Source organism: Rhamphochromis sp. 'chilingali', assembly GCF_963969265.1.
Source record: "Rhamphochromis sp. 'chilingali' genome assembly, chromosome: 1".
In the NCBI taxonomy this organism is placed as follows: Eukaryota; Metazoa; Chordata; class Actinopteri; order Cichliformes; family Cichlidae; genus Rhamphochromis; species Rhamphochromis sp. 'chilingali'.
Window position 1 is genome coordinate 9,102,196 of NC_137929.1, and position 132,749 is coordinate 9,234,944.

The 132,749-nt window shown below is 46.6% G+C and overlaps 10 protein-coding genes across 22 annotated transcripts in view; 4 read left to right on the forward strand and 6 right to left on the reverse strand.

Moving 5' to 3' along the window:
• Positions 1–449: 449 nt before the first annotated feature.
• LOC308403844 (leucine-rich melanocyte differentiation-associated protein) lies at positions 450–4,507 on the reverse strand. The gene is made up of 4 exons (XM_080893621.1): positions 3,617–4,507; positions 2,953–3,144; positions 2,796–2,873; positions 450–980 (listed from the first exon to the last, which is right to left on the reverse strand). The coding sequence occupies exons 1-4, from the start codon at positions 3,769–3,771 to the stop codon at positions 791–793; spliced, it is 615 nt and encodes a 204-aa protein (XP_080749747.1). The 5' UTR covers positions 3,772–4,507; the 3' UTR covers positions 450–790.
• Positions 4,508–4,690: 183 nt separating this feature from the next.
• Positions 4,691–29,342, reverse strand: frem1a (Fras1 related extracellular matrix 1a). 2 transcript variants are annotated; one of them, XM_080892685.1, is made up of 37 exons: positions 29,222–29,342; positions 25,149–25,584; positions 24,124–24,218; positions 23,656–23,966; positions 23,021–23,217; positions 22,616–22,939; positions 22,425–22,533; positions 22,075–22,206; positions 20,772–21,116; positions 20,535–20,677; positions 19,925–20,121; positions 19,747–19,837; positions 19,496–19,663; positions 19,200–19,408; positions 18,464–18,557; positions 18,135–18,387; positions 15,480–15,683; positions 15,213–15,395; positions 14,949–15,145; positions 14,664–14,868; positions 14,119–14,263; positions 13,890–14,031; positions 13,294–13,489; positions 11,320–11,584; positions 10,363–10,780; positions 9,915–10,116; positions 9,701–9,845; positions 9,508–9,637; positions 9,197–9,269; positions 8,150–8,299; positions 7,873–8,075; positions 7,712–7,759; positions 7,478–7,639; positions 6,364–6,495; positions 6,144–6,259; positions 5,976–6,061; positions 4,691–5,319 (listed from the first exon to the last, which is right to left on the reverse strand). In XM_080892685.1, the coding sequence occupies exons 2-37, from the start codon at positions 25,389–25,391 to the stop codon at positions 5,117–5,119; spliced, it is 6,516 nt and encodes a 2,171-aa protein (XP_080748811.1). In that variant the 5' UTR covers positions 25,392–25,584; positions 29,222–29,342; the 3' UTR covers positions 4,691–5,116. The 2 variants fall into 2 exon arrangements, with proteins under 2 accessions (XP_080748811.1, XP_080748810.1); XM_080892684.1 differs by having other exon boundaries at positions 15,213–15,398.
• A 120-nt stretch (positions 29,343–29,462) lies between these two features.
• LOC308403748 (uncharacterized protein) lies at positions 29,463–34,245 on the forward strand. The gene is made up of 3 exons (XM_080893443.1): positions 29,463–30,550; positions 32,296–32,709; positions 34,067–34,245. Exons 1-2 carry the CDS (start codon positions 30,253–30,255, stop codon positions 32,706–32,708), a joined length of 711 nt encoding a protein of 236 aa, XP_080749569.1. The 5' UTR covers positions 29,463–30,252; the 3' UTR covers position 32,709; positions 34,067–34,245.
• A 666-nt stretch (positions 34,246–34,911) lies between these two features.
• On the forward strand, positions 34,912–44,117 carry tspan5a (tetraspanin 5a). Of its 3 annotated transcripts, XM_080893401.1 has the most exons (11): positions 34,923–35,257; positions 35,785–35,835; positions 36,685–36,831; positions 36,908–37,078; positions 37,399–37,524; positions 37,634–37,681; positions 38,206–38,322; positions 38,412–38,473; positions 39,691–39,798; positions 41,735–41,760; positions 41,849–44,117. In XM_080893401.1, exons 1-9 carry the CDS (start codon positions 35,177–35,179, stop codon positions 39,761–39,763), a joined length of 876 nt encoding a protein of 291 aa, XP_080749527.1. In that variant the 5' UTR covers positions 34,923–35,176; the 3' UTR covers positions 39,764–39,798; positions 41,735–41,760; positions 41,849–44,117. The 3 variants fall into 3 exon arrangements, with proteins under 3 accessions (XP_080749529.1, XP_080749527.1, XP_080749528.1); XM_080893403.1 differs by lacking the exon at positions 36,685–36,831 and having other exon boundaries at positions 34,912–35,257; XM_080893402.1 differs by lacking the exon at positions 39,691–39,798.
• An 831-nt stretch (positions 44,118–44,948) lies between these two features.
• Positions 44,949–72,155, reverse strand: rap1gds1 (RAP1, GTP-GDP dissociation stimulator 1). 2 transcript variants are annotated; one of them, XM_080893192.1, is made up of 15 exons: positions 71,900–72,155; positions 66,880–66,987; positions 64,235–64,357; positions 62,676–62,801; positions 58,900–59,046; positions 55,560–55,688; positions 54,814–54,939; positions 53,449–53,592; positions 52,768–52,899; positions 51,339–51,473; positions 48,687–48,812; positions 48,327–48,466; positions 47,321–47,447; positions 46,971–47,099; positions 44,949–46,580 (listed from the first exon to the last, which is right to left on the reverse strand). In XM_080893192.1, exons 1-15 carry the CDS (start codon positions 71,901–71,903, stop codon positions 46,453–46,455), a joined length of 1,824 nt encoding a protein of 607 aa, XP_080749318.1. In that variant the 5' UTR covers positions 71,904–72,155; the 3' UTR covers positions 44,949–46,452. The 2 variants fall into 2 exon arrangements, with proteins under 2 accessions (XP_080749318.1, XP_080749319.1); XM_080893193.1 differs by lacking the exon at positions 58,900–59,046.
• A 7,822-nt stretch (positions 72,156–79,977) lies between these two features.
• Positions 79,978–97,124, forward strand: slc1a1 (solute carrier family 1 member 1). Of its 3 annotated transcripts, XM_080893249.1 has the most exons (12): positions 79,978–81,479; positions 82,832–82,972; positions 89,324–89,416; positions 89,521–89,635; positions 90,116–90,158; positions 90,252–90,347; positions 90,559–90,743; positions 91,958–92,065; positions 93,954–94,076; positions 94,542–94,736; positions 95,931–96,065; positions 96,154–97,124. In XM_080893249.1, the coding sequence occupies exons 1-12, from the start codon at positions 81,380–81,382 to the stop codon at positions 96,392–96,394; spliced, it is 1,575 nt and encodes a 524-aa protein (XP_080749375.1). In that variant the 5' UTR covers positions 79,978–81,379; the 3' UTR covers positions 96,395–97,124. The 3 variants fall into 3 exon arrangements, with proteins under 3 accessions (XP_080749375.1, XP_080749376.1, XP_080749374.1); XM_080893250.1 differs by lacking the exon at positions 82,832–82,972; XM_080893248.1 differs by lacking the exon at positions 79,978–81,479 and having other exon boundaries at positions 82,509–82,972.
• Positions 97,125–101,779: 4,655 nt separating this feature from the next.
• On the reverse strand, positions 101,780–105,657 carry trmt10a (tRNA methyltransferase 10A). Its single transcript, XM_080893388.1, has 7 exons — positions 105,323–105,657; positions 104,239–104,401; positions 104,096–104,167; positions 103,346–103,420; positions 102,603–102,752; positions 102,423–102,528; positions 101,780–102,257 (listed from the first exon to the last, which is right to left on the reverse strand). Exons 1-7 carry the CDS (start codon positions 105,544–105,546, stop codon positions 102,067–102,069), a joined length of 981 nt encoding a protein of 326 aa, XP_080749514.1. The 5' UTR covers positions 105,547–105,657; the 3' UTR covers positions 101,780–102,066.
• Positions 105,658–106,883: 1,226 nt separating this feature from the next.
• Positions 106,884–112,322, reverse strand: cUnh4orf54 (chromosome Un C4orf54 homolog; the record flags this gene model as incomplete). The annotated part of the gene is made up of 2 exons (XM_080892800.1): positions 106,884–107,103; positions 108,097–112,322. One exon carries the CDS (start codon positions 112,320–112,322, stop codon positions 108,117–108,119), a length of 4,206 nt encoding a protein of 1,401 aa, XP_080748926.1. The 3' UTR covers positions 106,884–107,103; positions 108,097–108,116.
• Positions 112,323–120,984: 8,662 nt separating this feature from the next.
• Positions 120,985–125,888, forward strand: hacd4 (3-hydroxyacyl-CoA dehydratase 4). Of its 2 annotated transcripts, none has more exons than XM_080893457.1 (7): positions 120,985–121,631; positions 122,088–122,194; positions 122,860–122,987; positions 123,075–123,184; positions 124,180–124,286; positions 124,618–124,749; positions 125,751–125,888. In XM_080893457.1, the coding sequence occupies exons 2-7, from the start codon at positions 122,182–122,184 to the stop codon at positions 125,825–125,827; spliced, it is 567 nt and encodes a 188-aa protein (XP_080749583.1). In that variant the 5' UTR covers positions 120,985–121,631; positions 122,088–122,181; the 3' UTR covers positions 125,828–125,888. The 2 variants fall into 2 exon arrangements, with proteins under 2 accessions (XP_080749583.1, XP_080749582.1); XM_080893456.1 differs by having other exon boundaries at positions 120,986–121,525.
• Positions 125,889–125,914: 26 nt separating this feature from the next.
• Positions 125,915–132,749, reverse strand: part of focad (focadhesin) — a 32,669-nt gene continuing 25,834 nt past the window's right edge. For all 6 annotated transcript variants that reach the window (XM_080892707.1, XM_080892702.1, XM_080892704.1 and 3 more), the window contains 7 exons: positions 132,434–132,694; positions 130,566–130,655; positions 129,826–130,003; positions 129,599–129,696; positions 129,112–129,363; positions 128,948–129,023; positions 125,915–126,135 (listed from right to left, as the gene is read on the reverse strand). In XM_080892707.1, coding sequence (XP_080748833.1) covers positions 126,062–126,135; positions 128,948–129,023; positions 129,112–129,363; positions 129,599–129,696; positions 129,826–130,003; positions 130,566–130,655; positions 132,434–132,694 — 1,029 coding nt within the window. In that variant the 3' untranslated portion in view covers positions 125,915–126,061. The remainder of the gene's footprint in view (positions 126,136–128,947; positions 129,024–129,111; positions 129,364–129,598; positions 129,697–129,825; positions 130,004–130,565; positions 130,656–132,433; positions 132,695–132,749) is intronic.

Below are 132,749 nucleotides of genomic sequence, written 5' to 3' on the forward strand. Positions count from 1 at the left end.
CAGAGCTCGCAGTAGGAGGCCGGCGTGTGTGAGTGCAGGGTGAGCCAATCAGATGGTTTGATTTTCTAAAGAAACACAGGCTGTGCTTCACACAGCGAAGAAAAGTTCAAGGTTTGTTGATTCAATTAACGTTTGATGTCGTTCTTTTCTCTGGGAAACTACCAGATGTGTGAGTTTGACAGTGGTGCCTCCTGCTGAAAATACCGACTGTAACACATGCAGACACAACTTCACTCCCTCTTCCTGTGTCTGATGCAAAGAGACTGAGATCAGTATGCAGAACAACATTAATCTGAGAGTGTTCTGATATCTCCACAATCACAAACATCATGATTGGAGTCATTCGGAGTCCTGCCTGTTGCAGCTCTGACGCTGGTGACCGAGCAGACAAACAGTCGATTTAGTGTTGTTAAAAAAAATGCACGTCATTAAAATTATGATGCGTTTTATTGCACACAGTGATTTTGATGCACTGCTCAAAAACAAAAGGAACACGTTTCTGTCAGCAGATGCAGGAACATGTGAGAGCACCTGTGTGAAAGCTGATGATGGAAACATTACAGGCGATAAGAGGAAGAATCCTCTGGCTGCTTTATTATTCATTCAGTAAAACAGGTGCTCTGCATTAAGAGCTACTCGCTGCACTTCCTGTTAATTATTGATTGTTTTTCAGATGAAGCCCAGCAGACACACATGCCCATACATGACCACAAACCACAGCTTTAGATGAATGTTAATACAAGCAGACAAAGAACGCACAATTATAACATTAACACGGGCGACACAGGCTTTATTTCATGATGCTGCTGGGCTTTTTCTGAATGCGAGTGTGCTTCTTGGATGAGTCCTTTCTCTGTTTTCTGCTGCTGTGACCGCTCTGCTGTAGCCGGTAGGTTTTCCGAGCCTGGGCTCTCTCCTTCTCCAGGACCTCCGTGTCATCCAGGATCTCCAGACCTGGAAGCTGACTGATCACATAGAGTCTGAAGAGGCAAAGCAAGAACAGGGCCAGATGGGTGAATGCACCATGGATAGACTCGTAGAGAAAAAGCACACCGACTGTGTTGATTCATAACCTTTTAAATCATCACAGCTTACAAGTTTAAAGTTTCTTAAATGGGAGATGTTCCACTGGATGCAGGTCAGGTGGCCGGTCAGATCACTTCCTTCAATCTCCAGGAACTACCTGCATACTTTTGACACGTGATGACAGGTGCTGCTGTGCACCAGGAAGTATCCAGGGCCCACTGCACCAGTCTGACAATGACTCCAAGAAACTCATGCCAACACCTACCAGGCAGTTAGACATCTGTGTGTGGATGATCATAGATATGCCTCCACACAAGTGGGTGGTGTTCCCATAAAAACCATTTGAACAGCACTGGTATTATAATACACATGCTGAGCACTGTTACAGGCACAATGTCTTTGTAATGTCCACAAAACATTTACATGTTCGGACTGTTTTGGTTTGAGTCATTCCAAAGATGGGCTTACGTATAAACACAAAGACAGTGGTTTGCAAATCTCATAAACACATCAGAAAACAGTTCAAACTACATTTTACTGTTTTTCTCTGTTTGGTTTTCAACAGTTGGAACAGGGCAGCAGGTGGCTGAGAAGTGATAGTAAGAAGAAACAGCTGGACAAGCAGTGTGCAGCTGTTCACTGACAACAGTAACACAACATGATGGAAGAGGTAAAATCTACAGCACACAGTATGAAAAGATTTCAAGGACATGGAAAAATCTGTGCACGAGGGCCAACAGCCAACACTGATGCACGACTGTGAGACACAGGAACAGCCGACAGATGCAGACTGACGATCGTGATGCAAAGAAGGCTCTGCTGTTTATGTGAACATGCAGAGTTATTGCTGTGTTCTTCAGGCATCATTAACACGGAGCAGGAAGCTGTTCTGTGGTCAGCCATCAGACAGCGTTCGTCTGGTTTCCTTGGATACCACGTGTTTACTGTTTATCTTAAAACTGTATGTTTTTCTGTTGTACTGTGAAAACATGTGTTTCTATTTTTATTGACAGTTTTTAAAGGCTGACGTGTTTCATGCACTTCCGTCTGTCTGCACATGTTGGCCCGTAGAGGAATATTTCAAACCATAGCTGTTTCTAAAAGCTGAAGTTAGCGAGGTGCCCACAGCAGCTGATCCTCTGCAGGTGTCACGGCACACACACAGGCACACACAGCATGCTAATGATTTCACAGGTTTGTGTTACGGCTAAACTGACCTCCTGTAGTTCTGTGCTCGTCTGTTCAAAGTGTCCGTGCAGCCGACCGTGGCCATGAAAACAAAATGTTTATTCTAACACAGGACGTCTTGGCCTTGTGTTCTTGCACTGATGACTCAGATGGGGGCGCTGTACACAACAGACAGCGTGACTAGATTTTGCACGTAGTGTTTCTATAAACATCATGTGGTAACGGTGGTAACAGAGGGACACAGGTCATTATGCTGTGTGGAGCACATGTTTGTATGTATCTTTCTTTAGAGAGTGTGCGTGTTAGTCCCCATAGGGAAATAGTTCCTCTGCATTTAACCCATTCACCCAGTGAAGCAGTGGGCAGCCATTGGGCGCCCGGGGAGCAGTGTGTAGGAACGGTACCTTGCTCAGGGGTACCTCAGGGTAGCCGTTCAGTGGAGTCGAACCCCCGACCTTCCGATCATGGGGCCACCACTCTACCTACTGAGCTATCCCTGCTCATACTGATAATATGACGTTTGCACACTGTGTGTAAATTCAGGAGAAAGCTCTCGCTGTGAAAGCAACCTGCACGCTCACCTGTAGTCTGTGTACTGGGTCAGACTGCCTCCATTGAAGTAGCTGGGTGCTGCCTCGTTGTTCATCATGCTAAGGATCCTGCGGTTAGAAGGAACAGAAACACATGAGGCAGCAGTAACAGCAAACACAGACGCTTCATCAGAGAGAAAAAGCTCACTTGATGTTGGGGAACTTTCTCCAGATCTCCTCCACAAACACAGGCAGGTTGTTGATCTTGTTCTTGTTGATGCACACTGTGGTGACGCTTGGCATGTAGGGGAACTTGACATGAGACGTGTAGTTGTTGCAGTCCAGGATCAGAGTGCTGAGCTTCTCCAGGCGGCCCAGCAGAGCCGGGTTCCAATAAGGACTGAGTGAAGGACACTAGGCTTGTACGTCAGTGAAGAAAGCTCTGACACCCCCACAGCATCCCACCGATCCACAGGACCCTCATGTCCAGGAGTGGGTAAATAATAACTGACATCCTTCTGTTTGCTGCCCACAGTCAAACTGAGATTACATGAAAAACTTCATTAATACGAATGAACTGTTGTCGGGCGGATTGCTACGCAGACTGTTTATCAGCGTCCAATGTTTCTTCTTACACTGAAACTCGGATCAACACTCGATGGCTTTTTATTGACTATGTGCATCACTTACAAAACCAAAGCAGGATCATCATCTATATGAAGATGTTTGCTAAAGAACAGAAGCCGTCAGGTTAAAGTTAGAGTTGGAAACAGTTAGCGTTATTGTCAATACACAGATATTATTCAGCATTTTTAAGCACACACAGCTTAGCAAAGGGTCGGCACGCTGCTGTGCTCTTTACAAAAGGATACTCATCCAGCAGGTTGTAGCTCAGGTCCAGCACCTGCAGGCTGTCTGTCTGTGTCAGGATGGTTTCATAAGGGATCTCTGTGAGGCTCTGGTACGCAAAGGAAAGCCACTGGAAATGTGCTGCATGGCTTTGTTGGCCTGATGCATGATGATCCATGACCCAGCAGTGAAGTGTCTTCTGTTCCTCCAGCTGGCAGTGATCAAGATTAGAAGTCAGATGATCAAACAGCAAAGCAACAGCTGGTTAACAGTCTGGATGCTTCTGGAAGAAATGTTGTTTTTCCCTCGAACATTATTGACTCTCAGGACAGTCGGGAAATTACACACTCACACAAAACTAACGTACAGACAGCGTGTCAGTGTGTGAAGAGCATATTCACACGTGTGTGCTGTTACAGAAGGCAGGATTCAAGGAAAACATGCTTGTGCTTCAATCAGCAACGCAGCATGAAGACAGAACGTGTGAAGAGTCGACACATTTTACAGCTGGAGACACAAATCAAGTCAAACTGAAGCAGATTAAACAGATGGTAGGCTACCAACAGCACGTTTTACTGTTTGAAAGGAAACAACAGGAAAAAACCTAGTAAACAATATGGGAACAAAATGTACAGCAACGATGTCAGCAACAGGACCCGAAACATCAAACTGCTGCAGACTTTATTTCAACGCTACCATGGATTTAATGTGGAGCTCATGAAACAATGATTTCAGTTGGTCTGTTGCAACACTGTTCAGCATGTGATGAACCAGAAATCACTAAAAAAACGCCAAAATGTGTCTAAATGCCTTGATTGGTGTAGATGGAGCAGCCTGTTAGTGTGAAAGCAGCACGAACAGATATTCAGTTTGATCAGGACTCACCGAGCTGAAGAGGATCAGATGTAGCCTGCATACCAGCCTCTGAGAACTGCTTACAGCTCGTATAAAAGGCCTCCTTTCATGCCCGGCCTGCTGATCACATGATGCGGATAATCACAATAACAGCAGCGCTGGCTCGGGTCGGAGCAGCAGAGATAATGTTGAAAAGAGAAAAACGACAGCAGCAGCAGCTCGTGACAAACAAAGCCTGTTTTTATTGGTGCAATAACATTAACTCTGTTAATATGTGTTTAATAAAGTCGATAATGCAGCAGCAGCTGGCTGTCACTTATAATTGCACACAAATACAATATCAGCACATTTACATGATTCAGTCTTTTAATAAGGAAAATAAATGAACGGATTCAGCTTCATCTTCCCACGTTTACATACTTATGAACGAAACGCATGAATGTTTAATAACTGTGGTTCAAACAGAGGCTGAGGAGCTGATTAAGGCCCCAAGGACATCTTCACTGTAACACTTGCAACACTTGCACTGTAAATATGAGTCCAACATGAACTGTGTTTGGACACCAAGCTCTCTTTTCACGTGTTAATTGTAAACAGGTTGTGAATTTCTGTCACGCACAGTGGCAGCTCACTGCTGCCGGACCGCGCTGGACTGGACGGTGCTGAACTCAGATTTTAACCGAGCAGACAAAGCGATGACCTCTGCTCGTCTTACACTCCCTGATTTGCCACTTTGCCCTCCTCCAAACCAGAACACACTTTCTGCTTTCTTTCTTTTTTGGCTGAAGAGGCATTTTTCTCCAGTTGGTGTAGCCGACCGGCTCGCCTCCGGCCCACTCCCAGCGTCCTCGGCCCTCCCTGTCGTTCAGACCTGGCGCAACAGAGAAGATGAGCTCGTTACATTCTGCATAAAAAATGCACGGACAGAAACGTGTGGGGCTTTGGCCCTGGGCTATACGGCTCCCTGCAAACACAACATACAGATGTGCAGCGTCGGGTTTAGCTCGGTGGGTGAGCAGCTGCACACGGTGGATCGCTCAGCCCACTGAACTAAACCAGCACCCCGTCTCTGGACGACTAAAGCAGGAGTACCGGGATTGAATCCATGTAAGGATGGAGAGAACAGGCAGGGAGCAAAATCAAAACCTTCTGCCTCAATAAAACGAATCAATACTTTCACTTTGGGGACCAGATGTTAGAAAATAATGTTCTAGCAACGCTGTTGGTATTGAATTCACTTTACTAACTTATTTACATACTATGATTATATTTTTTAAACACATTAGAATTCTTTGCACTGGATGCAAAAATGTTTCGTTAAACTTAACGAATGTTCCAGTCAGATGAGGTGGAGGTTGTAGTTACTTTGTGTCCAGTGCACTTTAAACTTTACATATTAAACTAAACTGAAAGTCCATTTTTACACAGTGAGTGATTTTTTTATTTAGAATGCATTACAAGCGAATGAGGAGCCGGCACCATTGACACCGTTACATTTACTCACACATGTAAAAACACGACACCTACCGATCCAGAAAGGCTTCCTTCCACCAAAGTCCCACAGCCAGTCCATGTCAGCTTGAGACGCAACACTGGCCAGTGTTCCTCTAAACCTGCCGTTAGGAAGAAAAAGAAGCGCCTCATGCTCATCGTGTTTGTAATGCACAAAGTGTTTGTGGGAACACACAACTGTACCTTTCCCTGCAGGCCCTGTTTGCTTCACTCCATGTCAGCTTGCGTTCAGTACTGAGGGTGTAGCAATAACCACCATGAAAGGTGGAGCCCTGAGGACACATCTGAGCACTCACCATCTATTCAACAGGAAAGATGATTTTAGATCTGCAGCTTTTCAGTTTCCACGTGTTGTCACAGGTTAATGTGCTTGGCTTGTGTTGGTGTTGTGAAGCTGTAGTACCTGATCAGTTGGTGCCCAGGCTTTCCAGGAGACACCGTTGCAGTGAAAGAGCTCGTTGGTAGCTTGGTGAAAATGAAGGAGGCCTCTAAGTCCTGGCACACAGGGTTTGTGCACGGGGTTACCAGCTGTAGTCTGTGACCCACAAACATTCACACAGATTATAGTGCTGCTCCACAATAATATGCAACGTACTTCACAGTGTGTGGAGCAACAGAAGGTCCAGTATGTGCACTAGCAACAGAGCTACCACCGTGTTGCTAGCACATCATGCTACCCCAAAGGTGCACACACCTGAACGACAAGAACGTAAACTCTACTGTGCTCTACATGACTCAGTGCTGCAGCTTGCCTGGACTTTATAGAGCATATATGTCTGCGTCTGTGACCCAGCATTTTGAGTTTATTTTGGATTTTTGATTTCTTATCATTGGAATAATGTTACCTTGTTGTGTTATTTTTAGTTTGGGGTTCGTTGAGTTTTAATCTATTTTGTTTCTTCTATGTTTCCTTGTTTTCTTTTCCTGTTTGTGCTTGTGTCTCCCTTGTCTCTTCTCATGTTTCTCTCCAGTCTGTCATGTGTTTCATGACAGACTGTCTGCGTGTTTCATGTTTGTCAAGCTCGTGGTGTCGTCTCTCCAGGTTTCCTTTTTTATTTTGAAAGTCTTGTGTTTCCCTGTTCAGTGTGTTTAGTTTTGCTTCCTGTGTGGCGTCAGGTTTGTGTCAGCTGTGTTTCCCCAGCGTTTCCACTTCCCTCATTACCCTCCTGTGTATTTCACATCGTCTGTCCATCTCGCTTCATGTTACGTCCAGTTTCAGGATGTTTTCAAAGTTGCTTTGCCTTGTTTTGCGTTCGTGTATTCAGCCTAATAAACGACTCGCTCTGTGTTACACTTCTGTGTGTGCTTTCAGGTCCAGCGGCCGTAACAACATGTGAGTGTGAGCAGCTGTTCTCCAGCTGAAGTGCTTGGTGGAGATTGAAGTGTGAATTTGCAGCAGCATGAGCAGATTCTTTCCTTTTCTTTTAAACAGATATACAAGCAAAACAAAACGATTCAGCGTTCCTAAAAGCCGAGCTGATGGAGTTCGAGGGGGAAGAAAACCCGCTGGTACTCACATGTCCCTTCGCCACGCCAGCTTTCTGAGGTTTTAAGATGTTTCTGTGAGGGTGGGACCGATGCTGTTGTGCCCCCCTGCTAACCACCTGGATGTTTGCCTTTCTGCCCTTCCTGGACGGTGAGGTGTCGTCTTCTACTTGCATTTGGATGATGCCGTGATACTGAAATTGAAGAAGCAATAGAAGTGAAAACTTTCAGAAGTCTCATTGGTAGGAGTGGGGAGTGCTACCTACTGTGTAAACGGTGTCTGTTCCATTGTGAAAAACTGATGACGGTGCAATCTGAAAGAAAAACCCAGAGCAGCAGTTTACCCACGCGCCACTGCAGAAAGATTCAACTGCAGCGATTTCATATATAATACATTCAAACAGCAGAGCTTACAGGATGTACTTACTGACTTTGCATTGCCTCTGACTCTGAGTTTCTTTTTGGGGACTCCTGGCCTGGAGATGCTGTCTCCACGGGTCCAGATGATCGAGTCTGTCCCAAGAGGAAGTTTCTCGAGGTGTATGGATCCATGCTGAGGGTACGTGTTGGCCTGAATCTCCTGTCCTCCAAGAACAGGAGCCTCCTGATTCTGGTCTAGCCTGCACTGCCCTGTGGTTTTAGTTCGGGGGTAAGATAAGTCTATCCTCAAATGCCATCATGTGTGGCAAAATAATCATTTTTACCTCCTGCTGAGTCTCTGATGGTGAGCGTAGCTTTGTTGGTGCTGCCAATGACGGTGCTTTCAGGAGAGACCAGCAGCACTTCAAAAGTCTCGTCAGCCTCCTCGAGGTGATCTTGGATAATCTCAGTTTGCCACCTTCGCTTTGACACTCCTACACACAGTGTTTGTGTGTGTGTGTGCGCGCACAGGTCAGCAGTCCATCACAGTGTTTACACAGAGACATTTAACCATTCATTCACAGTAGAAAACGTAACCAGGGACTGAGTGTAGAAGCTGCACTTCCTAAGCTTCCTAAACTGTTTTGTGTGAAGGATTTAGAAACATTGTTACAGACATTTTATTTGTTTTATTGCTCAAAAGGATGAACGCACGATGTTAAAGTGCATCCAGGAAAGAGGAAACATCTGCATTATGCTTTAACACAATCCACAAACTGCGTCACTGTTTTCTTCCTCCAGCACATAAACTGAAATCAGCTGATTGTAGCACAAGTGGAACTAATAAGGGGAACAAACAGGCAGCCAAAGGAACATGAAACTACTGGGAACCGCTTCTCTACGAGGCTTTCATTCAAAACTCTGAGGAGGACCGTTAACACGTCGCACTAAGCTGTTGCTGTAATAATAAGAAATTCAGTCACAACACAATTAGAAGAACGTCATCATCAGGGTGTGTCTGTAGGGACCTGAGGTTTGTCCTTTTCTTTGGACTCATCTTCCACTTCTGTGTTTTCAGTTTTCAGTATTTATATTTCTTGTTTTTCATGTTTGTTTAACTGGTTCTTTTCACGTGACTGGATCCAAGCTCGTCTTTAGACTGTGGGTGAAAGACGGTATATCCGGAGGTAGCCCACACATGCACAGAGAGAACCTGCTGCCTCCAGCCACTTATCATCAAACTTCCAGTGTGAAAGACACTGACACAGATCCTCACTGAACTTTAATGACCTTCTTTCATTGCCTGGACTCAAACTCTGCTCCATAAACGGGGACTTTTGGCCTGACCCTGCAGACAGACAGACCTTCTGTCTCTATTATCAAACACATACCTGGATCAAACTGGACGAGTGCAGATGGGTTTGTGAGGAAGTCCTTTCCAGCTGTTGCAGTGACCTCATTTACCTAAATAAAGACACAAGTCGCAGAACCACATGTTCATCAATCTGCATACAAGCTAAATGTCCTGTAGCTGAGTTATCACAAATCTCTTTTCACCTCAGTCATATTTGTGTAGAGCCAGTTCACAACAACAGTCACCTCATAGTGGAAACTATACGTATAACATGTCTTAGTTAACCATTGTTAGAATAAGAGAAATCATAACTACGCCTCAGTTTCAGTAACCAAATGACGTGCAAACCTTGACAGAAATATATGACGATACGGCCAAATTCCCCCGACGAACGATGTCCAGTGAGATCGTTCCCTGCTCCTCACAGGCTGACGTCTCGGTCTGCAGCAGCTCCACCCTGGACCACCTGAATTCGAGTCTGCAAAGAACGAAGTTAATACAGGACAAACTCTGCACTGTTTATTTAAAGTATTGTTCTTACAGGTGACGAGGCCCTGTGTTCCCCAGCAGGTCGGACACTGTGAACTCCAGGCTGTCTGAGACAGACTCCGTGTCCAGACTGATGATGTACACAATAGATCTCTTCTTTAGCTCCATCTGCAAGAAGCGCTGTGGCACAAAACCCCCTGCACAAAGTAAGAAGGATGAGGCTACAGGTTTCTGGTTCAAAGTTAAAGTGTAAACATCGTCCTTACCTGTGGTAATGTTTTCTAGGAAACCAAAGTGTGGTGGACGAACTATGCAGAATATGAGCTCTTCTTCTCTGCTGTTGCTGTCTCGAGCCTTCAGTTCTTGGGATGACAGGAAGATGCCGTATCGGCCATCAGCTAAAGGCTCTGCTTTCCAAAGGGGAAGCACTTTCACAACCTCAGGAGGCGACTTATCCAAAGGCCTGATCTGAAATTACACACAGCTTGATGTTGTACTAGAGATGGCACAGCGTTAGTACATTTCTACTGTGCAGTTTCCATGTCCCTCTCCTTCTGTGCACAGCTTTCAATAATGACCACAAAAGTGGTTTAGCACTGTGTGGATAAAACAGCTAACCAGTGTTTGTTTGCCTTAACTAGTGCACATGTTTCCAACACAATTATGGCACAACCACAGTATCTGTCACAGGTAAAGCCAGCCCTTATAACCTACCTGAAATATGAAGAAAACAGGCTCTCTGTGTAACTGCCCATCCAGCAGGAACCCTCGATTAGTGCTGTCTGAGCCAGTGAAGGAGAATCGGTCTATCTGTGACGGCCCCCCGTCATGTTGATATGCCACCTCCAGCTCCTCTATGTCTCTCTGGGTGAAATTAGAGCCTGTGCTCAGTGGTTCACCAGCTAAAACTAGTCTGCCATACTGTGGAGGCTGTGAAAGGACAAATGTCAGGGTGCTGGGAGGAGTGTCGGGGTCTGACAGAGACAGGTAGTCTGGACCCAGGATAATGGACGATCCCTGGGGCACCGTGAGGACTTTGTTGGAGGACAGAGATGGTAAGATACGATCCACCGTTTCCACCCCGATCTCAAAGCTGCCATTTACGCTAGTTTTACCATTGCTCACAAGAAACCTGTCAAAAGAAATGCAAAGGACTGGGTGTTAGGTGTAATGTGATCAAAGTGATGACTACAGTACATCAGTCCCTAATTTACTTTTGAGGTTAGCTTTCACCAGACAGTTTAATTCGATTCAGCTCAAATCAATGTAAGATTATTTATATGGTGCCTAATCACAATAACAGTTCCCTCGGGGAGCTTTATATTGTAACGCCAAGACCCTACAATAATATAGTGAAAGCAGTGGAAACACCAACAATCATATGAGCCCCTATGAGCAAGTGCTTTGGCAACAGTGAGAAGGAAAAACTCCCTTTTAGCAGGAAGAAACCTCCAACAGAACCAGGTTTAAGGGTGGGGGTGGAGGTGACCCATGTGCTGTTTGATTCTCCACCAGTTTGGGTTATTAGTCTAACAACCAATAACTGAGTGAATCCCACTGAAATGGGATCTTGAAAGGTCTGTCTCATTAAGAAAAGCTGCAGGTCAAAGTTAAATACGAAGCATCGTTTGAAAGAGCTTTCCTTGATCTCAGACAGCGTTTCAGACTCACTGGAAAGTTTCTTTGGGCGTGCTGGCTCTGTTATCGTGAACATAAGCCACCAGGTTGGCTGCTATGTCCATCTGGCTGAAGGTAGAAATGATGATGCCAGGATGTTTCATGTACTCTATGTGTCCATGAGCAGGTGGGCTGGTGATGACGTACAGAAGCTCCTCTGGCTGGTCTGTGCCATCTGTGGCCTGCAGCACATGGGTGGTGAGAACGATGCGATCTCCACGGCTGACGTTCGCTGGTTTCACAAAGATGACGATGTTTCCTAAAAAGACAAAGTACACGGTGTGACTTCACTGCAGACACTTCCTCTCTTCAGATTTGCATTTATTACATCAATGACTAAAATATTGTTTTGTTGGACTGAGATTAGGTGGCTGTATGCTATGGGTGTATTAGGTATCGTTGCCGGTCACCAAGACTGCATCAAGTACTCTCAGCAGGTTTACTAGACGATATGAATGCAGCATCACTTACAATCCCTGCTGTGACCATCACTGAAACCAACCAGCTGATCTACACCAGCAGCAGAGACCACGGTGATGCTTGGCTGCAAGATGAACAGCAACAAGGAGCAGTGTCCTCCATGGAGACTACAGGCCATCAGCTAAGGTGAAGGTAGCACGGAGGGACGTTAGCCAACTACTAAAAGGTGTGATGAAGAAAGGGGTGCCTAAGAAGCACAGCAAGCTGCCAGCATCGAGACATTGAAGTCTGCCATTTGAAGAGGTATACCAGAGAGATAGAAGCCAGGAGAATAAACCAGCTACACTCCAAGGAAACATCCATCCATGGTATAACCTCAGTGGCAGGGGAGGAAGATGAGAACACCAAGCCTGGAGACAGAGCAATACCGGAAGAGCAAACAGGAGAAGACACAACAGCAATGCTCAGTGGCTAATGGATCTAATAGCAGACCACAGCAACCTTCCTATGCAGGGTCCCGTAACCATCACCGTGGCAGACATCCTATTGGCCGATAACCTGCCTCAGCACCAGGTGGAAGCTCCTGTCAGGCATCATAGCGGCTAAGATGAACAGGCACATGAGTGGGGCACAGAAAGGGGCAAGAATACCTGAGGAGTGAAACCCCTGTTACTGGTAGACTGAGCAGCCTGACCAGCCTGTGCACTGCTGATTTGACTGAAATAAAGTCTATGACTCACACCTGGATCCTGGGATCCCAAAGCTCTACAAGATCAACAGGACCCTCAGAGGCTTCATCAGGAACTCAGTGGGAATGTGAAACCATCAAGTGTTGTACCAGGGAGAAGCTCTGTCCCCACTGCTGTTCTGCACAGGCTATCAACACCTACGCCCTGCCCGTGACCACATACCCTGCTGGCATAATAAGCTGGCCAAAGGAGGAGATGCTGACATATAGACTGTCACAGGTCTGGGTCATTTCGACCCAGCGTTTTCAATTCATTTGTGATTTATTTCTATGGTTCCTGGGTTTGGCTTCCTTGGCCCTCGTGTTTCTCTTTGCCCCCTCTGTCCTGTGTTTGGATCCCAGTGGCTGGACAAAGCTGGACTGAAGCAAGCACAGAGGCACTAATCACAGCAGCACAAGAACAAGCTCTGAGTACAAGATCCATAGAGGCTGGGGTCCATCACACCAGGCAAGACCCCAGGTGTAGGGTGTGTCCAGCACATAAAGTGTGTGTGTGTGTGTGTGTGTGTGTGTGTGTGTGTGTGTGTGTGTGTGTGTGTGTGTGTGTGTGTGTGTGTGTGTGTAGTTGACTAGAATATTCCAAGATTCCTGCTATTTTAGAACATTTTTGTTATTTGTTCAAAAGGATTCAGTCTGTGTCTCTCAGATCTTTCCAGTTGTCAGTAGACTTGCTGACTCTTATCTCCCACATCAGTGTTTTAAAATATTATAGTTGGTATGACTTCTGCTTACCGACACTGAGCAGGATGAACGTTCGTCATTGATCAAGAACCTACACAAGTTAAATGAAGCTGCGATACCTTTGTCTAGGTCTTTGATGGAGATCTGGAAGTGCTGTGAGGGTGACTGATTCTCTCCATCCAGCAAATGGAAGACAAAGAAATCCTGACTTTGAGCAGCCCGACGGCCTGTGTTTACATAACGTAGAAGGTTCATGTCGACCATTTCTTGGGTGCAGTTCTTCCCAGCAGCCAGTGTGACCCAGCCCTGATTCTCCTGAGATCAGATGAGACATAGTTAGGAACACAGCAAATTCCTTGGTAAGGGAGTAATGGTCGGTCACCCTTGAGTCTTAAGATGCAGATGTAAAGAAACAACATGGACTTAAAGGAAAAGAATAAAAGTGCAAAAACAGAGTTGGCAAGGAGAACAACATCCCAGGTGCCCTTATCCTTGTGATTTACAGCAGTATAATAAGTGCTGCAGACTTTTAACATCACCATCGTTTGTGTCTCAGAGACAAAAGCAGCTCTGTTAAATTAAAACGTGCTGCACATCAGAGGCTCTCGATGTTTACGTTGCTTCAGACTTATTGTGTATAAATGTAACATTTAATCTCTTCTTCCACCAAACAAACTGATATATTTTATATATAATAAAATGATACTGCACTAACTTTAAGCTGAAGCAGTCCTTGGGTTGGAACACTTTCAAACATGTACATGAGCTCTGAAGGAGGGGTATCACGGTCCTGTGCGAACAGTGACGCGCTGGATATCAGTCTGCTTTCACCTGGATCCACGTCTAGGCCGGCGTTCCTGAAGGACACAAGATCGGTACAACGTTCACTTTATTTTGCACAATCGATGCTGCACTGACTTTAAACGGGGAAATGTTGGTCCAACCTGGTAAGCTGGGGCTTCTCGTCGTTCACCTGCAGCACTTTAACTGTCACCTGTTTCAGGACGTGGTGCCGTCCGTCAGTCAGCTGGATGGTGAAACTATCCTCCACACTCTCAGAGTCATCGTGCACGTACACCACACCCACAGCTGTTGGACAGTGACGAGCACATTGTTTTGACTCAGTTCATTTATTTAAATTATTCATTTTTGATCAAATGTGCACATTAGTGGGGTTTGTATTCGGTAACATGAGTTTATTTAAATATCTTTCATGTAGTTTTAACTTTTGTTCTGATTTAAAGGTTCCAGATTTTCAAGTCTTGGATCTTTTTGTAACTTGGCCTATATTAATATTCCTATTTACTCTCCACTCATCGCTGCATCAAGGCAAACTAATAAAACTGTTATTGTTTGTTTGAATGCACAACAGAAGACAACATGTTGATGTGCAGCTGGTTAGATATGGCTTGTTTGGATCATCTGTAGTAATTTAAAACATTTGTAAACTATTTCAGTCATAACTGAAGCTTTAACATGTAAACAATACCATTTATAAGATCCTCCATAGTAAAGGCAACCACAGGAAGCTGACGCTGGGCCTCTCGTTTCTCTCGGTCTCCACTGCTGTGGGCGATGATGCTGCCGTGTCGAGGGGGTGTGGCCACGCTAAAGAGCAACACGTTCTTGGGGATGTCCAGATCCGTCGCATGCAAGACAGACGAGTCTAGCCGCTTCATTTGTCCTTCGTGTACCTTTACATAAACGGACGTAATGACCATGTTCAACGAACAGTCATGAGTACTATGATCAATAAGAGTTGATAAAAACTTACCGTGATGTTGTGAGCCACCAGCTCTGGCACTTCATCATTTGTGGGGTTTATAATGATGTAGAAAGAGACGTGGGCGGAGCTGTGTTTGCCGTCTGATACACAGAGCATCAGGTGGTCAGCTGTTGGCTCCACCCTCTGATGTCTGGACTGCACATAGTTGACATGACCCTCAGTGATGTCCTTGTATGAAAAAGAAGCTGAGAGAAAGAGGTTGAAATAAACATCAAATATTGACTCTGTGGTCACGTACAGCGAGATGCTCACCTGTGCTCACTCCTGTGTTGCTTTTCTCAAATCCAGGACTGGGGAGGACATTTTCAATGTAGCCAAACTGAGGTGGGGAGGTCAGGCTGATGACCAGCTCGTCCAGCACTGTGTCCACGTCGGAGGCTTTCAGGTGAGCCGCAGTAATGGGGGCCGTCCCACCTTCATTCACTTTAAAGATGTCTGCTACAAACAAGCAAACAGGGCGTCGATATCAACAAAGTACATTTTGCTTTTTCCCCGAGTGACTAAAGGTGAGACGCTCACGTGTTTCTAGCGTAGGTGGTTGGCTGTCAACAGGAAACACGGTGATCTGCAGGTCGTACACGGGTAGCGTCTGCCTCAGGTGAGCGGTGCTGCTGGTCCTGCCAGGACTCCCTCCACTGCAGCATAAAGCCAGCGTCTCCGTCTCTCCGTCAGAAATGACAAAGGTGACGGTGTCATGGCGAGGAGCGAGTCCGATCTCTACTTCTAAAACCACAAACGTGATAAGAACCTTTAGAGAAGCAGCTGCGTCTCTGTCACACCTCAGTAACATTTATATCATGTGAACTGATAATTTGACAGCTTGGTGGGAGACCACAGACGGGAATCAGTCGAGGGTGACTGTCATGAATCGCTGTGCGGCAGGCAGGAGTTGGACCCAAAATGCAGGACTCACAGACTCGGGGAGGTGAACTCAAAACACAGCTTTATTTGCTGGCAGAACAAACATACAAACTAGACTAAACTGGGAAACCATAAACTAAGAACTCACAGGGAGACACAGGGAGATCCACACACAGCATGAGGGACGACGTCAAGCCGAACAGAGGGAGACGCAGACAGAAATACACAGAGGGTTAACGAGGAAAGTGGGAACACACGGGGAACACAGGTGACACTGATAATCATAACGAGACAGGGCGGGGTGAACTGAACATGACATGTACAGGCGTGAGAGTCACAAAGTAAACAGGAAGTGCACAGAGGTTCAGACAGGAGGAGAGAGAGCACGGGGAGAACGCAGACATAACGGGCTGGGGAAACATGAAACAACCACAAAGGGAGACGAGGGGAATGAGACACAGAAGGAGGGCACAGATGGGAGAAATCAGGACTGACGAGACAAGCAAAGCAGGACGCATTCACATGAGACACGGACCATCAAAGTAAAACAGGAAGTATCACACAGAGACGCGAACTTGACACAGTGGAGACAGCAACTAAGAAATACAGAGACATAAACCATAAGGCAGAGGTCTAAGAACCAAAATACACAGGGAAATACTCAGCTGGGAACACAAGAGACTAGACTAGAGAGAGTAACAAAAAACCAACCATGAGAACATAATGCACAATGCAGAGTGACAGAAAACAAGAAACTCAAACATGCAAAGACACAATTACACAGAACAGAGGGGACACAGAGAGACATGAAGGGCAAGGGATCAAAACTAGAAGCCATAGAATAAATCACACACAAGTACAATAATACGAAAATCACAAAGAACTAAAAACGCTGGGTCAGGAGACCCAGGACCGTGACAGTGACGCAGTATTTTCTGCTTCCACTGAGACTCTTTGGATTATTCTTTGTTAGTGATAGTTTCTGGTTTCCTGTTCTGTGTCCACGTCTCAGTCTGCATGCTTCCTGTTTATTGTAATAGCCCCTGATGTGAGCAGACCTGGGGATGCCACCCAGAGTTTTTACATTATTCATGTTGATTTTGATATTACTGATCTTTTCTGGCCTTTTGGTTTCTGCTTTCTGCTGTATCCCCTTGTCAAGTCCGCGTCTCCGTTATGTTTCCTGTTTTACTTTCTGTGTCTCAGGTTATTGTATCAGGTTTTGCTTCCCCTGTCTCCTTAGCCCTGATTTGCTGTGTATTTAAGCCCTGTGTTGTGATGTCCACACTGTGTGTTCTGTCTGCTTAGTTTGTTTGTGTTCTCAGTTTTGCCACTTTGAGCCGTGTCTGTCTTTGCCGTAAAGAATACAAAGAACCGGATTTAATACTAACAATAAATCTAAGTTTACTTTCCGCCTCTGAGTGTCTGCACGTCGGGTCCTCCTCACCACCATCATCTGCATAATATCCTTCTGAGAAAGGAAAAAGTCTCTTTCAGGTGAACTTTTTTGTGATTTCTGCCTCTTTGGAGGCCACGTGAAACATCATTGTTTTAGCAGGTAGCTCACATAGGTCAAAAGACACAGACAGGGAACATAAACTAACAGTCTGGGTCTCAGGAGGATGTCGTCAAAAGATTTTGAAAATCTGAAGAAATTTGTGACCCAAAGACGAGACCAAAACCAGCTCTGATCAATGCTGAAACAAACATGACAAAGAAGAGCTCTGGACTGTCCTCGACATGAGAACAACAAGAGTTCAGCACCGGGTCTCCAGACGTGCATCAACTGCTGCTACAAGGAAAGATTCATTTCTTTCATTGAATTAAATACATTTCTCATATTTTCAATGTGTTTCATATATTTGAAATAAATGTGTGTTTGTCTGATTTACATATCATTGCAATATTTTACTTGTGTCTTATTCAGCGTCCCGGCTTTTGTCGGGGCCTTACATCATTATGACAGTGTTTGAGAGGCAGGTGAACCGGATGACACGAGGTGACATGTGTGCTACTGAAATTTCCAGACTGTGAGTACCGATGGCTGACAGGCACATCCTGAGGTTACATGTTTGTTACCCATGACTGTGGTTTCTAAAAGGAGCAGAATGAGACCAGGTCATATCCAATCACAGAAAACGTTGATGTTACCAAGCGTTCAATGAGAGAAACTGGTCTTAAAATATGCTTCTAAGACCATCAGTCACATGAAATTCCTGATGTTACTGTTACCATCCATCCAACAGCATCAGCCATCACACTAATGACTTGCATATATCTATAATAGGTATACGACTCTTTCTCTGTTTGCACCTGTGTGTTTATATGTGACGATCCCTGCAGTGATGTCTGCCTGGATGAAGCGATCCACCGCTGCACCTTCTCTCAGCACCACACCGTGATGCGGCTGCTGCACAATTAGGAAGGACAGGCTGCTGTTGTCGCTGTCTCTATCAGTGGCATAGATGTACTCTGCGGTGAGGACTACTTCCTGCCCCTCTGCACAGCTGAGACCTGCTTTCAAACCTGCACCGACTACTGGGACCTCATCATTGATGGGCTTCACCTGGAAATGGACAAAGAGGGTGAAGCAAGTGCAAATTCTCTGTTTTCTGTTGGATGTTGGGCATTTCTTTAATTACCATCACTTGCAAGACAAAAATGACTGAGCTGGTCCCGTCTGTTGCAGTGAATTCAATGTTGTCCTGTGTAGTTTCTGAGCTGTCATGACTGTACCTACATGACAGATGAACACAGATATGACATGGATGTGTCATCTTAACATGGAATCAGATGTTTAAAGTAATCACCTACAGAGAGGGTGAAGAGGACGGTGACTGAGGAAGAACAACAGTAAAAACAGAAGCGAAGACAATTTAAGATCCTAAAAATGAACCAATGAGTCAACAGCAAGTACAAATACTGCTATTATACAATAAGCCTGGTTTGTATTGATTGTGTTTGTTGAGGAAATGATGGAACATTTCATTAATCATGCAGAGTCCTGAGCACCAGCACCTTAAAAGGACACCTTGTGCTCACAGAGGCTCCTGTTGTCACTATCCAGCAGCAGCTACACCAGGTTACTTTATATGCTTCTATGGTAGCAAGATAAAATTGGAAACTCCAGATACTGGGATGCTCCATTAAGACAAGCACATGACTGCATGATCCTGAGAAAGGAATAAACAGTTTCTGCAAAAGCTGGCAGTGCAAATGAAAAACTGCAGACAGAGGTGATTGGCTGTATAAGAAGATTATATGTGTAAGATCCAGAACGCAGTGTAGGAAGACGTAATCCCAATCGTTCCTATACATGCAAGAGACATGCAAAGCATTTTAAATCGTCAGCGGCAAACAGAACTAAGATCGTCTGACCGAACGTTGTGGCTTTGCAGATCTTGCAGAGTGAAGCTTTGCCCTGGTTTCATCAGGAGGCCACTGAGATGCAGAGTCCCATGCTGGGGTTCCCTCTGCAGCTCCACCCGCAGAGCTTCTTCTGAAGAGTCTTCATCCGACAGCAGCAAGTGTTCAGGGCCAAGCCTGCACTCCCCTCCCTCATCTACGGTCAGAGGCTTGGAAACAACCTGAAGGAGAATGTAATCACGTTTATTTTATGCATTCACATTGCTGCATGTGATAAAAGATACGAATGTGATCATTTTCTTTTCCACCTGTGGCGGCTGGTTGTCCACCGGCTCTACAGTGATGTTAAAGCAGATCCCAGTGACTGTTTTACCTCGATGGTTGGTTACAGAGAGAACAAACTGGATTTGCTGGGGGTGCGGGCCGATGTCCATGATAGGAGGCATGTAGGCTACTTTCATGAAGTTTACTGCATGCTGAAAACAGGAAGGAACCAGAGTTTTGAGCCAGACCACATATGTGCTTACAACATCTACCTGACTAAGAAATAAAGGTTTACCTGAGTGAAGACCCTCAGCATTGGCGCGTTGGCGTCTTTGGTAAATTTGGGTATGCTGTCGACCAGAAACAGCCTCCCCGCGTCCGGATTGCTGCTCAGTAAGACGACAACACAAAGACAGCAAAAATTCAGACCGAACATTTCCCCACAGCAGGTTTGTGAAGCTGAGGCGACTCACCTGTGGGGACGAGAGTAAAAAGGTGGAGTAGTCACAGTAAACGTGAGCTCTCTGTCAGCTGACTGCTGGTCTACAAAGTGGAGCTGCTGCCGTGTGATGTGGACTACGTCCGTTTCTTTGAGCACAAGACTCCGACTGGAACCTGGAACCTCTTTAGGAGGTTTGTTGGGAACCGGCTCCACGTGCACCATCACCACCTCCAAACAAACAAGCAAATAAACAACAAAGAATCTGACGAGATAGGTTATGTATGCGCCCCATGTGCTGCCAGTGCACGTTGTGTGGGGCACTCTGGGCTGTGTTCCTGGACATCATGTGAAATCAAAGACAAAGGGAAGAGTTTCAGCTTCTTTTTTCATGAACTTTACAAGGAAACGAGATTTCACTGTGTTCACCTGTTTAGCCAAGAGCCGTTTAAAAACGTATCCATAGATGTGAAGCTCTCTGCTGCTACATTTAAAGGTTAGCTTAAGAATGAGGAGTATTTAGTATTTGGGGAATACAGATAAATGTGACTGAGCTGTGTCAGAGCAGCCTGGTGCTTCGCTCAATAGTACATCCTCATCCAAACTAAATTACAGTATCTTTACGGTGAGACAGTGCTACACACCTGAGCCTCTGATAGGTTGGGTGGGTCATGGAAATCAGACAGTACCACCTCAAACCAATCATCGGACACCTCATGTCCAAGATGACGATAGTAAACCTTTGACTGAGACAGGTCCTTCTGCAAAAAGTGGCTGACAGGGTAACCTGGATTAAAACCAGTACGTACGATACGACGTGGTTAGAACACAAAGAGACGCTCGGTACGATACAAGTATAAACACATGATTAATTTTCTGACCTGTTTTCCCTGGTCCAGGAATTTTCATAACCTCTCCTGACTGAGGGGGGCGGGTAATGTTAAAGAGGATGTAGTCATCACTGGAGTCCATGTCAGAGGCCTGAAGGATGGAGCCTCTCAGCAGAGCTGTGTGGCCCTCAGGGACCTCCAGCAGCATGTTGGTGATAAGAAAAGGAGGCGTGTCATCCTTGGGGAGGATCTTGATGGGGAACTTGTGCCGGGTCTGATGATGACCGTCAGTGATGCGAAAGATTATGAAGTCTTTGGTGGAGTCACTGTCGTCATGGTGATAGCAGACCACTCCCCCTTTTATGTCATTGACAGTAAACATGAAGCCCTTTCCACCTGGAATCATATCAAACAATTACAGTCAAACAGATACAGATACAGGCAGCATCCGAACCAAGACGTCAGTGCAAATATGACCAAATGGTGACGTGTGAAACTGTGCACGGGACAGATCCCACTGTGGGGGTCAAACCACTGGCTGGGTGATAACACTGTTCCCACAGACAGCTCCAGACAGACTAAGCAAGAAATGCAACAATATAATTTCATTTTTTCAACAAAATGGACAAAAAGATGACATCAAACAATTTTTGAACACCAACTTTCTCCGGCTTAAGTGATGGAGGAGCTCAAAGGCTCATAGGAAATGTGAACAGGTCTCTCATTTAGATTCAGCTGTGACTACACAATGACACCATTCGTTTGTTAGCATTGCAACACTTTCTGTCATGGAAATAAGTCTGTTTCTGATCGTCTGCAGAGGAATGGTTTATTTGAAGAGTTTCAGTCAGGTTTCAGAGCTCAGCACAGAAACAGCTTTAGTGAAGGTTACAAATGACCTTCTTATGGCCTCTGACAGTGGACTCATCTCTGTGCTTGTCCTGCTAGACCTCAGTGCAGCGTTCGATACTGTCGACCATAATATCCTATTAGAGCGATTAGAACATGCTGTAGGTATTACAGGTACTGCACTGCAGCTGTTTTTCACAATCTGTGTGTTTATACAAATCTCTGTATTTAATTGTTAGTTATTATTAATCTCTGGCTCTCTTCCACAGCGTGTCTTTGTCCCGTCTTCCTCACCTCAGCCCCAACCCGTCGCAGCAGATGGCCCCGCCCCTCCCCGAGCCTGGTTCTTCCTGTTTTTCCCTCCCACTGGTATCAAAACGTTTGTTCATGGTTGAGTTTTCTCTGTTTTCTCTCTATTATTGTAGGGTCTTTATCTTACAGTGTAAAGCTCCTTGAGGTGACTGTTGTTGTGATTTGGCGCCATATAAATAAATTGTGTTAGCACCTCTGACTGTTAGCCGTCCATGCTGCAGGCCGTCCACAGTTATGATACGAACGGCATCCAGGTTGTCGTTGTCCACAATCTGAAGCTGTTCCCACGTTATTGGACGAGACTGACCCTCTAACAGGCTGAGACCTACAAACCAAAGTGTTAATGGTTAAAATTCACGTAACTGGTCATTCTGGAGGACACCAGCAGCACCAAAGATGGAAAGATGAAATGTCTTTCTATATGTTTACAGCAAATTACAAACATCACTTTGTTTTCTTGAACACCAAAACAATAACCTGTCAGTCTATATTTTTAGTTCTAACCAACCAGAATGCTCAGGTCATGTGACAGTGATGACGTACCCATGTTCCAGGACACCCTGGGAGCGTTTGTGTCTGCAGTCCTTACAGACATGTGAACAGTAAGTGGTGGGCTCTTCTCAAAATAAAAGTCATGAACTTCAAACTCCACCTGTAATTAAACAGAAGCTTTACACACCAGGACACAAAGACATAATGCATGAAAAAAGAACAGTAAAGCTGGATGTGCTGACCTCATAATTCCTGCGTTGGTTATGAGAGAAGTTAGCAGGCTGATATCCAATGAGCATGTCATTGAGATCAAGCCACGTGAAGGAGGAGACTGGGCGAGTGTGGTCAGACAGATGTGTGATAAAGCCGTCCTGAGGAGGTGTCGTGATGTTAAACACTAAAAGCTGTTTGGGAGTTTCTTCGTCGTCAGCATCCAGTGTAGCAGTGGACAGCGGAGTAAGGATGAACTGATCGACTTCCAGAACAAACGTGGACATGTAGGCTGGTGTAGGAGGCTGGTTGGGCATTGCACCAGTGATCTGCACTGGGATCCAGGCCTGTTCAGACTTAAAACACACCAGGAGAAGAATTTTGTATCAAATGTGTAATTCATGGAAACTTAAAGTACATATAAAGTGTATAATTACCTGATATATGCTGCCACTCCTGGTGTCCTTCAGATCCAGTCTGACTGCAATGTAATCCACATGTGGAGATGGAGGGTCTGTATGTTGATACCTCAGCCCCATCACCAGGAAGTCCTCACAGGAAACTTTGGTGAGCTTCACCAGCTTCAGACCCTTCAGGCAGTCTTCAGATCGACACGTTGCTCTGGCTTTGTTGTCTACATGATGACACGGCACGTAACCATGACCAAACCATAACATCACCATCTGGATTTTGGTTATATTCAGTGTGACACCTCAAGTAACTGCCATGCCAAAGGTAAATATAATGAAAATATTGTTATTGCGTGACGGTGCTCCAAATTGGTATATCTAAAACTGATTTGACATCACAGTGAAGATGACTTTGCATTTACATAATTCAGTGTGTTCGACATTCTGTGAGCTTCAGTCACACCAACATCTGATCAGGTCATCCTGGAGTCCAGGTCAATGTTCACTTCATGTTTTAGATGTATTCACAAGAACATGAAGGCTGGGCGTCCATGAAATGCCTCGTGCACTGCTAGCTGCTCTCAGTGAAGCATAAAAATGACTTTTCCTTGTTATTTTATTTTGATTTTAGGATCTAATATTCAACCAGTGTCATGGATTACCCAGCTGCTGACGCAAATGGATGAAAGTCTCCGGCTCATCCCCTCTCCTTGTGGCTTTCTCTGGTTCCCCTGTGACCAGCTGACCGTGGGTTGGCAGATGGGTGTCGTGACTATTCAGATGGATGCTACAATCCAAGCTTGACCTGCTTTCATAGTGGAAGGAGACCACATTTCCATCCACAGCATTCGAGAGGCTGTAGAACTCGGGAACCTCCAGGGATTTTGGCCCCAACCTAATGATGGTGCACTCAGGTTCCATAATTTCTACATGGATGGCAAATACCTCCATGTATGTCTCTGTCTCTGTGAATCTGATGTCAAAGAAAAACAGACCTTCACAGATAAATAACAAACTGTGTCCCAGTAAAGAGTCTTGTAAAAAGGAAATGATTCAAAAATGTTTTTCTTCATGTGTGAAATATACAGTCTCTTTAAAAGCCTGCATGAAGGACTTCAGCAGATGTTTACCTGTACAGGCGAAGCTTGACAGTGTCTTCTGTCAACAATGGGCAGCCGTTGTGGACGTACTTTACTTCATCAGCCAGATAATCACAATCAAACACCTGTGAGGTGAAAACCACCAAGCACAACGAGTCAAAGCCATCGTCACTGAACAAACATGTTTCATCATACAGCTCAAGTTTTTCACAGTAAGTTTATTTGCAGCATTTTTGGCTCTTTTCAGAAATGTTTCCTGGGTGCTGCTTTAGCTGTCACATGTCTGAGCTGCAGATCACTGCTGTGGGTCTTCCCCCTCTACTTCCCCACAGTGTCCTGTCTAACTTTACACTATTCAACAAAGGCAAAAGAGTATATATCTCTAATTAAACAGAAAATAAATAGAAACGTGGGTTTTCTAAGACCTGACCTATAACTGGACATTTGCAGTGTAAGAAAACCACACTGAGCGGTTGGAGGTGAAACTTGTCTGAGATCAACAGAGATCAGCCTCTGGTAGTCTGAACAACACCTGAATAACATCAAAACACTGTCCATTCAGTTTTTTCTCTTCTATACTTTGGCAACCAGGAAAGATTTATTTTTTCAATAGGAACAATATGGCAATGCTATATTATTATTGTTCATTTATTTACTTTATTTTAAATTATTACAAATTGGACAATCACAGAGAAAGGGAGGAAGAGAAACAGAGGGGACAGTAAGAGAACACTGAGAAAACCTGTTGGATCACCTGTTAAAAGAAGAACAAAGAGAACAACACAGAGATGAGAGCAACAACCTGCACAGGTGTAAGTAACAGTAAATACTAAATATTGAATGTTATTGAGCAGCACACAACACGGACAGCGCACGATGTGCTTTAAGTAGCTGCTCCGTCACTCATCATGTCATAATTACTGTTTTATACAATTAAAAGAAATACTAATGGATCAAATCCACTTTTGACGTGAAATACTACAACTGGGTGTTCAGTGGTCAATAAGAAGTTTAGTGTGAAACATGACGTCCAATAACAGCTTTGCTTTTATTACCTGAGGCACCAGTTTTCCTACTCGCTGAGTTATGGGCTCATTCACTACCACCTCCAACTTGCACGAATCCTTCTGATGGGGAATGTGGAACTGCAAGTCCTCCACATGAAGGTAGGCCGATTGGCCTCGTTTCACTTTTAACCCCTTGTTGACTTTTACAAGGGAACCATGCAATGCACAGGTTATTTCAACCAAAAGCAGAGGAAGGCACATCCAGGCCAGGAGTCGAACAGCTGAACCCATTGCTGTCAGTCACAAGCCAACGTCTCGAGGATCCTTCAGGCCTGCAGCAAACAAGAGCACGATCACCTTCAGGAAAACGCTTCAGTTCAACTCTTCAGCCAATGAAAGGATCCCTGCTGGACTTTACTCTGGCTGCATGCTGATTCAGCTTCCTGGCTTTGAGCTTGTGCCAGGCGGGAGGATGAGTCAGGAACTGCAAAGGAAGTGAAAAGATTTCAGTTCAAAGCATTTCATACATGAAGAGTGTCAGTATGACCCCTGACCTCTGTGGCACCATCAGAGTGTAGGTGGGATGGTAATGGGAAATAAAGTGAACAGGATATGATGACACTCATGATGCTGTGAGCATATAATGGCTAGCTAGTCACCAAAATATTTGCAGAGTCTCCAGCGAGTTGCTTCAAGACAGTTTGATTCCCAAACCAGGCATCAGCCACTGATGATGGAAACGTTTGCCTTTATGTGTTATCAGTGCTGTTCCTGGGGACTCTGGTCCCAGACGCCTCCAGAGCATCAAGCTCTTTCAGTGAGGATCTTTCTGATGATCATCCACACCCCATGAGGCCAGATGTTCCCAGGAGCTCCAGACCAGAGTGATTAATGGTTCATTTACATTTCTTCTGTTTCTGAATGACTGCACCAACAGTTGTCACCTTTCCAACAAGATCTACAACCCTGACATCCTTTGACCAGTCTTTGGTCAGGTCCATGGTGGTGGAGAGGCTGGGGGGGAAAACACCATCATTCTGTGGACAGATGTGCTTTCTCCAGCTGCTGGGTGGACATCAGGAGTATCTGTAATGGAGCCAATCACAGCCTGCAAATCATTGGAACTTTTATATGACGTGTTTTTGGATTTGTGGGTGATGTTCTCTCCATTAAAACTAAAGATGCAAATGAGTGATTGTTCATTTCTTTCTAATTTATAAAGGGTTCAAATAATCATTTCCCCCAAGCTGCTGGTCACACATCCTGAATAAGACTGCGAGAAAGACCCCCCACCCACCCAGTGTGTTGCACTGAGTAATTATGTGCTCTACAAATGAAAACGATTGGAAACATGATGCTGATATAAACTTACACTATTGGGTCTAAATGAACATGTCAAACCAAACAAGCAGCTCCAAATGAAACAGGTGTAATAGAAGCTTTCACCTTGGACATGTTTCAGTATGAATGTTATCTCTGTCACTCCTTTGTAGCTCCATCAGTGGCACCAGAAACAAAGAGCATGAAGCTGGAGTAAACACACCGGCGCTTTCTGAAACCAGCGACACAAAGCTGTTTGTGGTTTTGGTAATTATAAGTGAGGGAACAGCAACGAGACAGCTCCAGACATGTTTGGGACACATACGCCTGCTCCTGCCAAACTTCTTTAGGACAGCTCCAGTGGGAAAGGCTTCATTAACCCAACTGCTAAATAAATTCCTACAGGATGCTTTAAACGTTTTCACATGCTGCCCACTTCAGCTTACACAGACCGTCTCATTTCTGGAGCCGTTACTTTTCCACAGTAATCAAAACAGCTTAGTCCTGTCTGACTGTCGATCAGGCTGAGGATGCAGATCAGAGCTGTTCAGTATCTGAAAGCTGATCTCAACCCTCCACATTCTTTCAGCGTGTTCCTCAGGTAGGACAGCTGTCCCAGACCTCACACACGAAGCACCTTATAATCACCCTCTGTGCAGAGAACATGCTGCAGCTTGTCCCGCATGTGTGGGAGCTGTGTGGGAAAACTGGATTTCCACTGGTCAGAGCTTTAGTGTGTCTCAAGAAAGCTTTTCTGATTGTTCATCCTCAACCTCTCGATGTAGTACTACGCATTTAAGAGGAAAAGCTCCCCAAAGTGCGCTGGTCCAGGTAAAAATGAAACATTTGTTTTGCAAAAGCGTGTGAAGTTACAGTGTGTGCTTTCTGTCCTCCTGTGTAAATATGCTCCATGTACAGTCAGCATAGATTTCCAATGATGCTGATCAGATGTATAACAACACAGAGCAGTTGAGTAAATGATGGTCCTTTATTCTGAAACTTCAGTGAAACCCAAGTATCCTCCTGAGCCTGCTGGAGGTTTCTTCCTGTTCAAAGGGAGTTTTTCCTTCCCACTGTCGCCAAAGGTCTTGCTCACAGGGGGTCACATGATTGTTGGGTTTTCTCTGTATGTATTATTACCTTACAATATAAAGCACCTTGAGGCGACTGTGTTGTGACTTGGCGCTGTGTAAATAAAGTTAAATTGATTGTTATTAGAGATGCAGTGCGCCCCTCTGTCATTCCTGGCTGTCGGTCAGAGATCTTCTCTCTGTGGTTTTATTCACCACACTGATGTAATGAATTCCTCTCATAACGATTTATAATCTGGTGCACACAATAACTATTGATGAGCTTCACAAACTGACTGACATGCTTTGAGCTCCCAGTTTTCATTTAGTTTGAACAATGCTTTGCAGAGTATATAACAGCTGTTGTTCAGAACTTTTGTTTATTTTTAAAAGATGTATTTGTTGGCTGCAGTCGTGCGATCAGACTTCCTCAGACACAGCTCAGGTCAAAGGTGCTGGAGTGGAAAAATGCTGCTGTGCTCTATATGTTTTTCAAAACGACGACAGCCGCTACAAGATGTGTTTGCATGTCAAGTACACAGCTGTAAATATGCAGCACACATCTGTACCTGCAGACAGATACTGTGTGTTCGGGTACAGTAGCTAATGGAGCGTGATGACAGCAGTTTGCTCTGTGTGGATGCACAGAGTCTCTATAATGAAACTACAGAACCAGCCTGGACAGAGTCTGGACACGGACCTTATCCAACACCTTTGGACAGCCAGAGCTCATCACTCAGCATCAGTGTTGTGGATGAGATGGAGCGGACAAACAAAGCATGGCAGGTCAGATAACTGTCCAGGACTACATGGCACTGCATGATGCTGATGTCTGTGTGTCGAACTCTCACAGAGCTGGATGTCTCTGTGCCTGATGTGCATCAGTGTGGAGGCAGGAGTCCTGGGAAAGGTCCAAATGTTACGCTGCCTGCTGCACTTTGGGTTGATCCTCTTCCTGTTTTGGCTCTTGTGTTACAGTCCTTACACAATACATCAGCAAGACATGTTCTGTCTGCTGTCCACTCCTGAACCACAGGCTGTGGTGATCCTGTGGGATGCTGGTGGGGGACACACAACAAGCTGACATGTGGTGCGTCTCCGATAAGGTCATAAAATATTCTTAAGGTCAAACAGCATTTCATAATCCCTCCCTTAAATAAGATGAGGACCTCCCTCATTTCTTTTCCAAGCCCAGCACACAACGCTGATGTGTAACTGCTCCATTCCTTCGTCTCATTGTCTCATCGACATAATGACGGGACCTTCAGCAGCCAGCGCTTTTTAAAGCCACGAGGGGAAAAAGGTAACGCTGTTGAAATCACAGGCTGCTAACATGTCACTGCCATTGAGTAGAGTACAGCAAAATGTCCAAGAGACTGCATATAAGTGAAGGAAGAAAGAGGAGCTCAGAGTGATGAATCTGTGCACAGCTGAACATCATGCAGGACACAGCACGAGCATGTTTTGTTGTCTGAAGCTCATCATCCTCCTTAAATGCACAGTTAGTAATAATTACAAGTTTTAATAAGTTTTATATGGAGCACGTATCCTGCTGTATTCAAGCTCAGTGCAGTCCTCAGATTTAAGGTGAATGTCAGCACAATAGCATGCACACATGAAGACAGATGTATGAAGCTAAAAAACACACAAGAACAAAAAGAGATGAAGAAGACGTGCAAGACAACAACACAAGGTCCTCCAACAAAGATCACCACTTAAACATGTTCTTACCTGAACAGCTGGCACTTCCTTCCTTCTCCCTTCAACTGCCTCATTGAAAGAATCTGGCTCCTTTCTGGGTAACAAACTCCGCCCCCGAGAGACAAGTAGAGACGCCTTCGTCCTCTTGCAGCCAGAGTGGAAACACTCTGACAGCCAGTGTGTAGTAGTTTGTAATTACTGAACGAAAGCACAGATTAAAGGCTTCACAGGGCACTAATGGAAAGAAGTGCCTCTGGGTAATACATGACCTGGATAGTAGCTGCTGCTTACCTGCAGGGGGCAGCACCATGTTCCAGTTGTATAATATCATACATGCAAAGCCACACAACTCCAGCAGGAAAAGCAGCTGGTGTTTTGTTTCCAAGGATCACATAGCTGATGGATCCTCCTCTCCAGCACTTCCCAGGGAAGCTGAGGATCTGCTTGAAGTTTGAGCCCAGCTTTCAAGAGGCTGAGCTAATCTAGAGGCACCGTCCCAAACTTGATGCTGTAAAGGGATGTCAAACAAGACACCACGACAGCCAACAACCACCACTTCAGCCACTTAAGCAGTGAGGTGTAAACACTGAAGGGGAATGTGGGTCCATGTAGCAGTCCAGGTGTGCTCCCACAAGCTGGAGGCCTCTTCTGTTACAATGCAGTCCTGCCTTCTTACCATCATCAGGGGAGTAGAGACTGATGTTTGATCTGTAAGGTTATAGAGCTGTGTGAACTAATAAACTCTCTTCTAAAGCAGCCACATATTCATAAAGATGCTTTCATTGCATGTATTTCTGCATAAATGTATCAAGACTGATTAATGGAGAGTATGTGGGGTGAGTCACATGGCCATGGTTTCCAGTGCATCGGCCCAGTGGTTGGTTGTTCAGAGAGTGCAGCACTGTGCTTCATTAAACTCCATTTTCGAGGGGAAGTAGCATTCCTCAGGTTCACTAAGCTCTGACAGCTCCTGGGGTTCCTGCACACACTGTTATGCTGCCGGGTGGACTGTCTGCAGCAGCGCAGCAGAAGTGCTGATATCTGATATAAAGGTGGAAACAATGAAAGTGAGAATGGCTGGACGAACATGTTTGGAGGTTTCGGATGTGGCGCTGGGTTTCCTCCTGCTGTGCTCTGTAACGGGCTTGTTGTTGATGGAGCAGCAGAGAAACGCCGAGGATGAGCAGGAGCTCGACAAAGCTATTCTGGAAATGCTGCATATCAACAAAGTGTCAGCAAGCCACCATGCTAAACCACATCCTTACATGAGGAAGGTTTACCAGAAGCTGGACTCGCTGGAGGTGCAGGATTTGGGGAAATCAGACGGGACGCTGGTGCAGGGGTTTCGGAGTGTCAGCGGTAAGGATTTCAAAGTCTTCCTTTAACACAGTAATCCTTTACATGTTGCTTTGACAATAACGATGTGATCAAAGACCGTGATCTGCAGTAAAGCAAGAAAACAGCAAGTTCCCCGTGTGTGGATGAGGAACTGGAGCATGGTGTCATGTAAGGGCTCATATGTTTCACTGGAGCACTTGCAGAGCGACTGTGGCCACAAACATGGCCGTGCAGGGCTTCAAGGTCCTGCACGGCCATCTGACAGCACATGAACTGTAAGGGTTCTGCTGCCAATCACAGTGTCATGCTTGCAGTGCCTTGTAATTAATATTAATGAAATGCAGTCAGTCCCTTTCACACGTGCAAACCTCAAGTCAACATTAAAATGTTGCCTTCAAAAGCAGCTTAATTAGTTGGATATTGTAGCGTTTAAGAATAATCACAGATCCAATCCTGCAGTTTTAAGGTGGAATCTTTAGTTATCAACAGGTTAAAGCACCATTTGTGCCAAAGCAGCTAAAGTGAGAAACATGCACATTATTTCAGTCTGTTAATCTCACAGAGACAGTTCAGCGAATCAGCTGAAGTAGCATCATTCAGCACAGACACTGGAAAGTCCCACTGCTGCTCCACAGACCTGTAGCACAACAAACTGGTGCTATAGCTGTTTTTTGAATTCCCCCTTTGTCGTGCAGACTCACCACAGAGCATCATGTATCCCTGTTTCATGAATGGAGAGGAGCGTAGTGGCAGCCATGCTGTTCATATCCATGCGTGCTGCTGGAGGCCGCACAAAGCCTGCATAAAATAACTTTTTCCAGCAAACTGTTCTGTACCATCCTCCCCCTCCTCTTCATCCTCCTCACTCCACTAATAACAACAGTACAGCCCACTGCTCAGTATAGTTATGTGAACTCATCATCATCAGCGTGGCTACAGGACAGCTTTGTAGCTTTGGTCACTTTAAGTGTAGGCGTGAACATTAGCTTATAGCTGTGCTCCAGCTGAACACAGCTGCACATAGACAGGTAACATCTGGATCTGGAGGTGAAGTCCAACTGGGCCAGAACAGGAACAGAAATGTTTTAACAAACTACAATAATAAAGCGCATCAGCTCCTTGGCTGGTAACGAGCAGACGAGCGGATCTTTTATCATCTGCAGTGATTTTCGATGTCGATGTTTTTGATGCTATTTAGAGGACAAATAAAACTAAGCTGACACTTTGTAGTTCACAGCAACATCCCTGCATTATCAGAACAGCTTGAACTTTGCTATATGTGTTTTAAATTTGCATCACTGACGTGTGACATGAAGTAACCGCTGCATCTTCTTTCTGCTGCAGCAACAAACGTCTTATTGTTCACGAGAAACCCTGACGTTGCATGTTTGGCCTTGAGTTTGGACTTCCTGTATGGTCCCTCTCGTCACTGTCATGTGCTCCCTCTGATAGTGTTTCCTTTAGTTTCTCTGCTTTCAAATGTCTTCACATGCAGACAGAACGATCTTCAGATGTTTCCACTGAAATCTGCTCATCGCTGCTGCTGTAAAGTTTCTCACCACCAAGAGAAAAAAGACGACATGCAGTGCTGACTCACCTGATGCAGTGCTGATTTTTTTATTTTGTTTTAATTCTTCAAATGAATGAACCTTTGGTGCATATTTACAATCATCTTTGAAGAATACATTGGACTTCATTGATTCTGAGCCTTTACACGGGCGGAGCTGTGTGAGTCCTTCTAACACTCTGTATTTGATGCTTTGCAGGCCCGCAGGGATGGATCTGGTTCAACATCACCAGCTTGAGCCCCTTCATGATGGGTGCAGAGCTGGTCCTGTTCAGGAAAGCCCTCCACCCTCAGCCGCTCAGCGTGTCTGTCACTCTGCACAGTGTCATTGCTTCACGAGGACGCCTGGACGAACGTCCCGTCCTGGAGGAGAGACAGCTGGCCCTGGACCAGCGGCCGCCGTCTGGCTACGACGTCTTCGATGTGTCTGCTGTGCTGACTGCGAAGCCCGTGGAGGCTCTGGGCTTCCAGCTGCGCTACACGGACGAGAGCGGGAGTCTGGTGCTCCATGAAGCCCTGACACAGAGTCTGTACTGTCTCCACAGAGGCTCTCTGAGCGAACCCTTACTGGTGCTCTACCAGGCACACCCTCGCTCGCTAACATCAGTCTAATGTAGGTGGAGCCGCCCACCTATGGCTTTAAAGCTACTTTACACGTCACAGACAGTCACATAGGAGCACGGCAGCACTGAGGCGGGAGCTCTGGAACATTTTGAGGTTAAATTGTGCTCAAAGATTTTTAGGTAACATTTGCATTTTGTTTTTGTAAGACTGCTTAATATTAATAATGCACATGTAATTATTCCCCGGGGAACAGCTCGTGTGCTGAGTCAGTATTAGGGAGCTGACACTGCTGCCTGCATCAGAGGATGATGTAAACATCAGCAGCGTCTGCAGGCGGCTCTGTTCTGTGTCAGCGGAGCTGCTACGTCAGCAGGTGGAGCTCTGTGGTGTAAAGCTGTTACTGTCTTCTTCATGTCAGCGGTCTTTACACTCGCACAGATCCTCTGCCGCTCACGCCTCACATGAAACGACTGTTCCTAAATGTTCTTCTGCCTATTACATCACTTCTATCCACTGTTGCTTTGACCTTTAACCTCTCTTGAAAACTGAACTGAAATAAACCCTCAGCATAAAGAACGGACTGTGGCTGTGCTTGGTTTCTGCTGACTGTGGTTACCGTGATGGAAAACTAGTCAACATGTTAAAGGAACTAGTCAAAGGGAAAATGAGTTGGTGAGGAAACAATATGTGCACACATCCTTCCTGGATATACACAAAAGGAAATGAAACATTTTAAGGCTGACGACAGATCCTTGGAGAGATTTGAAACTCACTTTAACGGAACAGAAACAACACATAGGGAACAGAGAGAGATGTGCCAGCATTGTCCCGGCTCGTAGGAGGAGCTGTGTGGCTCCTCTGATGTGAGGAAGCTTCATTAATGGAGGTGGTAAATACACAGCGACAAACAGAACTCCCTTCATTGGCTTCCTGTTAAATCCAGAATTCAAAATCCTGCTCCTCACATACAAGGTCTTAAATAATCAGGCCCCATCTTATCTTAATGACCTTGTAGTACCATATCACCCTATTAGAGCACTTCGCTCTCGCTCTGCAGGCCTACTTGTTGTTCCTAGAGTATTTAAAAGTAGAATGGGAGGCAGAGCCTTCAGTTTTCAGGCCCCTCTTCTGTGGAACCAGCTTCCAGTTTGGATTCAGGAGACAGACACTATCTCTACTTTTAAGATTAGGCTTCAAACTTTCCTTTTTGCTAAAGCATATAGTTAGGGCTGGACCAGGTGACCCTGAATCCTCCCTTAGTTATGCTGCAATAGACGTAGGCTGCCGGGGGATTCCCATGATGCATTGAGTCTTTCCTTTCCAGTCACCTTTCTCACTCACTATGTGTTAACAGACCTCTCTGCATTGAATCATATCTGTTATTAACCTCTGTCTCTCTTCCACAGCATGTCTTTGCAACCAACCAATCACAGCAGATGGCCCCGCCCCTCCCTGAGCCTGGTTCTGCTGGAGGTTTCTTCCTGTTTAAAGGAAGTTTTTCCTTCCCGCTGTCGCCAAAATGCTTGTTCATAGGGGGTCATATGATTGTTGGGTTTTTCTCTGTATGTATTATTGTAGGGTCTACTGTGCAATATGAAGCACCTTGAGATGACTGATGTTGTGATTTGGTGCTATATAAATAAAGTTGAATTGAACTGAATGTATCAATATGTGCTGGCATAAAGAACACGTGTATCAATGACAGCATCGGATGATCCAATAACTTCACATGAATCTGAAAATCAACCAGAAACATGTTTTTATTTATTCACCAGCTGTTTTAACTGGACCACGCGGAACAGAGCGAGGCCCCGTGTTTCCTCCACAGACTCAGTGACTGTAGCAAAACATTCATTTAACTATGATTATAGTTTTGCTGCAGCGTATGAGCCGCTGTGGGCTCCTGGAGAGAAAGAAAGAAGCTGCAGCATTGAGATTTCTACTGTGTATGAATGTGTGTGTCGTTTCTCTCCAAACATGAATGTCATTAGCTTTGGTCTTGATCTGGTTCCGTGGGTCTGACACGACTGTGGGTGAAACGCTTCCTGTCCGCGCGCTTTAAGGCTTCTCCGTGTAATCCCGGGACAGTTTGCGCGTCTTCATTAAACACATTCAGGAGAATTTTCCAAACTAGTGTTTGATCTGGAACGATCGCTGCAATAACGACACGGAAGTACATCAGTGTTCCTTGGATCCTATTGGTAGACTGTCCTGCCTTTGTGTCGTTCTAACCAATCACCTCCGACTCTCCGTCGCACTGGCCCCGCCTCCTGCCGCCTTCGCTTGTCGGGAGCGGCGGAGATGCGCTGCACTTGTCCGGCGTAGATCAGGGCCGCTGTTTGTTTGCTATCCGTGTTTCCTCCGTGTTAGCGGGTCACATCCGTCCGTGTGCCAGGGCCTCTGTGCGGACCGGAAGCCCACGGTGACATGCGTCCACGGAGCGCTGAACCTGTTCCCTCCCGCACGGCACGAACCCCGTGAAGCAGCAGCAGGCCGTGTCTCCTCCACCCACGATCATGTCGGGGAATCATTACAAAGGCCACGAAGTCAGCTGCTGCATCAAATACTTCATCTTTGGATTCAACATCCTGTTCTGGGTGAGCAGCTGTGCGTGGGTGACGTGTGTTATTATCAGTAACGGGGGAGGCATCGATCCCGTTACTGACACTTCAGACCACCACCCGTTGCCTACCGGTGGTGGTCAGAGGGCCCGGTGGCGCCAGTGTCCGGCAGCCTCGCCTCTGTCAGTGCGCCCCAGGGTGGCTGTGGCTACAATGTAGCTTGCCATCACCAGTGTGTGAATGTGTGTGTGGATGACTGGATATGTAAAGCGCTTTGGGGTCTTTAGGGACTAGTAAGGCGCTATATAAATACAGGCCATTTACCATTTACTCAGAGTAACGTGAGCGTTCCTGCTGCAGCTTAGTCCACAGCACAGCTAATCGGCTTTAATGACAGCTGAGGGCCTCCGTGTGATGGACACGCACACACACTGCTTATTGTTGCTGAGTGACACACGAGAAACGTCACGGGGGAAACCTTTAAATAACACTGAGTCAGTGACGTCATGTGATTGTGTTCGCGTGCATCTTCACCTTAATGAGATGTGGTCCGTGTCTTGCAGCTGCTGGGCATGGCCTTAGTGGGAATCGGACTGTGGGCGTGGAGTGAGAAGGTAAGAACACGTGAGAACAACGTCATTACACTGACTGAGACGTCAGCGTGTTCCAGTGTGACGGACGCGTGTGCGTGACTCCGTGAGCTGCTCACGAGCGTGGAAGCAGCACAGAAACCCACGCTCCTGTCCTGCAGCGTGGACAGCCAAGCATTTCAAAGCAAAGTCAGGTGACCTCCAATCCAAAACCTGATTCATTTAATGAGCCGTCAGTCATTTTCCACACGTGTGTTCGTGTTGTTTAGTGTACTTGACTTTCATGTGAACTTTACTAAAGTCAGAAATGTGACACAGCTGAGGGCTCCGTGTTTCCCAGGGTCATGTGACAGCACTTCTGTTTGAACGTGGGAAGTGTTCACAGAACTGATAAACGAAGCACTGAAATAAGCAACTTTGGAAAGATGATGTCAAATGTTGGTTTTTGCTTCAAACACTTGTAACTGAAGCCAGATAACAAACACCAATGAGTTAAACTGCAGGAATGTCTTAAAGACATAAAGACCTGGATGGCCGCTAACTTTCTGCTTCTTAATTCAGATCAAACTGAGGTTATTGTACTCGGCCCTGAAAAGCCTAGAAATATGGTATCTAACCAGATTCTTACTCTGGATGGCATTACCTTGGCCTCCAGTAACGCTGTGAGGAACCTTGGAGTCATGTTTGACCAGGACATGTCCTTCAACGCACATATTAAACAAATATGTAAGACTGCTTTCTTCCATTTGTGCAACATCTCTAAAGTTAGAAATATCCTGTCTCAGAGTGACGCTGAAAAACTAGTTCATGCATTTATTTGTGGCCCTGTTGACCAAACCGGCTCAGACTGAGTGCTGCGTCTGTCCTCTGCAGGGGGTCCTGTCCAACCTCTCATCTATCACAGACCTGGGGGGTCTGGACCCAGTCTGGCTCTTCATGGTGGTTGGGGGGGTTATGTTCATCCTGGGCTTTGCCGGATGCATCGGAGCGCTGCGGGAAAACACGTTTCTACTGAAGTTTGTATGTTCCAAATCGTTGTCACGCATCAACAAGCAGCAGGCTTCAGTGTGCTGAGCGTCTGCTTCTTCTGTCGTAGTTCTCGGTGTTCCTTGGAATCATCTTCTTCCTGGAGTTAACGACGGGAGTTCTGGCGTTTGTCTTCAAGGACTGGATTAAAGACCAGCTCAACCTGTTCATCAACAACAACATCCGGGCGTATCGGGACGACATCGACCTGCAGAACCTCATCGATTTCACTCAGGAATATGTAAGTACTGACGCGTGACAATGTTATTACACCATCATCATACATGATCATACTGGTATTGGTGTCGTTGTAACAGCGTCCGCGTCACGCCTGCATGCTAATACACGTGCCGTGTCCATGAAGCTGTAAAGCTGCGGTGCAGTCTATGTGCTGGACGGGTTCATTGTAGTGAAAGTTTGTATTTGACATGAACTGGATCATTTAAGGAGTAGTGTCCATTTTTAACGCGCGTCTTTCTACGTGTCCGTCCTCGGACCACCTTAAAGCGTGTGCTGATCGTGTGCAGTCCTATTAACAGGAGTGTTTGTGCCTGGCTGCAGTGGGAGTGCTGTGGTGCTTTCGGAGCAGACGACTGGAACCTGAACATCTATTTTAACTGCACTGATGGAAACCCCAGTCGGGAAAAGTGCGGCGTTCCCTTCTCCTGCTGCACCAAGGACCCAGCGGTACGACTTTCCCACACATCGTTGTTGATGTTGGCGTTTGTTTGTCACCGGTGTGGTCAGCTGACTCCACCTGCTCACGGCTAAACCCAGGATTGTTTCTTGCTTTCAGGAGGACGTGATCAACACTCAGTGTGGCTACGACATTCGAGCCAAACCAGTAAGTAACTGGTAAACCAGTGAGTAACTGGTAAACCAGTGCGGGGGCGCAGAGTTGGGTCATCGTAATGATTTATTGGCCTCACAACAACATATAGAAGGTATAATACTAAGATTTAAAACATGTCATATATGACCTCTGACCTCTTGTTCGAGGGCAGCAGATTGGATCATAATAAAACTAAATGTGTTTCAGACTTCCTGTCAGTGTGTGTGTACAGGTGAAGGCTGTGATACATGCATGTAGCATGTGATTAACCAGCATCACATGCTCATCCATCAGCTCCATAACGCTGTTAAAGGCCCGTCTGTCACAGGTCAGGTCACGGCAGTCGTGACAAAAACGCCACGTTTGTTAAACTTTTAGTAATCGAGGATACAAATGATGATCTCCGAGTATCAGAAGTCTGAACGTTGCAAAGAAAGAAGGAAACAGACTCGTTGTTACAGGTCATTTCTGTTCCTGTCACGACCAAAGCCCCGGGACATGAATATCTGAAATGACACATGTTTGTGTGCACGCAGGACTCCGAGCAGAAGGACTACATCAACGTTAAAGGCTGCGTGCCCCAGTTTGAGAAGTGGCTGCAGGACAACCTCACGCTGGTGGCGGGGATCTTCATCGGCGTTGCGCTGCTGCAGGTCGGTGCCGCGCACCTTCGGGTGTCGAGCGAACGCATCGTGCTCTCGGGTCCTTCGGGTGTCCAACTCTTCTTGTGTTTCATCCACAGATCTTTGGAATTTGTTTGGCTCAAAACTTAGTGAGCGACATCGAGGCCGTGCGGGCGAGCTGGTGAGAAAACGCTGCACACACACGTTTCACTGATTGGCAGCTCGAGCCACACCGACACGGGCTCTGTTATTAACTGATAGCCATACTTGATGTGAGAACAGACAGCTCTGCTCCCAGCAGCTGGTCCTTACAGCAGTCAGAGCGCCCTCTGCTGGATCCACTGTGCAACATCTGTACCAGTAAATGAAACGATTTGCAGACAGCTGCTGTGGCCAGTACGTGTCCACACATCCGTCAGTACTGGGAGACAGTTTTCCCCAGTTTTGGGACAAACTGTGTAAAATGTGAATAATAACAGAACACAACAATCTGCAAAGTCATAAATGTGACAGCAGAACAGCTTTATAAAGAACAAAGGTTCGTTTCATTTGATGGCAGCAGCACGTCTGAAAGAATTATAGTTCGTTATATCCAATCACTGTTATTGGGATCGTACTGGTTGCCATGACTGGTTTGTTAAATGCACTGATGGAGAGCGTCTCTTTTTGCTGTGTAAAGTACTCTCAGGTCTTAACATTTCATTGAACAATAACCAACCATAATGACATTTGTCTGTAAACATCGTGTGACCGTACAGATGTTTGATGGCTCTGTGTTTTCCAGCCTCAGTAGAAATGCAAACGTACCTCTGGGAGGTGTTAAACACTCGCACAGCTAGGCGACCTCATGGAGGGTTCACGCTGCGCTTTGATTGGTGTTGCTGTTTGAAAGAGTGGAGGTCAGAGGTCAGACTCACTGAGCAGGGTACTGAAGTGGACTGCTGTTCTCAGGACTTTGTGAATCTTCAGTGAGTCAGATAAATGTGGCTGCACTTCCAAACAGGACTTCGACACACTGGGTGCAAAACGCCCTTTTTCACAGTCGGTTCACTTTGCAGCAAATGATCATCAAAAACATTCGTAAACCGTTTAAATGTTCTGCAGTAAGAGCTGTCGTATTAGTGAGTGTAACAGTCAGCAAACATCAGCACAGCTTACGGCTGCAGTGTGAACTAAAGAGCAACATTTCTTCATTGCAATGCTCCATAATAAACCTGCATCCACACAAACACTCCTGTCTGCTGGGACTCGTGTTTGTTTTCATAGCTGTTGTAACGTCACAGTTTTATCCTGCAGCTCTGACGCATGAATCAAGCGTAACATTCAGTTTGCTGTTTAGGGACAAGGCTTATTGAGCTCCATCATCACACTCATTCTTCCTCCTCCATGCTTCATCAGGGTGCCCCCCCCTCTCTACATGCGCCGACTCCCACCGTACTCCAGCAAGAAAGCGTCGGCTTACTACTCGTGAGACACTCGCACACACCGCATGTGTGTTTGTCACCGGTGGGTGTGATGGATCCATGTGGAGACTTCTCTTGAGCTTTGCTGTGTGATCTGTGTGCTGTTTAAGGTGCAGCTGTGGGGTAGTCATGTGACCCTAACAGTGTTGTGTGGAAGCAAGAATGTGCCACAAACTCATCATTTTTCATTATTATTATTATTTAAAAATAAATGTGAATATATAACAAATACATTTTATTTAAAAAATTCTAAAAAATTAATTATTAAATTAATAATTCTTTAATTACAATTAATGAATTCAGTTTCGTATTAACACCTAACTACTACTAATTACTACAAGCTGGCAGTAGAAGAACCCCCACCAGCAGCTAGCATATTAAAGCTTTGTTAGCACTTGAACACGTACGTCTGTCCCACCATCCACACGCTGTATTTCAAACCAAAGCCTGGCTCTTTGCTCTCCATGCAGCATGTCCTGTTGTTTTAGTGTAGCGGTGTTAGCTAGCTGTAGTTAGCAACGCGTTAGCGACTGTCGCAGCAGACCATCTGTACTGGTTTTAAAGTGCCACAGTTAGAAATGAAATGCTGATATGATTTTGATCACACACATAACGACGCCATGATGAACAGAAACACAGGAATCCACGTGCCCAAGAAGCTGAAAAAACAATGCAGGAACTAGCTAACAGCTAGCATGTTTGGCTACAGTGGCACAGTCACAGCTCACTTTCTCCAAACGTGGCTCCTGTTGTGCTAAACTGCACAGAAGCCCTGTAGCTGCATCTGAATGCTACCAAAGCATGCTAATATTAGGCTTGCCTTCACTGTGGTCAGTGTTGTACCCACAACATTCAGCAAATCTGAGGTCAAAGGTCAAACTACACTAATGTATTTACTACTTACTGTGCACAGCAGCTGACGTTTAATCAGAGTAATCAGAGTATAGCATCACGTCAGTACTGCTTGCTGTCTGCTAGCATAGTCTGCAGTAGCAGGCAGGTAGAGGACTGTACGTCCATAAACCATCAGCAGGACCAGTATTTGCTTCTTTATGCAACGAGGAACAGGATGACCTCTAACTGGCCACTGTGTAATGGCTCTGACCAAACAACAGACTTCATGAGGGCAGCCTCCAGTGGACTCTGATTGGCCTTTGCCATAGAATACCAGAACTGGCAGGTCCACCAGTGGGGCCCTGTGCTTTTCATAGATTCACCCTGAGCAATGTGAAAGACACGAAAAGGGTCTGGAGAGGCCGTGGAAATGTTATGCTGCCTGTGACGTCCTTAATATGATGGAAAAGAGTTCAAACCCACAGAAACAGAAGAAAAAAGATGAAATAACGATCAACAATAGTCCAGGAAAATTAATAAAAACGTTTGTTTGCAGCAGAAACAGCTGTTTGACCTGCAGGAACAAAGCAGGCAGTCAGGGTTAGGGTCCAGCACAATGCAGGGCCTTCAACATAAGCACTAAGATGTTCAGACCAATGCTGAAATGAACCGTAAGCCCATGTAATGTCTAAGTGCAGGCGTTTTATTGTTGTGCTGTGAGCAGTCGATGTAAACGCATCATTTCAGGTAAAACAGATCAGAGGTTACATCAGGTACAGGTGCAACTCAAACATGTGGAGCAAACATGCTGTTCATGTTTGACTGGACCCTGTTTGTCAGCGTCCAGTTAAACTCATAAGGATCAGTTGTCTGTTACTGAACAACATCGTCATTCAGGAGTCTAACAGTACTGAGTGAAGTGATGCTACTGTACATCAGAGATGCAGTCATGGTCAGCGGTCAGAGTTGGGGCACTTTGCTTTCGAAGCCGTAACCTGTGATTGTTGCAAAGTCTTCCCTGACCCTGCAGAAGATCCTTGGTGGTGTCACCCTAAGCCTCAGCCTTCTGTCACCACAGCAGGCTTGTTAGTGACGCACCGAGTCGTACAGTTACTAAACGCCTCTTTCTGTCTTTTCCTTTCCAGCTTCTTTACCTAATGCAGCGTTTAAGGTAAACACTTAAACTCAACCAAACTTACACGGTGATATAAAAGCAGATGTGACCTGTAATATGTTTTGTCCTTCTTCCCCATGATCAGCTCCAGCACCGTCGGGGAGATCAGACCCGATCACGGCACCATCCCTTACTGAACCAGCACCTTTGTTCCAAGGCACTAATATGTGAAATGACTTGTATATAAACACTGTGAGTAACTACTGTACAAAGAAGGAGAGCACTGTTAGCATTCGCAGCGCTCCAGGTTTGATAGCTACATCTAGAGTAGAAGTTTTGATAATGTTTTTGATATTAGATATTTTTCACTGTAGTCATTACGGGCCATCGTTAGGACTGCGGCTCGTGCTCCTCACACTCAACCACTCGCTTCCTGTACCTTTGCATTAGTTGCGCTTGACTGCAGCACCGTAGGGAGGAATCTGTTTGTAAGTGGATATCTTTGCATGCTGCACTGACAGCAGCTAAACATGCTGTAAATACACAGTACGAATGAAAGAAGGGATCACTTCAATGACTTCCTTCTCTACTGAAGAAGGGAAGTGTTTGAGGATGTTGCTGCCACGTTCATCACCACCTTGTAGCTCTGCAAGCACTGGAGTGGATCGCTAAACTCCTCCCACTGCCCTACCCCTCGCTCCGGTGTGACACCTCAGTATTCTTTAATCGGCTCGTTTCAGATTGAAATCAGTTTTAGTGAAGACGTCCACCTTAGAGCTCGTTGAGACTGACCTGGAACTTGAAAAACAGAAACCGTTCTTCTGTTTAAAGAGGATTTATTATTTGTTCTTATCTTCTTGGATCATTTTAAAGGCAGCAGCTGTAGCTTCTCTCAGTGCTGCTTGGCTCAAAGGGAACCAGTTCCCATGGACTCGTGAGAAAATACCCAACTTCACAGTATTTCTAGAACAGCGGTCTCCACCCTTTTTTGCACCACGGACCGGTTTATGTCCGACAATATTTTCACGGACCGGCCTTTAAGGTGTCGCGGATAAATACAACAAAATAAAACCAGTACTGGTACCAAAAAAGATCAGATTTATTCATAACACACGGGAAAAGACCCAGGGAAACTGAGTTAGCGAAGAAACTGATTAAAATAATAGCACTGGCTGACAGTCGGGCTGGCCTCCACCCTCTCGTCTATAAAGCTGTGGCTCCTAACATGGCTGCAGCCCAAACCTCCACTTTTCAGCTTTAGATTTCAAAACTGTGACACCACTTTGTTCTTGTCTGTTTGATATCATCTGTGGAAACTACAGACAAATTATTTAGAAAATGTTAGTACATTTCAGTTTGCATCACAAACACAGAGTTCAGCTGATCTGAGGCTCCAGCTGGGCTCAAAGACAAAGCTACACGTGACTCCGCCCAAAACAAATCCTGATACTGTTGCTCAGTAAAGTCACAGCTTTGGATACAAAGACAAGAAAATGATTCTAAAAACGACCTGTTCAGTTACAGTAACTAATGATGAAGGACAGAGACGTTTGAAGAAAGTAGTTTGTGTTGTTGGACAGTTACTCGCTCCGTCACATGTGAATAAACGAGTCATTATTACACTTGTGCTGTTTTCAGGTGTCACTCTGATTATACTCGTTGGTTTGTTGTGTCCTTACATAACGTCACGCGCCGTCTCGTTCCACATCTTTACTTAAACACTGAGTGAAGTTTGGTGAAAATGATCATCCTCAATGCTTCATACCCAGCGTTTTTCACTTGAATCAGGGGTGTCCAACTCCAGGCCTCGAGGACCGGTGTCCTGCAGGTGTTAGATCTCACCCTGGGTCGACACACCTGAATCACATGATTAGATCACCAGGCCTCTGGAGAACTTCAGGACATGTTGAGGAGGTCATTTAGCCATTTAAATCAGCTGTGTTGGATCAATATAACATCTAAAACCTGCAGGACACTGGCCCTCGAGGCCTGGAGTTCGACACCTGTCACTTGAATGAAAACAGACGTCGTTCACCAAACGAGCTCATGTGCTCCGTGTTTCCTTTGGTGATTTAAAGTGATTTGATTGGCTCACAGCATGTACTTGTATTAATGTGCTAACTACCTTGTTTTCCTTGTCACGGCGGTTATCAAGTGTTCCCCGGAGCTCCACAGAGTTCTTTTCTACTCACAAAGGGATCAGTAATGTTTTTGATAATAACTATTTTACAGTGAACTTGGTTTTCTAACTCTACACCTGTCAGTACTACTGAATCTGCAGCGACACGTTTGGAGGTGGTGACGATGCCTCAGCGATCTCAGAACACGCCATAGACACTGGACTGTAACCGCCTCCTTTCATGTCTTTGTCTCAAACTGCTTTTAATATTAATAAAGGTGATGACATTACTGATCATTGTGCGTCTGAGTTGTTCATATTTATGGTTAGTAAATATGTTTATGAACTGCACTTCCCATGAGTCAGTGTGCCGACTGTCACTGCTGATATTGCAGAGACGTGTTCGTGAAGCAGAGCCATGCTCCAGCCTAATGAGTCAAAGCCTTGATTCTCTGAGCAGAGCACTACGGTGAGCATGAAGAACACTTAGGTCCTGAGACTGTCAGCAGAAGAACCAGAGGTCATGGTCGAGACGAGGCTGGAGGAGCTTTAGAACAAGTCACAGATGTTCCTGAACTCTGAAGATGTTTCTTCTGCAAAGAAGACTGTAGTTCCTCTGTAGCTCTGTAACAGTGTTTAGGCTACAGGGAACTACAGCTGTGCCACGTGTCCACAGCAGAAGTGTCATGATGACGAGCAAAGACTGTGACTCTCACTTTGTATCAGTGGCTCCTGTTCTCCAGCCTTTCATTCAAGTGTAACTGAATTAACGCCATGATGTGTATTATTACACATGTATGTGTGAGGAGGCGAGCGCCACGGGGACAGGCCACGCGAGCACCGGGCGGTTCAGTCCCCCAGCACCTCCTGCAAGTGTCCTTGGGCAAAATACTGAACCGTCAACACTGAGCTGCAGTAAAAGCTGCTGCACTGACTGTTTGTGGGGAATAAAAAGTGACTCGTCCTGAAGTCAGATGAACTCAGTGGCACTCTGGTCCACACCACACGACCCTTCATCATGTGACCCGTCTGTGTGCTTAAATTATATCTTCAGTTCAAATCTAAAGATTCTTTGACTTCACTCGAGGACTCGAGCTTCACTCTAGACAAAACAAGAACACGTGAGTCGTCACCAGCTATCGTCTTTAATTATCTGCATTACAATTATCTGAGTTACAATCCTCCAAAATATACAACTCATGACATGTACAACAAACATATATGCTTATAGTAGTTGATGCAGTGACTAAGGATCTCTACTGGCATGTGTCATAGAAGAGCACGACTCTGATAAATAACCATTCATACCTTTAAAAAAGAAAAGGACCAGGTGTGGGCCCGGACAGGGACAGGGTGAGGAGCACGGACGACAACCTGCTGCATGTAAACCAAGTCTGTCCTCCAGAGGGCGCCGTGCGGGGGCTGCTTTGTGTCTGTCCTATTAACTGTTAATCCCGGTTCCAGCTGTGCGGCCACAGAGCGTACACGGCAGTGACCCCACGGACACTCGGGGCTGCGTTTGTGGGGCCTGATCTGAGGTTTCCTGACAGTCTGAAACAATAACAGCTCACTGATGCTTTTTGTGTTCAGGCAGAGCTACCACGTACTAACAGGAAGGATGTCATATATCCGACATGCAGCTCCTACTGACCCTGTGGGATTTGACCTCTCCTGCTGTTACTGTACGCTCTACAAATTCCTGTGAAACTTCCAGAGTCTGCAATTAAAGACCATTATTCACAGTATGATGTCTTGGATAGAGTCCAGGAGCTCCTGCCGAGGCCATCATTTGTTAGGAAGGGCACACGTCCAATTTGCTCCTCTGCTCGTATTTTGTTTGTTTGAACTGTTTGAACAGCACAATTTAAAAACGGAATAAAATCGAGTCCAGGACTCGAGGTGTCAGCAGGAAGAGGGCTGGCTATGCTCTGGAGCATGCAAGCAGCGGACAGGTAAACGCGGCACACCTTGAACGGGACTAAAACATGCACAGCTCCTAGTCAGCGTGTACTCTATCTACATGGGACACAGCTGGGCGCGTCATGGCTGTCTGCTTCGAAAAACCAAAGAAGATCCACAACAGGAAGGATGTTCTGTGCACACTTTCTTGGACGGCTTACCGGCAGATGGCGTCACAGCTATGGTCATAAAGGAGTGTCGTCTTCGATCTATTGCATCAGGCAGTCTATGGCGCTCTGGTGGAGCTACGGAGACGCATGCACGTGTAGAGGGGGTAGGGTTAGACTAATGCGTTCGTTAGTGGCTCACACATCAGCTGGTGTGTGAAGCCTCCTGCTAACCGTCTGAATAAAACTACAAATATGGCTTCCAGAGGACTGTATCCGTCGCGCGTCTAAAAACAGGTTTTCACTTTGACTAGTTTGGAATTATGGTGAGGTCTTCAAAATAAAAGCTGAGCTTGTAGGTAAGCACAAAGTATTACACATCAGTCTAACCCTAGTGGAGGTGGCAGAGACATGAGTGGACATCTGGCTCGCAGTTCACATGACATGGTACCTTGGCACATGACGATGGGGCACGGGGGAGCGCAGTGGTGAGGTGTCACTGGAGAGGTGGGTATCAGGCAGGCATTGGGGTGGGCAGGTGTGGGCGGGGTCAGACTCAGTCATTTAGCTCTGGGCCGTTAGCCGCTGCTCTGTGAGCGACGCCTGGTGTGATACCGTCTTGTTTTCGTGAGCCCTCAGCTTGGAGACGATGTTGATAAACGCCAAGCTCTGGACCTCTTTATGAAGCGGCTCTGAAGAGAAACACAGGAGGCAGGCGTGTTATCAAAGGCACAGGTCCCAGCATGCACAGTGTTTAATCACGTGTTTAAACACAGCAGTTTGTGCAGAGACCCTCCAACACTCCTGCTGCTGAGGCAGTCCCATCGCTTGCACACTGACAGTGAGACTCAGGCAGACGCAGTGACCTCAGCGCTCTGACGCCAGGGCGCCGAAACACCGACCGGTTGAACCGTTTCAGCTTTTATTTGTCCGTCTGCTACCTTCTTGTCCTGCTGTTATTTCACATTTTTAAAGCTGCGTTACACGAAGACATCCAGAGTTTCATCAGCACAACACATTTGATCTCTGCAGCCAATCAGCCGTCACATAGAGCTCAAACATGTGAGTGGTTACAGTCTCACCTGAGCCCATGACTGCACAGATGAGGATCATGGAGTTGTACTTGATCTCCGGTGCGCTCCTCTCATCTGACAGCAGCTTGTGAAGCACAGACACCAGGCCGGCTCCCACCAAGTCCTTCTCAGCTGCAACTGAAATGCAAACTTTCATCCAGCTGCAGTGCTGCACAAACGTTACAAGCTTCAGCGCCACATTTCTAAACACGCTCGTGTGCAACACGGCTCCTGAAACGCCTTCAAAGTCCATTATCTGAGATTCAACAGTAGCGTGTAACCACAGCTGCTCACACCTAAAACATGTTCTGTGTCACAGATGGTGACGACAGGGATCATGGATCCTGCCTGGATCTTACCTAAATCCAGGGCTGCTATGAGACCCAGAGCCACCAGGGCTTCATTCTGCATGATCATGTGCTCACTGGTTGCCATGGTAACTAAGTGTTTGACTCCTCCTCCCTGGATGACAGTCCTCACTACCTCCTAAAGAGAGAAAAACAAAACCACAGAATTAAAAACACGCAGAGGTTCAGCGCACTGTGAGCTGTTTTAAAGAGAACTACATGTAATAATAGTTACATGTGACAGGTTCTATCATTTAAAATAAATCAAACAGTCACATCTTCCATAAAAGGCCTCTCATCCACACATGCAGAACAAATCCAGCCACAGGAGTCCAGAAATCAGGTGTAATAATCAGAAATCACCGTTGGGCCTGAACATTGACTGTTCAGTTCAATGTATGTAGCATATTCGACTGTCAGTACCTTCAATGCTAATCGCTCTGATAGGACATTATGGTGGACATTATGGTGGACAGCATCGGACGCTGCACTGAGGTCTAGCAGCACAGAGACGACTGTCAGAGGCCATGAGAAGATCAGTTGTATGAAAGCAAGGGTGGAGATTGGCCTATATTAGCTAAGAAAACGAATTCACAAATATGGGTGGAGGTGACAGCGTCCAAATAAAAAGCAGTGTTAGTGAAATGATCCTGAATATTCTCCTCTGTAAAGGTCAAAGGTGAGCGCTGAGTGTTTACCAGCCTGGTCTCTGAACAGTGACGTTCCAGCTCCAATAACGCTAAAAAGAAGCTGCTCAAACATGCAGGATGAACTTTCTGGGAAACTCTGATCAGTGCCAGCTAACTGATCTTCACTACACAACATAATCAGCACGTGTGGGTGCAGTTAGCTCTCAGAGCTCAGTCGTTATCGATGCCTTTGACTTCCAAACGTCTGCCAGGCTGCGATCCTGGATTACCTCCCACTCTGGAAACCTGAATGTGGACCGGCTGCAGACTTGAGCAGTTAACAAGCACAGCTGCAGTGTTGGAGGGTGAGTGATGGCGTGTGGTCTGACCTTGGACTTGCTGTGTCGAATGAGGGCAGACAGAAGCCTGTTGGACTCGCCCATCACGCCTGCGTGGTCCTTGGCTTCGCACCACTCCACCAGCCTTTCCACCAGCTTCCCATTGGTTCCCAGGTGGTCTGCTGCTTCAGCTGAGCCAACACACAGTGGGCAAGGCTGCCGTCATTGATGCTGCACACGTGAGTAGCTGCTTTCATATTTGTCTTAATGACTCAAAATGAAGGCTGTTAAGAACCTCTCCTCATTGCCCCGCACAAGCAGAACTCCAGCAATCACCATAATGATGCCTTTGGATACCAACGGTTCCAACATGAATAAAACTGAACATTAAAGACAGAAGCCAGCGTTTACCTTGGGTGTCGATGAGCATGCGTAGCGTTCCCAGCAGTTTGAACTGCACTGGAGGCATCTCCGACTGCAAGAACTTCAACACCACATCTGCCACTCCAGCTGACAGCATCTTGGATTTGTTCACCACTGCAGAGGAAATAACAGAACAAACACTGTTCACAACAAAAAACAAAGTTATATGATGCTTATATCGCGCTGACAGCATCAGGCACACCGCTCCTCCTTCACTGTGAAGCAGCTGGCCTTCCCAACCCTGAACAACAGCTCGGGAAGAACTCCCATTTCAGCATAAAGATCCATCAGCTGACTCACGAGGAAACATCAGCTCTTTAACTACCAGCAAAGAGAACATCAGCAATATGCTGTTATTAAACCCGTGGCTGCCAGACAGTATTTGGTAAGAGCTGAGTGATTATTGCAGGCTGGATGAGTCACAGGTGGATCATGACGGAGCAGATCACAGGGAGAAGTGTGCCATAAATCCACAGCTGAACGCAGCAGAGAGCCCACAGTGTGCAGTAACACACACAAAGAGCAGAGCCACAGGATCAGACTAGTTCCTGGCCTGAGCAGCAGAGCTGAGGATGTAAAGAGCTGCAGACGGAGCGGTGACATCAGTGGATGACTTGCTGACTTTGCAACACTTTATTTAAATGTTTTCCTTCTGTTGCCGTGTGCAGCTCCGCGGTCAGTGTGAAGATGCAGGCAGTGCTCAATCCTCCACAGCGAGAGCTCAGCGTCTTTATCTCAGAACTAATGAGCGAGTCTATCCAAAGCTTTTCTAAAACTCTTTCTACAGTAACTTATTTATTGAGATGTTAGCATGAGGTAGCATATAAGGTAAGGTAACATATAATAACAGAATAATCTAATAACATGTATCATGCTGTTTGTTTTACAGTTTGTTTACTAGTAGATTATATGTTACACCCTCACGATCTGTTGATTGTTTTGTTGAAAATAAAATGAACTTGTTCATGAATGACTTCTTGACGAGCATGTGGGCGAGTCCTCCGACTGGGACCACCGTCACCCTCCACATCCTCTCCAGCTCTTCTCTGAGCCCTTGGTACCCCTACAGCTTCTCGTGTTGCTTCTTCCTGATATTGCTGTCATTCGGAAGCGCTACATCGATCACTACGGCCGTCTTCTTCTGTTTGTCTACCACCACTATGTCCGGTTGGTTAGCCACCACCATTTGTCCGTCTGTATCTGGAAGTCCCACAGGATCTTAGCTCGGTCTTGGGGGCATCTCCCATTTTGACCTCGGGACTTCCAGGTTATACTCGGCACAGATGTTCCTGCACACTATGCCGGCCACTTGGTCAAATATCCTTGGGGAAGATACTAACTGCTCTCCAATGCATCCATCAGGGTATGAACTTAGCGATAAAACATGGAAAGAGGTGCTTGTGGGGAATGACTTGTGCAAATCCTCAGTCCTGACTGCCTCCCCTCAGGACTAAAGACTGAAGCTAAAGACTTTCTTGCATTAACTGACTCTTAACCTCGTTCAGTGGGTAGATGAACCTACCCAGGCTAAGGGCCACACCCTTGACTGGGTCTTTTCCTGAGGCTTGGACATTCGCATAAAGGATATAAACAACGTTGGGATCTCCGACCACGCCCCAGTCATGGTGACTTAGATACTGAACTGGACTTTACGAATAGTTGATGCTGAAACTGCGGCAGATTTCTCTCTGTCTTTCCTGAATTCTGCATCCACTACTTTTGGTTGTTCTGCCTCTCATATGGTTGAAGACTTTGCAAACACCTTGTTATCCACATGCTCTTCTATCCTTGACGCTGTTGCACCTAAAATGAAGCGCCCTACAACCTTTTCCCAACGCTGGTTAAACGACTCTACGCGCCTTAGGACGTGTCTGCTGCCATGATGAGAGGAGGTGGAGGAAAGATCAACTCCAGGTATCCTGTGAAATCCTACGTTCGAAATTTCCAACTGCTTTTCAAACCTACTTGCTGATTATAAGTGAAGTCAAATAGATTGGCAGCACTTGGCTGCCACAGTGAGGGTGTACGTCGTTTTTCTCAGGACTTTTTCTCAACATTTTCTAAGGAATGGGTCGATCTCTGGAGCTCAGTGGACAACTGTCAAACTGTGAAACGTCTGAATATTCCAGCCAACTGTTAGTGGAGGTAACTGGGAAGGACAGCAGCTTAGCCACACAGTCCCCAGACGGTACATGTCTGCCTGCGCTCTGTGTGACTGTTTAAGAGTTTGAATAAACACTTGGAAATCGTAACCCTTCCCAGAAGAGTTGAAGCTGTTACAGGGAGGGCCAACATCATATTAAACTCTGTGGATGAGACATCACCCAAGATCGTGTGCAGGCAGACAATACGTTTGGTGATATAGTGTGCATGTGTAGTGTGCATGTGTAGTGTGCATGTGTAGTGTGCACGTGTAGTTTGCACGTGTCATGTGCATGTGTAGTGTGCACGTGTCATGTGCATGTGTAGTGTGCATGTGTAGTGTGCATGTGTAGTGTGCACGTGTAGTGTGCACGGACTTGTAATCCCATTTTCATGCATGAAGACTTCACAAAGCTTATCATTAGAGCAACTATGTAGCTGCAGTGTCCACATCTGGTTGTCATCAATCAGGAGGTGTAACCTGATATATTGACCCACCGGGTATAGCCAGGTTCCTCAGGGCGCTCAGGGCTGCGTGCTGAACAGTGACGTTTCCTTCCTCAACGTGCCGATCCAGCAGCTCCAGAAGCTTCTGCACGATGCCAGTGTCCACCATGTGGATGCAGTTGCCATCTGCAAACAGCAGGAACAGTATAGTTGGGTGCATAAACACATTGTGTGGTTATGTGGGTACAAATGATCCTTATCTGCACTGTTTAAAGCTGCAGACGACCCCCAGACTCTAACCCAATGAATGTGGCCTAAATGAAAACAGCCCCAGACAGGAGCCTGTGATACTGGTGTAATGGATCCCCACAGGTGTAACCCTCCCAGCAACTGGGAGACTGGATCATAGATTTTAGTTGTTGCTACTGAAGAAACTGCTTTTCTCCAACTCTGTGTTGAAGGATATGAATCGAATACTGTGAACGAGGTGAAACAGTGGTGAGCATTTGGTGCTTATTGGAGTACTGAGGATAAATCATTAGTCTGGATTCTAACTGGTGATAATGGAGGGTCGATGCAACTAAAGCGTGTAACAGAGGTTAAATCTAGTTCAGGGTGCTGACTGTGAGCATCCTCACAAAGTGGCAGAACGCTCGACTTCCTCTCATTGATGTCTATTGATGGGTTAATAAACACACAGAGTGGGCGGGGCCTCTGGCAGGTCTTCGTATGAGAACCATGGCCTTGGTTTACTGTTGTTCTGATTTGTGTTACTTTTGGGAATAATGGTGGTGAAACTGGTGTTTCTAAAGTTTGCTTTGTGTGTCTGTACTGGGGATACTGGTGTAGCAGTGTGCTAACCGATATTTAGGTGCTGCTGTCTGTGAGTTTCAGGACGTGGCTATGACATCACTTCCTGTAAGAGTAACGCCAGGAGTTCATCTCCAGAAAGAACGGCCGCTCTCTCCTAGTCGATGAACACGTGGGAGCGATGAAGCTTCAGCTTCTGTTACATGTGACTGAAATGTTGCAGCCATCACAGGTGCTGGATCTGTGTGCTGCACTCTGTGCATGAAGGCTGCTCCGACTATCACCAGGTCATTAAGGATTCAGTGTTTTATTATCAGCTACCAGGTGAGTCTGGCCAACGATGCCTCCTCGGTAATGCTAATAACACTCTGTGCTGCTTTATTCCTCATTACTGACGTTTATTTTCAGTGAGGGAGAAAAACATGGAGGTCAGCGCGTTTCTTTCTTCACTCCATCGTTCAACTGGGATACCAGTGAGTGTCATTAAACTGGTGTGAGTTCCAGAGTCACTGGGACTAAGATACAGGGCTGACATTTCCAGATTCCCATCCCCTCAGTGATGAAACGTCTAACGCTGGTGCTGGAGGGCACAACGTTCCACAGTGTGGCATCATGTCACTCCATAGTTCACATTTTGACTTCCTCAAACATAGAGCGACTCACAGCTTACCATTGCGAGCAAAGTTAGCGATGGCCAGCGCCCCGGCCAGCTGCAGCTGATGGTTGTGAGATGGTACCCAGGACAGGACCCTCTGGAAGACGCTGCCCTTTCCTCCCTCAAACAGCTTCTGCATGGACTCGTCTGCACAAAGACGGGAAACAAGAAGAAAGGAGGCAGGAACAGAGCAGCTGTCAGCACTGTTACTGTTGGGTTGCTAATGTGTGGCAAGACTGCAGAGAGCCAGGACCACGCATGGAGCAGCAGAGATATCAGGGCTAAACTAAATGAATCACGTGATCAGGAGCTAGTTCCATTTCCAGCATTTGAACTGGGATCAGTGGTTTCCTCCCAGCGTTTGCTCTTCCTGTCACCCACGTGAGCTGTCTGCAGCACTCGCTGCTTGCTTCTTCTCTGGCGTGCTGGCCTCAGAGAGTTTCTGCCTCCAGTTTGCTGTTTCTACTTTTACCAAGAACAATCTGGTTGCATATTTTGCAAAGCATTGTGTTTTTATAAGAACTTTACTAGAGGAGCACATGCAGCTCCAGCTGCTCCGACACGTGTCCTTGTTTTAAGTTTTAGGGACCGTAAACACAATGAGACCACAATATGAGACATTATCACATACAGACGTGGATGCTATCGTAGCTTCTGAAGGCTGCTGTGGAACAACTGTATTAAGGAGAGCCATACCCCCGAGCAGCAGGAGAACCATCAGGTCAGAGGCGGTCTTCAGTTGGGCGATGTCCTCCTCCCGCTCTCCATCCACCGTCTGAGCCACGACTTCCAGCAGACACTCCACCAGGCCCGCCTCCACCAGCTGCAGCTTTATGACATCTGGCACAGGGAGGCAGAGAAGACCTTCAGAGAGCACCAAAGCCTGAAACTATCTGCTGCAGCCTGTCCCTGACTGGCCCGAGCTCTTCAGGAGCCTACATGAAAAGTACTGGTGGCCACCAGCGCTACTGTTCAGCCTCCTAGAAGCTAGAAAAGCTGAGCTCTGGAGGTCACTGAGATTCAAACACGTTTTAAGACAGGCCTGTTGTATCAGTCTAAACTGCTACGGTCCCTCAGCCCACCCAGCGCGGTTTGTACCCCAGAAGGAGCCAAACTGGCTAAAACAATGAGAAGTGGCAGGTCTGTGGTCATGAACTCAGGACACAGTGTTGGTTTAATCAGATCGTTGGTACTGAGGCTAATGACAGTCACAGCCGGATCAATGCAGATAATTAAATCATGCATGATTTTAAAGCTCCAGGAACAGGAGACAGAGCTGCACCAGGTTCCTCTGAAAGACTCGTTTCACCTGTAACACTAACAAGACAAACATGGCACAATGCACCCTAACAACAAACAGTTATCCCCAAATGAGATCAAAAGTAATGAGAATCACCAATCACCACACAGGTGATGCTGCAACCAGTGAGCCGGCTGCCGTGGCAACCAGAGACAACTAAACAGAAAGGCTGTTTGCTGTAGGCAGGCCACAGAGGCAGAAACAGGCTCGGGTCAGTGCAGACGAGACGAACTCGCCAGTACGTCGTAAGCAACCATCCCTCTGTCTCACAGAGCACTGAGCCACCCTTCAAGCTAAAGGCTCGTGTTGTCCCAGCACAGCCTGCATGCAGTAACCAGCGTTTTCCCAGTAAACCGATGCTACACTGAAAGCGTGGCTCAAAGCGTGCGCCACCAGGACGCTGACGTTCAGGTTATTACAGAACAGAGCTGTCTGTCCAATGAAAAGCTGCATGACAAATAAAAGAGGCAGAGCGTCTCTGGAGTTAAGTAGGACGTTGTCCTGGAGACTGACAGTGTGGGAGGACTCGTGTGCCTGCAATGGTGATAACAGTCAGCTCTGTGCTGCTCACACACTGGTGTGTGAAAGCAGGCAGCTGAGACCCACAGGAGCTGCCATGACTGTGCAGTTAGCCTGATGAGTCACAGCATCGTTTACTATACAGGAGGTGGTGAGCATGATGTCCATGTGAAGCCCTGCAGCCTCCACGGCCTCCTCCTGACTGAAGAATAACAACGCTGTTAAAGAAAATAACCCGTTACCATTTTCTGCGAGCGGAGCCAGAACTTCAAAAATCATTTCCTTCTTCTCGTGCTCCATCTGTTTCTGGAAGAGGTGCACCAGCTCCTCAGCAATGTTGGTGGATGCAAACTGCTCTTTGCTGGACTCTGGAAAACACAACAGGAGAAAGCTCACACTAGTGCACCGAGTGTGCTCACTGCAGCTAACTGAGCTAACTGTGTTTCATGAGAGCGTGTCTAACAGGTTAAACTCTGTACTGGAACATGAAGCCAGACGAGCCACCGCACCACGTGGGACATGGTGCACGATCCTCCAGGCCTGGAAGGACTAGTACACATGGGACTATCTGGAAGCTATGCATCAATATCATGGGGAGGCGGAGACTGCTACTGTGTGTGTGTGTGTGTGTGTGTGTGTGTGTGTGGGGGGGGGGGGGGGGGCTGAAATGTCAGTTTGTGTTGTATTAAACACAAACCACATTTTAATTTCCATATTTAGTCTATTTGCTTAAAATCGTACTGTGCAGCTTATTTAAGCTGTTAAAGAGAAAAAACACTGATGAAGTAAAAGTCTCTTTACCACAAAAACGTAAGTGGGAACAGCCGTCACATGTGACAGGAGGAAATGATGGTCTGTAGCACTGCTGCTGCTACTTATTCATGGACTCAGCATGTGAAGTTTAGAAAAGGCTCAGACTGGTGCCACACATGTTACTGTTGTTTTTAAAGTCCTGTCACAGACTAAATGCACGTGTACATGAACTCACCGAGCTCGGCCAAGTTCCCAAAGGCAATTAGACACATTTCTGTCAGGGCTGTGTTGTGGGAGTGGATGCCAAGCAGCCTCACCAGAGTGGGAATTACACCCATACTGATCAGCTGGGCTTGTAGGGAATCTGTAAAAGCAGAGAGGCACAGAGTTGTCAGTGTTACAAAACTCAGCTCAATGTTATTTTTACACAGCGCCAAATCACAACAACGGTCGCCGCACCTATTGTAAGGTGGAGCCATTAATAACAAAGAAACACCAACAATCACATGACCCCCTCTGAGCAGCACTGTGGCCACAGTGGGAAGGACAAACTTCTTCTTCCAACGTACTTTTAATGCAGCTACACCGAGGATTTGTGAGCAGGCGTGGCCTGTCTAAGGTCACGTCCACGTGTCTGACTTGGAGTTCAGACTTGGTCATTTGGTTTTCTTGCTGTCTGTCCATGCAGAGATGGACATCATTGGGCTTCACAAACTGTTGGCCACACATTCTCCTTCAGACTTTGTTAGCAGACTTCATGGTTCCCTCACAGTCCTGAACCACATCATCTCATCACCACTGCCACGCTGGACTGTTGGTAATAATGCTCTCAGACTTCTTCATCGGCTCTTCAGTCGCTTCACTGGTCAGACTGATTTAAGTGAAACAGTAATCAGACCAGGCTGTGGTTGGAGGAACTCACAAGAAGGTGGTGAAGTCACTGAATTTATACTTCAACAAGAAGAGGCCAAAGCCTGAGTCAATGAGACAGCAAAGAGAAAACTACATGTGTTTATTCTGAGTCCAAACAGTTTGGTCCAGACACTCAAACCAAACCTCTTCAGTAGGACTCAAGTCCAGACTTTGACTTGTCCATCAGCTCCAGGACGTCCTTTTGTCTGTAGACGTGTTTCTGCTCAGCTTTGAAGCTCACGGCCGTTGTCTTGTTGACCAATCAGGGATTCGGTGAGGATCTTGTGGCAGACTGTCGTCTTCATGACGCTGCCGACCTTCCAGAGTACAGCCTTCTTCTTCAAAATGCTCCTCAGTAATGTGAATGGCCGCCCATGTGTTTAGTCACATGCCTTCAAAGGTCGGTGTGTTGCTCCATGGATCAGCCAGACCATCACTGACCCACCAGCAAACCAGTCACGTCTGTGAAAGGCACAGACTGGAAGCACTGGACCTCCCAGCTCTGCTACTCCATGGCTATAGGTTCAAATCCACTGAAGGGCTACCCTGATGTACCCCTGAGCAAGAGCTGCCCACTGTTTCACTGAATGAACGGATTAAGTGCAGAGGACTGAGCACATTAATTAATAAAATATACATTATTATTATATTATTATTTATCATCATTATTTATCATTATTATTAATAATAATAATGATAATAATAATAATAATAATAATATTATTATTATTATTAAAATACCACAAAAATATTTTTTAAAAACTTTCCCCTTTAAATGTGACCTATGACCCATACAGTTCAACTCCCCCACTAAACTGATACTCTGAAATTATGAGTGTAGGTCACATACATGTCTTAAAACTCACACGCGCACACACGCACACACACACACACACACACACACACACACACACACACAGTGCAGTAAGCATGAGTGTGAGCTGCTGTCAGAGCTGCAGAGGTTGCAGCACAGTGGAAACAGCAGTGAGTTTATGGACACGATGGCAGGAGGAAGAAGAGTAATGAAACTAGATGAGGCACAGTTGCAGTGACAGAGCAGTGGATGAAGACTTAACACAGCCACCCAACGACATCCCTGAAATGCCCCAAACCAATGAGCTGATATATCCCACAGGCCTGAACCACCCAGTGAGTCAGTGAGTATCTTAAGCTGTGTGGACGCTGGAAACCAGTGTGCCATCATGGTTCCCTTTGATGGGGACAGCTTGCAGCCATTCGAGGCTGTTTCCCCTCTAATGCAGTTACTATTGGTCAGTCTCACTGGTTCATCGCTGTCAGAAACCAACCATTAAAACGAGCGCTACCAAAACCACCGGTCCACATTCCAGCTGTCAAAACTGTCACGCTGAAGGTGAGCTAGACGCCACCGATCCTGTTCAAACCCGTCTCTGCACATTACACTAGGCTATGATCAAACCCTGTGTCATTGCTTCAACAGCAGCTACACGTGAAGTCAACCCCACCAGTGCCACCTGTCAGCCTCCATCTAGGGTCACCTACAAATAAATGTGATCTTTAGAAACCATGACCTCTGACCTTGAGGTCAAACATTTTCAGTAGAAGCACCCATGATGTTAACCTTATTCACAGTCACAGGATTTTTAGAAAACGTGACCTTTGACCTCGCTTCTGGTTTGATTTATAAAGACCTACGTCACCTCACTGTCATGTAATCACATTCACAAACTCGAGTGACCACGCCACCCAGCGGGGCGCCGCCTACACCACCCAGAGGGGCGCCGCCCACACCACCCAGAGGGGGCGCTCATTTTATTAATGAGCGACAATAAAAACAACAACACTGGTCTTTCAAAGTGAAATGTTCATGTTAGAAATCGTCCCGTTTTAAAGTGTAGCTGCATTTGACATCTATCAAAAAGACATGAACACCTTGATCGCATTCATGTGCCAACATTTCCACGTGTGCGTGTTTACGTGTGAATGATTGTTCGTGTCTGTAAGACTTTAGAGGCCGATGAAGAGCCTGTCAGCATCCTGACCTTTGTGACCAAAGTTTTGGTGCAGCTGAAAGCCAGCCGTCATGAAGTGTAGCTGTTCATGTTAACAATAATCCAGTGTGTTAAACTGTGCTCGTGTCATCACCGCTGCTGTGCTATCAGTGTTGTTGACAAACTGCTGCAGGTGTGGCAGCGCTGTGCATCAAACTGAGCATCGAGTTTGTGTGGAGAATGTTTTACAATCAGATTTCGTGATGCACGGCTGCAAACAGACATGTTTGAGTCAGTGTGACCGGACGTGCCTGAGAAAAGCGTCACCTTTCAGAAAGCTACGTCCATGTTTACAGCGTCTGTGTGCATATAGAAGCTACCTGTATCCAAACAAAGCAGCTGCTGCTGACCAGCCGATACACAAACGTCAACAAAGGATTACAGCCGAATGACAGTGACAGACACGCCCCCTGGAGTCAGGCAGAGCAACATGAGGCATGGAGGAGCGCTAGCCTCGCAGCAATAATGGCACATTAGATGTGAAGCTGAAACAAAGAACAGGAGAGAGCACAGGAGAGTAGAAACCAGGCAAGAAAAGAATCTGTCGGATTCTACTGTGTCTGCACTGAAACAGAACATCCGCTCATTAGTTAGGATGAGTTAGAGTGCTTCTTTGGGGGAGATGGTCATTACCATTATCATTGCTATAGTTCATCAGCATGCCACAAAAGACAGTCAAGAGCTTCTCATTTGCCGGCTCAGTATTTTGGGAGAGGGACTTTATGTGTTCAGCTACTATCTGAGCCCCTCCTGCCAGGTCAACTGCACTCCTGCCCTCATCTGCAAAACAAAGAGGCCGGGACACAAATCAGCCACACAGCAAAGACAGATGGTCAAAAACAACCTGGAACATGGAAAAGCAAGGTTAAGTGATCAGAGCATTCATAGAGCCATTTAAACCACGGCTGTCAAAGGTCAAAGGTGAACGACAAAGGAAAGGACTACGGCGACGCTTCAGGTCCAGTCCGAAGCAGACGGGTCGTTGTCATGGTTCAGCGAGGCTTCATAGATGTTGTTTGTTCTGCTTATCAGCCACCGTTCATGTAAGTAACCCAGCTAGCTTTGTGTGGCAGCAATAAGACGCAGCGAATCAGCAGCTTTGCAGATGTAATCAAAGCTCCAGCGAGCCAAAGCGTCCTCAGACAGGACATCGATCCCCGAGCTTTCAGTGCGATACAGGAACCATGTGCCGCTCACCAGAGACCTGTCTGCGCTGCTGCTGGTCTTCAACACCACTGACTGAAGCCCATCACTGTGTGACGCTGTAGACACTCGGACACTCGCCTCCACACGTAGATAAAACCAGCATCCACCGACTGTCATAAAGCGTTCCCTACCAGGAATCAAGAGGCCAAATATCCAGCTGGGATTATGTTTGTTGATGGCAAAGCCTGGTCCAGGTCAGGATCCACACATTAGTGGATTTATATTTCAGAGAAAGAGACGTGTAACCAAATGTGTGTTCTCTTAAAGTCGTATCCTGTGATTTCACTGGAAAAAACAAACAACTCAAGATTGCGAGTGTAGGTGACACATCCGAGGCCTCTGCTGGGCTCTAAGCCACCCCAGTTACCTGGACTGGTCTCCTGCTGTGTTTTTGCCTCGAATAGTCAAACTGTGGTTTCCACATGTGGCAGAACTGGTTTCTGTGTTGTATTGTTGGATGTTGCTGAGGTAGAGCCTTTGTAGGTGCTAGGGTCCACATTTAGTCCTGTGTGACACCAGTTTAAACTGGGTTTGGGCATAAAACACGTACTGTTGGCCTTTATAAAGAGCGCACAGGCTTCCATGGACGAGGCGTTTTTGTGACCCAGGTCCTTTCTTGATGTGCAGACGGCAGGGAGGGAGACATTTAACCTGAACACACCGACAGTTGTGGGCTGGATATGGTGTCACAGCTGCACAGAGGCTTTGCTGAGAGTCGCCCTTTATTTATATATATAGATCAACAAACCACCTCACTCTGCTCAGTGAGGTGACCGAAAGCTCCAACTTGAAGGAGTCAGGTAACATCACCAACGATCTTCTTCCATCTGCAGTCGGAGGTGTTGGTTCTTCTGACCATCCTGAGGCACAACTTTCACCTCCTGTCCACTGAAGTTTAAAACAACATGGCTGAAGAACGCAGCGAGCGAGGGATGACGATGCTGACGCATCATCGTAGGACAGCAACGACCATCCAATCAGACAGTTATCTTCATACATCACTGACCGAACAAACATCTGTTTTTATTACACTGACAAACGGTTTCATGCTGATTGAGCTCTGACACCATGTGACATTAAACACACACACACACACACACACACACACACACACACACACACACACACACACACACACACACACACACACACACACACACACACACACACACACACACCGTGTGGCATATTTAGCATCAGCAGTCTCAGAGCATTGAAGTAACTTTGGGTCAGTCCGGCGCCTCAGGTTCGTCTGTACTCCACTGCGTTGACACTACAGACCCGACATTAAAACACTGTGCGACCCACAGTCCTCCACCACCTCCACCACCTCCATCACCTGAAGCCTTTCTCCTTTAAGGACTTAAACTGCCACCGTAAGCCTACATTTAGCAAGTGCATATAATCTGGTGTGAGACGGTCATCAGAGGCTGGCACTGATGGCGGGCCGTGTCTCGTTATGCGTGCTCGGAAATGTGACCACGTGTGGCGTTGCTATAGCAACCGTACTGCAGTATGACACATAAAATCTGGATTTTTGGACAACATAATATAGCACAAAGTAAAGTGTGCATGAAGCGGCGCTGAGGTAACAGAGCGTCACAGCTCTCTGCACACGCTCCCAACGACGTGCCGTCCTGGCAGGAATGCTTACTCCCAGAGATTTACTGGTGATTCCCACGTTCAGGAATCCCATCTAAACTTCACCCTGACTACTCTGCCTCCATGGTGATTCATGCTGTCACCCACCTTGTTGACACAACGGCTGTATCCCAATTCAGGGTCTGCAGCCTCAAAGGCCGCATTTTAAGGCCGATTACGTCACAGCGGCGCGACGAAGGCTGTCCCAATTCAAAGGCTGCTCGAAATGCGTCCTTCATTTCCCTGAATTTTAAGGATGTGGCGGTGTAGACTTCGTGGCCCAACATATCCCAGAATGCATAGCGCGGCGGTGGGTGTGGATAAATTTGCCGGAAAAAAAACGGCGGATGATGGGCGGCCGAAGAGTAAACTTTAAGTACTGAATATGATGTCACTTATTTATGTGCAAATGTTTAATAACGAAGAACATTAAACATTACTGTTGGCCACACAAAGTCATGTGACATTAGTGACGTTTGTACTAACTTGGTTTTAAAGCCTTTAAATATACGCCGTCCAATAGCTGAGCTTAATCAGAGAATGATCAAAGCTCAGGTAGAAACAAACAAATGAACAAAAGATTGTCTCCTTCATCTCTGTCAAACACAGCTGTATGACACGTTTCCAGCTGTTAGTATCATGGTTGCTAGGCAACCTGAGCAGCGCAACGGAGGCTAGACCGTCCCTCGCATTTCCGGCCTTAGCGGTCTTTGAGTACGCGGCCCTCGAGGATCGTTGAGGCTGCGTACAGCCATACAGACAGTGTACAGCAGTCTGTGCTTTAAACTGCCACACAGCTGCGCACAGCTGCACACAGCAACGACACTACGAGGCACCTTAAGAAGAAAGCAGCAGTTTGTCACAACATGGAGGCTCCGCCCCACAGCGCCTCTCACAGCACCTGCGAGGCCTTTAAAGTCGGCTCACACACACACGTGCGCACACAGCAAAGCACAACTAGCATGAGTGCACAGGAGTGCAGGACGCAGCACAGATCCTCCCTGCTGCAGGAAGGACGATGAGATTTCTTTAATGGTCATTTCCTCTGTGGTTTGTGCTGGACACGCGTCCTGTTGGGTACGAAGGTTGGGGTATTCACTCCTCCACACACCCAGCTTGTTAGCAACACAACAGAATATGCACGGACCTGACAGCTGTGACTTACATGTCACTGTTTACATGTACCAACTGCATCTGCACTGCAGCCGTCAGCACTGCAGCTGCAGTGTCTGCAGCAGAGCGTCATCGAGGCCTGAAGCTTCTAGAGCTCAATCAGGAGCCCGACCCTCAGACACAGGCTACATGTACCAGTTTCAACACTATCATTAAGATGAATAAGCTGTCTTAATTACACAAGTACAGCACTCACACACTTCCCCTCTAATGTTTCTAACTAGACACGGTACAGCTGCAACACTCAAGGTTCAGGAGGCGGGACAGTCAATCAGTGTGTCGTCAGAACATGTGAACATCACATTATCCATAAATAAATGACGTACCTAAACTCCAAATCCTTCTGTACCACGTGCTGTGAAGACTGAGTGTGTGAGACTCCTACTTACGGCTGTCGTAACAGATGTTGCCCAGAGCTCGGCCAGTCTGCAGCAGCACCTCCTGATCGGTGGAGTTGAGCAGCTGGACTAAAGGAGGGATGAGGCCGGCTTCCACACAGGGACTCCGCATGAACTCTGGAAGCAGAAAACAGGTCAGCATCCAGCTGTGTCAGATTACCAAGCTCAGAGCATCAGCTACATACAAAGACCGTTATTTCATCTTCACATGCTTAAACCAGCTGAGCCCAACCAAGAGGCTGAAAACATCGTCCTTTCATCAGACACAATCAGACTTTCTGTTAGGCAGTGGTCAGGGATGGCTTCGTACCAGCACTTACTAATGTTACGTTAGAGACCAGGAAATGAAACAGGAAGTAGATTACTGACTGCTGAATGAACAACTGACAGTCGTCGTATCCTGTCTGTGGGAAGGAGGCCTCATCAGTCAGTGTGGATCATTTGGGCTGTCGAGTGGATAAGACGCTGCAGCAGCAGCAGCTTGATATGATCAGGTGAAACTGCTGGACTGTCTGTAGCCCAGCAGACGTTTCCAGAAGCAGTGGCATAAATGCCAGCAGGTCACTGCCAGGCTTGGCAAACTGCTGGGGAGTGATGATCAGCTGCAGGAAAGCCAGCCATCATCCTGACCTTCTCCTGTTCTGATCATTGTCTGTCTTTACACCACACTCAGGAAACAGAAGCCATGCATGGATCCTGTGCTCACACAATAACCTGCACGGACAGTTTGGCTCTGAAATCCACATAAACATGACCCCTGTGACCCCTGTGACCCCTGTGACCCCTGTGCGCCGACAACGCTCACGCGAGTGTCAGAACTGATCCGCAGAGAAGCCAGGTAGGAATGCAGACACCCAGGAGGAACGACAGGCTGCCCACAGCAGGAGGAAGAAGCCACTGATGCCAAGACTAGGGGCTGTGAGTGTCAGATCCACGGTCCAGGATGATCTTCATCATCCCTGCACAAAGGTGCCCCAGAGACCATCCTACACACAGTAGCAGAGCAGAAGATCCAAACTGGGAGCCAGCAGAGTGGCTGGGACAGGCCTCAGGAGCCGGAGTCCTGCAGCTTTGAGATCACCCTGCTGAACACGCCTGAATCAGGTGAAGAGCTCATGTTCAGGGCCTCATTCAGCATTTAACTCAGCTGACATGTGTAAAACCTGCAGGACACTCGAGGCCTGGAGTTCCCACCCTGGTAAAGAAACATCTGTGCCGCATACGACGCGAGGTCCCCAAGACGCCACCACAGCTGCTTCAGAACAACTGGGCTCCTCCTCCTACGTGTTCCTGCATGACGTCAGGTCCCGCACAGTCGAGCAGCTGCTAACCAACCAGATATACGGCGTTAAGAACCCCGACAACAGAGGAGCAGGGTCCAGGCGTGACATCGGGTCTGTGTGCAGCGCAGCCCTAAAACCACCAGGATACTACACAGGTAGATGAAGGAAGGAAGGAAGGAAGGAAGGAAGGAAGCAGCTCGCTCCCTCTTTTGAGATGTAGGAAAGAATCGTGTTAGTGGGGGAATAAACCTAGAAAGCAAACCTCACCATTTTTTGCCACCTCGGCTATAATGTTGGCGACTTTGGGTGTGCAGGAGGACTGTGGGTGTAACAGGGTGGGGAACAGGGGCAGGACGCCCATCTCATGGATCTTCATGCTGGCTTCAGTGCCTGAGGAAGGAAACACAATTTAGTCGAATCATGTGAACGCATCTGAAAACCTTTATTCATGTAAAGCATTCATGTGGAAGTAACAGTGGTTAACGTAGCTCCATATCTACTGCGGCACTTCTCCTCTGCCTGCACTGACATTAAATCAAGCGCAGCTTTACTGTTGTTTCTTACAGAGGCAAACATTAAGTGTTTATTGGAACACTGCTGAATTATACAACCAGATACTGTCAGGATGGTCATTTTGCTTCAAACATCCTGCATTGACTCGTGCATGTGGAACTAATGTGTGAGGGAAGAAATCTTTGTGTCCAGTGAACAATTATTTACCATCTTAACACAAAACTGCTGTGCAGCATCAAAAGAGGGATTGTTGTGAGTTATTGTGCAGGAAGTGCAAAAACGATGACTAGGGAATGTTCCTGTGTTGTGTCGTACGGTGATGTTTGCAGCAGCTGAGCAGAAACAAAGATCAGGGACACGTTTCGTTTGCTAAATTCTTTTAGAGAACATGTTTGAGTCTTTACAGCTCCACCAACTCCACGGTTGTTCTGGGCTGCATTTCAGAATAATGACAAAGCCTGATGAAAGTTTTTGAAATAAAGCTTTGGACAGATTCTCTGCACTGGCAGACCAGTGAGCCCAGTACAGAAGAGGGCAGGTCCACTGGGAAAGAAAGGAACTGGATACGTCTTATTTATTTTGCAGACCTCTGCTGTCACAGGTTGTTTCTCAGAGCATTTGATGGTGCAGGAAACTGGACTCACTGACACCTCCACTCTGTCTGCATCTGTCTGCAGCACAGACCTGCATCTAGAAGTGTTGTGATGGTCCGTCTCTCATCACTGTTAGTCATCTTTTCCTCACAGCACCGTTCATCTCAAATGGGCATCTTTATATTTTTAGTGCCGTCATCACGACTGACGCGATTAACAATGAACCCCTCTGAGAGCAGACCGAGTCTAAGGCTGCGTTCACACTGCAGGCGAAAGCGCATCAAATCCGACTTCTTTGACCCTCTGCGACCATCTATCCATCATGGTGACAGTGTGAACGGCACAAATCCCATATCTTCAAATCCGATCTGGGTCACTTTCGTATGTGGTGCTGAATCCGATACACAGCTGATGTTTCAGAAAGCGACTGCTGTGTGATGGTCAGGTCGCATTAAATCCATTTTTTACGTCACTGACACAAGACAGACGGCAATTATCAGCGCCGGAGAAGACATCGCGAACGCTTCCATCCAGTGAAACTGCTGGGAAGACAACGTGAACATTTTATTTGTTCTGTATAATCTGCAGATCCTGACAGAAATCTGCAGCTGTCCTTTGAAGCACCACTCCTCTAAAACAGCAACAAGGATCATTATTAGGCCACATGTAGATAACACAATAACTTTAGAACTTAAAGGTAAACTGGGAAACGTAAATCAATGAGCGTTCATTCTGAAAGACCTGCTGCTTTTCTCTTTGAACATTTGTTGTGGCTCATTAATAAGACAGAAGCACTTCTGTGAGCAGCTGTAAGCATCGTCTCCTAAACGCACTTTATTCACCCCTGAAACATACTCCTGTCAGAAACACGCACACGTTGGATTTTGCATTTTCTAAGAACATAATCGGAGCAATGACATAATCGCGCTGTGCTTCCATGTCAGCATAACCCGAGTGCGAGCATCACTTGGTCTCACTTGCTCGGCGTGCACAGCTGCTCCAAGCATCTACAGCAGTACTTTAATGAAAGGCTCACATTATGATTCTGTCCTAATGATCGAATCCCTGAACAACTTTCAAAGGCACACATACAGGTAAGTATAACAAAGTATTTGCTTGTCTGCCTTCACGTATGAGCCTTTCTTAATCCACAGGTTTAATACGCAGCTATAACAGGTCCATCAGGACGGCACCGGGTTAGGGCTGTATTTGTCTCACACTCTTCACTCCAGTTCATCCCAAAGGTCCTCCTGGGTGGAGCTCAGGACTGTTGCTCCACACCAAATGCACTCCTCCGTGTGTTTTACGGACCCTGCTTTGTGCAGCGGTGAGCAGTCGTGTGGGAACAGGAAGAGGCCGGCCCCCAACTGTTCCCACAAAGCTGGGACCTTGAAGTTGTCCAAAATGTCTCAGTGTGCTGAAATGAGTTATTTTCAGTGGAACTAAGAGGTCCAACTCCTATAAATCAACCCATCACCCCCACCAAACATGGCACTGTGCAATAAGTCACGCTGATCAGTGCTTGTTGTTATAGTGGTCCAGCTATGAAACTGTGTGTACTGTAACTCAACCAATCAATTCATTTATTCAGAGCACATCTGAAAAGTGATCATTCTGCGAGGACATGCAGAAGACTAAAAACCGAGGACGGGTTAAGTACGGTTCATTTGTAAACACACGGATTTACGAGCTCAAGTCCAAACATGAAGACTGATATTTATTCACGTTTCTGAGTTGTAGTTCAGAAACGTGGTCCAAGGGAGGCGTGCTGACAGATGCACGCGGAGGTTACACGCCTGTACTCACTGTTGTTGGCGAGGGCTTTCAGCAGGCAGTCCAAACAGCTCTCCACACTGTCAGTCGCGCTGTCTGTTGACGCGATCTTCAGCTTCTCTAGGGCGTCACTCAGGTTGTCTGGAAGCAGAAACATTTCATCACCAAAGGTCTGACAGGCAGACGTAGACTGTGGAACTGTGGGAAAAAGCTTTGAATGAAGTTTAACATTCAGCCTTCGAAGCTAATAAAGTACTGTACCTGCAGACTGCACGTCTCCACACCACACACATGATATTGCTTTTTTAATTTTACACTGGTTTCATATTATGTCTGCAGCTTCTCTGTCTCTGGATCTACAGTAACTGCACCTCACCGGTGCTCTGGACAGTACACCAGTTGGCTTAAGTGTGGTACAAACAACCCATAAATACAACAGATTACTAATACTTTCCAGTGCTGCCATCATCGAGTACTAATCTAATACCACTGTTAAATTATGCAAGTGTAATGCTCAGTGGGAGAAGAGACTGGGAGTTGTAACCACACAGCTCAACTATATTTCCAATAACATCAACATCATCTGTGTGGTGTGCTGATGATTATGTCACATGATGCAACCACAAAGTGGCGAGAGTTCAAAACGTGCTGATAAAGAACTAAAACAAAGTCACGTCTACTCTGAAGAAGCAGCCTCACATCTGCCATTTGGCCTGACACGTTAAAGCAACACTCATAGATGTTATATCAGTCACTGAACTGTGGTACGCGTACTACTGGTGGTACTGGGAAGTCTCCAGATTAAATAATATAACATGTTCAGACTGAGGGATTTCTGAAACATTCAAACGTACAGCTCTGCTGTCACGTCCAACATAAAGACAGGAAACTAAACAGCAGTGATGTTTGTAAGGTTACTGAAGTTGGGCTAGCTGCTGTATAATGATGTGCTAACACAGCTATGTTAGCATAAACACAGTGAAGCTGGAGGATGAACGCCAACTTTTTTTCCCACTCGATAAAAGCTTTAAAATGAACAGTGGGAGTGTCTGTGAAGGTTCTCAGTCATCCAGGTCATCGTAGTCAAAGGAGCTTGCAAAGAAAAGCGTCTGGACTTCTTTAAATTGCTTGAAGACGTTTCACCTCTCATCCGAGAAGCTTCTTCAGTTTAAGGTCAAATGGTGGAGAGTCCCAGATATAAACCTAGTGGGAGTGACCCCCCACAGAGGGACAAAAGGACCCCCTGATGATCCTCTAATCGCCTGAGCCAAGGTGTGAAACTGGGTGTGGGTCCCAATCAGCCAGAGTTTCGGGTGAGTTCATTGTGAAACCTGGGAAGGTCACTCTTTCGAGGATGCCAATGTTCACATTTTGGACAGAGAGGACAGATGGTTTGAAAGAGGAGTGAAAGAAGCCATCTATGTCCACTGTGAGCGACCATCTTTGAACAGAGGCGGGGGTTTACGACACCAACTCTCTGCCATCTATAATCCTGTTTTGAGATCCCTTCCCAGACGCCTTAACGCCCACTCACATCCTGGGCCATCTGACCTCAGGAATTCGCATGATAAGGTGCGGCCAGGTTTCACAATGAACTCACCCGAAACTGGCTGATTGGGACCCACACCCAGTTTCCCACCTTGGCTCAGGCGATTAGAGGATCATCAGGGGGTCCTTTTGTCCCTCTGTGGGGGGATACTCCCACTAGGTTTATATCTGGGACTCTCCACCATTTGACCTTAGAACTGAAGAAGCTTCTCGGATGAGAGGTGAAACGTCTTCAAGCAACTTAAAGAAGTCCAGACGCTTTTCTTTGCAAGCTCCTTTGAACAGTGGGAATAAAAACCGAGACAGGCCGACTGTTTTCAGGGGCTTGTTCAGATTAAACAGAACAAGATACAAAGTAGGGCGGGGCCATATCATACTGTTCACGGTAATACCGGTATAATGTTGGGCAACGATAAGAAAATGAAATACCGTGATAGAATATGGGGGAAACGCGCATGCGCAGTGCCTTTGTTTTCATACGCACATGGCGGTGATGGAGAAGAAGAGTGAAAGCGGATCGTTGAATGAAACATGAACCTGAACCAGTTTGTAAAAATGCTGCAGCTTCACTGGTGTGGAACTGGTTTAGCTTTCGTCCGTCAGATACACAACAAAGCACTATTTTTGGTAGCGCATGCTAGCGGGCCGTCGTTATTACCGTGTTGTTTGTAAAATACGGCACACTTCAAACCAATCCTTTGATTTTTCTGAAAGTCGACAGAGCCCCTTATAATCCCGTGTGCCTTATGTATGAATTCTGGTTGTGTTTACTGACCTCGAAACGATTTTATGTGCACGGCGCTCGAAACTCTGTCACATGTTTCAGTACGACTTTGCTAAGCTACGAAGCTGCACCGCTTGATGGATTGTTGGAGCGTTACGGCTATCGTAGGCGGAGCCTCGCGGAGTGATACGTACTGTGCTTCAACATAATGTTACCGTATTGTGTGTGTATAACCTCTTTTTAAGTGTTGTGGATATTATACATGGTTATGCTGAGGATATGTCGGCCAGTTTCCACTGGAAATGCCTTTTGGTTAAACTGTCAGCGAGGAATTTGCACTGTTACATTTTTATATAACTTTAATACACATAAAAACAGCTGCTTGTTTAAGTGCAAATACATTGATGTTTGTTTGTTTTTTGCACTAATAAAGTTGTGGAGTTGTAAAGTATTTTGTCTCGTGTCAATTATATCGTCAGTTATATCGTTATCGCAAATTTTCTAATGTATATCGTGATAAATGTTTTTGGTCATATCGCCCTGCTCTAATGCAAAGTATTAAAACATGTTAAAACACAACAGCCTTTTTAAACGTAGTGTAGTTTACTCATACGTCATCACTTACTGACTGCATATCCCACCTGTTTTAATGCAGTACAGTTATTGTTATTATCACTCTTCCTGTTCATGACAGTTAAAATGAATAACAATCATATAAGAAATAAAATTGTTGTATACGGGGCCCCATTCATGAGTGAATGAAACCAAGAGTAAACAGAGTAACTGTAATGTTGCTCATGTCTTTTCCAGACTGATTTAAGTGTACATGTTGTCTCCGTGTTCATTTTACATATGAGGTATAATGAAAGTGGGTGAACAGCACGAGGCTGTGTGGTTAGGTGTTGGTCATGTTGGAGCTCAGTTAGAACCATCGTTGAATGGCTGACCAGACTCCCCAACACATGTTTCCAGTGGACGTCTACCTGTAGACGTCCACCATCTACTTACAGTTTGTAAGTCAGATTTCTACCATATTATTCCATTTTTGCTCCTTACCTGTCGAGTGCGCCAATAAAAGCAGAAATACAAAACTAATTCACCTGCCAGTGTTTGTCATCTAGGGTTTAATTCTAATAACTCTTCTTTTTGCTCCCTCGTCTGCCTCTGCCTGAGCTAATATCATTTTCAAAGTGTCCCATTCTGACATATGCTATTCAGATAGCTTGAACGACTAAATATTAACATCAGTATCAGGTCTATAATGCAGTACTGGTGGGCAGAGAGAGCAATATGTCAGGAGGACAAAGGCAGAGTAAGAGCTTAGAGTGGGATGGAGGCGTTGATACAGGAAGGAAAACTGTCAACATGAAACATCCCTGAGGATCTGGTCACGTACTGACCTCATCAGCCTCCTGTCCAAAATGTTTAATGATCTGATTTCGCTCATTCTTCTTCTCTTTATTTTATTCAGTTCAACTATGAGCAAGTAGTTGGCGACAGTGGGAAGGAAAAACTCCCTTTTAACAGGAAGAAACCTCCAGCAGGAGTGGCTTATTGTTGTGCCCAGTTACGGGTGAAAGAACAGGAACAGGACAAAAGACACGCTGTGGAAGAGAACCAGAGATGAGTAATAACTGATTATTACACCTGTCAGCATTTAATGAACAAGAGTAAAGAAAAAAGGTGAGAAAAGAGGAAACTCAGCACAGCGTGGAAAAGCCCCCACAGCCTACAGCTAGCTAACAGAGGACTCAGGGTCACCTGACCCAGCCCCGACTATCACGAGCACTACAAGTCATCAATCTGCTGATCACGCAAACTGAGTCCCACGTAGCACAAACCACTTGTTTAATATCTAAAACAGATTATAGGATGTTCGTCATTAGTTAGTGTAGTAGTGACTATGGGCAGCTTTAAGTGTTGTGCACACAAACAGTTCCTTAAAAAGTATCACAGGTGCTGATGCAGTGATCTGGCTGTCAGCTGCTAATGCACTGCACAACCCACACAAATGGCATGAACAGACATGATGGACATGATGCCAAATATACAGTTGGTGGAGTATTTTGCTTGCTTGAGCTGTCAATCACTGACGCCTCTTCTTCACAGCAGTGCTGCATTTGAAGCCTGACAGGTAAGCAGTAACACACAGTGAATGTACAGCATGCTTTAAGGCCAGCTCACACACACACCTACAAAGATGCAGTGGTACATGAGCTCTGTGCTCAGTCTGTGCACAAACAAGATGCAGAAACAACAACGTCACATAGAGCAGTGCAATGCATCCAGCAGCACAAAGTGGGCTGCTGGATGCATTGCATAACAGCTGTGGACATGGAAGAGTGCCATGAGCTCCATCAGCAGCAGCGCACTGCCATTTCAGAGGATGCACATTCATCCAACCGAGCGCTGCTTCGACCGCTTTCCAGTCCCAGCTACGCTGCGGGGAAGCGGTGATCAAACGTAATACTCGTCCGGCTAAAGCGTTGTTACAAAGGGAGGCGCGGACAGTGGGTAACGCTACCCCACCCACCCAGCCGAGCACACGATCCAGCTACACTCAGCTTTTCATTAAAAACAGCGTTAAACGGGACACGGTGGAAGCAGAGCAGCACACGCAGTGGCTGCAACGCCGACACACAACGCCCGCCGTCAGACACACGTCGCATGTTGCGGCCGCTTTCATAACAAGCATCTGAGGATGCCCCGACTGAATGGCGAGAGCCGAGCTGGTTAGCAAACCCGGCACAGAGGGAGTCGGCTAGCTAGCAGTCTACTCACCCATCGTGGCAGGACGTGTCTGTGGAAGAGAAATTGGCGTGTTCAGCTCCGTAAACAGAGTAGTACTAGCGCCGCCGTTCGTCTTTTAAACTGCCTCAGAATCGTGAAGTTAGCGGGTGTAGGTTAGCTAGCTCGTTAGCCACTTTAAATAGCAACCACAGCCACAGGGCTGGTAGGTCAGGCTAATAGATCTGACTTCCTCTCACATCCACTTTCACAGTTACGACGTGTAGGCTGGGTCTCGTATCAGCGACTGGCTTTGACATGCCACTGTCAAGGTAGCCGGGCGGGCTTCACGCTGCGGCTTCCGGTCTTTCAGCTTAAAACATTTGGCAGCGCTTTGAGACCTGTCGATGGTGCTCATCGCTGCCCGAAAACGGAAAATGTGGCATAAAAGAGCGCACGTACTTTCCTTCCGTTACTAAAAGAGTCCTTATTTTCTCTCTCGCTGTCTTTTAGGACGGTCCTACGGACTACAACTGTTTCTGCAGCCTAATGTAAAAGATTTCATGACCGCAACAGCGGAAAACAGTACTCAAAGGTCAAAGGCGGAGCCGCAGCAGTGGCAAAAGTACAGACCTCATGTTTTTAACTTAAGAACAATTTAATTTAATTTTAAAAAGTACAGGCTCTAAAATGTACTCAAAGTCATAAAGGTCAGTATTTTGATCCAACCTTTGAATTACACAGTTAACATACCTCTGTTTGTTTTGCATAGCATTTTATTTTTATATATGGATCCAGTATCTGATTTTTTTTTTTAAAAAAGCTTTAAATTTCCAGTTTCTCAAACACAGCAGTCCTTACCTCTCTTCTTCCTCCTCATCTCGTCCATCTGACTGACCCTCTTATTTCACTGGGAAATATGAAAGACACACTGTATGTCAAACTGCAATTCAATTCAATTTTAGTTATATAGCGCCAAATCACAACAAAGTCGCCTAAAGGCGCTTTATATTATACAGTAGATACAGAGAAAAACCCAACAATATGACCCCCTATGAACAAGCACGTTGGCGACAGTGGGAAGGAAAAACTCCCTTTTAACAGGAAGAAACCTCCAGCAGAGCCAGGCTCAGGAAGGGGCGGGGCCAACTGCTGTGATTGGTTGGGGTGAGAGAAGGAAGACAGGATAAAGACATGCTGTGGAAGAGAGACAGAGGTTAATAACAGATATGATTGAATGCAGAGAGGTCTGTTAATACATAGTGAGTGAGAAAGGTGACTGGAAAGGAAAAACTCAATGCATCATGGGAATCCCCCGGCAGCCTACGTCTATTGCAGCATAACTAAGGGAGGATTCAGGGTCACCTGGTCCAGCCCTAACTATATGCTTTAGCAAAAAGGAAAGTTTTAAGCCTAATCTTAAAAGTAGAGATAGTGTCTGTCTCCTGAATCCAAACTGGAAGCTGGTTCCACAGAAGAGGGGCCTGAAAACTGAAGGCTCTGCCTCCCATTCTACTTTTAAATACTCTAGGAACAACAAGTAGGCCTGCAGAGCGAGAGCGAAGTGCTCTAATAGGGTGATATGGTACTACAAGGTCATTAAGATAAGATGGGGCCTGATTATTTAAGACCTTGTATGTGAGGAGCAGGATTTTGAATTCTGGATTTAACAGGAAGCCAAAACAGGAGAAATCTGCTCTCTCTTTCTAGTCCCTGTCAGGACTCTTGCTGCAGCATTTTGGATTAGCTGAAGGCTTTTCAGCGAGTTTTTAGGACATCCTGAAAATAATGAATTACAGTCGTCCAGCCTGGAAGTAATAAATGCATGAACTAGTTTTTCAGCGTCACTCTGAGACAGGATATTTCTAACTTTAGAGATGTTGCGCAAATGGAAGAAAGCAGTCTTACATATGTGTTTAATATGTGCGTTGGAGGACATGTCCTGGTCAAACATGACTCCAAGGTTCCTCACAGCGTTACTGGAGGCCAAGGTAATGCCATCCAGAGTAAGAATCTGCTTAGATACCATATTTCTAGGCTTTTCAGGGCCGAGTACAATAACCTCAGTTTGATCTGAATTAAGAAGCAGAAAGTTAGCGGCCATCCAGGTCTTTATGTCTTTAAGACATTCCTGCAGTTTAACTCATTGGTGTGTGTTATCTGGCTTCATGGACAGATAGAGCTGGGTGTCATCTGCATAGCAGTGAAAATGTATGCTATGTCTTCTAATGATGCTGCCTAAGGGAAGCATGTATAATGTAAACAGAATTGGTCCTAGCACTGAACCCTGTGGAACTCCATAATTAACCTCAGTGTGTGAAGAAGAAGAAGACAATCGACCTCTGTTGGGGTAGCGTTCAGATAGCTTCTCTGCTCTGTGTTGGTACAGGGCATTGGAGATGATAACAGTGGGTGGATTATATTCTTAAACTTAGCTACAGCGCTTTCAGAAAGACATCTACTTTGATAAAGTCTACTCTTTACCGCTGTGTAATCAATTATTGTAAATGTAAATGTTATCAGGAAATGATCAGACAGGAGAGGGTTTTCAGGAAACACTGTTAAATGTTCAGTTTCTATGCATATGTTAAAACAAGATCTAGAGTGTGATTAAAGTGGTGGGTGGGTTCTTTTACATTTTGAGAGAAGCCAATTGAGTCTAATAACAGATTAAATGCCATGTTGAGGCTGTCATTTTTAGCATCTACATGGATGTTAAAATCACCCACAATAATTATTTTATCTGAGCTCAGAACTAAATCAGATTAAAAGTCTGTACAGAAACACTTTGTCAAAACACAAATACTTGCCAGTATTTGTTGCTCTGAGAGAAACTTCATCCATTTGCTTCCACTTATCCTTTTCAAGGCGCTGGAGCCTATCCCAGCTGTCATAGAGCGAGAGGCAAGGTACACCCTGGAAAGGTTGCTAGTGTGTCGCTAACACACAGAGACAGACAACCATTCACACACAATCAATTAACCCATCCCTACAAACTGCATGTCTCTGGAGTACCCAGAAGGAACCCACGCAAACATGAGGAGAACATGCAAACTCCACGCAGACAGGCTCTGGCCTGATGGTGGAATTGAACTCAGGACCTGCTTGCTGTGCAGCAACAGTGCTAACCACTGTGCCACTGTGCTGACAAACTTTGCACTTGAAATGATCACCATTTGAAAAAATGTTACCCCCAGCACAGTTTATGGGCATCTGCACCAAAAGATGCTCTTCTAGTTAAATGGTAAATGGACTGATTCTTGTACAGCGCTTTTTACTCAAAGCGCTCTATGCAACATGCCTCATTCACCCAATCACACCCACTCATACAAGCACTTCTAAACCCAAGTGCAAACTAATCTACATTCACACACATTCACACATGAACGCATCAGAGTATGAATGTGAGTATGAATCAGTTCTGACTCACTTTAATCAGTGTTATAAGTGATGCATATGTTACTGTACATGTTTAACTGTTTGTATATGTAAGTGTTGAGTTCCACCTTGTGCTCTGGCCTTTTTGCTTGTTGTTCTCTGCACTTGGGTGATCTTTACACTCCTGGAGTTGCTGCTGCACCCTCCACCTCCACTATTTCTGTGGCTCTGCCCCCTCCACCTTCTGCCTACCTCTTCTGCTCCATCCCCACAGCTTCCCCACAGGAGACATCACAGGAGACATCACAGGAGACATCTCCTGCATCCTTCTGAGCGACCCTGAACATTCCCTGACCCCTTCAGGGGGAGTGAGAAAGAGCCAAGGCTGAGACATGGATCAGTGTCCTGTGGGCCAGTGAGGGGCAGCAGCCTTATTAAGGTGGCTGTGAAGTTCCAAAGGAGCTGCATCCTGTATCCTTCTCTTCCATGTCGATGTTTAGCATTTATCTTTATCACATCTTAATTTGAGGAAATTGTCTCGTTTAAAGCTGAGTAAACCCAAAACATTTAACTTAATCACCTTGTCAAATGACAACATTTCTTATATAAACATTTAAAAATTGGTTATATTCTTGTCTGATAACAGTAATAAACTCTGCTGGCTTCTCACAGTTCTGGGTCTTTCTGATGGTTTATGTTTTGAGTCCTTTGTACTGTGTTTGTTATTTCCCTGTGGTTTCAGTTCTGGTTATCACAGGTTTAGTTCTTAGGTTTTATAATGTGGCTTCCCTGTGTTCCATGCTGTGTCTACTGCACCTTTCTGTCCCATGTTTCAGCTTCCTATGTTCTGTCTCCCCAGTTGCTGCTCAGTTTGCATGTCTAGAGTTCAGTCAGTGTGTTTCCTGTTTTACTTTGAAGGTAGTTCAGTCTAGTTTTGCTTCCCTTGTCTCGTCCAGCCTGATCACTCCCAGCTGTGCTCTCCTTCTGTGTCTCATCCCTGTATTTAAGCCCTGTGTTTCTCTTTGTCAGTGTCGTAGTCTCCCTCATGGCTGTGTTTCCCTGTGTCCCAGTTTAGTTTGATGTTTTTGTGCCGTTCTGCAATAAAGCAGCTTTTTGAGTTTAATTCCTGTGTGGTGAGTTTTGTTTTTGCGTTTTTCTCCTGCCTGCACACAGCCCAAACATGACATGGCTCGTTTCTTTTCCCTCTTTTTTAAAAAACATTAACACATAAATGAGAGTGTGTTTTGAAACAAACTGTCACATTCTCCTTTATTAAATGTATCTGTGTATGTATTCTGCCATGTTTAGTGTTCAAAAAAGGTTACACGTTAGCAGGAAACAGGAAGTAGGTTAAATAGCACAAATTCAACACACAAGAAATAAAAACGAACAGAAATCAGGCGAAAAATCTTCCTTTTTCTATTGATTTTAACTTGAAGTGCTGAATCAGTTATGTTGGTAGTTCAATTCACTTCAAACTGTATCACGCCAAAGGAAATGAAATGATGGTCTTTTTAAGGCGCTTCATACTGTAAGGTAACAACTTTATGTATTACTGTGAGTTTGTTGCCTCAGTATTAAAAGAAAACCCAACAGACGAACCCCTCTGAGCGAGCACATGGCGACAGTGGGAAGGAAAAACTCTCTTTTGACAGGAACAAACCTTCAGCAGAACCAGGGAGGGGCGGGGCCATCTGCTGCAACCTGTCATGGTTTTCAGAAATGACTCGATTAAAGAGCTATCATGATTTATAACCAGCCAATTTAAAGTCTCTAATTAGTTTTATAAACATGTTTTGAGTCTATATCAAGATCTCCCTACATTACAGAAACCTTATTTCGTTTCCTGGTGAACATTCGGCCTGTAAATGCGAAAAAACAAGGTATGGGACTTTTTAGATGGTTTGGCTGCCTCGTCTATGAAAATGTTACGATTGTGATGCTGTGGTCTGGACAATCCAATTCCATGAATTCCAGAATTCTTTTTGCATGTTTCCACCTTTTACAGAGGGCTTTGAAAATCCCCTTGTGGGAGTTTTTGAACTTCTCTAAGGTGATTTTATAAGATTCATCGTGAGTTCAGCACAGATTTGGGTTGTTGGTGATGGCAGAAACTGTCCTGACTAATAACCTGGCCTGACTTTTTTACAACCTGCATAGCAAGTTCTTCCAGACAGTTTCCCACCAAAAATCAGTATTTTTGCAGTTCTAGTTGGTAGATATTAAATTGGTTAACCCTTTGTTCACAATGACTGATCCCCCATTTTTGATGTTTTGTGCTGTGACTTCTGTAGAGGTTGCTGTGTCATCACTGCTGACAGGGTCTGGATTACTCGAGGCAGTCTTGTTGTCTTCTTTTGCTTTTGGGTGGATATTTATGGGAATCAGGCTCCAATCGTTAAAGCAAGGTAATTTCCTCATGTTGTTATATTTTCGGGGCATATGTCCCTTGCAGTGACAGGTTTTAGCAGGGAGGGCCACTGGTTTATGGGGGGTTGTTTCCTGGGCGGGCCTCAGTGCTACACCTGCCAAATCCGAGCACAGGTCCAACATGTTGCATATTGAATCTATGTTTTTTTTGGCCTGTCCCATTTGGTTCTTTAGCCGTCAGAATTGTTGTCTGAGGACCAACAAGGATACCCAACGGATTTACTTTGCCAAATGGATCATCGTGGCATTGCCGTATTGGTCCATTTGATCGACCTTTGTTTTTATTATTTATTATATTTTATTTTCAGTTGTTACAGACGGGACAGACATGAGTGAGGGATAGGAAAGGGAGAGAGGAAGAGGAAGGAAAAGAAAAACAGAAGGGGAGAGGGACAGTGAGAGAGGGGGGGGGGAGAAAGAAAAATCTCCTGGATCACCTGTTGAGAGAAGAAGAATAGAAAACAAGCAAAAAACAAACAAAACCAAAGCAACATACTAAACACAACACCATCGCATTAATCTAGCTAAGTGTAAACAGCAGTAAATACTGAATATTCAATGTTGTTGTGCAGCACGCAGGACCGACAGCGCACAATGTGCTTTGAAGTAGCAGCCAAGAAAGGTGTAATTTAAGTCTACGAGCAGTGAACACGCGTGTGCACACCTGTGGATCAGCGCGCTTGTATTCAAATGGTTTCCACATGTAATGGTCTGAGAGGGTGTAGCGAGCCATAGCCCCGTCCCCCAGGGCATGAAGCAGGCATGGAGGAGATCCAGGCCCCAGACATCCAGAGGCCCCAGAGTGCGAGAGCCCAAGGAGGACCACCAGAGGGGCATCCGTGCCACCCTCATGGGAAGGGCTGAGGATCCCCAGACGAGGCGTCACCCAGTAGCCACTGAGCAGAAGCTAGAGGGGGCTGCAGTGGCGTGCCCGCCGGCTCTGCCGGCAGTCAGCTGTGCCAGAGTGAACCGAGCCGCAGGCCCAGAGGCTGGAGGGCCCCCTGCACCCCGGAAGAGGCCTGACCGAGCAACAGGCGCCAGGCCCCGCCAGGTAGCCACCGGGAGTGAGCTGGTACATACCTGAGCGCCCAGCCCTGGACACCAAGAACCACCAACGCACCGACCCCTGAGGGCATCAGTCACCGGCAGGGAGTGTGGTGAGGGGAGACAGGCCTTGGAGGGCCTGGGAGTTCCCAGAGAGGTGGAGTCTAAGACCCGACCTGACATACAGACACAGACAAACAGGCACACACAGACACAAACATGCATCCCACCCTCATGCACACATATACAAACACTCAGCACTCACCCAACGTAAGGATTGACATAAATGGACATGTACACACAATCACACTCCCCAAACATACTCTATACCCCGGGTCCAGGTACCCTCGCCCCCAGAGGGGGAAACAGCACCCAGACCCAAGAGATGTTACCCTTCCCCCCGGGGTGGAGGCAAGCGGACCGTCCCAGGGTCCGCAGCAGCAGGGAGGCCAATCGGACAGCCAACATCTCCTCCCAGCCCCCCCGCCCCGATGGCTAGCAGAGAACGGGTGTGTGTGCATATTGAATCTATAGAGGGTATAGATCTGGGTGAGCTGCCTGAAATTTCTGCCACTGTTCTTTAGTAATGTAGTTTTTGTAACGTTCAGGAACGTTCAGCCTCACAGTGTTTGCTGTGGCATTTATCAGATGACTCGTGGCTGTGTTATCTTTATGTTTGAATTTGTATTTCTTAGTTGAGAATTTACAGTCACTTTGTTGAAGGGTTTGAACTTCTGTTCATAGCTATATACGCTCTTCTAAAGGCGTTTTGCCTTGCCTATATGAGATTACAGGCTCCGCCCTCTCTTTTCAGTTTACCACATCTATTCTGTGACGTCACCCTGTATTTTCAATGATGAGTTCATTACCATTACCTCTGGAGAACTCCAAGACATGTTGAGGAGGTCATTTAGGCTTTTAAATCAGCTGTGATGGATCAAGGACACATCTGGAGTTCGACACCCCTGGACTAAACCATTTTACTAAATAAATATATACAAACATTTTAAACCACAACAATTAATCATCTTGTGTGCAAATGTTATTGATGTGCAACTCTAAGCTTAAAGTGTGACGCTAAACAAAGTGCTAGTTAAAGTGCTTTTAATAAAGTGCCAGGATGCTCCTAAAGTGCTGTTATAATACAAATGATAAGGGAGTCCACTTCCTTACAATATAGATATAGATATATACACACCTGTTCAAAAACACTTGAGCCTGTTAAAGTGGCTGAGAGTGTGAATATGAACTGAGTGAGTTGGTGACAGTAGATGGCAGTGTGTTTCCGAAGTGTGCAGTACTGTTATTAAAGCCTCGTCTCTTCAGTGCTCTCCGGTGCCTCGGCTGATTTCTGTCTGCCTCACTACTCCACAAAAGTGAAGGGAGTTAACCCCGAAGGAGGACAAACTTCGGCCCTGGAGGAAGCATCTCCCCTCGTGTCTCCCGACCACGGTCAGGGGACTGACGGCGAGGAATGGTTAACACTTTGTTTGATGTGCTGTGTGTAAACGTGCTGCTATCACATGAAAGATCAATCATAAAGAGTGAGAAGCAAAAGCAGAGCAGCTGTCTCTGAGTATGATCAAAGACTTATGAAACTGTTTGCTGTTTGTTTTAAAACAAAGTTGTAAGATGCCGGTGTCTTTCCAGGCCCGTAGGTGAAGGCGACTGAGCCGTTAGTAGAGTCACAACAGGCCGCAGACACGTGACACATCAGCGCACACTGAGGGTTGTTCTTCACAAAATGACAGTTTACGTCACGGAGCCCTGCTCTCAGCAACGCACACGGATGCAACTGTCTGTGAACATCTGCCCCTAACCCGAACCAGCCATGTTAACCCGGGTTAAACAAATACGTGCTTAAAGGTTGAACAACATCTGGCGTCTGCGCGGACCTGACGTCACGTGGTTGGCTAACAGCCGTGCAGTAGCTCGTTCGCTCACTAGTGACGGAATCGATAACTCGGAAATATAAAGACGTAAACTCTGTTTACGGGGGTCACGTTTGTGTTTTGATCACGTGTGTGTTGCCCCTGACAACACAAAACAAGGCCCGCCCCTGCTGAGGCCTGATGTACGTAAAGACGGCGAGGATGCAGAAACGAGAGTTCCTGACAGGACAGGCTCCCCCACAGTCCTCGTGGGCTCTGAGTTATGACCCCGTGACTAGTTAACAAACGTAAACTAACCACTCAATCACGTGACGCCAGGTTCCGCACCGACGGAAGGTGGCGCTGAACATGAAGCGTCACATCTGTGTCCGTGTTTGTGATCAGCCGTGTATTTGTAATTTACATGTTTAAGCTGGGGGCGTCTGTGCCGTGTAACTAATAATTACCCGCCACAGCCAAGCCTCCTGCAGAGTGTTTTTAAACATCTCTCTGCAGCTGTGCAGTAAAATCCCTGCTCTGGGTGCACCGTGTCCACATTAGGGGCTTTAATCTAGCCGGCACTCGCGTGAAAAGAAGAACAAATGGGGGAAGGGTGATGGAGGGAGAGCGCGTACCCCCTCTCCGCCTGTATCACACCACCCTCTCTCACAGCATCAGCAGCGTCTGACGGCTGCATCCTTCAGCTGCGCGTCCGTCCTGCTATTCCTCCAGCTGACATTTAGAGGAGTGGTTTGTGTCTGCAGCCGAGCATCGGTGTTTCTTCCAGAACAATCAAACACAAAGCAGCAGCATGGATATGATGGGCAACAAGCAGCGGCGGGTGCTGAACATCAAAGCCGTGCTGAAGAGGAACTGGCTCCTGATGTCTACGATTGTATCGGTGGTGCTCGGTACGTGCAAGCTTCTGCTGACTGCCGTCCGGTTATTGTTTTCTATTTGCTCGTTACTCCAACGCTGTTGTGCATTCGCTGGTTTGGCTCAGCAGGGGGTGCATGCGTTTTCATTTGATGTCCAGACTGGAGGATGCTTCACTGTGGGGACATCCATCTGTCTGTGTCTCCGTCAAACGTGACCAGACTGAGGTGACACAGCGGCTGTGGAGGCTGTCCACGCTGAGGCAGCACTGTGCACCGTGGAATGAGCGCTTTGCTTCATATCAGCCTGCTGACCCACTTCAGATCAAATGTGCATGTGTTAGCTAATATTAAACACATTTCCTGTGTCATTAATTACACCTTAGAGCTTTAAGTGTGCACTGCGCCGTCTGAGGGTTGTGTTCAGGCAGAGGGAGACGACAGCTGAGCCTTTGTTAACACAGCCACACAGCAACTAGCAGATATATGAGGCAACATGAACATCCAAATAAAATAAACAGCATAATCATCCGTCTGCAGCAGCTGGATTCCCAACCAGGAAACACAGATACTAAGATGTTATTAGGTGTCCCTTTGGACTCATAACAGCTCCTGTATGGGAGCTAAGATGTCACTCTGCTTCAAGGCTTATCTCAAGATGGACTCGAACACAGGACGGGACTTAAAGGCAGATGTGTTACAGAGAGGTTTGATCACAGGTAGGAATATAACACACGAGGTGAGACCAGGTAAGTCCAGAAGGACTGGACAGGTTTAAAAGAGTCACTTCACCAACATGCGACTGCAGCTTGTGATAGAAATGTTCATGAGAAATAAGTTTGACAGGTTTTAGGCCAACAAGTCTTTACAACAGTTTAAATGCCAGAAATCACTTTCAGGCACAACACCAGAATAGGACGTGTAGGCAGGGCCACGATACAGACCGATGACAAAGTGAAGGGCGATACTTTTGACTAAGGCCGTCTGGAAGAAGGTGGAGGTCTTTGTAAAGCCACAGGTGGAGCATCTGGGGCGCAGACAGAGCTGGCAGTATTCACACACATCTTTGAGCCCTGAAAGAGGACGAAGAATTAAACGTTAAAGCAAATTAAACGTAAAAACCGGGAAGCCCATTGTCAGGGTCGGGACAAACTACACACCCTGTTTCCCGTGTGAAGGATTTGACGCACACGATGATGAAAGTCGTTGCAATTCTGTATCCGTTTAGATGACAAAGCATCAGCTGAAATGTCCTGATTGGATGTGCTTGTCTGGCCTGTTTCATGTCACACATGTAAACCAGCACGAGTGTTTGTTCAGTGCTTGGTGCTCTTTGGAAAGTTTTGTTTCAGGTGAAGTGGAGTTTACCGTGTCTCTGGCTCTTGCAGGGATCAGTCTGGGTGTTGTGGTCAGAGAGTACGCATCCCTGTCGCATCTCTACAAGCAGTACTTTGGCTTCCCAGGAGAGATCCTGATGCGAATGCTGAAGCTGGTCATTCTTCCTCTGATCATTTCAAGCATGATAACAGGTAACAGAGGCCTGCCGGTGCAGTTCGTCCCATCCAGGTAACTCTGAGGTTAACACTTCTGTACTACAAAGCTGGTTCCCTTCTTACTAACCTGTTAAGGAGCAGGTCATGTTCACAGATCAGAGTTCATCAGGAAGGTTTAACCAGAACCCTCAAACCGTCTGCAGATGAAGGAATAAAAGTAAAACATGTCTGAAGTGCAGCATAGAGTGTCTGCTGGGCTGTGTTATACGCAGCTTGCTGAGCCATATCTAAGAAGCTCGGAAGGAGCAGCTGTAGATCATTTCCTCAGGGATTAGTAAAGTATTCGGATACTTTCAGTCCTCTTTCAAACGCTGGCATCCTCCAGATCCAATCGGGGTAAAGCTGCTTCTGTTTCCTCGGTAACCGTCCTGCTGTAGTTGTTTTCTGACTGTCTCGGTTGTCGGTGGTTTCATCTGGATCCGGTGTTTCTGGAGCTTGTTGGTGAAGTCGGTGGAGTTTTTGATGTGAGCGTGTTCCCCACAGGGACAGCTGGATGGTGCTGCTGACAGTGGGTCTGAGTGGGGCTGCTTCTTTGTGGAAGCAGCACCCCCGGGGTACAGACGGTGTCCCGTAGGGCGGTAACTGATGACTTTGTTGTTGTGTAGTTGTCTGTGGGGTGCTGTTGTCGAGAGGAGCCTGCGTTTCCTGTATTATGAGGTCAGACTGGAGGGTGGCTGAAACCTTCAGGCTGTGATAAGATCACTGTGGGCAGCTGTTGTGGAGAAACCCAGTCCATCTTTTCATGCTGCTCATGACTGTGGTGTCTTCCTGTTCTTGTCTGTGTCTGGAAATCAACTTGAAATGATAAGTTTTCATTTGCCATGTATAGAATTTGTAAGGTTGTCTGTCCTGTCCTGTAACGGGCTGAGCCTCAAACGTAGAAGCTTCTTCTAAACTAGGAGGGTGGGAGAGTTCCTGAGTCTGAGCTCAGTCTGCATCTATAGTGAAACACCTGTCCTATCCTTTCACTAGAGGTTGGCTCTGTGCTCTCCATAACAAACTCTGCTCTGTCCTCTGACTGTGGGAACAAGTCTGCTGTGTCTTAGGTTGAAGCGCAGGTGGTGTCTACAATCTGCTGGTTGATTCATTGTGTCACAGTCCTGGGTGGGTGACCCAGTGTTTTATATCATTGATCTTTGTGTTCATCTTTGGTTTCACTGCTAGTGTCGTGCTTCTGTTTTGCATTCCTAGTTCTCAGGTTTTGGTCCTTGTGCTCGGTGTTCTCTGTGTTCTGTGTTTCCTGTTTTACTTTGAAGGTCCATGTCTTGTATTCGTTTGCTTCCTCCCTGTCTTGTCATGTTTAATTGGGTTCAGCTGTGTCTCCCTCCTCTGTTCCCTCGTGTGTGTATTGCTCTGTTCCTATAAAGGCTGATTATCATGAATCCTGTTGCATCTTCACACACTCAAAGAAGTCCTGCCATTAATTAATGCTTCAGTCTTAATTATGATCGAGCTAACTCTGTTACTCCTCACAGGCCTTTGAGGAGACTTAAACAGCCATGACTTGGCTCTCAGAGCTACAGGCCCACCTTCCTGTTATCACAGTCTTAAAGAGCAGTTGCCCTCAGCTAACTGAGTGTCATAACCGCACCGGTAGCCTCTGACAGGACGTCTGTCACTGCAGTGCTACTGCTGACTGTAATGTGGGGGTTTGACTCCTGTTTCCAAGGTAACTTCAGTAATCACTTCCTCCAAAGGCTTACCATCAATAACTGTTTTACATTGATCAGCCTGTCTGTATTAAGGGGGACGTACCTCAGACCTGTACGGTGGCAATAATCAAACAAGTACTTCAAAGCTCAGCTGGGAGACACGCCCTCTGTTTGGATAAAGGTTATAGTTGGGGCAGGATCAGGTGACGCTGGTGTAGGCTGCTGGGGACATGATGCCTTCACTGTGTTTATACACCACTCTGCATTTAATCATTGGTTATTATTCATTTTGGCTCTCTTTCACAGCACGTCTTTGTCCTGTCCCCCTCCCCTAACCCCCACCAATCACAGCAGAGGCCCCGCCCCTCCCTGAGCCTGGTTCTGCTGGAGGTTTCTTCCTGTTAAAGGGGAGTTTTTCCTTCCCACTGTCGCCAAAGTGCTGCCCATGCCTCTGTATTATTGCAGTGCCTTTACTTACAGTACAAGCACCCTGAGGTGACTGTGGCTGCGATTTGACATGTAAATAAAACTGAATTGGATTTTCCACTTGTAGTAAAAAGGTTAAGACAGTCTCCTCAGTCAGAAACCCTGCTGACTGTAGCAGAACGAGTCCTCTGACTGATCTCTCTCTGTGTTCGTCATATCACGGCTCCCTGCTGCAGTGGATAAGTAAATAGCTCCGTCTTGTCGCTCAGACGTGAAATGAATGAAGACAAAATATTTCTCAGCTCTGTTCGATTGGTTTTGCCTCTGAAACAGTGATTTCAGCTGAGCACAGCTGCTTATGACGATCACACTTTGCATCTTCAAATATCCACTGTTCATTAGTTACTGAGCTGCCTGTTGTTGTTTCTAGATTTGCCTCTTGCATTTCTCCCGAGGTTTGTCGCCTGTGTACCTTCTTTTGGACTTTGTAAGTTAATAGATGTCACTGACAGGGTTGGTGTTCGGGTACCTGCTGGTCTGGTTTTTGGACCTCGTTTATTGTTGTTATGTTGTCATTGTTTAGTGTTCTTGTGCCTCTTAGTGTCATCGCTTGTTGTTCTTGTTCTGAGTTTCATTTGCTCTGGTCCCTTTCGTGTCCTGATTGTGTGTCCTCCCCAGTATGTCCTGGTTGTGTGTCCTCCCTGTGAAGTCTTTTGTCCCCAGTTTCCTGTTTCCCAGCATGTCTGTCTGGTTTCTCCCCCTCGTTCTGTGATGGAGAGTTGGTCAGAGTTGGTTGTAATTTAGTTCTAGTTGTAGAGTTTCATTTGTTTCCTCGATGTTTCTTGTCTCATGACCAGGGCGGGGGGAGGAGCCTGGGTGCAGAAAACTAGGGAACAAAACATTTCCAAACATCAGGGACAGCTCCGGGGTTCTGCCCAGGAACCTGCAGAAAGGCAACAGTTCAGGGTGGTCGGGTGGCTGTGTGGGCTCAGCAGAGACGGAGAATCTAAGGGGCCATGAAGGTGTCCAGGTGCCACGTTTGGATCCTGCTAAGAGCAGCAGATGGAGGATGCAGAACCTGAAGGCTCAGCAGGTGAGCAGCTGTGAAGATGGAGATCAGACCCTCTGACTGTCGCTCATGTGCAAGCAGTGAGAAATGACTCCGGTTCAGTCAACAAGGCAGGTTTGGACCGTCTGACTGCCTTTCTACCAACCAGAGCTGCACTCACCCAGCTGCTGCTGCTGTAGTGAGGCCTGACCGCTGGGCAGCTGCTGTGATGGAGAAGTGTTTGCTCTGCTGACCTGAAACACATATCAAACCAAATAACTGAAAGGAAACAGATTCCAAACGGTATGAGATGACAGAGAAGTGTGGGGAGGCCAAGACTATGAGCAAGATGATGGGAACATGGGAAACACCAGGGAGCACACCTGAAAGCAGTCACAGAAGACGAGGTTTTGGGCGAATGTTTGGAAGGATAAAACATGTAAAATAACAAATTGTACGTGATCGAATGTTTACAACTACAGAAGGTGTTGAGATGAAATGACTCCCAACAATCCAAAATGGATCAAATCTAAAAACAGTTTGCCGACAGAATAAAATCTACGAAACTCTATTGCTCTGTGGAATTTAATGCACCTGTCAGACCAGTCAGGTCCTCTGAAACATTTTTCTATGTTATCTTAACAATCACTGTTTAAATAACTCAAATGTGTAAAGACAAAAAGAAGTGTTGGAGGTAGTTGGTAAGAGATGGCAGGATGAGCCCAACCTCAGCAGCAGGACCGCTCTCAGCACCGACCAAGTGTGTTTGAACTGTGTCTTCACATTTAGGGTCAGTCCTACAGAAAGAACGTGGGTTCCCAGCTTCATCAGCTGTGGCCAGTTTTTACTGGAGGAACTGAAAAAGATCTGTTGTCCAATCATGGAACAGCAGAAAGCTGATGTAGAGAACACCTGGGTGAAAATCAGATGTCAGCATGTTTATGGCTGTGTAGGCTCAGGGTGCACTGCAATTCACTGATCACATTAACCCTTGTATGGTGTTCGGGTCTGTGAGACCCGTTTTCAGTTTTTCTCAAAAGAAAAATGAAACAATTAATTATTTTTTCAACCTGAAATTCATTGGCTTTGGCTTATTTTCTGTGAAGAACATAAATCCGGACTAATTTTCAATGACCTCATACCGTACCTCCCCCCACGCATTTACATTACATACAAGGTGTTCGGGTCCACTGGACCCAGGTCTAGTAAAAGTGTTGAAAGTGCAGGTCCTGTGTTCCCACACTCTGTCTTCCTCCTTTCTGGTGCTGCTGATAGTGTTTTCTTCCCCTCCTGCTCACGCACAAAGTTGCAACATTGTTGAAAATTCAACTATCAACACCGTCTGCTCTTACATTCCCACACATTTTACCCTCTTTCTTGAGGGATCCAAATTTTATTTTCTCATACCCTGTCCCTCCTGCAAATTAGGGGCATAATACTATAAAAAGGAATTTGCCAGTGTGGTTCTTTATCACAACTGATCAAGATGGCAAAAGATTATCTGCTGCGAGGGCCTTCCAATTGATTTTGGAAGAGAGAGGGGCTTCGGATGATGATGTTGACAAAGAGGTTTCAGAATATTTCACATTTCTGAAAATTCAGAGTCTGACAGTGACTTTGAAGAAGAGGATGAGGTTGAGCACCGTTTAGTAACAAAACGAAGACGAGCACCCCATCAGCAGCCAGCTCCAGGACCAGAACAAGCCCACCAGACAGCAAGTGAAGAAATATGGATGTCAATAACTGGTGAAATTGAATGGTCTTCTTGCCCAAGAAATGAGCCACCCTACAGAGCTGTTACTGTGATAAGCCAGGGCCAACACGGCTGGCAGTTACTCATGTGCAGGACATCAAGTCTTCATTGAGCTTTTCATCACAGATTCCATCCAGAAAATTATTCTGGTCTGGTTTACAGACCGATACCGATTGCAGCACGATCAAGCATGATACCGATTTGCAGACCGATACGTAATATTGGATCGGTCCATCTCTAGTTTGCAGTAATCTAGAATGAAGGTGTGTTTTTGGAGAGAGGTGGAAGTAGATGGACCAAATTGATCTACAGGCCTACTTTGGGGTTCTTATCCTTGCAGGAGTTTTCAGGTCCAAAGGGGAATCCACAGAATCTTGTGGGATGCAGAAACCGGCACGAACCTTTCCGTGTATCAATGTCTCTGGAAAACTTCAACAAAATTTCCAGGATTATCCGTTTTGATAACCGAGACGACAGACCAGCTCGACGGCAGAGAGGCAAGCTAGCTGCCATCAGGACAGTGTGGGATAAGTGTGTGCACCGCCTCCCCCTGTTTTACAACCCTGGGCCTAATATCACCATTGATGTGCAGCTGATGTCATTTAGTTGTGAAACATGTTGCTTCACGTGTAAATGTGTTGTGTCTTTCCACTCACTTCACTTGATTATAACTGATTTATTTTTTTATAACATTTTATAAAAAAAAACGAGAAGCACATTAATTCATAAATGTGATCTAACAAAGGTAAAGGGAAAAAATTAACCATGTTTACTGTTCATATGGCTTGTAATTGGGATGAAGTAAACATCTGTTGAGTAATTTAACATAAAATTGTTTGATAGTGTTAATTTGGAAAGCCAAAACTCTAGCGGGTCCACCAGACCCATGAACACTGGCTGAGTAACAAAAATATGAACACCACACAAGGGTTAACAAACACGTGAAGTTCATCAGGGAGGATATAAAAATAACTGCTTTCTTAGACTAAAAGTTTCATCAGGGATGGGCGACATAAAAAGTCAATATTTATCAAGAGCCAACAAATTTGGATCAGTATCTAAGGTTTGACTCTCATCATCCTCCGGAGCACAAACTGGGCGTCATCAGGACGCTACCACACAGAGCGAACACCATCCCCACTGACACAGCAGCCAGGGAGGCAGAAGAACATCAGGAAGGCCCTGAGTAAATGTGGTTATCACAGCTGGACGTTTGTCACAGCTGGGACGGCTCCTAAAGAAAGCTGCAGCCGATCCAGGAGAGAAGGACAACCTCTGCCTAAGCAAAGGCCTTTGTCTTAGTCACTCACTGTGATTCATCCTGGTAAGAACCGAACCAGCTTTGTAGTACCCCCGAGTTCACCCTGCAGCTACCTGGATCAGCCTGGACCCTGATGTGTGGGCTGAGCCTGTGTTTTAAATACACTGAATGTGTTTCTTACCAACAGGTGTTGCAGCCTTAGACTCCGAGGTGTCAGGAAAGATCGGTCTGCGAGCTGTCGTTTATTACTTCTCAACAACTATCATTGCAGTTGTTCTTGGTGAGTCCCATTTGAATTAATAATTCATTTTATATGCAGCGTATAAAACGAATGGTTGATGTTTTTATATAAATATAGCTACTAAGTGGCATCTTTGTTGACAGGAATTATTCTAGTGATGACCATCAAACCGGGCGTGTCTCAGACAGCTGAGCACATCGACAGAGCTGGGACTCCTCCTAATGTCACCACAGTCGACACACTGTTGGACCTGCTCAGGTGAGTTTCTAGTGGAAATGTTTCGGGAATATCAGGATGGAAGAAAAGAGTTGCATCTTTCTTAGATGGCCTGAAACGGAAACTTTCATCATACAATATCCCAACAAACACTGTTTAGTTGGTTCGGGTAGCGTCGTACTAGCATCCTTTATTGGTGTCAGGTTACATCTCAGGTAAACATGTAGGACGAGTCACTGCAGCGCTACGCTGCCCTGTCTTTGACATGCTTGGTAAGTTATGACTAATTCTGACATTACTGTTACTGATGTGGCTCAACTATGACAGAGTCGTGCAAGAAGAAAAGCATGGACTTAAAAAAGATCTTTAATGCACACTATGAGAGTTTATATTTGAGGCATGGTCTTTGTTTGATAGCTGCATTCATGAAAAGTATGCTTTGCTAGATATTTAACTTCAGAGTTGCCACAGAGATGCATCCGTTCTGCTGCTCACCTGCAGCTTTGTGCTTTCCACTGACAGAAACATGTTTCCTGAAAATCTGGTGCAGGCTTGTTTTCAGCAGGTAAGACGACCACACATCCTGTTATTCTGGCCTACCTTCGATTCTGGTGCTTGTCATCGTGTGATTCTGACACTGTGTCCAATTCCACTCTAGTACAAAACAAAACGCAAAGAACTGGAGCCTGAAAAGCTTCCAGTGAACAGCAGCACCGTGCCCCCTCTCACGACCACGATCATGACTGTGATGGAGGTAGGTGTGCTCGTTCCACTGTGGTGACATTAGTCTCATGTGTCGGCAGCTGGCAGCCAGTGTCTCGTTTAATGGATTGGCTCAATAACGAGTTATAAGCAGGCTGAGCTCAGGCAGCTGTGGTGCTGACATGACATTTGCAGAGCTCATGAGTGGATCTGTGTGTCTGTGGAAGCAGCTTTCATGAATGGTCTTTCCCTTCTCTCGGCAGAACATCACAAAGGACTACAAGATCATCGGCACATACTCCGATGGGATCAATGTGTTGGGGCTCATCGTGTTCTGTGTTGCGTTCGGCCTCGTCATTGGGAAGATGGGAGAAAAGGGTCGGATCCTGCTGGACTTTTTTGATGCCTTAAATGAAGCAACAATGAAACTGGTCCAGATAATTATGTGGTATGTAAACTACACCAGTTTGTAAACCGGTGTGTAAACTACACCCTAAAACTACACGGTGAAACGGTGAAACCACCGTTCCTGATCACTTTTGCGGTTCAGGTTCACAGAGGAAGCTTTCTTTGGATAAGCAGTTAAGAAAACTGATGATCGGGTGGTGTAAATGTTCCTGTATAATTTTATTACTTCATCCGACCCAGTTAGTCGAGGCTGTCCAAGGATTTCATTCCTGTACCTGATGGCAGTCGGGGGGCCGTCGCTCAGCCATCATTAACCCACCAAACCAGCCATGCTGAACGATTACAGGCAGCACGCCAATGTCCACGGCTGCTCCACACCCACACACATCTGTCACATCTGTCACATCTGTCACATCTGTCACATCTGTCCCACGTGCTCGAGGTAAACTTGCTCTCATCTGTGGAAGCCAAAACTTGATGGACCTGCCAGTTCTGGTGCTCTATGGCAAATTACAGTCACAGGGCCTACTATAGGCCACTCTCATGAAGTTTGTTTCTGATTGGTCAGAGACGTTCACATCAGCGGCCGAACAGAGTTCACTCTTTAGGGCTCTGTCAGTGCTCCTCCTGGTCCTGCTTGCACAAAGGAGCAGATGCCAGTCCCGCTGATGTCTGAAGGACCGTCTGCAGCGACTGTGTCCTGAATCTCCTGCGTGCTCACTGTGCTGGGAGACGCAGTAAACCTTCTGGTAACGGCAGTGATAGTTGGACCTTGTCCTCATAGTGACACCAAACCAGTGAAAAAGGTGCAAAAACAGAGGAGACGAGGACAATGTTACAAACACCTCTGTAGTGTTGGCTTGTTTGGCCCCTCCTGTGTTGTTCATTTCATCAGGTTCGAGGCTGATCCACAGCTGATCTCCCCCCTCCCTCTCTCCCCCCTCCCTCTCTCCCTCTCTCTGCTGTCGTTTCTTCTCTGTATCTGTCAATAAAGCTGAATAAGGCTGAACATTATGAAGCCGACCCCCTGTGCTGCTAACTGACCAGCTCAGTGTTGCAGGGGTTTGACATGATGCACTCTGACTGAAACGTGTAGCATTCGTTGTTTGTGTAAACCTGCTAGATTAACTACATTTCAGTAGGAACTCCATCATTTTCAAATCATTAACTTCTACCTGCAGGTCACCTTTGTTATTGCCGCGTGTCTGAGGAGGATGTGTTCATCGTGGAACTGAAGCACCTTTGTCTTTTCAGCTACATGCCCGTAGGGATCCTGTTTCTTATTGCTGCAAAGATCATCGAGGTAGAAGACTGGGAGATCTTCAGGAAGATGGGTCTTTATATGGTGACGGTGCTGAGCGGGTAAGCTTTCCCATTACTCTCCATCCGGCCGTTCCACACTCCGGGCTTTATGGCTGACATTTGGACCGATTCCCCCTCCTGTGTACGATAAAAGCTGAGCTCTGTGTGAGCACTGATAAGGGCGAAGGACATTTAAAACTGCTCAACCTGCAAGAATGCAGTAATGAAAGCTTCACTCACGCCTCTAAATGTACAAGGCACAATTAACGACTGTAACATAAAACATCCCCTCAGTTAACCCACAAGGTGAGTCCAAGGTTCATCCTGTGGCTCCAAATGCAGCAGAAGAAAACTCGTCACCGTGTGGAACCGTGAGGCTGGGACAGTGTCACGGCCAGCGGGGGCAGACTGACAGTGGGGCTGGGACAGTGTCACGGCCAGTGGGGGCAGACTGACAGTGGGGCTGGGACAGTCCTCTGCCTGCCTGTTTATTTGTGTCAAAATGAGCATTTGAACTGTATTCCTTCATTCAAAGCCTTCATCAGCGTGCTGTGAGTGTGTATCAGTCACAGCATGATATCGAGTCTGTGAGAGGTGCAGTGTGCACATTGGGCAAAAATGAAATATCACAAGATTATGTTCCAGTATGAAGGAAATGCATCACTTATAAAGAGGAGTAGCACTCGGGGCTTGTAGCTGATAGAAGCATGTCTGCAGAGAATAATTACGCGTGTGAATAATGTTCACGCTGTACTCAGATCACATTACGTCAGTTATGGTTGAAGCTAAACCTGTCGGAGCAGTTTAGCACAGGTTTATGTAAAGATAACAGAGTTCATTTCAAAGCACTCTGTGACAGCCATGTGATACTAAAGACAGAACCTCGGCTCTTTTAACCAGAAACCCTTTGAGCAAAAATCATGAAAGCAGAGCGAGCGTCTGTCTCCAGAAGTCAACGAGCAGCTGGTCCCCACAGTTCAACGCTCCGGCTCCCATTCAGGAATTCTAGGAGCCACAGGTCAGCCTGACCTCCCAGAGTGTAGCGGGCTGTGGGGATAACAAGATGAGATCTCAAAGATGTGATGCTGGGAGACTCTGGGAGAACGGACACATCCTGGTCAAAGACAGATGGGAGAGTCGTAGCGTTACGTCTTCATGCTCATACAGATTCAGTTCAGCTCTCCTGTATGCTCGTTGGCTCATCTGTAGACTTGTAGTCAAGACCGAGACAACACCAAGACCAGAGGGTATCGAGACCGAGACCAAAAAGTCTTTAAACTGCAGCCAGATGCTGCTTCGTTTACGGGTCTCAGGCATATTTGTGTTTTTGCACTCGCACAGCCCTCCTCACCGCTGTTACTGTCTCACTCACTGAGAGGACAGACGCACGCTCCACTTGACTGTCGCGTCCATCACCCTCTCTGTTTTTCACACAATGATATTATCCTATATCCTCGCATGTGATTGGAGCATAGCTGAGCCACTGTGTGAGCGGAGCAGCCAAAGGAAATTGGAAGTGGCCCTGAGACGTCCAACCTACTCACCGGGGCTCTCTGACTACATCATTACATATTAGAAAGCGTCTTGAAATGACAAGATGACAAAGTTGAATTAAATTGAATTATGACTGTGGAGACTTCAAAGAGCCACCTGCAGCTACTTCCCTCATCATTCAGCCCACTGAAGCATTTTGAATTCACAAAAAGACTGACTGAAGTGTATTTCTTCCCAGCGGCAAAAGCTCGTGGATATTGAAATATTTAGAATAAGCTACATGTTAAAATGTACAAATGATAGAAAGAACACGACTCGCTTAGAACAGTGTCAATAATTAAACACAGGTGAAACTAAACAACTCTGAGTCCGACAGAGTCCTGCGAGTCTTCTTCACATTTCTTCTTCTAATATTTTTGTAATTCCCTTTACGGCTGTGTGTTTTGTCCCTCAGTCTAGCTATCCACGCCACCGTCTGTCTGCCCCTCATCTTCTTCGTCATTGTGAGGAAGAATCCGTATACGTTCACTCTAGGAATGGCTCAGGCCCTGGTGACGGCGCTCATGATCTCCTCCAGGTCAGAGTCGGATCTTTCATATTTCTGTGATTGGACTAAACAGCTTCCCAAACGTTTTCAGGGCACAGGGATGTTTTATTTTAATGAATCTAAAGCTCTATAGCAGGGGTGTCAAACTCAAATACACAGTGGGCCAAAATTCAAAACTGGAACAAAGTTGCGGGCTAACTTTAATATTTATTGAAAAAAAAATCTTCCTCCAGATTTAAGAATGAATCTTTTCTTATGGACTCAAATAAGTTTTGCTGGAAAACTGAATATGGAACAAGCAAAGCTTAATACTAAACGATATATATATTAGCTGTATAATACCAGTAGGCCAGCTCTAATAGTAATTTGGTATGGCTTCGCGGGCCAAATGTAATTAGGCTGCGGGCCAAATTTGGCCCGCGGGCCAGAGTTTGACACCTATGCTCTATAGTGTCTGACCACAGAATACTTACTGCCTCTGCTTGTGTCTGCCAGCTCGGCAACCCTGCCTGTCACCTTTCGATGTGCTGAGGAAAACAACTGCATCGACAAGAGGATCACCCGCTTTGTGCTCCCGGTTGGCGCCACCATTAACATGGACGGCACAGCGCTGTACGAGGCGGTGGCGGCTATCTTCATCGCCCAGCTGAATGATTACGCTCTGGATGTAGGCCAGATTGTTACCATCAGGTACGACGCTGTTACTGCTGCTCGCGTAGCTTTAAAGACAACTTTATAGAGATAGTTTTAACATTAGCATTCTGAAGGAAAACTGCTGGTTAACCTGCATTTCAAAAAGGACTCGATAATATCCTGCTTTTCATGTAAATGGAGTCTTCTTCACACGCTGAGGTTAAGGATGGAGTTCCACAGGGCTCAGTGCTAGGACCGATTCTGTTTACACTATACATGCTTACAGGAGGGCTGGACCAGGTGACCCTGAATCCTCCCTTCGTTATGCTGCAGTAGGTGTAGGCCCAACCGGTCGCAGCAGATGGCCCCGCCCCTGGGCCTGCCGGAGGTTTCTTCCTGTTAAAAGGGAGTTTTTCATTCCCACTGTCGCTAAAGGGCTCAAAGGAGATCATCTGATTGCTGGGCTTTTATCTGCTGTCTTTGAATTATTGTAGGGTTTGAGGCAACAGTTTTCTGGTGTGACATCAGTTGAATTGAACTGACAGTGGACACGAGTGTCATGGATTGGTTTCACTCCAACTCCTCATAGGAGAAAAATGTACCAGATTCAAAGCTTCGTGAGACAAAAAGGAAATCCAGAAAATCCAGGCTACTGATTGTTGACCTCAACGTTTCCTACAAAGGTGAATTATGCAGCATTTTCTTCCCACTTTTTGAACTGCAGCTGTGCATCAGTTGCTTTGAAGGAGGCATCCAGTCTGCCTCTTAGGTGACTGCCTTGCTCAATGTCCAAATCATGTGAAGGAGCAGTGGCTCCACTTTGAGCCTCTCCTGAAGGACCAATCAGCCGGACTCTAAGGCTGAGCCTAGAGGCCACACAGAGGAAGCTCGTTTCTGCCACTTGTCACCATAATCTTGTGCTTCTGGTCATTACTCACACTAATGGCCACAGGTGAAGGTATGATTATAGCCTGGCCAGTAAATCAGCAGCTTTGCTTTCATATTGTGCTCACCACAGCATCTATCAGTGTGGCTGTTCATCACCTGCTTCGCTCACAAACACGGACCCAGAATGCTTAGATTTCATGTTCATGTCGCTGTGTGTCCAAACCCAGCACACGAGCAAAGAAAGCCATCATTTCTTTTTATCCCTTTAACCCTGAATGGGCGTGGCTTTATATCACCTTTTGATTGGAAGATGTTTTTGTGCTTTATGAAGAATAATTGTTACATTGTGTCTTTGTGTTTCAGTATAACAGCCACAGTTGCCAGCATTGGAGCAGCAGGAGTGCCTAACGCTGGGCTTGTCACCATGGTGATAGTTTTAACAGCTGTTGGCTTACCTGCAAGTGATGTCACTCTGATCGTTGCAGTCGATTGGCTACTGTGAGCTTTTGTCTATTGTGTTTTTGTGCTGACTTTCTTCTGTCTTTGTGGAAACTGCTGTAGACTCACTGTGACTGTCGTGTTTCAGGGATCGGTTCCGCACTATGATCAACGTCCTTGGCGATGCGTACGGAGCTGGCATTGTCCAGAAACTCTCCAAGAGGGAACTAGAACGGATGGACCTGACATCAGACATGGATGTCGCCAACCCTTTTGCCCTGGAAGCCGCTTTGGATGACGAGGAGTGTGAGAAGAAGTCCTACGTGAACGGAGGCTTCACGGTTGACAAGACGGATGCGATCTCCTTCACGGAGACGTCCCAGTTTTAGCCTCCGGCTGGTTCAGTCGTGGGGAGAACGTGCACGGAGAGAAGCTATCCATCCGGACCCATCCCAGGACCGACGTTAGCAATAGCAGCCTTCATTAAGCTAACCGAAGAGCACCCTTCAAGCTGGGCATTTACAACTATGACTAGATTAAAGTGCTTCCTTCATTATCTCAGATCACGCCATGATTCAAAAAGTCTTTTTTCTCAATAGGAGTTTTTCTTTTCTCGCACAGATGAACTCAAACGAAGAGCTTTTTGCAAGTGTGTGTGTGTGTGTGAGTGTGTGTGCGTGTGTGTGTGTGTGCGTGTGTGTGTGTGCGCATCTTTTAAGGTGAGCCTGATGACTTTTGCAAAAAACACAGTATCACGTAAACACTGCTTCATGAATAAAGCTAACTGTACTCCCTGTATGGACACTAATCCTCAGAAAACTTTTCTTTGCATGGCTCTGTTGAGTGTGTATGTCCCATGATGCAGTGCTTGTATATCTATCTGTATCTTTAAACTGTGCCAAACTTGTTTTTCACCAAGCTGCATGAAGCAAAATGTTTAAGCTGGTCACAGACTGGTTTCCTGTGTGGGCCTTGCAGAGACAAAGTCAGTGGACACTGTGGAATTTGAGAACATTTTTCTAACATTTCCTGTCACGTTGCAAAATAAGAATGAATAATCATGTATGTATTCAGTCAGTGTGGGGGAACATATGGACCCCGAAATAAATAGCTACTACAACACGGACATGTCACAGTGTGTAGCTGTGTGTTTCACTGTGGTCACAAGTTCAAACGCTTTTACAGCCGTCACCATCACATACAGATGTAACAGGTTATAACAGTGGCACATGTGGTCAGCCTCACACGCTGTGATGTAGATGATTACTGATCTGTGTGCAAAACCACGAGTCACGGAGCTGTGAGCTTTGTTTGCACGAATCCTGGAAGTGTTTTTAAAAGTAACACAGCTCCTAAAACTGAAGTGTCATTTTAACACAAAGTTCATGTAACGCACTCGTTAATTATTTAAGGGAATTTATAACTTATAGCTAACTTATAGCTAGTTTTTCACAGCCCGCTCTGACCAGTGGAAATGCATGATAAATGTGTGAAGTTACAGAAAAGGTAACTGGACGGACCGTCCTTTAATTCTAGATATACATTTATACACAATTTAGTTCATTCCCCGTGGACCCAGTTATAGAGGAAAAACAGGAACTTTCTTGTCTTTAATTCTTTGTCTGTTAGGTAATTATTATCTTTATCAAAAGGAAAAGCCTTCACCAGGCCAATGCTGGCCCCCGGGCCTTATGTTTGACACCCCTGGTCTGGGCTAAGGGTTTTCTGAAACCAGCTCAGCGCTGTACACAACCGCCCCCTAATTCTTGGTTTAAAACCCTTTTTCTCTTACGTTTTCCTCTCCCACAGGAAGCTCGATAATAAGTGAATCAGGCGTGTCAGAGCTGCCTTTTGTTATCATGACCACAATAACCTGATGGTGTTCACCATTTAGCAGGACAGGAAATGGAAAAATAAAGCAGGATTTTATATATAAAGCTACAAGCGTTCAGCGTTTGAGAGCTTCTGAAATTGCAGAGATTGATGCCAACGTATGTTTCTTTATTATTTCTGTCCTGTCTGTTTGTATTCAGGCTCAGGTTTTACAGTGATGAGCTCCAGTGCTGGAGCGTCAGTGTTGCTGAAAGACGAGAGAAGAGGGACGAGCGGAGAGGCAGGAGTGTTGGGATATGGTAGAAAGAAGGACAACAGCCATATGTTGTGTGTGTGAGACCAAAGCAAGGTCAGGAGCAACGGATGTGGATTCAAGTTGGTATAGATGGGAGTGAAGTGAAGCTGTGGTGATGTTGAAGAAAGAGTATGTGAGTAGTGTTGATGGGTATGAAGAGAGTGTCAAACTGAAAGCAGACAGAAAGGAAACAGTTTTCTACAGGAGATCAGTGCAAAGTGCAGCCTGATCCTACTGACTCAGACTGATGTGCTGGGAGCAGCTGAACGAGACAGAGTCCACCATTCATACGCTCCTTCACGGGGACAACACAGGCGGCACTGCAGGCTAGAAGCTCTGATGTTTGCGGTGCAGAGGCCTGGGGGAACTGCAGGCCTGCACAGGATTTTCCCCCTTTCTTATCTTGTGTTGTCTGAGTCTCTCCTTGCACGCTGACATGTGTGTGTTTGGATTTGGTCACCTATCCAGCCTCCCACACAGACGACACAACCATGTAGTTCCAGCAGACACAGGACAGCGAGTCAGTTTCTTCGCTGGTTTATTGGGATCCTTGGAAATGTGACTAAATAGTTTGTGTAAACGGGCTCCTTTCATCAGAGGAGTTTGTCCCCTTTCCTAAATTTCAAATTCACTCACCGTTTAGTTTAGCCGCCGAAACAACCAGAGGGCAAGATATACAACGATGCTCCGTTAGCACTGTGGCCTGGACGAGTGCAGGCAGCATTATCTCTGTGTGCGGTGATGTGGAAGATGGTGACTCACAGTCTTTGCAGGGGACAAGGACTCAGGTGCTTTATAGTGAGCAGAGGTTCTAAACCTGCTGCTGCAGCTTCTGCAAGCGCAGCTTCATTTTCTATCGACTGACGCATCAGATTCTGGCTATATAACAGTTCTATCATTAGTCTGCCAACACAGCCCAGCTCCATGTGACGTTACATAGCAGTGTGAACCATGACAACCAAAAAGATTTATTCATAACACACGAGAAAAGACCCAGGGAAACCAGATCAACGAGGAAAATGACAAAAAATAACAAGAAAACCCTGAAAACCATATATTTTACACCCGAGCCTCAACCAAGCGACTCACGGACCTATCCCGCTCCGTGACCCAGGGGTTGGGGGCCGCTGATGTAGAAGTATTCCCTCCATCACCCGACTGTGTCCTCAGTCCGCAGCACCCATCCACACCATGTGAGCAATACCGCTTTGCCTCTGAGTCACCTGACATAATCGCTGACTCAGCAAACCCTCCCACAGGTTGGTACCTGTCAGCCGCCTTAACCCAACCTGACTGATCTCCTGTTTCACCTCCAGTGTCCACCATGTGCTCCAGGGATTATCATCTCCACCTTATGACCACATGCAGCTGCTTCAACAATGGAGGCACAGAACAGGGTCCACTCTGACCCACGGGCACCAGAGATGGTGTCGATGTTCTGCTGCATGTGGGAACTGAACATCTTATGGACCAGGGCCTCTCCTTTCTTTCTTTCTTCTACTCTCACTGTACATCTGACTCAGAGTAAGAATCTAACCATTCTTACTCTGGATGGCATTACCTTGGCCTCCAGTAACGCTGTGAGGAACCTTGGAGTCATGTTTGACCAGGACATGTCCTTCAACGCACATATTAAACAAATATGTAAGACTGCTTTCTTTCATTTGCGCAACATCTCTAAAGTTAGAAATATCCTGTCTCAGAGTGACGCTGAAAAACTAGTTCATGCATTTATTACTTCCAGGCTGGACGACTGTAATTCATTATTATCAGGATGTCCAAAAAACTCGCTGAAAAGCCTTCAGCTAATCCAAAATGCTGCAGCAAGAGTCCTGACAGGGACTAGAAAGAGAGAGCATATTTCTCCTGTTTTGGCTTCCTGTTAAATCCAGAATTCAAAATCCTGCTCCGCACATACAAGGTCTTAAATAATCAGGCCCCATCTTATCTTAATGACCTTGTAGTACCATATCACCCTATTAGAGCACTTCGCTCTCGCTCTGCAGGCCTACTTGTTGTTCCTAGAGTATTTAAAAGTAGAATGGGAGGCAGAGCCTTCAGTTTTCAGGCCCCTCTCCTGTGGAACCAGCTTCCAGTTTGGATTCAGGAGACAGACACTATCTCTACTTTTAAGATTAGGCTTCAAACTTTCCTTTTTGCTAAAGCATATAGTTAGGGCTGGACCAGGTGACCCTGAATCCTCCCTTAGTTATGCTGCAATAGACATAGGGTGTTTCTTCTTCACACACCAGTGTTACTTCAGGGTCTTTACCTTACAAAAGGCTCTGGTTTCTATTCAGAGAAATATCCGAGGGACCACGAGTAGCAGCTGCTGTGTTTGGGGTCATATGGTCCTCTGAGAGCTTAAGATGAGCTTGAGGAGGAAAAGACGACAAGGATTTAAATCCATCAATTTAAATTCCAAACTGAACGGTGAGAAGTGAAACTGAAATTATTCGAGAGCTGAATTTTTAAAGGATAAAATGCAATTTCAATTTAGTGATGATCATTTTCAAGCCATGAATTCAAATTCAAATCTAACTTATTCAAATTCAGTTTCAGATTTCTGCCCATAGAATGACGCTGCTTGCAGGTCTGAATGTGTCAGGCCTGTCCAGTGGCACCCTCTGCCTGCTAACCCATCTCCTCATAGCTTTACCACAGCAGCCACGACATGCAGCCACTAATGAAACCATGAGAAAACCGATCAGCCTGAGAGGCATGCACACAGACTCTGTCTCGGGACTTCCTGTCAGATCACCTTTTCTTGTGCCTTACACTCACCTGTGATGTCCTGCAGCAACACGTGCACAGAAACATCTGTTTCACACACACGGGGAATCGCTCTGACACGTTCTCCATCTTTAGACTGTTTGTGTCCGTAACTGTAAATAAGTCACTGCTTTTGTTTTCAGTCGATTTCAAACGACAGCAAAAATGTTTTACCAGGAAAAGTGATCACACAGCAGTGACCCCAGGTGGGGGAGGACGTGTACAGGCTGGAACAGACTCTGCACAGAGACGTGATTAGCTCTTCCTGCCACCTGCTGCCTTTGACCGAGTGAAAGAAACGGTTGAACAAAGCTGCCAGTGTGTGCTGAGACGCACCGAACACGTTACAGCAAAGAGGACCAAACTGACCCAGAACATCTGTGTTTCTATTCGTTTGGACCTGCAGGCTGGAACAGACTGCAGCGTCGGCGTTCATGTGAAGCTCGGGCTGCAGAGATCGATGGCGTGATAAACAGTCCTGACGCAGACTGTGCGGGATCCTACTTCCTACCATGGACGTCATTAAAACTAATGTGCTCGTGTCAGTGGTGAGGCCCAGCTGTTCCTCCGTGCACAGCAGTGCAAACAGTTATCACAGCATCGTGTTGCTGCAGAAGAAAAGGTCTGAACCCTCAGCAGCTTCTCACACGCTGCAGTCTGCTGCTCCTTAGAGCGTCTGTGGTGAGGTCATCGCCCCCCTCTGGGTTGGGGTCAGATTTACTCGTTACCATGGATACTGCAGCTTCCAGGCTTACTTCCTACAACCCAGACTAACATTTATACTCAACATATCACAGCCGTTACCTTTGGGAACCTCCTGAACACGTATCATGTAAATGCATCGTCCTTCTGCTTGTTACAAAATAAAACAAACTCTCTTTGACCCGTTTAATGGAAGTCATCATCTATTTGTTGCTCACATTCATTTCTGTGCTTCGTCCTCCAACAGTAGAAGACTGAAGCATCATCATCATCGATGGCTGTACAGAGGGGACCGCGCCCTGTGGCATCTGTCAGCTGCAACAGCAAACAGCTGCACTGCCCACGTCTCGAACATTAACTGAGAAATCTTTTCAATAAATACTTCAAACTTTCAACAAACAGAAATTTCTTTAAACCATCTCGTAAAAAAACAAACGCATTGTCCGCTCGGCGCCAACGCTAAGCTCGCTGCTCCGTCTGCGCTGTAGTTTCTGGGTCAGAGTCAGAATCAGAGTCCGTCTCGTCGTCTTTTTTCGGAGGCTCTGTGGCGTCCCGGCCGACTGCTACCACCCCCTTCCTCTGAGGCAGGACTGTGAAGAAGGCCTCCTGCCAGCTGCCTTTCTCCAGGTACGCCAGGATGATCTCGAACACTGCAGGAGAGAGCGCCGTTCAGACCACAGAGGCAGCAGCTGAGGCTCCTCCCTGCTCCGCGGGCTAAAGCAGGGAGGAGCCACAATACAGGAAACATAATCCTTTAAATATCTGCACATTAAACTTGAGTAAGAGCAGCGGGTGAAGCCACTCCCACTCCTTACCGTGGTTAACAGCCAGAACCTTCCGACTGTTCATCTTGACGAAGCTGCTCAGAGGAAGCTGGGCGTGGCTGATGCCCAGCTCTGTGGCCCTTTCAAAGGTGAGTCCCTGCAAACAAAGCCCGACAGGTTAGCCAGCGCAGCCACGCCCACACGCTACAGCGGGTCTGGAGCCGAGCACACCTTGTGGTGGTTGTGGTCCACCAGGCCTCCGATGACGTACGCCCTCTGTGGATCCAGCTCCGTCAGCACGTTGGGAGAGTCGGAGGTGAGGTAGACCAGCTGCTCCTGGGACACGACCTCAGTGTAGTGCTCCGTTTTAATGTGTATGTCCTGCACAGCACACAGCATCCAACCAATCAATGTGACAAACTGCTGGCATTGAACACAGCATCTTCAGCGTGGTCATCGTCAGCTCGGAGCGGCTCATGGACCCAATCATCAAGCTTTTTATTCTGGACTGTAATTTGTATTACTTCATGTTTATTCTAACGTTTCAAATTCATGTTTCCTGGGTCATGAGTTTTGGTATCTAGAATAAAATCCATGCATCGTCACAGCCCTCCATCTCATGTCAAGTTTAAATGTTAGTCAGAGGGGTCCAACTCCAGCCTCGAGTGTCCTGCAGGTGTAAATGACCTCCTCAGCATGAGAAATGAACTCATGTGAGTCAGGTGTGCTGACCCAGGGTGAGATCTAAAACCTGCAGGCCCCTCGAGGCCTGGAGCTCCCTGCTCTGAAGCAGGGCCTCATGTTAATCGTGTGCAGATGGAGCTGATATAAAGTGGTGAGGGCAGACGCTGACTCCTGAGCATCCTGTGGGTGTGAACTACAGGTGACGCCACCGTTTCATGAACTTAATAAACTGGAAATCAGACATAACGTTGTGCAGGTTCCAGACCTCTGTTGGACGTGTGACTGCTCACCTTCCAGTTCACCCAGCCTTTGTCCTTCTCGTCCATGCTCTGTCTCAGCTGTCCTCCTAGGCTTGTCAGGTAAAACTGGACACGTGAGAAGGAGTTAGAAGATGTTTGACGCCACATGAAAAACTGTTATTACTGCCTGTTACTCTTCTTATTTTATATTCGACCCAAAGCCAGTGGAGACGGTTTGGGATGGAGACCAACAAGTGCTCAGCATCTCATCATGGAGCTCATCCAGAGGATGCAAAGCATGTCGCAGCGACATCCACATCCAGATGTTGGCTCAGCTGTGGTCAGAAGTCTTGACCAGGAAGGGTTGTTAGTGTGTAAACATGAGCACATGTGCTACCTGACGCCACGTGGCTGCAGCGTCCTCAGTGCCGTCTGTGTTCTTATTGCTCGAGGAAAGTTTCTGCACTGTAAGTATTTTCAGCTCTGCACAGTTAGGACAGTATTTTATAAGCTAGGCTAGGACAGCGTGTGGTTGGTAAACAGGGAGGTAACCACTAACAGCTCAAAGACGTGTCAGAATCTCACCACCCTCTAAACACGCCACAGATCCACCCGTGAACTTCATGCTGTGCATGTGAAACTGAAGCCAGGTCAGTGGGGGGGGTTTGGTCCTCACGTGCAGATACAAGCACGAGCTCGTGTCCTTCACACGAGTCCACGGGCTGCTCCGAGCAACTGAGAACGTCATCACAAAAACAAACGCAGTAACATCGTTATCATCGTCACGTGCTCGGCACCAACCTGCACTGGATGCGAGGCCCGTCTGTTCTCTGCGTAGCACCTCTGGATCTGTTTGTGAAGTTTGCGCACGTCCTGAAGAAACAGACAGTGTGTTGGGAACTCTGGGAGCACAGTCGCAGCGCCTACACCGCTGACCCGGTTACCTTAATCAGCATGAGGCTGTCGAAGCTGCAGTCCACCACCAGCCTCAGAGAGCTGGGCGTGGCCTCTCTGCGCGCACGTTTGCGGGCGCTCTGGACCTCCCCGCCCTCCTGGTGATTCTGCCTCTGCAGGCGACGCTGCTGCTTCCTCTCCTTTCGCCTCTGCCTGCCATGAAAGCGAGGATGATGTTCAGCACGTGTGTGGGCTTGGTCTGCATGGACTGAACACTGGGTCCACTGTGGGAAGCTCAAACCTCCACATCAGGACAGAGTGGGTCAGAGCCGATGGTCACTGAGCCAGTCTGTGTTTTACCTGATAACTAATTCATTACTGGATCATTGGTGCCATTATTAACTATACTGATTTAGAGGGGAGGATATTTGGACTGGAGGAAGGATGGAGAGAAATGTGACATAAAGGTGTCCTGCAGCAGCATCCTTTTGTTTGACAGTCTCACACACACCGAAGGACGCGAGGTGTGTGAGACAAAGGTCAGCACGAGCTTTCAATCTCACGCCTGTTTGTGCGCATGCACATTCATCTCACAGTGGATCACAGTGTAACAGCTCAGCAGGCCCGTGGAGGCCGTTGTTCTGGCAAAACGTCCTACTGTAAGTAGTTTATGCACATTTCTGCTGTCACACAGTAATTCCAGCACAAATGTAAGTAGGTATGACAGTTTGCCACTTAACTGTGCCCATCAGAGTGTGCTTGTAGCTCACATTCATAAAGCCAGGACGGTTTGCCTCTTCATTTTACCCGTTAAAGTGTGCTTGTAAGTAACATTCACAAAGGTAGCATGGTTTGGCACGTAATTTCACCTGTCAGAGTATTTTTCTAGGTGATATTAACAAAGGTAAGATGACGTGCCACTGAATTCTTACTGTAAAATGATGCTTCTAGCTCACATTTACAAAGGTAGGACGCTCTGGCAATTATTTTTACCCGTCAGAGTATGTTTGTAGCTTATATTCACAAAGGTAGGTTCGCCACTGAATTTCATGTTGTGCGCATGCGTAGAAACAACGGGTAGGATGGATTCCCAGAACACCGTGACTTCTCTGCGTGTTTCGCGCCACAGCTTACTTCCGCTGCTCGCGCTCTTCCTCCCACTTCTGCTGCTTCAGCAGTTTCTTCCTCTGCCTCTTGGACAGAACCGGGTCTTCCGGGTCTCCGGGACTGCTCACAGCCTTCTCGCTTTGGTCTTCCTCCGCCGAAGCTGGCTTTCCCGTGGTGTCGTCAGCCGTCTGTGAACACACCGCTGTGGTCATGTCTGCGCTGCTGGCGTGCAGGAGCCGCGTTGGCGGCATTTAAATGACTTTGTAATGTGGGCTAAAACGGGTCAGTTAGCCTGGCACCGACGAACAGACGAACGAGCGGCTCACCTCGAGTCCACGCTTTGTTTGGCGCATTTGTGACGTTTTTTATGCGCGTCACAAGCTCGCGTTAAGATGCAGTGCTGCCCTCTACCGGCCGTACTAACAAAGTGAAGCAGATTTCATAAAACCGACACAGATACATTTACTTTCACTCTGGTTTCATGGAAACATCGCTGCTTTCATCAGTAACAGCATCTGATCACAATTTGTACTTTTATTTTTACCAAAACGTGTTGTTTGGTTTTACTGCCTTCAGAGAGACAGACCCATTAATCTGATTTTACTGCACATCCATAAATGTCCTCCGCTCTCAGGACGGGAACATTATTCTACAGTTATGTCCTGTAACAACAAGGAAGCTTTAGAAACGTTAGTATTTGTAATAGTTTTCATGTCTTTAATTATTCCACGTCTCGCTTTCCCCTTTAGCATCCACTAATCAACGTAAACATCTTATCTTTGCAAACATAGCATTTAAACACGTGAAACATAACTGTGACACTGTTAGTTGTTATAAACTGAGTCAGTCAGAGTTTTCCTGTTTATTCAGTTTTCACAGTAAAAGTGAACCTGACACTGTAGCTGTGCAAACAGCTACAGTCATCCTCGTTGTTTTTGCACATTTATCGTTTCATCCACGGGTCCTCTTTATTCCCACGCTCCCGTCTGTCCACCACCTTCATCTACCTTCAGCATTTACTGTGCGCAGCAGAGACTCTGCTCTGAGGCAGCAGAGACTCTGCTCTGAGGCAGCAGAGTCCCTGCTGTGCAGAAATGCTTTCACACTTATAGAAAACATTTCCTACTTTATGCAAAAGTTTAAAAAAAGAAAGACAAATCATGCACAACCAGAAACATGACACGAACCAAATCTGATCAAATCCCCAGGAGAAGACAGCAACACTGTAGCATCGGGACCATGGAGCTCTAAGAAACAGCAGTGTCCACTCTTAAGACTGAATGAACTCAGAGGTGGTTTATCCTCCACAAATACACAAACACAGACGTCGTGTTTGTGAGGCACGAGAGGAAACTGTTCGACTCTTTTTCTGATAACAGTGCAGCAGCAAAGCTGAGAGTCAGGTACAAAAGTATAAAATATTATCAGCTTGGGTAGAAACGTATGTTTGATGCTTCTGCTGTATATCTGTAACAGGACACTAAACACGTCACAGTAAAACAGTCAGCAGAAAAACCCTCAGCAAAGCTCCAGCTCTGTAACCTGTCATGTTTCCAACAGAAGAAAACGGACTGTCCAGCAGACCCACTGCACAAACTCCAACGTGCAACCACAAACAGCAACCTCAGTTTGAACATAACGTCTCATAACTTCATGTCACGCACATCTGCAAAGTTCAGGAAGTGTAACAGCTGGACAAGAGTAACTATTCATCGATTTCACAACCTCACAGTTTGGTTTCTACACATGATTCGGCTCATTCAGCTCCTGTGTGAGTGTGTCCACACCGTCCAGCTTACAGCTCGGCCCTGTGGGGACACAAAGAAACACACGTCAGAGTCTTAAGCACACGTCAACAGTTTTGTACATTTGTCGCACAGCTTTCCTCCTATTCTGTAGAACAGCGAGTGCCTTTCCACCGCACACTATCTGTTTACGTTAAAAACGTTAGTGAGCGCTCCAGTATGTGGGTCAGACCCTGGAGGGGAACTCCAAATGTCCCCTCACTGTACCGCTCAGCCGTCAGAGCCACGTGAACCTCACCCTGCTGCTCCTATAAAAAGAGCCTGAGCCTGCAGGATGTGCCAGCCCGGCTGCTGATACCCAGCAGCAGCTGAAGCTTTTCCATCCTCACATGAATGCCTGCCTGACCTTTCACTCTGGCTGCACACACACAGCTGATCCAACCACATCTCTGCTGTGATATCGCATTTTACAGGATATCTATCAGTGTTAGTTAGCTGCAGCTGCTTTACAGTCACTCCACATCTCTTCTTCTTCTGTTAGATATGATGCACAGCATCCTGTTAGATCACTGACTTCATGCATTAAGTGAAACGTGTGGTGTCAGCATCATTTTTAGGAAATGCAAACATTCATTAAAGCGTGAAACAGTCCCCATATTGTTTTCTGATTTATAGTTTTTATTCTTATTTTCTTTTCCTCAGGCTGGCAATGAGACACCCTCGTTGTTCTGCGAGCACGGACAGGTGAGAACAGTGTGGGTCACGATGGTGTGCAGAAACATGTTTGATAACTCATCCATAAAATCAGCTGCAGTAACTACATGTGATGTGCTGTGAGCCTCTGTCTCCTCCTTTTGTTGTCACCATGTTTTCAGAACTACTGCACGGATCATTTCACTGACTTACTGTCTCCATAGTTTGCAGTTTGCAGCTTTTAGGCTACATTATATTTCAGTGTATCCTATAAATAAATGGTTCCTCTGAGATTAGTTATGTAAAACTCTCCACTGCGCCCTCAGACATGCTTCGGTAAAAGGGAAGCAGTCAGATACTCACCTGTCCAGACGACCTGCCGTTCATCGGTGCTCCACCATGAAGCTCATAGTCGTCCCGTCAAATGAGGGGGGGGCGATGATCCGGGGCCCCTGCTGGGAGCTGATGCTGATGACAGGCTGCTTGATGCTAGAGAAGCCCTGCTGTGGCCTGTTAGCAGCAGCCTGAACACCTGAGGCTACCTGGGAAGACTTTCCGGTGGACATGTAGAAAGGACTCTCCACGTGCATGCCCTCGGTCTGCTGCGAGGAGCTTTTATCGCTGCTGTCCACCTCTGCCTGCACCAACATCTGCGACTGTAGCAGCGCCCTGGCAGGTATCACTGACGGCGTCGGCACGAGACCCGGGTAGATCATGTACGTGTGGCCGTAAATGCCAGAACTGAGGGCTAAAGGTGAGATGGGCATGGGCACAGGTGTCATGGGAGGCTGTGGCATAGGCACATCCACATATTGACCCGTTTCTGGATCAAAGAGACGCTTGGTGGCAGGCTGCACTGGTGTGTCTACCAGGTAGTAGTTGCCAGTGCTGGGATCCAGCAGCATTTTCCTCTGGGTGGCCTGGAACGGGTCCAGGGTGGGAGCCGGGGTGATTGCTGGAGAGAAGCAGTAGACCTGTGGCTGATTGGCGGGCATCCCGAGTGGCAGAGAGTGGTAGATAGTAGCTGAGGGGATCTCTGGTGAGTAACTAGCTGTGTGCTCCTCGTGCCCTCTGAGCCCAGGTTCCAGGTGTCCTGAAGGTGTGGCTGGATGTGACCGGGTGAACGTGTAGACGGACGCTTTATCAGGTGGCTGTTTGCCTTTGCTGGGCTGAGACTTGACTGGAATAGCGAGGTAGTTCTCACTGTCAGTTGAAAACTCGTGTGCAAACCCGTCGGCCTCCTTCACGTCGGCGTCTTCGTTCCCAGCTGACCGTCTCTCACAGATGCTGAATGATGCGGGCGGTTTGGGGACGAAGGTTTTGGTGCTGAAAGGTGTTTGTGTGACGGTGTTCGGTTGGGATGTCTTTGAAGTTCTGGAGGCCTTGACACTGCTGGGGGCTTGCACTGACTTAGGCCTGTCATCACAGCCCACTGATGTGGGGCGGGGTTTGAGTGGGTCTTTCTGCTCCTGCTTCAGCAGGCTGTCACCTGCTCGTCCTGCTGGGGGCTTGTCTGCGCTGGACTGGGAGTTTCTTCTGGCAGACTTGTCTGCGCTGGGCGTCCATGCAGTCTCCTCTCCGTGTCCTGGATGCTCCTCACACGCTATCAGTGAAAGCAGGTGGCTGTCTGTCAGCGGCCGAGCCTCGTTCTTCCTCTTCCACTCGTTCTTTTCAAATACATAGAGCTGCTCCATGGTTTTCACGGCAGCCTGCAGTTTTTGCAGAGCCGCCTGGTTTGGCACCTGTGACTCGGGCTTTTTATCAGTGATGTCCGATACTTTTTCTTGCCTCTTTGTAGATATTCTGCTTTCACTTCGGTCGGTGTTTCCCTGCGAGGCATTATTTGAGGGGCCCAGAGATGCGCTCCCTGTTGCCCTTGATGCGTTTTTGACGCCCTCTGGAGACGATCTGTCCACGTCAGGTGACTCCTGTTTAGCCCCGTGAAGGTTTCCACATTGTTTTCCGTTACTGCTCGTGTTCACAGACTGGCACTTGATCACTATAGGCGACACAGTATTGAAGCTTTGATTGGGCACTTGCTTGTTTTGCTCTGGATGTCTGTCAGCGGAGGCGCTGTGGGCTTTATTCTCGTTGTTATCCAAAGAAACGAAGTGATACGAACTTTTAACCAGCTTACGCACGTCTCTCACTTGGTAAATGGGAGTCTGCAGCTTCCCCTTATTGTCTCGAATGTCTCGGACCATGAAATGTGGAACTTTATCTGAAAAGTCACCCTTCAAAGCTGTAGCAAGCGCGTGGGATTTGGCGTGATCTGTTCGGATGATGTTGCAGCCTAAATTAGGAGCGCGCAGTTTGGAGACGGCGCACGGCTCGGTGCTATCGTCTTTGACGCGCCTCAAGTTAATTTGAAGTTCTGGAGATTTGGATGTGGTCGCAGAGTCTGCGACAGAGCGTACTTTGGCTCCACGTCCGTGTCCACACGTAGAATAATTCCTGCTCTGCTGCGTGGCTTCGCCTTCGTTCGGCAGCATTTGGATATTTGGCACAAATAAATGAGCCATTTTCTTCAGTTTGCTGCTGCCCGCCGAGTACAGACTCCCCTCGGCCAGCGTGTCCTCTGGTGTTTGATCGTTTTCAGGATCCTTTTGAAATTCTAGCTCGTCATCCTTCCAGCATCTGAACGCGCTATTTTGGCTGCGATGCAGCGTGCTTCTGGATGAGTCCACTGCGCCTTTTTTAGTATCAACTCCAGTTTGTTGCTTCCGAGAGTCGCTCTTGGCATCCGCTATGTCCCCTAACTCATTCACGCGCATTATGCTGTAGTCCGAGCTGCTGTCGGAAAGCTTGGAGTTGTGCTTCGCTCTGACGTCGTCGCTTTCCTGGCGCAGAAAGCTGGGAGAGGGCGTCTGCTGCGGCTCGCTTATTTCGCCTCTCTCCATCTTGCGCTCCTGCTCGAACTGCATTTTCTTAGAAATGACATTTTTGATGAGACTCGAAGCAAACACGGCCTTCTTGTGCGTGTCTTCCATGGTTTTAGAGGGCGGCTTGCCGCCCCCCCTGCTCTGGCTTGCGTTGGTAACTTCATCCGTGGAACGTGATCCTGCAAAGTTAGTGCGTGGTTCTCCCGCAGGAATTCCCGATTTAACGTTGCAACGAAAATTCAGCGTCTCTGTCAGCCTTATGACGCCGCTGTGGCCCTGACCAAATTTCCCCATCAGCTCTATTTTCTTTGTAGATGACGCTGCGCTGTGGGGAGGTAATGTCTCGCTGGCGGGCGCTTTGATGATGCCCTTATAACCCCTTTTGTCTATGCTCTTGGCGATTTGAAACGAGGCCGCTGAGCTTTGATGAGACACAAGACTTTGGTCCACATTCATGTTACCATATTTCAGGTCCACAAACGTGGACCACCTGTTTATCCCCACGGCATGCTCTGATGCAGAGGACTCGCTGGAGGTGCTGAAATGAATGGCATCAAAGTAAGGATACGCCAGGCTCTTGAAGGCTCTGGCTGTCAGAGTGCGCACCTCCTTGTCAGCGTCGTCCAGCTCGCTGACAGCACTGGACGTGCCGCTTGAATATTCGGGGACTTCTTTCCCCCTTAATTTGCCGCCAAAGTGTACGCGCCCGGGCGCTGCTACCAAACACTTCGCCGTGTCACACAAGGTCTCTGCCTTCCCATCAACTCCCCTAAACACATAGCGACTCACATCTCCGGAGCGCCTGGCATGATAGAGAATCTTTTCCTGTTCTTGGATGTTGCTGGGGTCATTTATAGCTCGAGAGGTGGTTCTGATTGACAGGTGAATCTGTCCGCCACTGTTGCCACTGCAGCGTTGCTGCTCGGGCTTTGACACACTCTCATCTGAGCTGGTGAATTTGGCCGCTTCGCGCGGATCACTTTCCAGCAGAGTGCTGACTGTTGCTGCTGCGCCCTGAGAGCCAGGCTGGCGGCCGTGCCCCCTCGCGCCCGCCGCGCCCCCGGCATCAAAAGAAGCGTAATCGGCAAATGAGTAAACCCGGTTGTCTTCTTCAACGTCCCAGCTCGTGGAAGAGCCCACTCCGAGTTCGTAGTCCTCCTCGTGGTCAGAAAGTTCAGAGAGCTGGATCTCGTGCGTGGTAATATAATGGGATTCGTCCTCCGTGGCGCACGGAATGCAGTCATCAGAAAGCACCAAACTTATACCATCGTCCACTTCATAATCATCCTGCTCACTTGTCTCCCCGAGATAATTATCACTAGCGCGCAAATCCACGTCCGGCTGCAGGCTTGCGCTGCTTTCCGTGTTGGACACCTCGTGCTGCTCGTGGAAACGCTCCGACTTTGCGTTTGCACAAAAAGGAATCGGTGGCGGTGACGGGTCAGCGTGCTGGTGCTTAACACCATCTCCATGTTTCCCAACTGTGCCATTCTCTGTCTTAGTGTCGCCCTCGGGTTTGCGTCCCGTTGCGCACGGAGCTCCAGCTCCGCTGTCGGAAACAATCACAGACATTTGGTTTGTCTCACAAACGCGTCGGTCTGTTTTCACATCCACTGAGTCCAACTCGACGTATTTCTTTTCATCGTGCTCCGCGGGACCATCTTCTGTGGGGTTTGGGGGCAGATCCCTCACCTGGTGACGTGTCATCGATAATTCCACACAGCTTTTCTCAGCGAAGCTCAAGTCGCAAATCTGAGCTCACATTTGGTGTCTGACAGGAGATGCAAGAGATGGAGTCGGACAAGATTTCGTCGTCCTTTATGCAGAGATAGTCTGAGTCTGACAGACAGACTCCGATGTCACCAAAGCGCTCCAGACATTCCAGCTCATCGCCACATGTAGGCTGAAGCATGTAGGCTAAAAAGGAGCAGAGACATTAACCACTGTCTGGTTCTCAGTCTGTGAACCAATGCAGCCACAAAGCTGTATTTCTAATGACAGTCGAGGTCAAACCTGCTTTGAACTTCATGTTCAAGCTCTGTGGTTACAGCTCTGACTGAGGTCTTAAAAGCCTCTCAGACGGGTAGTTGTCAGTAACTGGGTTTGGTTACCTGTTAACAAACTGCACCCTGCCACTGTTCTCCTTTTATATTTATGCCCATTTATCTATAGATCTTCATATCTATCAGTGTCTCTGTTTCTACACTCACTTCATATATGAGTGTTTGATGTATATTTGTTACTATGACAACTCAGTTTCCTCTGGGATTAATAAATTAAAAATATGTTATTTAAATAAAGTCTCTCTGACTCTGAACTTTGCTTTTTCTGTTGCTCTTCGATATCTTTGTGTCTGCTTCACCTTTTGAGACACGTTGTATTGAACTGACTCTCTGATTTTTCCACAGTAGTAATAATGACAGGAGTGAAGGAGGAGGTCGGGTCACGTGGTCACAGAGCCACAAATCAGCATATGATGGAGATTAACACCAGCAAGCACAGACCATCTCCAGCGTTTCATGAGCTGCTTCACTTCAAATCCTCCTTCTTCTTCGAACATCACACATTTTTCTTTTGTCCAAGTGATTCGTTTAGGCTAAAACACAACTTTACAGCTCAGCTGTGCTTTTAACAGACTGGTGTTGAAACAAATAGGTTATTGTAACACACACAATAAAATTCTAAAGAATAATTTATCAGTACAACGATAACAACGAAAGGATAAAACAGTCCAGTGTCCAAAAGGCAGAAAACACAGAGTCCAGAGCCGGCGATGCCACAAGTCAGTTACACTTCACACGCGCCGCCACCCTGTAAGCAGACGGCCAGTCATCACTCCGGCCTCAGCAACACAACTCTGCCTTTAGGCTGCAGCATGTCGCAGCTGCACACAGACAAATATCACAGCAGTGTTTGTGGGCGATAAGCACACCAGATCAATCACCTGCCTTCAATGGATACAACCCAGCACAGCCACTGGCCACGCCCACAACACGCATGGAGATGAATGAATACAGGCAGCATGTGTCCATCATATTACATTATCACATGAAATAAAACAAGCTCGTGAGTACTGTTCCTGTGGACAAACAGGGCACGGTCGGCAGATGAAGGGCCGCAGTAGGGACGCTGACAGGGTGCATCGTGTTAACACACTATGTTTGTTGTGGAAGTAACTCAGTTCAACTCCACGCTCTGCTGCAGAATTTAACTGACACTAATCCAGCGATACACCAGTTTCTCTCACGGAGCCTCTGCCAGGCTCTGCTTTGGATGGTTAGCGTCTTTCCACTGAGCTCACCTCCATCCTTCTCTCAGGAAACCACTGTGAGTATGTCTCACACACGTCTGCTTCTTATCCACGGCCCCACCCTGGACTTTGTGTTGGCATCACCAGTATTTTCAGTGTGTACATCCTCTTCTCAGGGGCACCTCACTGATGCCTTCTGTGAGGATCCACAGAGACTACATGTGCTCCTGGGTGATCCACTTCCTGTCACTTTACAGTTTGTCAAAACCTAAGAGGGAACAAATGAAGAAATATATTAATGACTCACTGAAAGCTGGAATTATTTGTCCTTCCTAACCGTTAGCAGCTATTTTTTTGTTGTTGAAAAGAGAGATGTGTCTGTATGCATGCAGAGGGCGAAATCGCTCAACAAATATCTGCTGTCTTTGTTCTCGTCTCCTTTTGAGCTTCTCCATCTTCAAGCTCGGCCTCAGGAAAGCATCTCTTCCCACTCCAGGAGAAGACGACCTTTGACCTTGGGCATTTCCTGGGTTGCTCAATCTTCCAAACTCTCCACATTCTTATCTCCTGTAGCGACACCAGTGACCATCAGAGCCGTGTATGTCAGGTGCTTCAAACACTGCTTGTGTCACAAGTATGTGTGAGCGCACCCAAAAGCAAACTCAGAGGAGAAAACAAGCTGATATTTAAGAAAACTTTATCGTGCACAGGTCATATGCACGAAGGGCAACGAGAGGAGCGTAGCACAGGTTGCAGGTGGAGTTCCAGCTGGGTGCTTCCAGGAATCCAGGAGTGACGACAGGCAGGTGAGCTACCACCTGAGCTACAGCTGCGTACCAAAGACATCTAAAAAAGATTAGTTCTTCATTGTTCATCCATACTAATGTCACACACACGAGTGTGCTAACTGTGGATGCCACGCCTCATGACAAACATGGATGTGCTGTTTGTGTCATGAATGTGTGACACGGTAAGTAAATACTGGTCAGCTGTGGGTAGGTCGTGTTCCCAAACAACCTCGGCCTGAGTAAGAAAAGGTTGATGCTAATAGAGATCCTAGAAAGGATCAACTCGTCTTAGGCTGGAGAAATATGACATTTGTCCTTTGCCTTGTTTTCATTCGTGTGTTGTCTCAACAATGTGCTACAGGACTTTTAGCACATTTGAATTCATAGACGAGAAGCCAGAAGTCAGAGTTTTACAGAGCAGCTGTGAGTACACCATGATGTGAGAATACTGTAGCATCTTATTAAGAGACCTGGTTAACCTCTGCAGAAAGGAGCCGGGGTCACAGAGTGCATGAGTAACTGCTGATGGTCTGCTGGCAACTTGAACTTTGGATATCTGCTGTTAGAGGGCAATAAAACCTCCCTCAGCACCGGCCAACAGTGTAACACAGGAGCCAGAAACCAGAGACGAGCCACAGCCTCAGTCAGGACTCAGGGTACCAGCCCTCTGCATTAGTCTGAGCAGGCTGAACATTATTAAGAGCCGTTTCTCCTGAACGCTCGTCCTGCAGGGACTCAGCTGGCCTTCATGTTTATGTTTGCTTCAGTCAGACTGGTCCGTGTTACGTTACATCCAGTTACAATGATTATGGAGCCTTTCATAAGTGTGATGTAGAGACTAATGCTTCTAAAGGCTGTGCCTCTAATATACAGTTACATTTTACTGTTAAGGTTGCTTTTCATGTATTTTTCAGAGCTTTTGTTATTTATTTAATGTTCTTTTTAAAAAATGTTATGTAGTTTCTGTTTGTGTAGTTCTTTTAGTTTCCTCGGCCTCCATGTTTGTTTGGTTACGTCTCCATTCAGGCTTGACTGGTAATCGAGCATTTCCCCAGTGGGCTGACGCACTTTTCAGGCCGCTGAACACCGGCCGTCTGACACAGGCTGAACGGTAATTCATTATTATCAGGATGTCCTAAAAACTCCCTGAAAGCCTTCAGCTGATCCAAAATGCTGCAGCAAGAGTCCTGACAGGGACTAGAAAGAGAGAGCAGATTTCTCCTGTTTTGGCTTCCTGTTAAATCCAGAATTCAAAATCCTGCTCCTCACATACAAGGTCTTAAATAATCAGGCCCCATCTTATCTTAATGACCTTGTAGTACCATATCACCCTATTAGAGTGCTTCGCTCTCACACTGCAGGCTGACAGTATGTTAGGGATGCATGAATATCTCGACTGGAACAAAAAGGATCCAACATCCAAATTCTGAATGTCCTTCAAGATGCATGTAAACTGTTCCTCCAGACTACTTAAATAGACTCCACGAGAGTTCAGGCTGAGAACAAAGCTGGTTTTTACTGCAGCCGTGCAAATTAGAGTGAATCAGACCACAGTGACTCTGTGGATGTGGGTGGATGTGGGTGGATGTGTATCTCAGCTGTTCAGGTGGAGTTATATCGGGGCTGGGACGATGTCTTTGGAAACGTGCAACAGGACTGAGCGCATAAGTGACAAAGCAAAATAGACGTGTGCATATTTTTAAGTGACACTTTATAATACATTTGATATGTCACAGTGTTACTAATGTACTGAGTAAGAATCACCTTCACTGAACAGGTGCACATAAGGAACTGGGCTCAGGGTAGATAACAAACGCTCACTGGTTTGGCATGTTTGTAGTTGGGATACTTCTAAAGAGGAGAGTTCAAACTCTGATCTAAACATCAGACCAACCTCTGTGAGTCATCTTATCGATGGCATTCAGCAGCAAGGACAGGCAGGAACGTGGGACTGAGGTTAAAGTTCAACCATCTGAGACACACCCAGCCTCTCCTGTTTAAAATACCCAGGGCTGCAGCAGAGCTCATCCAGATGCTTACACGTCTGGATTGTTAATCACAGAGAAAATCAAGATATTCATTCATTAATGTGCTGAATGAAAAATGAACATGATTCTGTCTGAATGTGTCTGCAGATGTGCAGCAGGTGTGTGTGTGACAGAAACGTGTCACCAACACTGTCATGGTTACAGAGCCATGATTCATGTGATTAATTATGCTTAGTCAGAATACAGTGAGGCGAGAGTTTAACCAGCACAGTCTGTACTGCCAGGCTGTGTGTGGATGGTGGAGTGAGCAGCACCAAGGAGCCACCATTTAATAATAGAGATGGGACTGTCTATACAAGGCCCAGCACACACACTGTCAGTGTGCTGTAGTGTAGAGGGAGCGCTCTGGTTTGAGTCAAGCAGGCCATTTACACCTCTGAATGGAGGCGGGGCCTCTGTTACAGGAATGGTGCCACAATAACAGAGAAGAAATCCCTCCAATCACAGCTCTACAATGCTGTGATTGGAGGGATTCCCCACCTCTCTGTGGACTCATGCAAGGATCAGCGGCTGTGACAGTTTGCGTACTAATGATCATAAGCTGCCTGTTGTTCATCAGTGCTGCTGGTTCAGCTCCTGTTGAGAAGGTTGGAAACCTGCAGTCAGACTGTCCAGGTGAACAGAGTCAACCTTCTCAGAGAAAGACCGCGTGTTACAATGTTTCCATGTCTGCTGCTGCCATGGAGACAGGCTTCAGACTGCAGCGGGTTCTGTGCTAACAAATGCAGAGGTGGGTTACCCGCTCGGCCCAGCACGGGTGACCACATGTTGCTGCGATATGTCCTGCAGAAGTAACTGTATCTCCTGAGGACTTCCAGTCTGCAGGCTGGCTAAATATAACTTGTTTGTGCTCCTGGGCTCACAGTAATTAGCTCCACAGTTTAAAACGGCCACGGTACTGTGTGACACGCTGAAATTTCACCCGACCTGTGGACAGAAACAGCGTTGTGTGGAAGGGCAGATTTGGAGACATCAGTTATTTCAACACGTTTATAACATTCGACTGTCCCAACGCTGCTTTAAAATGATAACTCAGCTTTCTGAAGAAACGAACAACACAACCTGTGTTATTTACTTTACTTTTGCCATAAAGCCTGGATGAATAGCACATAGAGCGTTGAACCAATGATCAGTAATGCTGGGAAGGTGCCAAATAAAGGCAGGTTTGTCTGTAGAGGATTTAGAGGTAGTTCTCATGCTTGTGTCTCCTCTGAGCTGCAGGATCGGCTCTCTTTGTTCCAGCTCTTTGTTTCATTTTCTTCCACAGGTAGAACAAACGTAGGCACAGGAACAGTTTGTCATACAAAGTAACTCAGCTCCCTCTGTTCCTGCCGTTTTGTTAGTTTTTCAAAGCAGACTTCCTGAATAGAATAGAATAGAATAGAATAGAATAGAATAGACCTTTATTATCCCATGGATGAGAGGTTTGGGTGTTACACAGCTCTTGAAGCAAAGGGAATATAAAATATAAAAGGAAGCCTCAGAGTGGTCCTATAGACATAAGCAACTGCAGTCTGTACAAACAGGTAACGATGCACAGAAACATGAAATGTGCAGTGAACAAAGCAGCTGCTGAGTAAGATAACTGTGTGTGACAGAGTCTGACAGCTGCTGTAAGAACGACCTGTGGCAGCGCTGCTTCCTGCACTGTGGGTGTGAAAGTCCACTGCTGCTCGAGCAGCTCGGTGTTCAGTCTCATGCAGGGAGGTGTTGTCCATGATGGGTGTTAGCTTAGACAACAGCCTCTCCTCCTCGATGGACTTCAGCGGGCGGTCCAGGACAGAGCTGGCCCTCCTGACCAGTTTGTTGAGGTCCCCCCGTCCCTCTCTGCCGCTCCAGCAGACCACAGCACAGAAAACAGCAGACGCCACCACAGTGTCCTGTTCACCCTCAAGGATCTCTGCAGGTGGAGACGACGTAGGCCCTTTTTGTAAAGTGCATTTGTGTTTGTGGACCAGTCCAGTTTGTTATTGAAGTGAACACCCAGGTATTTGTGCTCCTCCACCGTTTCAGTGTCCAAAGCCTGGATGTTCACAGGTGTAACAGGGGCGGCTTGCTGCTGAATAGCAGGGCGACCCTGATCTAGGGCTGTATTAATCCCATGAGAAGAATGTAGCGCCCCCTCTCTGTGGCTGATTTCCAGTGAGACTTGAAAACGTCCTCAGTTAGAAACTGCCACACGCTCCTTGTAATGACTGCACGATGAGTAAAACCTGTTTCTGATGTTTTGTGCTGCTTGGCTGCGTCTCTGCCAGAACATTATGTCGAGCTTCTCCGTTTTCATGTTTGCAATAATTCTTAGCTGTGCTAATGTCCCGACACACCGTAAGAGACCTCGAGCAGGGTGCACAACTATTAGACCTGAGACGCTGCAGCAGGCTCAGAGGTCGCAGGCACTTAGGATGATGTTTATTCTGTGCGTTGTCCATTTAGACTTCAGCAAACTCGGGTTAAAACCTGTCACCTATGAACGTGGTGGCACTGTGTGAAGGCAGGACAGTGGCTCTTTTTCCTTTAAGCAGCAGAGCTCTGCTGCTCCTCGGTGTCCCACACAGCGGAGCCGCCCCACCACTCCAGCCCAGAGAGCTTCTGCAGCTTTTAGATGCATACTTGTTTTTCAGGTGTGTTGGAGTAGGGATGCATCTAAAAGCTGCAGGACAGTAGCTCTCTGGACTGGAGCTGGAGACCCCTGCTTCTGATCAATCAGGATCCCCTGTTTGTTTAAATGCTGCACTGGCTCCATTGCGTTGCTGCACATCACCAGTCTGCTGTCAGAAAAACACACGTAGGAGCAGGAGGTGGTGTTTGCAACTGAACTCCCCTTATGTTGCCTGAGTTTCTGTCGGGTATTTCCTTGTTAATAAAGTTATCAGTGTATTGCTGATGTTGTTTCCTTCTGAGCCCCCCTCTGTGCTGCATGTACAGATGTTGTGGCCACAGAGGGTTCATCCCAGCAGCTTTTGTCACTGTAAGGACTGCTCAGTGGTATTTGATATGTTTTTAAAACAGATATTGGATCCGTGCATGTGGCATTATGTGGTGAAACCGGCTGCAAGACAGAGTTAGACTAACTGTGATACTTAAAGGTTGCATGTTAGTGCAGGTTAAACAGCTTAGTTTGCTGTACTGTGAAAACTAAAGAACTCGCTGTTCTTTAAAGGTGCACAGTGGCCGTGGGTTCATGGCCACAGTTAGCATCACATGTAGCAGAGTCATATGAATTTTAGCTGATGAGCTTAGATCCACTGATGAGCTGTGGAGGATGAAACATCTGCTCACATCTGGTTGAATCCAGGTGTGTCCATCCACAGAGAGCAGCAGGCCAGCTGATCACAGCCTGCACACAACACCTACTGGAGCTCTCAGGAGAAATGAGTGCGAGTTTGATTCAGTTCACTGAGCCGTGACACCAGTTTCAGGTTCCCCACCTGCTGAACCCACTTCAACCTCTGACTTCCTGTTTACAGGCAAAGTCCCCTCTACAACGGAGGCAACAGCAGATAGATTTGCTTTTCCTTTTTCTTCAGACTAAAGTTTGTGTTCCCCTCTACTGATATTATTCTATCATTATGTTCACATAGCACAGGGTTCAGTCAGCCTAGGACAAAATAGAAGCGTCCTCCTTTACTTCCTTGCTTTGAGCACATTTAGAGCCTTTACTTTTCTCTCTCGAGTAAATAAGTTGAATGAGTACTGTGACTTTTACTGGAGTATTTTTAACATCAGTATTTGTACTTGTACTTTGAGTACAGCATGTCTGTACTTTTGCCACCGCTGCTTAGTCTCATAGGTTGCAGTCTAAGGGCTGAGCCTGCTCATTAAGCCTTTTTAATCACTTTTGGTTAAAACACCGGATGAGCTGCCGTCCACTCTCCGTCAGCTTTGGCTGAGTTAGTAACAACTTGTTCACTAAACCACGCGTTAACCAGGCTGGTTAGTACGAGGAGACTGTTACGATGACAGGTCACCGAAGCTGGTTTAGCGCTGATGCTCCAGCTGATGCTCCAGCTGATGCTCCAGCTGATGCTGCTAGCTGATGCTAGCTGATGATGCTAGCTGATGCTAGCTGCTCGGCGAATGCGCTCCGGAGAAAAGCTAAAGTGAGCTGGACAGTCCGAACAATGGAGGCAGCTTCACGGGCGTTTCTGTCAGTGTGAAACCAGTGGAGCTGTCTGTGCAGTAACCAGCCTCAGCCGCAGGGTGGCAGTAACGTCACCGGTGGATGCAAACAGAGAGATCCGTGACAGCGCTGTCTGAGAACAGATGCAGTTACGTGTAAGTTTTTGTCCCGCCTTTGTAGACAGAACATCTGAAGAGCTGATGCTTCTGTTCAGCTACATTCTAGTGTTTTATTGGTCTGGTTAGCTGATTGCACTGATCGGTGTGGTACACCTGTACACTTTATTGGTGCAGGTTGAACCCAGGTGGTGTTTAAACATAAAACGGAAGCTTCAGGAGGTAAAAGCCACAGTTTGTTCCACGCTGTCCTCCACGGTAGCCACAGCTTCCACTGTGGATGATGTCTGGCTTCATGTGCTGTGTAGTTCCGTGACTCACCGCTTGTGTATGCGTGCGCCTGTCTCTACATGCTCGTGTCTGCCTGTGTCAGTGCTGCCCGGGAGTCCACAGCCTTCTGTGTTACTGTGGGGAAGTCGTGGGTGCTGCAGCTGGCGTGAGGAAGCTACACGGATTGGCCGCTGTGTGTTCTTTCTGCTTTCTCTTGTGAAGGGAGGAGGAGTGTCCGGTTAGGGGAACATGATCTTCCTCACACGCTGAACTCGGAGGAGTCCAAACTGGACGGAGACGAGACTTCAGGAGGACAATGTAAGTGAATACGGAGGAAGTGAGGAGTCTCTCTGGGATCTGCTGCTACTTACACTCACTCATTCAGACGCATCCACACGTCTAGTGATGGATGCAAGTCTGGTCTGTAAGTAAAAGTAATCTGATTACAGATGTACACCTTTTAGGTAACAGACTGTTAGATTTGAACACGTACAATGATACAAATACAGGCCAGAGTCCGCAGTAGAGCTGTAGAGGTTGAACAACAGCAGAATAACTAAAGATCTCAGTCAGCACCGAAGGACAGCTTAGTGAGGGAGCCTCGTGCAGGGGGAAATACTTCCACAGTGTTGGAGCCACGACTGTGGAAGCTGCTGCATCGCTGAGCTTGTGTTGCATGTGTGGAGCAGGGAAGCATCAGCTGACCTGAGAGAGCGCTGGGATGAGTGCAGCAGCTCACACAGATAGCAAGCACTGATGGCTGGATTCATGCCACTGTGCCTCAGCACAACGTTTAGCAAGTGAGCTGCTGTCACCTCTATCATCATCATCGTTGTGTAAACCACAGTAACGAATCTGTGTCCTTATTCCTGTTCTGCAGGTTCAGCTTCAGACTCGCCTACAGTTTCTCATACAACCTGTTCCAGTTCTGTGGCCACACGTGGATACTGGCTAATACTGTCGCCAGGTTTCTCATGTTCGGCCAAGGTAAGGTTAGGAAAACTTACCAGTCTCAGTTAATCTGAATTAGTCTGACTTTTCCAGGAAGTGAACGGTCTGTGGAGCAGCTGTGCAGGTCAAAGTAAATAATAAAGGCGCTAAGATGGCAGTGCTACCCTGAGCGATGGACCGATGCTGTACGGACGCTTGGACCGATATAGAAAAACACCCAGCTTAGACTCCAGGCTCGGTTTGATCAGGCCGTCGTTTAAATCTCATTAAGCCTCATCGAGCTAATTTATGTATTTAAGAAAAGGTATTCAGACATTATCTGCTTCCCCCAAATCCTCCTGTGAAAACTTGAGTTGCAGAGCTGCATCAGAGGAGTTCATGGAGCAGCAGCCTCCTGCTAGTCTGGCTGTTAGCGCTCTCACATCATGTTAGACTGTGTTTTCTCCTGACGTTAAACGCTTTCTCTCAGAGCTCTTTGACGTGGTATCATTTCTTTGCCTTCGTTCGCTTGTTGCATGAGGTTGCTGTGGGACACAAACAGGGACCGCGCTGCTCGTTTCTCTGTAAAGGCTCATTTGCTGCTGCTGAGTGAAGTTTCCAGTAAACACAGACATCGCTCCAAATGCTTCATAAGTTGACTAAGAAGTATATTTCCAAGTTAGGACTGATGAGCATCCCGCACATGTTGTTTGTGACTGCAGATGCTTTGGCCGACACCTTTTACTCTGTGGGCTTTGTGATGAGTCTCTGCCAGCTGCTCTCCATTCTGGAGCTTTTCCACATTGCGGACGGCATCGAGAAAGCCCGACTCCTTCCTCGCTTCATCCAAGTGCGTACGCAGCTCAAAGTTTAATGATTTTTATCATTGTTGTTATCTTTGATTGATGCACGGACACGCTGTCTTCCTGCTCCTCAGGTGATGGAGAAGAACCTTCTGTTGATTATGATCATCATGCTGGAGGAGCTGCAGAGTAAACCGGTGGTGTGCGTGCAGCTCTTCTTCTGGAACGTCCTGGACCTCCTCCGGTAAGCACCGCAGGTTTTACAGTGATGCACAAACACATCGGCATTCAAACTTCAACTTTACTTTGTTAAATCATTTTAAAAGCACAGGATGCAGAGCTTTAAGAAGCTTTTAGCTCCTTACAGTTGAACAGCACTGCCTGGACCTGACCTCTCAGCACTGATGCAATTATTTTACTGATGTGTCAAACTATGTGCATATTTTAAACCACGGCGGTCTCACTTTCCCTCTAAGCAGATACCCAGGGCAGGAACCCCCCCCTAAACAGCCAGTTTACATTCCAGTGTGAGATCCACTGATATCAGGTCGCAGTGGAAATATCTTTGGTTATTTCTGTGAAAAAGAAACCAAAGAAAAAGAAAACATGTTGATACAAAACCAAGCATGTCTGACTGGAGCTTTAATGAGTGTTGGTGGAGCAGCTTATTATTTACACCAGCGGTCCCCAACCTTTTGCACCACAGTCCGGCCTTTAAGGTGTTGCAGATAAACACAACAAAATGAAACCAGTACCGAAGATTTATTCACAACACAGGAAGAAAACAGAGTAACAATAAAAACCACAGCGGAGCCTGAAACGACTCAGGCACCGGCCCGTGACCCGGCGTTGGTGTTCTGATTCATGGTGATCTCCATAACACCGGGCCCAGGCCTGAGGAGGGAGCGTATTTACACACACATAATACTAATACGAACAATGATGATCTGTGCTGTAGAAGGTTAACGTGCTCACACACTCACATCTAAATATTTGAAGTGCAAACATCCACATTTGTTCCAATGCTGTGGACAGACTGACTGTTCTGAAGGCACAATTTCAACAATGTCTCTAATAATGATAATAATAATAATAATGATAATATCCTTAATGCCGTATTCGTACTACACCATATGTAGCTGCATTGTGATATACGACGTGATGATTTGAGTACATTTGGATTTCCAGATGCAAACATTGTTTCTCGTCCAATAAGCTGTGCCTGTGGTTTGATGACAGGTATCCTCACGAGCTGCTGTGTGTCATGGATACGCCGTCCAGCACCATGCTGTGGACTCGCTACACGCTCTGGATCCCCTTATACATCCTCACAGTCATCGTTGAAGGTGTTGAATCATTACGTTTCCATCTTTTATTCCAACAAACTGAGAGCTGAGCTCATAAGTACTTTGACTTCTCAACATTAAGAGGTTCATTGTGTGGTCAGAGTGTTGTGTAAGGGAAGTGCTGGGAGCAAACAGGAAATGTGTTAGCCAAGCAGAGCTGATGATATGAAGCCAGGAAATGAGCACAGTGCATTCCAGCTGCAGTGAGTAACCGTTGTGCTGCCTGTAAGCAGAAGTGCTGGAACGTCCTGTATATCAGTGACACACAGGCCAACAACACTGTGATAGTGGATGAAGTCAAAGCGTTTGTTCCCCTTTTTGTTTCTCTCAGCTGCCACCATCTATCAGGCGCTGCCTTATGCTGAGCAAACGGCCTCCCAGTCGTGTCCACTCAACTCAACGACAGCTCCAAACAGCCACCTCCCCCTGGTGCTGGCGCTCTACCTGCCCGCCCTCACTCTTGGTAAGACGGAGAACAACCCTTTGTGACATCACAGTCACCTGACCTGCTGAAACGCAGCACGGCTGCACTGATCCACGATAGTTTGAGTCCAAGCTCCTCCTTTACACTTATGGTCACTGCAGTCGTCCTCCGTCAGCCTCTACTTTGATTAGCTGTGGTTGTTTCAGCTTCTTTCCCCCCGCGTGCAGCCACGTTAAAGCTTTTCTCGATAAATCAGACTCACTCTTGGTGGGCATTGATCTGACTCTGTCCATATTTACACACACCTTCCCCGTGCAGCTCTGGGCCTTTTTACTTTGCGGTCAGTTTGACTCTGACTAGTTGCTTCATGCAAATACAGAACAAATGATGCTTAAAGTGACTGAAAGCTCTGATGCCAGTAAAGTTTGAGTAATCATGTGGATTAAACGTAATAAAAGCTGTAAAACAGATTAAACTATACATTTCATACTTGCAGCATCGGCATTGCAACGTTGCAGAGACAGTTTTACTTTTTTCTTTAGATACTGCATAATCGTTACATAACTAAGACATATGTTACCGTTACTAGTTTTTTAACATGAGGTCACTGTTGTGGTCCTCAGTCGCTCGTCCTTGTATGTTAAACATGCTGGTTGGACGAGGGTTAATGAGGCGGTTAGTCGTGCCGTTGTCAGGCTGATAGAGAGACACAGAGGTCGGTCGCTTCAGTAACACGACCTAAATCCACCTGAGCTAGAACACTGAAGGAAAAGAAAACCATCTCAGGTTCTCCTGATTTGTTACTGTTGGAAAAACTACGTGTGACAGTTTCCTGAGGAAGACTAGGACGATGAAGAACAGTTACAGGCCTCACTGTCACATCATCATAGTGTCCGAGCTTTCTGACCAGGTCTGTGGTGACAACACTGAGGAGGATCTTCTATCTGGGGATGTTAAACTGGTGTCATGAATGAAGTTACTGTGTAACTGTACAGTAACTGTGATGTAAAGCACTGTTTGGTTTTTGGCAATGTTTTCAGGAGCCTCGCTCACAGTCGGGCAGCTGCTGAAGGAGAGGCACCACCACCTGGAGAAGTGGAACAGGAAGAGGAAGTAACATGAAGTCACAGCTCGCTGGAGTTACGGATGAAGTCGAATTTAACGATCTGCTATAAAGAGAGAAAAGGATGTTCTAAACCCAAAATGATTTGTTGCACTTTTATTGACAGCACAGATTCCTACAGTACAGTTACTGTCTAACATTAAACATGCCCACAGCTCAGACCAGCAGCCGTGCGTCTCTTTGTGTACGAGCAGCAACGCCTGAGCAGGACACCGAGGCTCCTCTGGGCTACCAGCCGTACGCTCTGGTCCACACGGCTTTCTTCTTGAACTCTGCAGAGGACTTGAGCGCCAACAGAGCAGCTGAAAGGAAGCACAGGAGAGATCAGAGGAATCAGAGGGATCAGAGGAATCAGAGGAATCAGAGAGATCAGAGGAATCAGAGAGATCAGAGGAATCAGAGAGATCAGAGGAATCAGAGGAATCAGAGAGATCAGAGGAATCAGAGAGATCAGAGAGATCAGAGGAATCAGAGAGATCAGAGGAATCAGAGATCAGATGGCTGTTCTGAAGGCCAGATCATTTGTTTCACCATGATGTTTGAGTAAACCTCTCTTAAAGTCAGTGTTGGTCAAGTTACTTGAAAAAAGTAATCAGTAACTAATTACTTCCCCAAAAAAGTAATCCTGTTACTTTACTGATTACTTATTTTCAAAGGTAATTAGTTACTTAGTTACATTTTAAAAACACGATTTCCAACCTGAAGAGGTGATAAAGCGATAGATCTTTCAGCCCAATTCTACTTTTTCTGCATAATCCATCATATAAAATGTAATCAAATGGAAAAGTCTCTTTTTAAAACTTGTTTTATTAGTTTTAATCTTTTAACTTTATGCATCAAGCAAAAATTTAATTATATGCAACATTCTCTGACTGGAAGAAACATTTAAACCTATTTTCTGCACGTTCCAGCACATAAAATAAAATATTTTGTGTGTTTACACTCAGTCTTTCAAATAGATGCAAGTAAAACACAGCAGAAAACAAATAAAGTCAAAGACTCAGCGGTCCTGTTGCTCTATTTTCACCTGTAAAGCAGGAGTGGGGTAGGCGGAGGTTTACCCTGGTGCAGGTGTGCCGCGGTCAGTGGAAGAATCCGCGAGTGACTTTCCCATCACGTGGTAGCGTAACAGGGTCATAAATCACATCTTGTTATAACCCCCAAACCGTTCCTGTTATACCTGACTGTTAGGACCTCCAAGCCTGTAGTTGTGTTCATTATCAGTTAGAGCCCCCCCTCATTGTTCTTCTTCTTTGGTGCAACCCTATAAATACAGTGCACCCCTCTGGCCCCTCCCCTTTTCTACAATGCCCCTGTGGGAGCGCTGGGTGTCATTTCTTTCCAACACTGTAAAACACACATATAATGCATATTTAGCCACCCTGATGTTCCTGATTGCAATTTTAGTTCGGTTATCGTCATCATTATGCCTGTTTTTGTTAGATGCTATAAATGTGTAGTATGTGTGTGCCACAGATGTGTTCTAGGGAACGTGAACGCATGAATATATACTCCTTGCTAGCTTGGAAGTTGTGGTGGGTTGAGCTAACCCTCTTCCTGTTACTGTTTGTATTTGGTCGTAGGAGCTGGAGCGGGCAAGCTATTTACTTGGAGGTCTTTCTTTTACCTTACAGTAGCTGCTCGGTGCTTACTCTGAGGTTTAGGGTTTTTTTCGCTGTAAAAAGAAGTTTTCTTCCCACACACAACGGACGCTAATGTTTGTCCCTTTTTATGGAATCAAACTCAAAGTAAGGTCAGCGCTTCCACGCTTTAAACGCTGCACGCTCATACTGATCCACTGTTGATCTGCACACAGCTGTTGTCACTAACCGCGCACTCGCTTACGTCACTGTCGTGAGACATTCTCGCAAAGAATCACGGTTTTAGTAACGCAGTAACGCAGCGTTCCTACGGGAAAGTAACAGTAATCTAATTACCATTTTTGCAATAGTAATCCCTTACTTTACTCGTTACTGGAAAAAGTAATCTGATTACAGTAACGCCTGCTCTTTCCACACCTTGTTTTCTGACAGTGCTGTCAGCTGTGTGTCAATAAACATGGTGCCTTAGTTCTCATGTAAAGACGGCCACAGATGAGGCCTGTTAGCAGAAGCTCGTTTGGCCAAAAACAATTACTGCTAACAAACATCACTGCAGCTGTGTATATAGAGCCGAATCACAACAGTCCCCCTCTATGGTAACGTGATATTGTGAGATAACCTGCAGCAGTGCAGAGAAACCCTAACAGTCCAACGACCCTGTCTGAGGACGTGGTGAGGGAGGAGCTCCGACACAACCAGGTTCATGGAGGCTATGATTGGTTGGACTGCTCTGTCTCTGTGATCACTGACGGAAATATTTCAGCAGAAACTACAAACTGCTTGTGTCTGAGCTGAAATTCAGGCTTCTAACCTGAACGCACACATTTGCATCCACAGCAGTGCGATGTAAGCACAGAAAGCTGTGCGTGGATGAGTAAACCGCTCAGAGAAGAACAGTGCTGCATAAGAACCAGTGCATGAAACACACGACACATTTCACAAGGAGACCCGAACATACAGGCTTTACCACGAAGCTTTAGCTTCTGGGGCAAAACCAGTAAAGAAGAAACAACAACCCCGCCCTTCGATTTTAGACAGCCTATCACTCCACAGCAGAGACGCTGTCGTTCCCAGTTGCTTCCACTCTGTCACCTCAGCTGGAGTTTGTGTTCAGGTGCCATCCTATCAGCAGCACGTGCTGTAGACGCTACCAAACACCCGGCTGCTCGGGCTTTTACACCTGTGGCCACAGAAGTGACTGAACACCTGCACTCAGTGGTTTGGAGAGGTGAGTGCTTTTGGCTTTACAGTGAAGTTTTTACCTGGAGGATGTAAGAACCTGACAAAACTCAGGCCAGGTCTTAATTTCAATGAGACCTGCACAAGGACAGTAATAATAATAATCTAATTAAACTGTTCATTTAGGTGTGATTTAAATCCAGCTCAGCTGTGTTCAAACAGGATTTCACTGTTTTGATTTCATTAAGCACTTTGTGGAGACAGCAGTCTGTGGGTAGTGCTGCCATGCGGCTCAAACAGAGTGTGTAAGTAGGAAAAAGGCTGCTTTGTTCACCTTTGGCTGTGCTGACCGTTGATGCTGACACGCTCTGCTCAGGAGCTTCCATGATGCTGAGCAGCCAGTCTATGAACTGAGACACACACGGGGTCATCCCTTCTGCACGTTTACAACGAGTGAAAGTTGAGCTAAAGTTCAAAGTTCACAGCGCAAACACTGACCTTGGGTGTTTGGCTGCTCCAGGGCTCCTTGTCCAGGAGCCGAGGGAGGCTGTGGGACATCGCTAACAGGCACTGGGACAGGGCGCCGTCCACCGACGACTCCTCGCCATATAGACCGTGTGTTAGAGCCTGAGGCTTGGGGGCTGGCTGCCATGGAAACCACTGGACCCGGATGCCAAAGAGGAGTGGCATGATGTGGTCACCCCAGGAAACTACTGCAGCAGCAAAGAGCTGGAACAGGAAGTCGGTGGCCTGCAGAGCAGACTCAGTTAGAAACACGACACAGAATCTGCTTCCACCAACTCAAATACACAGAAGAAGAAAACAGCAGCAAGCTTTCCTCTGTCGGTGATGCTCGAGAGCAGCCTCGCTGCCATCACTGTAGTAAACATGGCACCGTCATGGTGGACCAGCATTTAGCTAAGCTCAGCTGCTGGGAGGAAGAGGAGGATGTGTGGGAGTCACTGTGGGTCACTCAGAAACATACCGATCTGGTGTCTCCACACTGGACGTCTGTTACGCCGTAGGCAACATTTCGGATATGTCCCATCAGCTGCAGGAGCCACTCCATCCGTCTGGAGATGCCTGTGACAAAGAGCGAGCTCAGCATGCTGACTAAATGACAACCACCATGATAAAACACACAGGTGTCAGTCGTCTGTTAGATCAGAAGAGATCCACTTTCCACGCAGTAGGAACGCCTTCCTGTCTCACCTGTGTTGATGCTGGTTGCCAGGCGACACTGGTAAAACGTCTGCAGGAGGAGCCACCCCACTCTGCGGCTTGGCCAACCACGGAGGACCCCAGCAATGACATCATTAAGACTAAGGAGGGGCACTCGTCCCTGAGAGGTCAGGTAGGCTAAGATGAAGCAGGTCTTCTCCATCTGAGTCTAAACAGAGCGCAGAGATGTTAAAGCCACAGCACACGCTCCTCCCTGAGCCTGGTTCTGCAGGAGGTTTCTTCCTGTTAAAAGGGAGTTTTTCCTTCCCACTGTCACCAAAGTGCTGCTCATAGGGGGTCATATGATTGTTGGCTTTTCTCTGTGTTATTACTGTAGGGTCGACCTTACAGTATAAAGCACCTTGAGCCGACTGCTGCTGAAGTGAACAAAGTAACCATGTGAGGAAGACTCCTCTAAATTACTGAAAGCTTAAATACTATATGGTTACATTTGGTCAAACTGAACGTTTACTCCTTTTAGAAATGCACGCTTTCAGAGTGGGCCCCCTGCTGGGCATTAGGAAGAATGCAGGTTTTACTGTCCACACACTGACAGCTATAAATAATAAAGCAATATGAGCTACAGGTGACTGGAATTAATTCCATTTCTCCTTCCACTACGAGACCAGCAACATGTGTTTTACCCTGTAAACCAAATGTACTTCTGCCCACATGGAAACAGTGGACGTGGTCCCTCTGTTCATTTTCTGCTGGGGTTATTAAGACTGTACCTCAGACACTTTCATGATCCTCTCAATCTCTGTGTCAGACATCTCAGACAGACACTTGGCCACGCCCACATACAGATCCACCTCATTATCCTGAAACAAATGTACAAGAAATCAAACACAAACATAAAAATTGTTATTTTTTAGTTAAAATGTCTCATTTAAACAGCTTTGAACCTGTGTTCATGTGTTAAAGAGGCAAAGCTGGATGCCAGCAGGGCCCAGCAGCAGGACGAATAAAAGGCTTTCATTGTTAGACTGCACAAAGTCAGGGTTTCAAAACAGACAAAGACTGATTGAAGGAGATCAGCTGGTTTCACAGAAAGGTGAACAGAGCAGGCTAGCAGGTTCAGCTATTAGCAGCTGTTAAACTGAGGCGAGCTGAGGCGACACACACCAGCGCGCATATATCATCAACTAAATTATTCCAGCCATTCAAAAGCTGAAATGTAGCCACACTGGCATCAAGTAGCATGAAACACGACCACTGTGCTGTTCTTCAGACTGAGGAGATTAATGATGCCACAGGTTCAGAAGCAAGAGGATTTGGACAAAGGCTAAAATGAGTGTAACTGCCCGTGATCCTTACACAACTTTAGCTATTTTTCCTGTTTCTTTTATTGTCCTTTGAACATGCTGGTCTAGATCAGCTCTCTCCTGTTAGTCTCAATGTGACGGCCTGTACAAACAAAGGTAAAAGGAGGTCTGGAGTGGCAGAAACAGCGACAGCTGTGTCACAGAAATCACTGTCAGCCAGAGCGAGCAGATGTGCTGGTTACAGCTGCATCATGGACCAAGAGGTCATGTGACCATGGTCCAGAGGTCTTCTTCTATGGGCAGAATCAGCTTTAAATGGACTGCAGCAAACTGTAAACACTTCTCTGACCAGGTGCATCAAACGTGACATCCTTCCTCATGAAGAGGAGGAGGAGCAGACCCTGCATCTCTGATGGGATGAAGGTCGTTAGTGTCTTTGGCACTGGCACACACATCTGTCTGACTACAGCCAGACTTCATCGTGACCTGCGTCTCACCTTTCTCCAGCTGAAAACATCTGGCCTATTAAGCAGCTGTTGTCCTACATCAGACCACCTGCTCTTCACGCAGTGCCACAGTTAGTCTGCACACACAGAGGGAATGCTCTGTGTCCATTCACTCAGTTTATCCAGCTGATACGTCCTGTGTGTTCTGCTACGGATGTAATCATGACTGCATCCTGTTTTTATGTTTGCAAACTTAATGTTGTCCTAATAAACCCAGACAGCCATCCCACCAACACATGTACAAATGTTTGCATGTTTCACTGAAGCACCCAGTTTGTATCCAAGAGTTCGACAGCTTTAACTTTTGAGTTTGACGACATCAAACGAACACTAACAGGAACCTGCTGCACATCATGTCTTTGCACTTGTTATAAACCTGACTGGCATTTCTATCAGGCCTCCTCATCCAACATCCATCAAGATAATTATGTATTACTTATGTCATTAATATAATAACTGAGCACAGGAAACAGATATGTGAGATACAGACAGGGAGGGGCCAGAGCTCCCTTTGAAGTGAGCTGTTACTGTAACTGTTACAGTTGCCACTGCTGTTATTATGATGCTGTGTTTGGCCTGTGTTCTTACAGCTGAGCTAACGATGGGCTGAAGCTGCTGTGGTGAAGAGAAAAGCTCATTTCCAGCCGAGCTCTGAAGCTCTGCACACCTACAGCATGTGTCACAGCTTCTTGCTTTGAATGAAATGGGTTTATGCTCCTGTTCGTGTCTGTGGGTGGACGGGAGCATCAGAGGATATCAGGATCCCCGAGCGTAAAACCAGGGACAGAGCCATGTATCAAAGAAAAAGCTTCAGCACTTAGACTGCACCTGGATTCGGTCGGGCAGGAAGGTGAAGATCTTCTCCGTGGCAGAGCAGAGGATGGTCCAGCAGCTGCTAGAGGGGTTTGGGAGGGCCATGGCCTGAGCCAGGCCCCGCAGCACAGAGCCACACAGGGACGCGCGCTGGGGTCGGAGGTCCTCCTGAAACTGCTGCAGCCCCAAACTCTCCACATACACCTGGAGCTTGTCCTCAGTCACGTGCTTCATCCACGAGCCCAGAGTCTCATAGAGGTGGGCCCGGGTCTGGTACTGGGGGAGACAGACAGCCAGTAAGGATCTCAAAGCCTTCATCATTGTAGCAGGT

Excerpts from the sequence above, each read along its gene's own strand:
- LOC308403844 (XM_080893621.1), bottom strand. The coding sequence starts at position 3,771 with ATGGATCATCATGCATCAGGCCAACAAAGCCATGCAGCACATTTCCAG. Across the intron at positions 3,145-3,616 it reads AGCTACAACCTGCTGGATGA|TCCTTATTGGAACCCGGCTC; the intron begins GTATCCTTTTGT and ends TCCTTCACTCAG. Across the intron at positions 981-2,795 it reads ACCCAGTACACAGACTACAG|ACTCTATGTGATCAGTCAGC; the intron begins GTGAGCGTGCAG and ends TTGCCTCTTCAG.
- frem1a (XM_080892684.1), bottom strand. The coding sequence starts at position 25,391 with ATGGGTTCAGCTGTTCGACTCCTGGCCTGGATGTGCCTTCCTCTGCTT. Across the intron at positions 6,496-7,477 it reads CTGGCGTGGCGAAGGGACAT|ACTACAGCTGGTAACCCCGT; the intron begins GTGAGTACCAGC and ends TGTGGGTCACAG. Across the intron at positions 5,320-5,975 it reads AAGGAAGCCTTTCTGGATCG|GTCTGAACGACAGGGAGGGC; the intron begins GTAGGTGTCGTG and ends CTGTTGCGCCAG.
- LOC308403748 (XM_080893443.1), top strand. The coding sequence starts at position 30,253 with ATGAAAGTGAGAATGGCTGGACGAACATGTTTGGAGGTTTCGGATGTG. Across the intron at positions 30,551-32,295 it reads GGGGTTTCGGAGTGTCAGCG|GCCCGCAGGGATGGATCTGG; the intron begins GTAAGGATTTCA and ends GATGCTTTGCAG.
- tspan5a (XM_080893401.1), top strand. The coding sequence starts at position 35,177 with ATGTCGGGGAATCATTACAAAGGCCACGAAGTCAGCTGCTGCATCAAA. Across the intron at positions 37,525-37,633 it reads GCTGCACCAAGGACCCAGCG|GAGGACGTGATCAACACTCA; the intron begins GTACGACTTTCC and ends TCTTGCTTTCAG. Across the intron at positions 38,474-39,690 it reads GAGGCCGTGCGGGCGAGCTG|GGTGCCCCCCCCTCTCTACA; the intron begins GTGAGAAAACGC and ends ATGCTTCATCAG.
- rap1gds1 (XM_080893192.1), bottom strand. Across the intron at positions 51,474-52,767 it reads CGCTAACTTTGCTCGCAATG|ATGGCAACTGCATCCACATG; the intron begins GTAAGCTGTGAG and ends TGCTGTTTGCAG. Across the intron at positions 48,467-48,686 it reads CATGCTCATCGACACCCAAG|CTGAAGCAGCAGACCACCTG; the intron begins GTAAACGCTGGC and ends GTGTTGGCTCAG.
- slc1a1 (XM_080893248.1), top strand. The coding sequence starts at position 82,672 with ATGACAAAGCATCAGCTGAAATGTCCTGATTGGATGTGCTTGTCTGGC. Across the intron at positions 89,417-89,520 it reads TATCATTGCAGTTGTTCTTG|GAATTATTCTAGTGATGACC; the intron begins GTGAGTCCCATT and ends CTTTGTTGACAG. Across the intron at positions 90,744-91,957 it reads CTGGTCCAGATAATTATGTG|CTACATGCCCGTAGGGATCC; the intron begins GTATGTAAACTA and ends TTGTCTTTTCAG.
- trmt10a (XM_080893388.1), bottom strand. The coding sequence starts at position 105,546 with ATGCCGCCAACGCGGCTCCTGCACGCCAGCAGCGCAGACATGACCACA. Across the intron at positions 104,168-104,238 it reads ACAGCCTCATGCTGATTAAG|GACGTGCGCAAACTTCACAA; the intron begins GTAACCGGGTCA and ends CTGTTTCTTCAG. Across the intron at positions 102,529-102,602 it reads TGGACCACAACCACCACAAG|GGACTCACCTTTGAAAGGGC; the intron begins GTGTGCTCGGCT and ends CTTTGTTTGCAG.
- hacd4 (XM_080893456.1), top strand. Across the intron at positions 122,195-122,859 it reads GTTTCTCATGTTCGGCCAAG|ATGCTTTGGCCGACACCTTT; the intron begins GTAAGGTTAGGA and ends TTGTGACTGCAG. Across the intron at positions 124,750-125,750 it reads CCTGCCCGCCCTCACTCTTG|GAGCCTCGCTCACAGTCGGG; the intron begins GTAAGACGGAGA and ends CAATGTTTTCAG.